Genomic DNA, 143,356 nt, shown 5'->3' with positions numbered 1-143,356 from the left:
CTTATTTGAAAATACTGAGGAAAGCACAAATCCATCATGATCGTACTTGAGAACATGTTATTAAGCAAACATTTCTAGTTATAACCCACCTCTGTCTATGGATTACAGGGACCACGTATGTGTGAGGGGGTACAGGGCTAATAGGAAAATACAGGCATGTAGGGATGCATGATGATATTAGAGTCATGTCGGTATTGACAGACAATTGTTTTTAAAAATTATTCACATTGGACAGATTTTTTTAGGTTTGACCCACTAAAATCCAGTGCTTATTGCATTCTAAGGCTTATTATTCAGCAACTTCATGGACGTTTAGGCCAACTGGCTGAGCTATTCTGTGTGTACTAAACTTTGGGCCCACCAGCGGCCATTTAAGGAGCTAACCAATATTTCAAAATGATATTTGAGAACATGTTTATTGTACACCACAAGAGAAGAATGCTAAGGTGATACTGGGCTGCCACGCTAAAATTACTGCATTTGATTAATTTCATTGCATTTGTAACCTTATACAAATACATATTGCTGTTGTCGGAAGAAAACCTTGTATCTCCAAAATAGTATCTTTACAGGAGAAGGAAAAAAAATACTTTACTTTTTATGCAAGTCAATGGAACCAGACTTTTTTTCCATGTAATTTTGGGTCATTTCTGTTGGTCTATTCTTCATGAAATTCACAGACAATGCAAAGGGCAACAGACATTTTCAAATTATGTCAAAAATCAAAAAACGACAAAAATGGAAATGGTTTTATTCCGACAGAAGCAATATAATATTACTCTTTAATGATGCTCCTGGTATATGTAGTCCCAATTCAATTTTTCAGTGCTGGCAGTACAAAAAAAGATGTACACAGTTCCCATAAGGGTACATTCCCATAGGCATATCCATGTAAGATTTATGAACTGTATGGTGTTTCCAAGCAATGGACTAGTTTGACCAGGCACACCAATTGTCCATGCATCGTAGCAACATATAAAATCATTCCAGCTTCATGTGTAGGCCTAGGCTACGTCAAATATGTCTGACCTACATAGAATGTTAGGAGCACCACGGCAGCCCTGAGAGTCTGACTGCCATCCCGTCCCAGTCGTGGTGCAAACGGATCAATGGCTGCTGATGTTGACATTTATTAGGCAGTGTCAAAGCCTCTGCATTGATATTGACACTCGGGCGCGTCAGCCAAGTAGCTCAAGAGGCGAAGCGTCGATAAATCTAGTGAAGAATGCAATCCCATTCAGAGGTTGTAGACAGAACATTAAGGAAAATGTGCCCAAGTCCACCCTTCTGTGTGTTTTACTGATGAGTGTGCTGACTCAATGCACGGTTTCGCAGTGTATTGCACACAATAGTACAGAGAGTTCAAAATGTCCAGCCTTCACTTCTGATTAGGTCCACAGTGCAGTGCCTGAAGTCTCCTCCCATTGGTCGATAAGGGAGAGGTGGCGATACTGTACTGAAGGCCTCTTTGTTACGCTGTATTCTTTGTCATGGTGTTTGCTGTGGGCCAGTTAAAAAGCATGTATGACAAAGGAGCTAAAGAGCATGGAGAGAGAAAGAGCACAGCTCATGCACTTGTATGGAGATGATGCCATAGTGATGTTGATGGAGCTCAGCGCAATCATTACACCCACTCACTGTGTTGTTAGGCTACAGTTTCTGTATGTTCCTTGGCATTGTTTGATTGCGTTACTACGATTTGAATATCATTGAAAGTGTACAAAATCATTAAAAGATGCTACTTCTTATAGTATTTGAATAATTACAATATAATAACGATATAATGTCCTGTATGATTTCAGTGCAAACCTGCATTCAAGAGACTATATACAGTACTGTGCAAAAGTCAGAGGCCACCATTAATTTATATGATTTCCAGTCAGAATGGCTATCGTTATTTTTTTTCCAGGGTCAGGAAAAAAGCAGTAAACATTTTGTCACTATCCAAAGAAAAACATGTATCTCCAAAATAGTAACTTTACAGGAGAGGGCAAAAATGATCTTTACTTTCAATGAAAGTTAATGGAAAGAGATTTTCTTCCAAGCAATTTTGGAGTATTTCTATTGGTCTGATCATTATGAAATTTTCATACAATGTAAAGGACATCGGTTGTGCTCAAATGATGCAGAAAAGTAAAAATGGCAAATATATATATATATATATATATATATATATATATATGGAGATATGTTTTTACTTGTTTTCAGTATTTAAATGTGTCCATAATCTACCTTACATTCTTTTCAAGAGACTTACTTTCGATTTTTTAAAGAAATCTACAGGGATATTTTTCCACACCTCCAAAGTTCAGTCTTAGAAGTTGGTTGTATTGTCTTCTTCTCACGATCCAAATGGTCCCAAACACATTCAGTGATACTGAGGTCTGGACTCTGGGGTGGTCGGTTTATTTTTTCTGAGAAACACCAGCAGCTTCTGTGTTTTTGACAGCAAACACATTCTTTCAGATCCACAACACTGAATCATCTTCTCACAGTGGAGGGATGGACAGCAACACTACTGGGTTTTTTTCAGATCTGAAGGAAGAGTGGAGCTTGACTTTCTCCTCTCTCTCAAAGATGGAAGCTTTAAGTCCTGTTTATCTGACGGTGACTGTTTTGGTGGTCTACCACATCTTGGTTTACATATTCCCCCCTTCCTTACACAGATAGGTTCCCTTATATTTAATCTTCAGAAATACTCCTAGAAAAAAATCAATAACTCACTTAATGGCTGTTTTGACTGGAAACATAACAAATGAAGGCTGGTCTTTGACTACTGCAGAGTACTGTACATGTATGCAGGTATGTGGGTTGTACATGTGTGTGTTTCCCTTCAGGTAGTTCCTCCTTCTCCCTTTAACAGTTGTCAGAGTTGCAGGCTGCCTCCCGCGTGCCTGAATGTTGAGGCACGCTAGCTGTGGGTGATAAACAGAAGGCTATAGGCTTTAAAGAGCAGCTTTGCTGCATGAAATAGACCGTGCACTAATGCTTATGGAGGTAAATGGCAACGAACAAAAATAACAACACCCCCTTCGGATCTACCTAGCAACTAAAGGCAAAGGGCCGCAGGAATTCAGCGCGCGCGCGCGTGCGCGTGCAGCCACCTCTGAAGAGGACTGAAGGATCAGCTGCTGGGTTTGGGTAACGGAAAGGTTCAGTACAAGTCACAGACACCTGAACATAATAATAATAATAATAATAATAATAATAATAATAATAATAAAGTATTATATAAATGTATTATCATTATTATTATTATTATTATTATTATTATTACTAATATTATTATTAGTAGTAGTATGTCAGAAATTGAAAAAATAAACACTACATAAAATAATACTAAATAATATTTTATAATGTTATTAAACACGTCAGGTTAATTTATTATTTTATTATTATTATTATTATTATTATTATTATTATTATTATTATTATTATTGTTGCGTTATTCTGTCTGACCTAATTATCATGCTTCGCGCATAGAAACAACAGATAAACACAGCTGGTTCGTCATCTGCACAATTTCTAAACGAATTTCGTTGCTCTGAACTCTTCAACGCGCATTTTTATTTATTTATTTTTTATTATCTGTTTGTTTATTTTTTTGCTGAGCTACATCTAAATGGTCAGTTTAGTCCTCGGCTCCTCCAGAGCGACACGTCATTGAAAACCGAGCGGTTCTTCACACCCACAGGGACTTTCAGCGTGGTGGGCAAATCAACCTTAATCTTTATATTTTTCTATTCTTTTTTTATATCAGTTCAAACGGCGCTCGAGAACACTTCCTTCCAGCTTCTCGTGCGCTTCGTTACTGTGACATCCTTCTCTGTCCAGGATGAAATCCTTACCGAATTGAAATGATCCCAATCTGAGAAGGAACTTTCCAGTGTGCGCGTGCATGAGTTTGTGTGTGTGTGCCCGCGTATTTCGCCCTTTGTTGGGACTAGAGGTCCCCAGAATGAGATAAATGTACTCTTCCTCAAAAAATCTAATTTTATTGAGAGTTGTAAAAGAGATTGGGTTCAGGCGAATGGATTACATAGCTTCAGTAGATGATATATAAGCCTATGAAAATGCTCAATTAAAACATAAATCCTGACTTATAGGAGGGGTCGGGTATGTGCAGCCAGTGTTCAGTATGTGCAGTTTTTGCTCAATATGTACAGTTAATGTTCAGTATGTGCAGTTAATGTTCAGTATGTGCAGTTAGCGTTCAGTATTTGCGTTTTTTGTTCAATCTGTACAGTTAGTGTTCAATGTGTGCGGTTAGTGTTCGGTGCAGTTAATGTTCAATATGTGCAATTAGTGTTTAGTGCAGTTAGTGTTCAATGTGTGCAGTTAGTGTTCAGTGCAGTTAGTGTTCAGTATATGCAATTAATGTTTAGTGCAGTTAGCATTCAGTATGTGCAGTTAGTGTTCGGTGTGTGCAGTTAGTGTCCAGTGCAGTTAGTGTTCAGTGTGTGCAGTAAGTGTTCAGTGTGTGCAGTAGGTGTTCAGTGTATACCATAGGTGTTTAGTGCAGTTAGCATTCAGTATGTGCAATTAGTGTTCAGTACGTGCAGTTAGTGTTCAGTGTGTGCAGTTAATGTTCAGTGTGTGCAGTTAGTGTTCAGTATGTACAGTTAGTTTTCAGTGCAGTTAGTGTTCAGTATGTGCAGTTAGTGCCCAGTATGTGTAGGTAGTGTTTATTATATGCAGTTAGTCATCAGTATGTGCAGTTAGTGTTCAGTATGTGCAGTAAGTGCCCAGTTTGTGCAGGTAGTGTTTATTATGTGCAGTTAGTCATCAGTATGTGCAGTTAGTCATCCGTATGTGCAGTTAGTGTTTATTATGTGCAGTTATTGTTTAGTATGTGCAGTTGGTGTTTATTATGTGCAGTTATTGTTCAGTGTGTGCAGTTAGTGTTCAGTATGTGCAGTTATTCTTTAATATGTGCAGATATTGTTCAGTATGTACATTTAGTGCTCAGTGCAGGTAGTGTTCAGTGTGTGCAGTTAGTCATCAGTATGTGCAGTTAGTGTTCAGTATGTGCAGTTAGTGCTCAGTGCAGGTAGTGTTCAGTATGTGCAGTTAGCGCTCAGTGCAGTTAGTGTTCAGTATGTGAAGTTAGTGCTCAGTATGTGCAGTTAGTGCCCAGTATGTGTAGGTAGAGTTTATTATGTGCAGTTAGTGATCAATATGTGCATTGCTCAGTATGTGCAGTTAGTGCTCATTATGTGCAGTTTTTGTTCAGTGTGTGCAGTTAATGTTCAGTATGTGCAGTTATTGATTAGTATGTGCAGTTATTGATTAGTATGTGCAGTTATTGTTTAGTATGTGCAGTCAGTGTTCAGTATGTGCAGTCAGTGTTCAGTATGTGCAGTAGGGCTCTATTGTGCAACAGTGCAGCTTTTATCTGAAACTGTGACGGAGGTTCAGGTTACACGGTGAGGTGTTTCATTATGTAGTTACAGTTTAGCTGCAGGCCTTATTTAACTACAGAAACACAGAGGTCAAGTCAGTAATACAGAATGGAAATGACCCTCTGAGATACAAACAAGGCCGTGTACCACTGCTGGTGTAAGAGTAGAGTACGTGCAGGCCGCTCGCTCTGCGCTGATTGTGGGGAAGGCGCAGTGTCCCAGGCCCCTCACACCGCTCCTTTAACAATGCGCTCTTTTGTGCGGGTGTCCCTCTTTATTTCCTCACACAATGCTGGAGGGCCCTTCTGCCTCAGCTCTCAGGAAATGTTTGCAAAGTTACACCTTTACATTCGGCTCTCCAAACGAGCAGCAAACACCTAAGCTCGTTTCTGGAAAAGGACAGCTTCACACCTCTGGTCATCAGTGTTGATCATATGGATTAGTGGACAGCACAGCCTCACATGAGCCTCAACAGCATGACTGAGTTACAGAGTTACATAAGGCGCTCTTCTTACGCGCGCGCGCGCATGCATTTATGCACTCCTATAACGTCTCCAGTCCAGTGCACCCTCTGCATGTGTGTGTGTGGCGCTCGTGCGCAGCGGCCCGTACACGTGACCTTCCCGTCCACCGCATCAGTAAAGTGCCCAGCTGTGCCTGTCTGAGCCTTCAACGTCACAGCGGAAATCGGTATGATTTCCCTGGGAAATTTTCCCTCTCTCTAGTTATAATGTCCATAATAATAATAATAATAATATTAATAATAATAATAATAATAATAATAATAATAATTCCTGCAAACGTGCGGGGTATTACTATTTGTTTCACTATTAGACCTTTAGACAAAAAATATTAAACAAATCTTTATTATAAGATGTAAGCAGTTGATGTCCAGCGAGAGCAGAACAAGCGCCAAAGAGTTCAGAGTTCACGCTTTGTCCCTGACTGGCTGACACAGCTGAAAAAGCGGAACGCTATGGGTACATGCTATATATATATATATATATATATATATATATATATATATATATATATATATATATATATATATATATACATATATATATATATACGCTATTTTGTGTATGGGGACTTCTAGTTTATTCCTTCTGTCCTTCTATAGCTTGTACTGCAGTAAAGTTGTAAAGATCAACCACACACACGTGTATATATATATATATATATATATATATATATATATATATATATATATATATATATATTTTATATATATATATAATATGTGTGTGTGTGTGTGTGTGTGTGTGTGTATAAAACACAGTTCTGTTTACTTTCTAAGTGAAAATAAGTTAACACACCCTTTGCAAGAAATCAATTATTTTTTGCAAATTTTAGATTTGATTATATTTTAGTAGTGTGTAATTTCGATTTATTTGCTGAGTTTAACATAATGGAAAAAATAAAACATGAAATATAAAATGTGCCATAACTTTTGCACAGGCCACATTTATGGGTTTTTTTTTTCGAATACGTCAGATTGAGCAAGTTAACAGTAGCCATGCATTCAAATACGTTTTCTGTAGATGTGTTAACTTGTTTTTCACCTTAGAAAATGGAATTTGATCAGGGGCGCCTTAACTTTTGCATATTATATATATATATATATATATATATATATATATGATAATATGTATATAATGTGCGCTACCGATACCTTTTTTGTCTATCACTATTTTGGTCGACCGGTACACAATGAGTGAAATAGAGAGAGAGAGACAGAGAGAGCGAGCAAGAGAGAGAGAGAGAGAAAGAGAGAGAGAGCGCAAACTTTCGAGGGTCCCCGGATGTCTTGCCCAAGGTTCTTGTGTGAAGGAGACACTTACAGATCTCAAACGGCTCCATTTCCAGTCATTTTCCTCCCCTTAAAGAGAAAAACCCGGACTGTCCTCCTTTAACTGGAAAACATCGCCCCTGTGTGCAAACACGCAGCTCGGAGGGAGAAAAGGGCCACCGGAGCCGCCGCTTCTAAAGCTGAGTGTGAAACGCGGCCACGTTAACATTTCTGCTTTCTCTCCTTAAACGGCTGAAAGCGCGAGGAGTCTGCAGTGAGCAGGGAGCTGGGCGCATGCTGCTGGTGAGGGGGTTTCTTTCCCAGCGCTCAGGGCCACGCCGGCCTGGGGCCCCTCTCTCCTCGCCTTTTGTTCGGCCCATTGTGGCGAGGGTGTGTTGGGATTGGGGGGCGTAATGAGAGGGCTGCGACCCCCCGATGGGGTGGATTTGCCATCCAAAGACCGTTAGGCAGCGCCTGAATGAATGGGGGGACTGAATGTCATTGTAATGCAACGGGACAGCTCCTCCTTCACGCCAGTTTAAGACGGAGAGGCCGCGGCGCGGAGAAAGCGAGCTGGGAGGAGGAGAAAAAAACACCTTCAGCAGAGCACGCTCTGTCCTCCGCTCCTCTCTCCACTGCCTCTGCCATGTTTGCCCGCCGTTTCTGGACAACTGACCGGCATTTCTTTCGGGGATAAAGGGAGATTTTCTTCACACAGACCACCTGGACAGGGCCTGAGAGCAGCGTCCCGCCTGAGAGGATGTTTGGGGCTCCCGCGTGAACGGAAAGCTCGGAGAAAACGTCGTGTATGAAAAACAGCGTTGCTGTGGGAAACTCTGGTCATCCGAACTGAACCGACTCTCTCTAAACCGACAACATCCGTCTCGCTTTGGGCTCGTTTGTTCTTCATCTGACTACAAGATGGCGCTCAGTGTGGGATGGAAATATTCGACTCGATCAGGCCTGAACAGTCGAATCAACGATTCGACAACAAACAGATGAGGATCAAAGGAAGGCTCCTAAAAAACAGACGCATAAACAAAAAAAATATTTCACAATAATTCGGGCGCGAGACAGTAGATGGGCTGATGCGGTGGCTTTAGTGACACGGATACATGTTTAATATTTCTGGGCTCTTCCCCTCTGTGTGCCTCCTGTTCTGGACCAGAGATGGACAACAAACCAGTTTTACTGTAAATTATTTTGCCATATCGACTGTACTTTCGCGCTAGAGTTGAAACGAGACGCCCTTTGAACTGAGCCATCATGCCCTAAATTAATATGGCATGAAAATTAATTACTCGTCATAGCAATATACGGAGATTGTAATGGGAAAAAAATAAACTGCACCTGTTCCAGACACACTCTAAATGATACAAAACATCAGAACAATGAGATCAGTCGTTTAAAATGTGGATTTATTCAAAACATCAGACGTATGGGGTTAAATAATACCTTTAAAAACGTTCAAAATAGGACCTTGAAAAACAAAACCTTGCTAAGAAAATAAATTTCGCTTATTAGGGAGGAAAACAATAAAAAGAATGATTGCTTTAGAAAAGTAAACACAAATTATTTAAAGAGAACGGTGCATATTACTAAATAGTTGCTAATATTTTCAGTTATACTGGCAAATAACGCCAACTGGTCCATTTAATAATAATAATAATAATAATAATAATAATAATAATAATAATAATATTCCCCACATGGTGATTACAGTTATAGATCAAACCACATAAACGCAACACAAATATAGAATTAAAAAAAAGATGTATAAAGGGTCAGAATAACAAATAGAATTTACAAACTATAAATTATCAAAAATTATATGTGACACCAAATTACATATATATATATATATATATATATATATATATATATATATATATATATAACAATAAACAGAGTAAAACCACTCAGCACCTGGAAGCCATGTTAGGATGAAGCCCCAGATGTGCGCTCATTCTCCCAATGAACACAACCACAGGAACACGCGCTGTTCCTTTGGCCAAAATACAGCATCTTTCGAAAGAAACGAGGAGGATTCAGCACATACTATCAATCATTATCCTGAACTAATACTTCAGTGTTTACTCCACTGTCTCAGCAGACAGCTGCAGGACTCATCAGAGGAAGACTGGGAGAGAATGCCTCTCCTAAAACAAACCGAGGGCAGTGCTGGTCCAGTGGCACGAGTTTCCTGAAGGACTCGAATCTGAACCTTCAGTGTAGGAGGCAAAGAGCCACAATCTCTAAGCTGTTTGGGTAAAATATAATATTTCCCCTCCCATCTATACAGCGCAAAGGAACTGACTCAAAACTAGCTCATATATACAAATAGATCACCAAATACTAAGAAAGGAATAATGCAAAAAAACTGTCTTTATTTTAGGTAACAGAACCAAACAAATGAATAAATAAACATATAAATAAATAAAAATAAATAAATAACGTTAGAAAAAAGTGAATTCAAAATAAAACAAGTGAACGTAGGTGAGTTTAAAACGCACACACACACACACACACACACACACACACACACCCCTATATGTATGTGTGTGTGCATATACATACGCACACATAAATGATTTTGCCATGTAGGCCATATTACGTGTTTATTTTAGATGTATATAAAAACAAACAAAACAAAACAAAACAAAACTGGAGGCCTCTGTAATTCTCCCTCTCCTCCCAGGAAATGTCGTTCCGTTTAAAAATGGACGCAGGAGCAATGGCCGCACTAATCATCCCTTTACGTGCTTATGTGCTTCACACAGGTCCGGTAGCGCGCGCGCGCGTGAGTGCGTGCGAGAGCGTGAGAGGGCGCGCGCCGTTTCAAGGGCACCTCGCTGATGAGGCTCTGGGCTAATGGGGGGGAGGAGAGAGGGGCGAGGGGAGAGGGGGGGCACTTGGGCCCGGGCCATGACGTCATTATGTCCCCATGTAATCCTCTTGCGTTGAGCCCAATCAGCAGAAGGGGCTGCGCGTGTCTGGGACGGGGAAGAGAGAGAAATCTCTAATCCGCGAGACTGGATCAGAGAGAGAGAGAGAGAGAGAGAGAGAGAGAGAGAGAGAGAGAGAGAGAGAGAGAGAGAGAGAAAGGAAGGGGAAAAAAAACACCCACCCAGGGCTGGACCAAACAAGCGCTTCTGCTGAGGACGAGGCGAGATTAAAAAGGGGATGCGCCGAAGAGGGACGTGCCCCAGTGCTGGTGGGGGCTTCGTGGAGCGCTAACGCACGGATGAGGTCCTAACCGAAGAGGTGGGGGATGCTGAGAAGGACGGTTTTTTGTACGAAAAAAAAGGGAGGAGAAAAGAAAGAAAAAGGCGCGTCATGCTGAAGAAGATCCTTCCAGCTCTACCGGACTGATTCTAGAGCTGCCCGAAGTAGGGATGCTGTATTAGCGGTGCTCTGTTTTGATGCGGTTTTTTTTCCCTCTGCATGAACATTCACGGTCCCTAAGCCCACGTAGGCAGCAGTGAAGTGGACGCTGGACTGCGTAAACCGAGATGGAGGGCGTTATTTGCATAGACGAGTGGAGACGCATGCAGCTAGACTTGGGGAAGCTTTGCTATACTGCTACCGAAGGATGGTGTGTTCCTGCTATCACAAGCCCTTTCTCCCTCTCTCTCTCTCTCTCTCCCTCTCTCTCTCTCTCTCTCTCTCTCTCTCTCTCTCTCCCTCTCATTCTTTCTCTTTCTGTTTCTGAAATCCTGCGCACCTCTTTTCTTTTCTTTTTTGTTGCGGACAAAGGAACGGTATTTGGGGACTGAAGCGAAGAAGAACATTCACGCTGGAGCATAAGCAGCAGGAGAAAAGCGCCCGTATCGACTGACTCTTTTTGTTTGTTGTTGTTGTTTATTGTTGTTGTTTATTGTTATGTGCTGTTGTGTGAGCCTGTACACTCGCCTGTTCTTTTAAAAGGTGCTGTAATGATGGTGGAGCGGCTATTTGTAGCAGCCCGTGGACTCCGCCGTAGCCCAAAAGTAGCACGCGCGTAGGCGGCAAATGTGTCATTTGACTGTATTTTTTGCACGTTTCGTTGGAGCTTTTGTTGTGCGTGCTGTAGGTTTCGCGCGCGCCGGAGTCTCTCCGTGTTTGCATCAAGACTGCCGATGCGTCACCGCAGCGCGTGCACTCGGACCCAAGCGGGGGGTTTGATTTTAACTGGGTGGTGGTGGTGTGGGGGGGCATTGCTGCCTCTCTCTCTCTCCCTCTCTCTCTCTGGTGCTCGAGCTGCCCGGTTCAACCGGCAGTAAAGGCGGCCGGGTTCCCGCTCTGCGTGTTCACAGCGGACCTTGATTTGATGTCCAAAACAATTAAGGCACGCGGTGAATGCCAAGAGAGGAATGTCCACGAGCGCCGCGCTTTCTGTCCGCCTTCGCCGCCGTGGTGCGCGAGATGACCATCAGTAATTTAAACAGGCGGGGTTCATATCTAATAACGCGGCTAGATGCGCTGCCATACATTCTCACACAAAAAAGCTCGAGCCTGTTTGCCTGTGTAGCGGAGAATCAGGCCTTACAGTGGGCTGATCTCGTTCCCAACGGTCTATAAAATGGATTGAGGTATTCTGGGCCATCAGGTAATGATGAACACTTTAAGAAGATACTTTATTGTAGTATCAGCTGACGAGTCCATTCTTTCCACACGAGCCATTAGAAATACTGTATCTACGCTTATTAGATCACAAAGGTCACTTCTAATGGAACACGCGTGCCCCTTATGACCCTATTAGCACACTGTAACACGTCACAGTATAACGCTATAGAGTATACTGTGCTATATAGAGTCCTATATTACCATATAACATACTGTCCTATATTACCATATAACACACTGTCCCATGTGACCCGATGGCCCATAATACCTGAATCCACCCCACTCTACAGCCCAGTGCAGGCCTCTATCCTCTCCCTTATCCAATTATCCTCAAGTAGGATAATTACTAGACGTCCACTTTGTTAATCTAGGCTATGAGAAGTAGGATAAGAAGCACAAAAAGCCCTACCGAGAGTTCCAATCTCTATGCTATTTTAAGTAACATCGAAGGAGGAGGGAGGTGTGTGTGTTTCGGGGGGGTCACAAAAAGATTCTGCCAAGAGAAATGCTTACATTTCAACATCTCACCCGTAAGCCTTATCTTCGTAATCTTTAAGCTAGTCTACAGCTGTTGCCCTATTTTTTTCCAGAGGGTGATGCTGGGAGGCCTAGCCGCAGCTAGCAAACGCAGACCCATTCATTTCAGTCTCGAGAAGGTACAGAGCTTCATGTGGGGACGATTTACGACTTGGTCTCACAGTCTGTCTCCGGAATAACCAAAAGGACATTAGTATACGTTGAAAATGTGACAAGGTCTCGAGCTTGTGCTGTGCGAGTGCGCCACCTATGGAGTCCGGCTGCAATAACTCTCATTAGAGAGACGCCATCAAGTAAACAGCAACTTGCACTAGACAGAGCAATCAGAGATAATGGCTTGAGCTTTGGCAATTATAATCAGCGTTTACTTACGTGCAAAACTGAAAGTGTAGCCCGTGGCTATGGGGGTGCTATTAGTTCTCAGCGTTATGATGGACATTGACTCTACAAAGCTGAGAACTGTTTTGCATTGACTTATGCCTTCCAGCACACAGCATGCAGCGTGTATAGTTTTATTTCGGTCCTATGCCTTTCTCTCTGTGTTATCAGGCTCCTCGTCCTACATGGAACAGTGTGTTCCTGCATCTCTTGTCAGGGACAAACTGTTCCAGCCAAATGCTGCTCCAGGTGGTGAAGTTGGGAGCCAGGAGATGTTAGACGCAGTGCAATAATTCTAGGGGAGAAAGTTCCTCGAAGGAAATCGTGCATAAAATAACTGTACAGGGTCACAATATGAGAACAAACATGTAGGCTGAATATTGTACGTGTGTGTTATTAAAGATAACGGCAAATCTGGCTCAGGTCAGTTAGGGAAACAGTTAAAAGGCCTATACGGGGTTGCTGTTTACGCGCAATGTGACATCTGTTACAGTTAATATGGGTCTGAAATATCAACGCACTGTCATCGTATTTGAACCGCTTATGGTGGGACGTTTCTGTTCACATAAATGTGTATTTATAACCATCAGCCCATTTAAATTAACATGGGGAAAGGTAAGTATTATCCATAAATGAGTCCATTTTTTTTTTGAAACGTGCTCCGTGTATGACTTTCTGTATTTCCATTTCCAGAATAAACGCATTGATCTCATTTTGTTGTTTTTCCTTCGTGCTTGTTTGGATTTCGAACTGTCTGCTTTGTACATTTTGAATTGTTTGCTTCCATAAATTCATTCAGCCGTTAAACTGGTTGAGAAACAATCATATTCTTTGCTATAGTGAAAGAGCTGCACTCTACGTGAACACTTTGCGATCGGAAGTAAAATTGGGTCGTTATTGTCCTCGTTTGATTATTCAGGCCTACGTATATTTTTAAACTGAACGAGTTCTGTCGTAAAATAAACAGGCTTCAGCGGAGAAGCCGTTAGTGACCATCATTAAATATGCCACATTAAGAGACGATCCACGTTCTTTGGTGTCCACCTCTCAGGGACAGATAAGAGGGACAGATCTGTTGGCCTACATGTCGGTAGGTTTAGGTTATCTGTCATTAACGCGTGGAACATGAAGTCTACACGAAGGGCCAGGCTGAGCTGAAAGAATGGTCAGTAAATGTTAGCATCAGTGAACGAGGAAAGAAGAAGGATGGACTGAAAGTAAAGATAAATGCAGGTTGGCCTACACCATCAAAGCGACGTCAGCACTGCGAATGCACAACAAAGCGTTTCCATCTTAGCAGGAATTTAAACTCTCTGAAGAGTGCTGAGCCAAAGAGTTGAGTTTCGGTAATAATTTACTAGCGCAGATTTTTTCTGAAGTGGTGTGAAATATTTCAGGGCTGCCATCGTGATTTTATTCTGCACTGCAGTCGCTCAACGCGCTTTTGTTAGTCCTTCAAAACCCAAGTGCGCTATTTGAGGGAAACTGGGAGATTTAGCCTCACATGAAAACGGCTTAAATAAAACAGCTAGTAGATGTTTATAGACATTTATCCTAAACGTATAGTCACGCTATGTGGGCTATTATCTAAGCTTAATGTTGCTCTGTTCTTAAATTCATTTTACAAAAATATATTGATTTAGAAAATATAACGCCTTTCTTTTATGACTTCAGGATAATCTGCATCCTCAGTTCAGTTTTGCTTCTCTGCTTTATCTCCACTACACCCTTAAAAAAAGATGGTTCTTTAAGGGTTCTTAGGTGAAAACAATGGTTCTATTTAGAGCCATGAGTTGCCATGCATAAATGGTCTCTGCATGATGAAATAGTTCTTCAGGTTGATGGGAAATGTGTTTGTGTTATATATACACTTCTATATAAAACCTTTTTGAAAATGGTTCTACGCAGCACCAAAAAGGGTTCCTCTATTGTTCCAAGCTTGACATCGTAACAATAGCACAACCATTTTTGGACCATATACATTACATTCTCCATTATTTGAAAGGAACCCTTTCATCACGCATATAATGGAGGCATGGTATGGTTCTATATAGAAGTCACGGTTGTGAACAGAACCTTTGAAGAACCATTTTTACGTGTGTGCTTCAGACATATCTTAATCTCCAGCAGGCCTGCAGCTCTACATCGAGCTAAAGCGCCAACAAAACGCTCAGCACCTCGGAGAGCTCCTCACCAGCTAAACCATCACAGCCTCCACACGAGAGACGCTGCAGTGGACAACCAAAGAAAATCTGCGTTATCTAAATGATCACCCCACAAATGACGGCTACTGTCACAAAAGTAATTATTCACCTGCTAGGAATTGATTAGACATCTTAGTCACATATCAGCCCCTCAGTCCATGAACAATAAAGCTCAGTTAATGAACGCGGGCAGCCTGTTCTCTGTGGCGGTGTGCAGCGCCCCCCTGTGGTGTAGAATAGAGGCGCTCTCTCTGATACAACTAGCCTGTATACACAAAACCACCGAGCGACAGTAACCGAGGCAAATGAAGAGCCAAACAAAAAACTACGCAGAGATGTTCCTGAGTCAGAGACCACCTTTCGTTAATTTAACTTCCAGTCAAAACAGTCATTTAGTACAAGCAATTTTGGCACCAGGAAAAAATATATTTAACAGAAAATTACTTAGAATCTTCACCAGATTTTTCATACTTTAGGAATCCATTTTTTAGTGTCAGACTTTAAAAGAAATCTGCAGGGATCTGCAGATCCCCACCTCCAAAGTTCAGTCTTAGAAGCTGGTTGCATTTTCTACTTCTCATGGTACCCCCAAACTTTCAGTGATGTTGAGGTCTGGAATATGGGGTGGTCAGTTCATTGTTTTTAGAACACCAGCAGCTTCTTTGTTTGATTTTATTTTTTTCTCAGTAAGTGCTTCTTGGCAGCTACACATCCTGTCAGACTCATAGTGTTCAGTTGTCTTCTCACAGTGGAAGGATGGACAGAAACACCCATGGATGTTTTCAGATCTGAAGCAGCTTCATTTTCTCCTTTCTCTCAAAGATGAACATTTTAAGTACTGTTTATCTGGTGGTAACGGTTTTGGTGGTCTACAACATCTTGCATGGTTGTTGGAAAAAGTGAATGATATTATACTGAATAAAGGATGCTCTTTGACTTCTGTACTGTACTACTACTGCCACTAGGTAGAAAATACAGGGGGTCATGGGGTACAACAAAAACAACAACAACAACAACAAGTATTACACTTGTTACTACAATTTATCTAAACTTTACTACTACTACTACTGCTTCTCTACTTTTACTACTACTAAAACTACTACTACTACCACTACTACTACTACTACTGCTTCTCTACTTTTACTACTACTAAAACTACTACTACTACCACTACTACTACTACTACTGCTTCTCTACTTTTACTACTACTAAAACTACTACTACTACTCTACTTTTACTACTACTCCTACTGCTGCTACTACTTTACATTTACTACTACTACTACTACTACTACTACAACTACTGCAGCTACTCTACTTTGAATGCTACTACTTCTACTACTTCTACTACTACTACTTCTACTACTACTACTACTACTACTACTACTACTACACCTTTAATACTACTACTGCTGCTTTTACAACAGCTACTACTACTGCTGCTATTTCTTTGACTACTATTACTACCACTAGTACTATTACTACTACTACTACCACTTTTTACTTCTACCAGTGGTATTACTAATATCACAACTGCTATTATTCATACTTTTACTACTTTTGTTACTACTACTACTACTACTATAACAGCAGCTGCTACTCTACTTTTACTACTACTACTACTGTGGCTGCTGCTGCAGCTACTCTACTTTTAATAATACTACTACTACTGTACCCTTAATACTACTCCTGTTACAACAACAACTACTACTACTACTACAACTACTACTACTACTACTACCACTACTTCTACTCTACTTTTACTACTACTACTATTACTGCTGCTACTGCAGCTACTCTACTTTTTCTACTACTACTACTACTACTACTACTACTAATAATAATAATAATAATAATAATGATATTATTATTATTATTATTATTAGTAGTAGTAGTAGTAGTAGTAGTAGTATTAATAATAATTATACTTTTAATACTTCTACCACTGCTATTGCTAATACTACTAGTACAACTACTACCACCTTTTCTGCTAATACAACCACTATTGATACTACTACTATTATAAAATAGTAGTAATAATACTAATATGTTACTACTTTCTCTACTGCTAATGGCATTACTACAACTACTATGATTTCTACTACTACCACCACCACCACTCCCGCCACTGGAAAAAAGCTTTCTTAATGTTGATGCAAGGTAATGAAGTGAGATTTTATTTATAATAATTTTGGACAATTTTTAATGATTAATGTTTATTATTATGTATAATGTATAATATATAATGTTAATTGATGTATAAAACATATTAAAGACATATGTATACTGTACATTCATTATACTACAGCTGTCTTTCTGCACTTGCATCAGTGAGGAGAACCAAGCCACATGTCTTATGCATGGTTTTCTTACCATTCTTACCAGCCATTGCAGGTTACAAACAGCAGGCAGCAGAGTCAGTGGTTCACTGGCTAAGAGCTTCTCTGTTTTCAGATGCACACAGCATTACACAATGCACACACTTCAAATAATAAGGGCTCCTACAGGTTCTTACAAGGCTACACTCTCAGAAATAAAGGTATGAAACTGTCACTTGGGTGGGGTGGGACCTTCAAGGGTACATCTCAGTACCTTTAGTCAGGGAACATAATTGTACCATAATCCATGAAAATTATATTAAAAGTTGTACTGACTCCACACACCCCGTCTCGTCTCCAGGCTTTTTATTTTAATGTTCTGTTTTAAATCATTAGGTTATGAAAAAGGTACAAATGCATACTTTTCACCTGGAAAACGTATTTAAGGTGCACAATTGGACCTTAAAACCCACTGTTGTACATTTGAGGGAACATTTACATTGTTTGTACCTAGATGAACGAAAAATGTACCTGCACAGCACCTTCATTTCTAACAGTGTAGAATATTTGGTTCTGGGTTAAATATCTAATACTCACTCATTTACAAAAATAGTTCTTTTAGGAAATCAGAAGTGTTTTTTTCTATTATACTTTTTGGCACCTTTGTTCTGGTAAGTGCATGGCCACAAGAGGGCAGTGTTAGAAAAAAGCAGGAAACATTTTATAGAAAATTACAATCTCCAACACTAAGTACATACAGTTTATCAGTATGTAATTTAGCAATTCGCTGTCACTTTGACTCTTCTAGCCTTGCAATCTTAAAAACAACGGGTTACAGCTGTATCTTCCCAACAAAAGGTTTTCAAAGCTGTCACTGACACTATATTTCCCTCTAAAGAGACATTAACATTCAATCAACTACCCAAACACACCTTAACTGCCCTGCAGATATCTGTCTCATCTAAAATGGCTAAAGGAGATATTTCTGAGGAGATTAGATGTAAGATGCATAAGGAAGGGGAAAGTCAAAGGAAAATAAGTGAAAAAACAAAAAATCTTTCAAGTTCAGAAAAGACAACTCAACACTACGGGCCTGTAAGTGTGTGTAGCTGTCAATAAGCTGTTACTGAGATAAGAAAACAGACAAAAAAGAGTAGAGTAAATGCAACTTCTAAGACTGAAATTTGGATGTGTGGAAAAATGTCTCCAAACTAAATAACAGTAAAAGAATGGAAGTTGCAATAAAAGCCAAATATGGACACAAAAAATAAAGAATTTCAGATTTGATTTTGTTGTAGAGTATTTTGTGCAATTGCCTTTTAGATATATATTTCCTGCTTTTTTCCTGATGCTGATGGTCTCTGACTTTTTTGCCTATTGCAACTATTACTTTTAAACAAAATGTGTTTAAACAGATAACAATATGACTCAAAATTTGCCAAAACAAATATCACATGTTGCTAATTAACACAATCTTTGAGAGAGTAAAGCATACTGCATTACTGTTACATTGCTGACATAAATATGGTGCTCTCTCTTTATATATAGTGGACTATACTTGTCTCTATTATTACATGAATGTTCTCATCTCTGTAATTTGCATAATACAGTCAATCATGGTTGATGGAGCCTCATTATGCTAATAAGTTGTTGATTGCACATGATTGCAGTGAATTATAAACCATTTGAAAGCAATAGAAAAAGATACAGACTGTACTAAAACCTTTCATTCTTCTAATAGTTTTTGTTGATTGCTGCAATAAATAAGTGCCTCTTAGGGATTTGCATTAGCTAATATAGACACTAAAACACCTCCAATGCTACTCTATGACCTGTTAGCTTCTCAGCATTTTTACTATTCCAAAATATGCCCATATAACCACAAAGTATGACCATTTATTCCATTAAATGCAAGCATTTTCAACTGTTTGGCTTTACCAGAAGGTGGAGAATGCAGTGCCTTGTGTGTATCAGCCTGGTGATATAATGATGCTACATAAGCAATGCAGTGGGTTAGTGAAGTAGGCTAGTGCTGTGTGTGTGGGTGAGGGGAGATGACATAATGTCAGTGGACGATGCTCTCTTTTTGGTTGTGTAACACTCCATCGAGGTCACAGAGCAGCAGGTTACTGTCGAAATTACATGGAAATGCATCCAAGCCAGCCAGAGCCAGAAAGAATATCCACAAGATCGGCATGGAGGGCATCGACACATGGCATCAAACCAGCTGATAGCTCCACCACTGCTTAGACTTCTAAAATAGTACTGAAAGGCAGCTTTCTAATATTAAAATTGTGCATTATCTCACTGTAAATCTCTCTTTTCCTCCTCTCTCTCTCCCCTTTGTAAGCATGTGCTGTCATTTCCAGGGAGAAATGATACGATTTCCACTTGATGACTCGAAATGATTAATAAAGAATTCCCAAGATAAGCAACTACAGTGATTTGCCTACAAGCTAGAAACACAGAGCATTACGCAACGCATTATTATACAGCTGATTACCATGAGTCACGCGGGGAGAGAGAGAGAGAGAGAGAGAGAGAGAGAGAGAGAGAGAGAGTGATAGAGTAAAGGGATGAATAGTTCTGTAAGCAGTATTTAGGATGTATTACACCTTTGTTTTTTCTGCATCATCATACAATGATCAATTCTCAGTCCACTCTATCCAGCAATGTATCCCCTGGAGGATTTTACTAGATAATGACAGCAGCTTTGATGAACAGCTCTCCAAAAGGTCCTGTTGGATTCAAGATTCGTTTTATTGCCACACAACAACGTTCAGTACAGCTCAGTACTCTCTACACAGAGAGTATAGATCCCCAACAGACAATACACAATAAACGGCAAAGTCCGAGGTCCAATAAACTGACACTGTCCGAGTTGTGCAAATATAGGAGAGAGATGTCTAGTAAGTGCAAACATTACATACAGCAAAAAAGAGCAAATTGTGCAAACATTACAAAATAGTTAAAAATATAAAAGGGCTGCACTGAAGTTTATGCATATATTAAATGTAGTGAAATACAGCAGTGATGCAGTGTTGTATTTTCTACATTAAAAAAGTGCAAATATAGTAGAGTGATGCAGTGTAGTATGTAAACATTAAAAGTAGCACAAATATAGCAGAATGATGCAGTTTAATACATGCAAATATGAAAACTAGTGCAAATATAGCAGAATGATGCAGTTTAATATGTATAAATATTAAAAAATAGTGCAAATATAGTAGAGTGATGCAGTTTAATATGTGCAAACATTAAAAATAGTGCAAATACAGCCAAATCATGTACTTTCATTTGTGCAAACATTAAAAATAATGCAAATGTAGCAGTGATGCAGCTTAATAAGAGCAAATATTAAAATTATAGTGCAACCATAGTATACTCTTAAAAAAGACCGTTCTTCAAGGTGATTAAAGGGTTCTTTGCACCAATCCGCAGAACCCTTTCATGATGGAGAATGTGTTGAATATGGTTCTATATAGAACCTTTTTGAAAAGGTTTCTATATAGCACCAAAAGGGGCTCTTTCATTGTTACAAGCTTGACATAACAACAATAGAAGAACTCTTTTTGGTGCCATATAGAACCTTTTTCAAAAAGATTCTATATAGAACCATATAAAACACATTCTCCATCAATCCAAATAACTTTTTCACAGTGCAAAGAACCTTTTAAGGGTTCTTTGAGTGTTCAAGGTTCTATATAGAACTATTCTCTTTACTAAAGGACCCCTGAAGAACCATCTTTTATAAGTGTGTAGTGTGATGCAGTGTAGTATGTAAACATTTAAAATAGAGTAAATGTAGCAGTGATGCAGTTTAATATGTGTGAAGATTAAAAACAGTGCAAATATAGTAGTGATGTAGTATGTAAACATTAAAAAATTGTACAAATATAGCCAAATGATGTTTAATATGTGCAAATATTAAAAAATAAAGTACAAATATAGTACACTCTTAAAAAAAGTTCTTTAGTAAAGAAAATGGTTTTATATAAAACCATGAACACTTAAAGAACCCTTAGCATGATTAAAGGGTTCTTTGCACCGTGAAAGGGTTCTTTGGATTGATGTGTTGTATATGGTTCTATATAGAATCTTTTTGAAAAGGGTTCTGTACAGCACTCTATATAAAACCATTTTCATTATTAAAAAAAACCTCTGAAGAACCATCTTTTATGACTGTGTAGATTGAAGCAGTGTAGTGTGTAAACATTAAAAACATTGCAAATATAGCTGAGTGATGCAGTACAGTATGTGCCAGCATTACAAAACAGTGAAATGCAAGACAGATACAATGTAGTCTGTGTGGACATAAAAAATTGTGTAAATATAGCACGAACTACTTGGACCGGTTGTAGACACTGGGGCCTCTACCCTGGGAACTTTTTGTTCAAACCAGCATTTCAGTTCTATTCCCAGTAGTTACACACTAAAAATAGGAATGAAACTCAAACTTGTAAATTTTTAACATCTGTTCATATTTTGAGGCTGAGCAGTGAATGTTTCAACATATGACAAAAAGAGCGGCCTCGAATAAACACACAAAAGACAAACTTGGGGTGACATTAGTGACTTGTCGCCTCCTAATGTGAACACTGGGTAGAAGTCCTTGGGCCATTCTCCTAAAGCTACATTAGCCAAGCTCTGTAACATAATTAATCTTGTAAGCTGCTGTGGATAAGAGCATTTGCCCAATGCAAAATGTAAATGTGGTGGGACATTAAGACATTAAAAATCATGTAAATATAGCAGAGTGATGCAGTATGTGCAATCTTTACAAGTGTACACAGAAATGCTAGTACACAACCGTCACTGGAGGTGAAAAGGTAAAGTAAACATACAATTATGTTTATAATTCTGCTTGGAGTGTGAGCTGTCAGTGTGTTACTGCACATGGCTCACTGTACGAAGCTCCCACTGAGAGGTGATTTTACTCTTTCCTGTTTGAGTTTAGGTTCAGGGAAGACCAGACCATCTGTCTCTGACTGAGTTTGGCCTCTACACAAGTTCTCTTACTCACACACTCTTAGATACAACACACACACACACACACACACACACACACACACACACACACACACAAATTTACATACATTTTCACTGTCAGTTTGCTGTCCTGATAACCTACTACTATTCTAAAGATGACTCATAAGGCAAAAGACAGTGGGGAGTGGGAGGAGAGAGAGAGAGAGAGAGAGAGAGAGAGAGAGAGAGAGAGAGAGAGAGAGAGGTGGGAGGAAAGAGCTGACAAAGGAAATAAATAAAGCTAGTTACATAATCAATTCCCTCCCCTCGGCTTCACACACATAAAAAATGGAACATATTGTGCAAAATCTAACAGTGAGCCGACGTTACATCCGATGGACTAAATATAACATCACTAACCTAGCTTGGTTCTAATCTCCAGTCACTGATGCAATTACACAGGAGAGGGGAAACACTGCAATCGGCTGCAGTGCGATATCCCCAATACTAGCTGAAGCAAAATTTACTGCCAAGATAACTTGATTTATTTGTTTATTTGTTTATTTGTTCTCATTTTTGTCCGGTGTTTACTCCATCCACACATGTATTTGCGCTCTACTGATCCGCATCACATCCGACTGAAGGAATCAAGCCAGTGTGATAGCAGGGAAAGGGAGGGGGAATACAAGTGTTACACAATGTGCTGTCAATAAAGGCATGGTAACACCTTTCCTGAAAAACAGTGAATACAGTGAACACAGGCTCGAACAGCTTTTCTCTAAAAGCTGTTCTCTAAAATATATATCTTAATTTTTTATATATTTATGTTATAAGTAAACCCAAACCTACAGGCTTCATATGGGCTGCATCCACATACTGTACAAGACCACATACTATACTATACTATGCTATACTGCACTAAACCCTTTAAAAAGATGATTCTTCAAATGTTCGTCAGTAGAGGGAACGGTTCTTGTTAGAACCATACATTCTATACAGAACCACTTCATGCCTAAATGGTTCTTTGCATGGTGAATTTGTTCTTCAGATTGATGGAGAATGTGTTGTATACATTTTACTTTCTGAAAATGGTTCTATATAGCACCAAAAAGGGTTCTGCTATTGTTACAAGCTTGATATTGTGTTTTATATGGTTCTATATAGAACCTTTTTGAAAATACTTCTATATAGCACCAAAAAGGGTTCTGCTATTGCTACACGCTTGGCATTGTAACAACAGAAGAACCATTTTTGGTGCTATAAAGAACCATTTTCAAAAAGGTTAGATATAGAACCATATAAAAAACATTCTCAATCAATCTGAAGAACCATTTCACCATAAAAAGGTATGAAATTGTTCTGCATAGAACCCTTAAGGAATGATCTTTAAGAGTGCACACTATACCACACAATATATACCATACGTGCTGTGCTAAGGAATGCACTACTAATAGTGGTGCACTATTCTGACCTTCTGTTTGGTATAATGATATGCAGTTCTACAGCCTCTGTCTTTAGAGAGCTCTTTATTAGCTTTATTGATGATGATGCAACAGTTTGTTCTGGCCTTTAAAAACGTTCACTTTTACTTGAAAAAGTTCTTAAAATGTAGCCTACTTTGCACCTGACACCAGGCTTGCAGAAATAAAAGATTTATTGAACGTATATACTCGAAATAATGCGTTACTTACTACCCAGTTTCTAGAACGCAGGATTCATTGCGCTTTTCCCACCTGTTTTCCGTCATGCCCCGCCCTCCTGCGTTATGACTGGTTCATATTTCATACTCATAGGTCCAAAACAGGAATGCTTTGTGTAACCTACTACCTGCAAATCTTACTCAGCCAATAATGCGGACTGCTAGCGGAACTACTAGTCAATCCTATTTCATGGGGGCGGCGCTGGTCGGAATACGGGTGGAGTAAAAAAAGCCACAACAACGCCTACGGGACGCGTCTCGTAATTGCCCGCTCTGATTGGACGCCTGGGCCGTATAAAGAGCCGCAGTCCCGAAACTCTTCCTAGACAGCTGGCGGCTGATCTCGTGCACACCGATGCTGACTTAACGCGCGCGCCGCGACGGGACTGCGCGAGCACGTGAACGCGATCCCCAGATCACCTTCAGTCTCTACTCGCAATCACCCGCCTCGGCCAACATGAAGGAGCGGAGGGTGAGCCAGCCTCTGGTGGTCCGCTGTAAACTTGTCCTGGTGGGGGATGTTCAGTGCGGGAAAACAGCGATGCTGCAGGTGCTGGCCAAGGACTGTTACCCAGAGGTAAACACACACACACACACACTCCTGTTCCGTGCACGGATGTCACCCGTTTACGTTATGCAAAGTGTATTTTTCCCTTTTGAAAATGGAGATCAAAGTGTCTGCACGTGTTGGCTGATCAGGTGATTGTTACATTGGCTGTGCGCGCATGCACGTGAACTGATGGTCTGTATGAACGTGTCAGTGTGTGGACTGAGTGTGCACGTGCTAATTGGAACGCAAAAGGTAAAGAGAATCCAAAACAAACAAACAAACAATGCGTAAAACATCAGCTTTAACGCAGCCCGACTGTCAGCTCGTGCTCACGCGCGCAGTGGACACTACGCTATTTGCTGTCTATGGTGTTTGCATTAGAGTCTTAATGTGCTGCTCTTGTCCGCAGACTTACGTCCCCACCGTGTTCGAGAACTACACAGCCGGCTTGGATCTGGAAGAGCAGCGCGTGGAGCTCAGTCTGTGGGACACGTCAGGTGAGAAAGCTGTCTGTTCTACTACTGTACTGCTATATTTAGCAACATTTGTAGCCGTCAGTGCAGGGCTGGGCAATATGGCGATATATATCGTTACACTGATAAATTATGGCACAATACAAAACAATATAATATCGTGGATATCAGTATTTGGATGTCAGTATTTGTAGAACACAGACCAACTGCATGTTTCATTTTAAAGTGAGCAAAATTAGTTCAGTTTAACTGGATTTGGTGCAACATAGTTTGCCAAATATTGAATGAAAATCATTGTTTTCACGGTTTCTGATAGTATTTTTAAAATGGAACAATGGTTCTTTTTCTCTGTTCCAAGTAATTGGATGTCTAAAAGATTAAAGTCGTCAAATCACACATTTTGAAAATTTCATATTGCGATATTATATTTTTGCCATATTGCCCACCTCTACTTTAGTGAGTGCTAAAGGAGCCATTTAGACAATAGGCCTATAGCCTATAGGGTTTCACAGCTGTGTTATATTACAATCTTTATTATTATTGTAATTATTATTATTATTATTATTATTATTAGTGATAGTGGTAGTAATAGTAGAAGTTTTGTGATCACATATATATATATATATATACACACACACATACATATGTATATATATATATATATATGTGTGTGTGTGTGTGTGTGTGTGTGTGTGTGTGTGTGTGTGTATATATATATATATGATCACAAAACTTCTACTATTACTACCACTATCACTAATAATAATATATATATATATATATATATATATATATATATATATATATATATATATATATATATATATATATAATATGTATATATGTATATATATGTATGTGTGTGTGTGTGTGTGTGTGTGTGTGTGTATATGTATATGTCTATATATATATATCCTGGTGGGGATATATATATATATATATGTATATATATGTATGTGTGTGTGTGTGTGTGTGTGTGTGTGTGTGTGTGTGTGTGTGTGTGTGTATGTATATGTCTATATATATATATCCTGGTGGGGATATATATATATATATATATATATATATATATATATATATATATATATATGCTCTCCATTTGAAAAAAGATGCAACAGGTGGTAATGTTTTATTTGGATAGATTTACTATATATGATCTCCATCCTTCTTTCAATATGTGATCTACCATAAAATGTAGTATTAATTGAAATGTGTTTCAAAATGTTTGCTTTTAAATAATTAATTAATTAATAATAATAATAATAATAATAATAATAATAATAATAATTATACAGTATAGTTGCTGTAAATGTATAATGGCAATTATTTGTCCATCATTTTACTGCTTAAGTATGTTTACTGTTAATTGATGGTGATTTTACAACATGGCTTTATTTGTACAAGAATTCGTCAATAAAACGCAAACAGTGCAAACAAAAATGGTTTACATTTGCATGTAAATGTACTGTAGAATTTTGTTCCACCCAACACCTACATCACATAAAAGTTTAAAGAGTGTAATTTTTTTTTCTATTGCTTTATAATCAAAACCTATGTAAGTATATGCGCAGAGGTAGCCTCAATGATGTGGCAAAAGTATGTAAGATTTAATTGCAGCTACAGGAGATTGCAAGATTGAATCTCAGCAATGCCAGTCTTGGCCAGTAGATGAACAGATCATGTGTTTGCACTGTTGTGAGCTCTAGGAAGTCCTAACTAGTAGCTGTGAGTTGACTAAAGTGGGTAAAGTGGGTTGACTAAACTAGGTAAAAAGTATTCTAAGTGGGAAAGTATTGAGTGTTGTGCTCTTTTATGTTCATTTAGCCTAGGACAATTCTAACATGCTGGTTTTATTAGGGATTATTTAAAATTATGTTAAAATGGGCCAAAGCAGACCTACATATACTTGTATTTCTTTTCCCACCTTTATCTGTGCACTCTTAACCCCTTGTGCTCTATAACTGTATTTGTTTATTAATCTTAAAACGTATCATCCACTAAGTACTATGGATCATTCAAGATCTACTGACAAGTTAGGTAGTTTGCTTTAAAATAATTACAGCATAGTTGTGTAATTGTTTAGTTAATGATGATAATTACTTGCCTATCATTTTATTGTTAAGTGCCTTATTGACAAAAAAAGTAAGCTTTTTTTGTACATTACTGTTAATTGATTGTGACTTGACAACATGGCTTTATTTGTAAGTGCTGTTTATCTGATGGTGACAGTTATTCAGTGTGAGTAACTGAAGTGTGGGCTCACATACAGGGCTTAAGGGGTTAACTGTATACATCTGTTTATGTGTATGTTTTCCTTGATGATTGATAGTAGGGCAGTAGGTCACTTGTGCTCTCTGAGGAATCAGCCTTTTCCCTCGCAGAGATTAGCGTACAGAGCACCTGAGGCATGGGTTTGAGCTCATGATTAGGCCTGTGAAGAGTAAAGAGTAGCCTACAGGGGAGAGTGCAAGTCCGGTATGGCAGGCTAGCAGAGACTAGCCCACAGCACCTGAGACCCATCTCTGAGTGCAAAACACTGAGGAAAAGGAACCGTGTCTATACTCTGTGCCTGTTCTTCATTTTTCAGCATCAAGAAAAACAAGCAGAAAACAGAAAATTACACAAAATAAACAACTAAATATAATATATATATTTTCCCAGTATTTAGTGTGTTCAACTGTTGCCTTTATTACAGCTTCTGTTCTTTTTTTGGGTAACTTGCTTTCTGTTTTTTCAAAAAAAAAAAGGAATATTTTTCCACACCTTCAAAGTTCAGTCTTAGGAGTTGGTTACATTTTCTGCTGCTCATTATCCGATTTACACTCATCATGCCGTAAAACTTTACTCAGTTTCAATATTTTAGTGCACATTTTTTGTCTACTTCTCAGTAACAACTTCTTGCAACCTACACATCCTTCCAGGCCCAAATCCACTGGTGTTTGATGGACAGAAACACCTGTAGATTTTTTCAGATCCGAAACAAGAGTGGAGCTTGATTTTTCTCTCTGTATCTCAAAGACAAAAGCTTTAAGTACTGTATCTGATGGAGACAGTTTTGGTGGTCTGCCAGGTCTTGCGTGGTTGTTAGGAGTCCCATTTTCTCTACATCTTTTGATTATTATATGATATCCGGTGTTTTTGCTTCATTTTCCTTTGACTTACTCCACTTGCATAAGGGAGATCTTATATCTTATATCCAACCTCCTCAGAAATATACTGAAAATTGAATAACTTGTAGTTAATGGCTATTTTGACTGGAAATTAAGTAAATGAAACGTGATCTTTTTTGCATGGTGTTGCAGATAGTAGGTAGGCAGTGTGTGTGTGTGCGTGTGTGTGTGTGTGTGTGTGTGTGTGTGTGTGTGTCAGATTTGGCAAGGAAAAATAGGCCGAAGAGTCTTGGGCGGAGGAGAGCTGTAACTCTATTGTGCATGCCAGTTGGCCTCTCAAACCAGCTATAGGTTTTTATTTAGATCTCTCTGCTCTCTCTCTCTCTCTCTCTCTCTCTCTCTCTCTCTCTCTCTCTCTCTCTCTCTCTCTCTCTCTCTCTCATATGGCTTATAGAAGAAATATGAGAATCTAACAGTAAAATAAACAAAAAGAAGAATTCGTTTGTGATTCATATTTATCCAAAATATGACTACATTTTCTCAGTTGTTGCTGCTGCTCTCTCCGCCCAGTCTATGTACAGGGGTTCTTTGGGGCCGACAGTGCTATGCATTGTGTAACGTCAGTGATTCTGATGAATCGGTGTTAATTATCATGCCTGATTGCTCAAGTGCACTCTTGCTTTCTAGCATGAATGAGTGGGTGTTTTTTTCACTGCTGCAGTCAATCAGTGATGGCTGTGATTGATCTGCCATGCGATTTCTTGTTATGCAAAACTTTCACCACTGTTGTTTTGACTGATATCACATGATTAAACTGGAATTATCACATGAAAGTTGGACACTTTGTAACAAAAGTTAATTATGGAGTTGGATTGCATGATGAATTGGTGAATGTGTGATGAATCTATGCTCCATCCAGAAATGTGTTCATGTATAACTGTTGTGAGATTAGACACATGATGCTGAGATTAAAGTCTAAAAAGCTGTGCTACTGAACTGGACTATGCAGCTAATTGAAACTAGACAGTAACAATAATGACATGGTACTGTTAGCTGGATTACAATACAAAAAAAAAAACCCTATAATTATTTAAGTTGTTTCTGTAAAGCAAGCCCAATATTGCAACAGTTATGAAAGAACAGAAGTATGAAAGACATACAGCCTAGATCAGTTCTAGACCTCTGTATAGCACATCCCAGAGCAAGTTAAAGGGGAACCTAGCCACTTACAATTTCTCCCATTATATGAAAAACTTGATGTAAAATGGATACATTCCATTAAAAAAAAAATAAATAAAAAATCAAAGAAAACTTAGCAGTATGTTTCCATTTTTCTACAGAAAATGGGTTTAGGGCAGTATGATAATAGCATTACTGCTACTGAGTGCTGATTGGCTGGTGAGCTGTGGTTCGCACTCATTATGCTTGGTTAAAAAGTCCTATAATGCTTCAAAAACATAACAGCAGTGTTGAAATATTTTACGCCATTCTGTGTTTAGAATAAAATAGTGCATTTTTGATTAAGCATTAACAAACCAGGATTTTGCACAAAAGCTCAAGAGGAGCCCATTTATTTTGGACTGGCTCGGGAGTGCCCTCCATCATCTGACAAACCCGGAAGATGTTACTGAGTGTCAGTTCTCCTCAATACACATTATCTAGACATGCTACCAAATCATGAAGTGTTTCCAGCCACTCACAGACATACTGGTCCTTATTCATCAAAGTTACATGGAATGCAGATTTGACCGTCCTAAATGACCCACAAACTACTCTGCATCTGATTCATTGTACAATGATGAAACAAGAGGTCATTTGAATCATGGTCACTGCATGGAAACAAGTGCCTGCACAGGAGTACTTTATTTACATGTCCAAATTAGCCCTCATATACATATCATTTACATGACCTCACAAGAATAAAAAAGAGCAAAGTGTGAAATAAACAAAATGTCATTGCCTTGTTTGTGAACATTTTAATAAATCACTCGCTGCTTCAGTTATATGATTGCAGTATATGAGGTAGCTTAGTAATAGTACTTGTATTTATTCTGTATTTTTCAGGAGGTAGTTATTTACTGTATCAGCAGTATGAGGCAAACGTCTTTAAGTGGCATATTATTTTAGTTTTTACTGTTACTGCTGATATTGATGATGTTGGTAATCATTTTGATTGTTTAACTGAGTCTGATCATACATGTATGCCAAAAAAATGCATGCACTCATTTTACAATCAGATTTGACGCAACACATCTATATGTCTGCCTCACTTGGATGCACTAAAAACAGAAGAAAGCCTTCATGAACGTTGCTGGATTCCTTCCAGCTTCAGTACTGAACTCTGAGCTGGCCACACACGCACACGCGCACACACACGCGCGCACACACACATACATACAAATTTCCAGATCAATATTTGTCCAGAACATATGAAAGCTGTATTCTGATGCCCTTCCAAGTCTTCAGTAAGGCAAAAGAGCGTCATTAATTGTGCATTGCTTCATTAAGAGATGATGAACTGGAGGATCTTTGCCAGACTGGCGATCATGTAAACACACACACATGCCGACACACACTCGCTCACTAATTCTAACTAATTACAAATTCTTAATTGAATTTGCTCTTCTGTCTCGCTCGGCCTTAAACATCTCTCCATACAATCTCCATATCAAAGTGCATGTAAGATGAGCAGCTGCAGCTTGGGAACACTTTCATCTGTGCTTAAATCTTGAGAGCAATACATAGTGTTTTAAATCTGTCTTCATGTACAATAATTGAAGTCTAATGTTGGGCCAGGCTAATAGCACTTCAGTGACAAATCTTTCCACAGATTTTCCCCACAGTGTAATCAGTTTGAACTTGCTTGGTGTCCATCTTTAGTTTTGCACTGAACAAAAAACATTTCAACCTAATTTCAATCTGCTGCATCTGTAGCATATGACTAATTAGCTTAAGATTGAGTAGATAGATAATAATTGTGATGTATTTCCCTGCACCTAGAGAAGAACAGAAACCCCATTGACTAATATGCTTATGATAGAAGCGAATGGGCAGATGCCTATATAAAGTCTGTTTCAAGTCAAAAGCATTTCCATTCTGTATGCAATCAATGTTCTACAGAGATTAGGTAGAAAAATGCTGGTGTACTCTTGGCCACATGTCAAGAGGTTAATTATCTTTAATGAGTTTTTATTTTTTAACTCATGTTAGTCCCATTTAAATATTTTTCTATTTTGGTAATGGCTCAGAACTCCTTATTGGCTTATTATTCATTTATTAATCTTAACTTATTATCCATAACTTCTATGCATCACACAGCAACTGCTATGAAGCACATATGTAAATTGTGTAGTTACAAGTGTGACAAACTGAAGGATGGACTCACATACAGAGGGTTATAATTTAAAAGATTCAAGTACATTTATAATTGAAAGGTGTTTCAGGACCACTTTCATGATTTTTCTTATTGTTTGTTCCCGATATAAGTTGTTGGGTGGGGACTTTACATACATGAGAAATATCAGTGCTATATTGTGATGGATAACACCTCTACTGGAGAAATACAAAAAGACTTTTATAGTTGTGTTTTTTTTTTTTGTTTTTGTTTTTTTTAAATACATCATAGATCAGCCATTATTCTTTTCAAACCTCCTTATATCCAAAATGTTTACAGTGTTTTACATTGTACATTGTTTTACAATGAGACTCAATTATAACCTCACTTTTACTGGTTGAACCATTTTGTTTACTGTGTTAGGGCTGAAAGATTAACAGTTTTTATATTGAAAGGCACAATTTAATAAAGTGCAATTTTCAATTCACAAGAGCTGCAATTTTTTTTATGAAATTATAGCCTACACTCTTAAATATACTTCATCAATGTTCTTAAAGTTCTCAATGCTCTCAGTATTCTGCTTCTTTAGTAAAGACAGTTATTAAATATTTGGATGTGTAAAAAGTTCTCTGCATGGTGAAATGGTTCTTCAGACTGATGGAGAATGTGTTGTATATGGTTCTGTATAGCACCAAAAAGGTTCTGCTATTGTTACAATGTGAAGCTTGCAGCACTCGAAGAACATTTTGGCGCTGTATAGAACTTTGTTCCAAAAAGGTGCTATATAGAACCATATACAACACATTCTCCATCAATCTGAAGAACCATTTCACCATGCAGAGAACTTTCTATGCATGCAAATGGGGAGTGTTCATGGTTCTACATAGAACCATAGTCTTTACTAAGGAACCCTTGAAGAACCATCTTCCTAAAGCGTTTACATTAGCAAATCATTGTTTTAAGTTTTAAGAGAGGAAATTGAACCTAATAAGGGCTTGAGAGCTGCCTGTAGATGAGTTAGACCAATCAGAGGCAACCAAACCTCCATGTGTTGTGACATCAAAACCACAACTCACTGGCAGTTTGGCTGTTCAGGGGTCGAGCCTCGAGCCTAAAAAAGTGGATATTCTGGTCTTCTTGGCTAAAAATAAATCAGGCCTAAATCTTAATTTATAAAAAAAAATGCAATCAGTTGCAATAATATTCAGAAAAATCACAATCAGATTTTTTCTCCGACACGTTCAGCCCTACTCTATATTTTACAGCATATTGGGATTGATGGTGCTATATGTTTACAAACAAGTGATAGGAAAATAAAGTGATGTTTCAAACAATGTTTCTTGCTAGGGCTATAATTACTATGGCTTCTTGTATCTATCATTCATGTTAATTTTATGGAGCCCTGCAATCTTTTTTATTGATTCAAACAAAGTAGCTGGATCTATTACACCCTTGTATTATTAAATTTCTATTAAATTCTAGAATAGAACACCTTTGTCACTGTACTGTGATATTCAGTCTGATTCTCCTGCTTATGCTGAGAAAGATAAGAAAGGTTAAAATAAAGAAAAAGCGTCATTTCAGCAATAGTATCAGATGAATTCGATTATTCAGAGTAGTTTGGTTATTAATGAGTATTGTGACGTTACTCTTACAGGTTCTCCGTATTATGATAACGTCAGGCCACTCTGCTATAGCGACTCAGATGCCGTACTGCTCTGCTTCGACATCAGCCGACCTGACACTGTTGACAGCTCACTGAAAAAGGTAAGAGTTCAAAGCAGCTGTAAGTGGAAATGCCACCTGTATGCTAACTGTAACAATGTTTAGTATAAAGGTGTTTCTATGACCCTGCCTCTCATTCTGCAGTGGAAGACCGAGATCATGGATTTCTGTCCCAGCACACGCATCCTTCTAGTTGGCTGCAAGACAGACCTGCGCACGGATGTGTGCACACTGATGGAGCTGTCCAATCAGAAAATGGTGCCCATTTCTCATGAGCAGGTCCGCCACTTGCATTCTCCTATTATAGCATAAAATCTGACCACTTGTCTCTTTCTGCCCAGAGTTCTTGTAGCTACTTTAACATACTTTATCTAGCAGTCTCATAAAAGTTGAAGAAATAGTTGTGAAAAATCCTTCAACAAATTTTCCCCTTTCCCAAACTGTAATTGATTTGGACTGGCTTGATGTCCAGAATTTGCATCTTTAGTTTTGCACGGAACAAAAAAGGAACACAAAAAAATCAAATTTTTGGCTCCAGGCTTCAAAATGGCTGTTGCTATTGTTTTTAAACAGCAAAATTTAACAACTTAAGTGGTTTAAGGCAATCGTATGGCGATTTAGGCATGCACTTACATGAGCTTCCATTAGGCCAACTGCTACATTAGTCATGCAGGTCCAGTTGAAAAATAAAACTTTGCAAAAATTAAAAAAAAAACAAAAAAACTTTGGACACCAAACATCTTACTCAATCAATTACATTAAATCCTGTAAATTAGATTTCTTCCTAAACTATGATTGTAACAGTGAATAACTTAACATAAACCTAAACCTGAAGTTTAAGGTATTAACTACTTTTGGATCTGCCCATTTCAGGGGTCTTCATTAGCGAAGCAGATCGGAGCAGAGGCGTATCTGGAATGCTCGGCGTTCACATCAGAGAAAAGCATCCACAGTGTTTTTCGCTCGGCTGCACTCGCTTGCCTCAACAAGCTGCAGCCGTCAGTCAAACCCAGCCCGGGCCGGCGACTGTCCAAACGCCTGCTGCACCTGCCTAGCAAGGCCGAGCTTCTGAGCTCCTCCCTCGGCAAGGAGAGGACCAAGAGCTGCTGCATCATGTGACTCTTCACATGTTGAAACAGATCAACAGAAGGGCAGTTTTGGGGCGAGAAGAGGTTGTGACCTTTGCTGGCTCCTCGTCTCCCCCCACCACCCTCACGTTTTGCCTTCTCCATTTGAGTTACTTTTAACGTCCTCCCTCTTCCACTTAACTTGGCAGGTTCTGCTGAACTTTCCTTGTGTGGAGGTTTTTTCTAGCACACTTCCTAAAGTTCAGGGTCATTTCTGCCTGCTGACAGAAGCTTCATATGAACTTCATTTTGTACTTAAGGAACCTGGTTTGTTCATTTATGACTTTAATTCATTGTTGCGTATATGTACAAGAATGAGATTTGAACTGTGAATGCATTTGAACTGTACAAAAAGGCTTCCTATACATGGTTTGCACTTTAGGGTGTTTACTGGACCTCTGAGGTACTGCATCATTTTGTACTTTGCAACATGCCCAAATAAGGACTTTGGACCTAAACTATTTTTGTCTATGGGGAAAAATGAATGGCGCTTTTGAAAATGATTCTCTTTATATCCAGTTGTAAACAAGCCGATGCATTTTGTCCTATGTAGTTTCCCCTAAACATTCCTAAGTCTCAGAATTAGACCTTTGAGTCAAAATATGAGTAATCAGAAAAGGAGTATTTCTATATACCAGTGGCGAACCATGATCATTAGAGCTAGGCCAAGATTATCAGAGTTTGTTAGCACTAATCTAACTGTGATCCTCATGAACATTTTTGTCAGTTCTGATTAAAAACAGACATTTGAAGCTTCTAAAAGACATTCTATGTTTTTTGAAGGTTGTGACAGACATAGTAGGATATATTTTACCTTTTAGAGGACTGGGATGGAGCTGCTGCTGCTGCTGCTGTTTTCCATTTCTAACAACCCGTTGATTAGACTGCTGCTGGTATTCACAGTCATTGACGTATCTGGGATTTCCAGCCTAGAGTCACATTTTTTTGTCACAAAATTGGATCCCGCTTACTGCAAATCAAAATATGATTGGTTAATTCCTCTGTCACTTCTTAAATTATGCAAATGATTCATCTAATGCCAGGATTTCCCTTCAGCTCTTGAAATCTTAACCAATAGGAGAGCTCGCTATATATGTATGTAGATACCACAGAGACAATCCTGAGTGGCCAATTTTTTTTTTTTTTGAAATGCTTTTGTTTCCATCCAATATTTAACAATGAAACAAAAGTAGTGCTCATGCATGATTTTAAAGATGTGCCCGCTCTTTGATCGGCCATCCCAAATGTCACCCCATAAATTTCTGCCACATCACTGGCTTCCAGCTCAATATGGGGCAGGTGTTTGTGACTTTAGAGGAGAGCTGGTTCATTATCGGCAACTGGCAAAACAACTCTCTCTCCAGTCCTGCACATTTAACTGAAGTCACTAAGTTACATCAACCTAAGGCTACTATTGTAACTGTACACTGCAATACTATTATACAACAACACTAGCTTCTCATATTTGTAGCCTAAAATTGCCAAAGCCACTTGACTACCGCAAAACTTGCTAGTTTGCGTGGGATATTCTGATGAGATTGCCCGTTTTATGATGCAACTTAAACGCACAAAAGTATTAGCCTGCTTGTAGCATACATGTAGCAAAATTCATAACCACTTAACGACTCCACAATTCAAAAAATATAGTTATATTTGGGGGAAACTTACCAAGGACATAATGTATTGTTGGTTAACCACAGCACTTTTTTTCAGTGAGAAAAGAGGCTTAGAGTCAGGACTTGTCTGGATGCTAAAAGTGAACTACAAAATGATGACAAATCCTCAGGAGTCTACAGGAAACCAGATTCAGTGATTGCTGTGTACTTAATACGTGAGACAGGCCAAAGTATGATTGCTGTTTGGTTAGAGGACGCAAAAGGGTAAGGGGAGGAACCGGAGGTTTATCTCCCCTCGAAAAAGGAAAGAGCCGTTATAAATCTGACACCGGATAGAGCATGCAATCACATTTAGGGAGTTAGAACGTGTTTAAAATGCTGACTCGTGTTCTATTTCTCTCGTACTCTCTCACAGATACATGCGTTTCCCTGCTTCATCTCATGTCTGTCCATAAATCTTAGCCAGTGAACCCTTCAGAGAGGGGGCAGCCCGGCCAGTTCCTGAAATAACATAAACGAGCTAACAGTTGTTGAATTTGAATGGTGCCTGACCCCACAGCTACTGCGGAGTGTAAAGCCTGTTCGAACAGGCTTGGGACCGAGGAGTCAGGGGGATTAGCTGAGGAGACAGGAGGCCATTTCAGTCCAGCCCAATCTGATGAGAGGTTAGATAAGAAAAAACACACTTTCCTCCCTTCTCCAAGACTGCCTTCTCTTTGATTTTCAATTATTGATTAACCCTCTAAATGGCCAGGGCCCACCAGCTGGCCAAAAGGTTTATTACACACTTCTATAACCTAAGAATACATACTAAAATGCTTAGTTCTTCAAGGGCTCTTTAGCAAAGAAAATGGTTCTATGTAGAACTATCAACACTCAAAGAACCATTTGCATGATTAAATGGGTCTCTGCATGGTGAAATGGCTCTTCAATAGCAGAACCCTTTGTGGTGCTATATAGAACCCTTTTCAAAAACCATCTACCATCATTTTTAAGAGTGCAGCTCAAGCAGTTTGCATTAATGTCCCTGTAGTTACTGAAAAATAAGTGTCAGTGTGTAATAAGCCTGTGATTTTAAGGGGTTAACTCCTGAGTTGCTGTCTTTACGTTATGCCTGTAATTGGTTGATTTGGACTGTTTTGTTAGAATATGATTACGTTCTTGTCTGGTTTGAACAGCATTACTCCTTATAATCGGCTCTGTTTGGAAGGCTCTTTTGAGGTCACTTTCAGGGAAAGAGTTATGATCCATCTTTGAACCTTATTTGGGTGATCTCTCTCGCTTTAATCCCGCCACGGGATTGCGTAACTCTGTGAATCTTTTGGTCATGTAGCAATCACTGGAAAGCTCAAAGCACCTCAGTTGACTCTTTGAGATATTGACCATTATTATTATTATTATTATTATTATTATTATTATTATTATACACCCCTAACTTATTAATTGATATTATTATACATTGTTAAATATAAATAATTGCATCTTTATTATATTTAGGATGATAGTTCCAATTCGTACCCTTGCCAGGAAGTTTTAGTTTATATTTACTTTGTGTAAAGATGCAATCAGTACATTTTTTGAGATTTTTTTTTTTTTTGTGGGCTGAGGATTCCATACATATGAACATCTTATGTCAGATTGTACCTTTAAATTTTTAAAACTTATGGACATACAAGAATTTTTTTCCTCCCCAAAGAAAACCTCATTAAACCATGCACAAAGATAAACGATAACTGACTGAAACCCATAAAAAAACACAACTGATTTGACAATTCCCTTTGAAACCTACTTGTAAACCATATATTGATTTTTCTATCAATTTAACGAGACAAATGGGCTCCTGACTCAGCTTCTGCCAACAGTATCAGATACTCTGAGAATAGCATGTTGCGGGGTAAGTGTAGGCCCTCCTACTGGATCACACAAGTGGGCTTCGGTGTATAAATCTAACAGGCTGGTCCTGTCACAGAGTTTTTTCCCCATCTTTGAACGTGCTGTAATTTTGTTCATCTCTTTACTTCGTCATTCTCTCATGTTGTGTTCCGACTCTGCCTGCCCGTGTTCCTGTCTTTTGTCTATCGGCGGGTGGGGAAAGGGAGCCTCTGAAGCTGTAGACTGAAGCCGTAGACTTTGTGAGTTTGATATGCACACAGCCTTGTGCATCACCCTACACGCACTGCGCTGGAATTCGACGGTGTTGCCTAGCAACAGCCGAGGGGGACGGCATGTCTCAAGGCTGCCAGATGAAGAACAAGAAGTGAGGACAGGTTCCCTCATTGTAGCATTATACATCGTCCTACTGCTGAGGCCTTGGCTATGAAGAGTACAGAGAAACTTATGAAATGAGTTTATAGGCTGCCTCACACATTCTCGCTAAGAACACTGTGTAGTGCCACACTGACGTTATTATGGCCCGACTGACAAAATGTTTATATCAGTCAGGCTTTAATTTTACACACACACACCTTCTATTTTCTTCTTTTTCCCTCCCCTTTGGATACTTGGTCTGGATGTACATATCTCAGTTTTGTATAATAATCTTTGTACAGCCCTCCACGAAATATCTGCAAAAGAATAAGTTAATACCTGCTGTACATTTATGTGTAACGTTGTGTGCTTTGTGATTCTAATTTATTGAACAAATTGATGTTGGGTTTACTTCTGTCCACGTATTCTCTCCTCTGATAAGCTGTGGTTCTTGACTTCATTAAAAACCAGCTTTATTCTGTAAACTCGTTTTTATTGGGTGTTTGTACAGACTTGCTGCGGTAGATGAACAGATTCCCCCCTCCTCCACCAGCGTGGTCTAAGAGAGTGCTGTGCACACCCTGGTTTTGCAGGCTGATACCTTTAGCGCGGTCTGCCTCTACGCCTTACTCCTTCGATATGACATTTCCACTCACCCCAATTGCTCCCCGGGGTGCTTTAAAATGGTCCCACTGTTCCCACAATATTACTGAGATTTACGGTGAAAGCCTGCACACACTGCGCACCTCACTTATTTGCACTATGAGGCTCATAGCAAGTGCAGTAGAATAACTAACAGTAACGTTAACCTTTATACTGTTTATTGTATAAGCAATAGTCACTTGCACAGTGTAGATTTAAATATTATAAACAAGATACTGGACATATTTATGTTTTTCAACATTTTAGGTATTTTGGGAACAGTAGGTTATTATATGATAAACAATACTGTAATTGTCTATTTACATGCATGTCAAAAGTTTTTCAACACTTAAAATACAAGACATTCTGGATATTAACTGCACTGTATTCATAAACTAATTTTCAAAATTATACAGGTTTGTCAGTCATTTCTGGGATAATCCTCAGTGCTGTTCAACATTACAGGCAAAGCTTGGGTCACATTTTGTTTTGATGGACCCGTATAGATGATCTACCTATACTAGAATGTTTGTTAATAATTTATTAACACCATTATGGTAAGAGTTATATTTAGGAGTAGGTGTAGGTTTTGTGTTGAAGTTATGGTTAGAGTCTGGCTTAGATTTAATAGAAACATTCAAACTCAACTTCAAGTTGAACTGCATTTAGTGGATATTTAGTTGAATGTTAGTTAAAGACAGGTAAAGCATCTACAGAAGACTAACAAAAAGTGTTACCAAAGCTTTTTATACAGAATTAGCATATTATTCTCTTCCTGCAGATCCCTTAGGGGCCATTCCACTGGTGGAAAAGAAACCAGACTCAGATATTTTTTTATCAGAAAATAAAATAATTTCCCAGATTAACTGTGTGAAATGTTGTTGAGCTGCTAGTGAGCAATGATGGGTTGTGAAAACAATATACAGCTCTCCACAAAGACGACTGCATCAAGATGAAATGGACAGAACACGTTTTTCTTCATATCAAACTATTGTGTACAACTGCCATATAAAAATAGTATTTATATTGAGTCTAAATGTTATTATAAATCTTGACTTGCTTGCTCACCTTTGAAAACAAAAATCAAATTCACCTCCGGTTTGGTAAACCTTACATATTTCCATCAAAATGTCCATCACTGTTATTGAAAAAAAGAAACGCATAAAAACAAAAACTGAAGAACCTCCAAAATAAGACGAAATTGCATTTTATGGCTGCTGTAATAAAGGATTAAAAATTGTATAATCATTTTAGACATTTATCTGCAATTACATCAGCTTTCCATTATTAAAAACATTGATTTCAGACTTCTGAATTGTAAAGTATGCACGGTGAGATGCCAGAAGGTCAGTACTATATATATGTGAACGTGTTCCTGCGTGACTGTACTGTCATAAATATACATTAAACTGCTGAGGTTTACGAATTTTACTGGGGCTAAATACAGTGATTCATAACATCAAATGCTAAATGCACAGATTCATTCGTTTTCACTATAATATTGACTTATCTTCACATAAATGTATGTCAGGCTGCTGCTCATGTTCTGATGTAAGCAGTTCCTGGTGTGAGTTTTTTACCGAAACGCCATTAAAACCCCTCTTTTTAATCTTCTTATTCCCTGGTAACACGTGCAAACCTCTCATAACTCACTGTACTCACTCTGATTACAGAGCTGATTTAGTGCCAACAGCAGGCCAGAAATAAAGGTAAAGGAGTCCCCAAGCATTTTATTTCGAGGCATGGCTGCGATATTCACACCCAGCATTCACTCAGAGGCTTTCAGTGGTTTAATACTATGTAAGTATAAATGGCAAAAAAAGAACACAAACTGCACAAAGCATCAGCAGGAGAGAACAGGATAATGTTTGAGAGAGTTGAGATCTTGGTGAGCATAAGTGGCAAATAAGAGAGAGGCTGAGAGACTGAGAGAGAGAGAGAGAGAGAGAGAGCGCAAGAGAGAGAGAGGGGGAATTTAAGGATTTTGCTAAGAGCTCTCTCTCTCTCTCTCTCTCTCTCTCTCTCTCTCTCTCTCTCTCTCTCTCACTCTTTCTCTCTCTCTCTCTCTCTCTCTCTCTCTCTCTCTCTCTCTCTCTCAGTCTCTCTTTCTCTCTCTCTCATGCATGTGCCTAGCTGGTAATGAGCTTGGACTCTGTGATGCCATTGCGACTCACCCTGCAGCTTAGAGCGAGAGTGAAAAAGGCGGATAAGGAATGACAGAGAAGACTCATGCTCTCTGCTCACTGATGAGCCATGTAGACTTGCCCTGTCACTTCACGTGTTTGTGTTCCTGTGTGTGTATGTGTGTTTGTTTTTCTGCAGTTTCAGGGCAAAGATATCCTGGCTTTGAAAGGACAAACAGAGAAAAGCAGGACTAACCTACAATATCAGAACCTGCAAAATGGCCCTGACTTTGTAAAGTGCTTTTATTTACAAAAACTACACTACTGTGCAGAAGTCAGAAAGTACCCTTTTCCCATTAAAACGTTCCCAAAGCTGTCACTGACATCATGTTCGCTACTAAAGGGACACTAACCTTCACACAAACAACTACCCAAACTCACCTTAGCTGCCTTACAAAAACAAAGTAATTGAAAAAACAGGAGTTTCCAAAACTGGAGTTAAAAAAAAAAAATAATGAAAATGATGACATTTAACCTCTTCAACTCCTTGAGACCACCTGTGGTTCCAAAACACACTTTTTGTCATATTCTTCATAACTTTCATATTTCATAAGCTACGTTCAAAAGGTGGGTGTCGTATGAGAGCTGTAACTGTCTTCTTTCCAGTCAAATAGATGGGTAATGTCATTTTAAACCCTTATAATAAAAGAAGCTGAACTCAGTTTTGTTGTCTACTAAAAGTCGACCCATTTTTCCACAAATCTGGGCTATAAACTATAAACAAAGCGTGTCAGATTTTTGGCTTTCAGCAGTAAATTGTAAGCATATAGCAATATGTGTATGATCATAAAACACATGCTCGGTTAATTTGAGAGGAGCTTTTACCAAAAAAATAAATAAATAAAATAAAAATGTACATTTACTTCATGCAGTTACTGAATAATTTGCTTTATGATTTGGTCATGTGAATTCAAATGGAAAAACCAAAATATACCTTGGAGAATAAGAGGTTGTATAGTTATTGAGAAAATGGGACTCCAAACAACCATGCAAGAGCTGGTAGACCAACAAAATGAGAAAATCAAGCTCCACTCTTGCTTCTGAAAAAATCCACAGGTGTTTCTGTCCATCCTTCCAGAAGACAACTCAGCGCTATGGGTCTGAAAGGATGTATAGCTGTCAAGAGACATTACTGAAAAATATAGACCAAAAGAAGAAGAAAATGTGCACTAAGATACTGAAACTGGACATTTACAACATGAAGTGAGGTTTTATGGCATGAGTCTAAATTGGATCATGAGCAGCAGAAAATGCAAACAACTGAACTTTGGAGGTGTGGAAAAACATCCCTGCAGGTTTCTTTGAAAAACTGAAAGAAAGTCTCCTGAAAATATTGGAAACTGTGATAAAGGCAAACGTGAAAAAACTGTATATTATATTTGGTTGTTTGTTGACCTCTGTGTAATTTTATATTAAATATGTTTTCTATTCCTAAATATGAAAATTGAATAACTTGTAGTTAATGTTCATTATGACTAGAAATGAAACAATGCGTGTGTGCGCACATGTGTGTGTGTGTGTGTGTGTGTGTGTGTGTGTGTGTGTGTATGTTTACTCTTTGCGATTTTTGCACACAGTAACAGCAGTGAGAAGCAGACACTCTGATATAGTATCAGAGGGACTCTTCTGTCCAGATCTGTTTTAATGAAATCAGCACGGCTGTCCCAACTGAATCAATCTGTTTACTGGCTGCTCAGCCATGCAGAAAGCTCTGCAGACAACACACACACACACACACACACACACACACACACACACGCACACACACACACACACACACACACACACACGTTATTACAGGGTGTTGCACTTCCAAGAAAGATTAATGTACATAATCATCATAAATAACACAAATTAGCATAGATGATTTGTAGCCAATCACTGTCTGCAAATTCTGCATAATATCTCTATTAACCTATTCGTGTTCAACCCAACATAAATTTAGTCTGATAAACTTCTGATTGATCTAAAGTGATGAAATTTGTGCAGTTATACACTGAATAAAACATCTAACAATATCCATTTATTATTATTATTTTTTTACATGTAATGTCTTAGTTTGTTTCTTTTATTTAGGTAAAAGACTAAATTTAATATGCCATAATAAGTGATAAAAACTAGTTTTTAACAATACATTTTGATTGATATGAAGATTTGCATGGAGTAAGCTTATGAACCTATGGACCAAATAAAAAATTTCAGATTCTGTTGAGTTTACCATCTAAAAATATATTGACACTTTTTTGTTGAGGCAATAAAGCTTGTATATTCTAACTCTACTCTGACGGAACGGAGACGTGAGATAATTAAAATTAAAAACTTCATGCAATGTTTTATTTTTATTTTTAGCGTAGGAATGTTTTCGAGGTGTTTTGTACAGTTATGCTGTAGAGAAATCTTTTCTGACAATGATTTCTATTTCCCTCATTTCTAGCTCTAGGCTCATGTTATGCGATGGGGACACCTCTGAGCTCCCCTACACTAAAGGCACACCCTTCCCCCAGTACGCACACACACACACAGTGCGGGGGCATGTTGATGAAGATGCCTCGGGGGTATGTTGATGATGGATGCTCATGTTTTGGCTGTTTAATTAGCTGTCTGTGGCTACATGGCATCATGGCCTCAGCTGGAGCAGCAGCAGTGGGGGGTGGATAGATTAGGAGGTTAGAGGTGTATGTCGTATTGGCGGAATCGTTCTGAGAACCTTTTCTTTGATTTTGTGGTTTGTTATTGAAGAAACTTGGACAGCTCTGTTTTGGTATCATGTACTTTAAGCATATTGACTAGGGTTATAACATAATTGAAACACTGAAAAAGTTACAATCCGATTTTGGTTTTCAATTTTAATGTCAAATTTCGGTTCAATTTTCAGTTTTCTAAACACAATCATATCCAACTCTCATTCATCATGCATGAAACCCATTATTTTGTTAGGTGAATGGGAAAAAAAGCATAAAGCCAGAATCATCATTTCGCCTCTTCGGTCAAAATCAAATGCCCATTTAGATCAATTTTTGCTTTTGATTCACTATTTTACAACCCGAACATTAATATAAAGCTCTAAACTGAGCTTCTCAATAAAAGGTCATGCATAGTATAACAACAATTGACCATTTCATATGCACTCAGCGCGTTTGTGCCCCCAAACTCACAAAGTCGCTTATGTTCTCCTAATGGGGCAAAGATGGTTAACACACATTGTAGCATATGGAAAGCAGCTGAGCCTGAAACACTCTTGATTTACACAGGATGGTAAATAACTAATTGGGTCACGGTGCACTGCCAAAGCCTCAGCGCCCTCAATCACAAATGGGCGTCGTTTTATTCTCTTTATTTCAATTAACATTTTAAACCCCAGATTTATTAATCAGTTGTTCAGCTTAAGGCTTTTTATACTATAAATGATTTAGTAACTTCTAAGAAATTAATAGGGAAGTTAGGCAGTAATGAGAGTGAGAAACTGTAATGTGGTTTAAGGGGTTTAAGAGCTGGATAAACAGACAGCTAACATTTGTGTATCTTGCAAATGACAGTTTTTTCAGTTGAAAGCCAACTGAAAACTACAATCTCAAAATCCACATTTTCAAAACCCCCTGCCAGCACGATCACTGTGCAAATCTCAATTACACCACTTTCAAAATCCCCAATCACTGTCCTTTCAATGTGGACTCACTTTCTTTGAAAAATATTGGATGACAACTAACAATTTGCGCTAACGCAGACACTAATTTTGGTTTGTGTTGAGAGCTGAGAAATGGTGTTTAGTAACAGAAACTGACTCAAAAAGCACAAGGATTTTCTCTTTTAAACTGTAAAGCTCAGCAGAAAGCTACTCCCAGTGCTATCAGGCATTTTTCATTATCCTGCTCCATGATCATGAGGTAGGGGGATGATCCAAGAGATCAATATTGGACATTATTATGTATTACTAATTCTCCTATTACCTCTCAGGAGATTTCGGCTGACTCATATACTGAGAATAGTGTAATCGTTCCTAAAACTGGAGAAACAGTGTGGCATCCTGTCTGCAGGGAAAAGGCAGGAAAAGAAAGGAAACATAATGAATGTCACTATTTGTACAAATTAGTTATCTATTCCCAAAGGGGGGAAAAAACAAAACAAAACAATGAAATGCATGCTATCTGGAAGGGGCACCATGAATAAATGACACTCATTTTTTTTTTCCTCACTGAAACAATATTATTAATATCATAAAGTAAATAAATACATTAGCATATAATGCTTTTATCTGCATTATACACTATATGATATAACAAAGGGTGCGCTCCATTGGCACAGCCGGTTGGCTTCTATTATAAGGGTGTTTTGAGACTATGGGCTTTCTGTTCTTTTCTAAGTACAGCGACACGCTTCAAAATGACTGTCTATTGCAATCAATTCAACATTACAGACGCGGCAGATCTTGTCGGGAGTATTCCACAGAAAACCATCCGTGGCGAGATTCAAACAAAAGCAGTTATACTACAGCATTGCTCCAAAGAACCCTTATAGTACCTTCGTTTTTAAAGAGCATAGTGTTGAGATTAACATTCCATACCATCTACCAGCATTTAAAATTTTAATAAGGCTGTGACTTTTGCAGAGGAACTTCTTTTCTATCTGGGGAAAAATGCATTTCGGTTGGAAGCATAATGGTCTCCGGATGCCATGGTAATAAAGGTAATATCTGGACTACTCAGACTATTGTGAAGCTGCCAGTGTTAACCAACAGGCCATTCAGAGTGTGGACTACTCTAACAAACCTGTCTCAAGGTCAGAGAGCCCTTACTGAGATCACAACTACCCTGCAGAGAGAGAGAGAGAGAGATAGAGAGAGAGAGAGAGAGAGATAGAGAGAGAGAGAGAGAGAGAGAGAGAGAGAGAGAGAGAGAAACATGAAAACATGAGTATTCTCTTTCTTCTTTCAGTGTCAGACAATGCCCTTATGGCAGGAGGAATGTAGTCATAGCAACAGTCTAAGTGTCTCTAAGTGTGTATGTGTGTGTGTGTATATGAAGTATGAATACAGATTTACTTTTGCGGATTCTAAAGAGAAGAGTGTGCCAAATTAAATATTTAATGGACACCTCTCTGGTTTGTACACAGTCTCTCTCTCTCTCTCTCTCTCTCTCTCTCTTTCTCTCTCTGTGAGGATTGGTCCACTCTCTATGTGGAGATGAAAGCATTTCAGAGCAAACACTTATCTATTGCTGCAGAATTACAAAAGCTCCATCTCTGACCCTCAACATAGAGGTTTTCAACAGCGCCTTCACTCCACCTTAACAGTCACGCTGCATCATAACTATGCAACTAAATTATCCAAGAATCTCTCTACCTTTGATGGTTGATTTCTTGGCTTGATTTAGTAATTCGGTTTTGCACTTATGTTAACCTTTTCAATTCCATGGACCTGTTGCCAGTCTGGCCTTCAATGTCTCACTCTCATAAGTGACTTACATACCAGTTACCAACTAATTCATACCTGCCTAGTTACTATACAATAAGCTTTTAAGACCTGCTGCACCAAAAATGTGCTTTTTAAATTGTTTCTAAACTTGGACGGCTCATTGCTCAGTATATCTGGATATTGTTGGCTTAGAATTATCAGGTTCTCTCTAAAATTATATACCCACAGTTAATAAGTTAGTGCTGTTTATTGCAAAAAACAAAGTGTTGTATAGTCTGTATTTTTAAAATATTCATATACATCTAGTGTACACAGTACAATACATTTTCCCAGAGTAAAGAATTCTCATACTGATGTAGGACAACAGATTAATACTATCAAATTAACCGGTTCTGATGCTTATTTCTTAATATTTCATCATAATTCAACTGAATATGATTTAGTCGACATGCTCATGAGATTGCTGTAGCTCATTAAACCTGCACCAAAGTCTAAAAATAAAATGAGTGTAAGGCTGATTAGCTACAACAACATAGTACAACACGGTATTGTAGCAAAAAAAAAAAAACTGTAGCGTAGTACTGTTTAGAGTCTGTGCATAACAAAGACTCCAGTACATTATAATCATGGAATACGATTTTTCCAATGTAATGGTAAAATCCAGCAGTTGCTTTTGGCAGACAATGGATAGGTCAAATGGACCGGACTGGAAATGGCAAACACAAAAGTATTAACTCCAAAATCTCATCATGTCAGTTTCTCATTTCCAAAAACCTGGACAGGAGTTTGCCTGGACAAGCTTTTCATTGCTTTTCAGAGTCAGTGCTTGCTGCTGCTGTAGGAAGTCAAGGGGGCAAGCTCCGGCAGCTTTTTTTCAAGGAAGCTTCGTTGCCTCATCCTACGGAAGGGCTCGTAAAGGAAAAGCCTTGCTCGGGGATTTTCCACTGAGGAAGAGACAGTTCCGCCCCCGCACCGAGGATGCCACTGCAGGAGCAGGAAGGCTGAACAATAGAGGCTTGCAGGCCAGGGGGCGGGGGGAGAGGGGGCTCCAGGGGTGATGCTCTGGCCTCTGCCAAACCAGCACTCGGATAACCTTCAGTCCCCTAACTGCGCCTCTGTCCTGTCCATTGTTAGAGACCCTGACATTATTGCACTATTTTCAGAATGGTCCATCAAGTAAACAAGCCAGTGCTAAACATGTTACCTTTAACACTGCCATCACATAAAGACCGGGGCTTTGATTATTTTCTCCTTCACAAACAAGGCGGGATAGAATTTTCCACTCACTGGCCATTGTGAGAGCAAAGAATGAATTGTCTTAGGCTATTTCAATATGTTATTACTGCTATTTCAATATGTTATTGCTGCTATTTCAATATGTTATTGCTGCTATTTCAATATGTTATTACTGCTAATAAGGTAGTCATATAAATAACACTTTCCATTGCTTTTATGATTTTTTTAGAAGAGCTATGTCCAGATTTGACGACCATGCTTTGCCAATTAAGTTTAGTTTGTATATTAAGCTATACTGAAAAAGGTAATGGGCTGAATTTACTTGATACAAACATGTACATCATTTTGACGTTAATTAAATATATTGCATCAACACAATTAAGTTGATTTTAATTATATGGCCAAAAGTATGTGGACACTATGTATGAACATCACACACAAAAAAAAAAAAACATCTCATTCTAAAACCATGGGCAATACGGACCAGGTCTACTCTTTGCCACAGTAACAGCCTCCATTCTTCTGGAAAGGCTTTCCACTAGATCTTGTAACATGGGTGCAGGGATTTGCTTCCATTTAGCCACAAGAGCATTAATGAGGTCATGCACTGATGTAGGGTGATGAGGCCTGGCTCACAGCTGGCATTCCAAGTCCTTCCAAAGGTGTTCAGTGGGGTTGAGATCAAGCCAGTCAAGCTCTTCCACACCAAAACTGGCAGATAATTTTGTAAGTTTTGTGTGCAGATGGATTACTTAGAAAAAGGCCTTCCCCCAAACTGTTGCCACAAATGAAGCACAGAACTCTCTAGAATGTCACTGAAGGCTGATTGTAATGACCTCCCTTCACTGGACTTGAAGGGCCCAGTCCAAACCATCGAAAACAGACCCAGACTCTAATTTTTCATCCACCAAACTTTAAGTTAGCATTATGCATTCAGGTAGACAGTGCTCTGCCGGCATCCACCAAATCCAGATGCGACCATCTCACTGCCAGATGGTGAAGTGTGCTTTACACCACTCCAGCCAATGTTCAGCAACGTGCATGACTGCACACGATCTTATGTGCAGCTGTTTAGTTATTTAACCTCTTAAAATCCCAGGCTTATTACACACTAAGGCTCATTATTCAGTAACTACAGGGAGTTCAATGCAAACTACTTGAGCTATTCTTAGGTTATAGAAGTGTGTAATAAAACTTTGGGCCTTTCACTGGGACCTGGCCAGGTAAAAGGTTAAGCCCAATCCAAAAAGCTTCCAATGAAGAGTTCTTGTACATTCTGGAATTTGGTAGTCAGCACCATATCCACAGACAGATGATTTTTACATGATATACACTGCAGCACTCTGCACTCCCCGTCTGTGAATTTGCATCCACTGCTTCTCAAATGAGTAGTCCTTGCTCCAAGACATTTCCACTTCATAACACCAGGGCTTACTGCTGACTAGGGCAGCTCTAGCAAAGTAGAAACTTGATGAACTGACCTGTTGGGAAAGTGGTCTCCTCTGATAGTGCCACAATTAAAGTCACAGACCTCAATACAGCCCATTCTACTGCCAGTTTTAGGCTATGAAGTTTGCATGGCTTAAGCACCTTATTGTAATGCATGTGGCTGAAATATCCAAACCTGGTAATTGGAATGTGTGTCCACATACTTTTGCCATTTAGTGTATTTTATTGTATGGAAATGTAAACTTGTATCTACTATAAAGCTGCATGGCTGACCAAACCAAACTAGTCAATTATCAAAGGCGTCTATTAGAGACAGATCTTCAGTGAGTGGTGAAAATGTGCTTGCAGTTCTCAGTCACAAGAGCTCTCACTGAGGTCCTCTTTGGGAGTGTGAGGGAGGACTCTTATTGGATGAGAGCCACTAGGAGCAGAGTGTTCAGGGAAATGGAACACCAAGCACCACTTTATAAAGGCTCATTCTCAGTCCCTCTCTTGAGACATGTGACCCTTTGACTCCTGTGTTACACCACTGCATAATCAGTGTGGGTTATATGCCCTAAAACTTGTTTTCCAATAGATTTTACAAAAGATACTGACATCAACCATACGGATCACAATATAGATGATCCTGTGACGACACTTTAAGAGCAATAAAACTACACAGAAAATTAATTCAAATGACTAATTTTCCCTTAATGCATATTGTATATTGTTTTAACATTTTGCATTGGGTATGTTATATAGTGCTTAACATGAACTCTGGAACATACCTGTTTACCACATTACAACACACTGCACTGTGAAACGATTAGAGCAATGATCAACACAGCACTGACTGCATTGATTTTATCACAATATAATGTTGGTTGAAAGTCTCAAATGTGACATTATACTGCAATACGTGTGCACTAAAATTATGCAGCTGTATTCTGTAACAACTGTATTCAATGCAATTCAATATAATGCAATGCATGCAGTGTAATACACTGTACATAATGCAATGCACGTACTGTAATGCAGTGTATATAATGCAATGCATGTACTGTAATGCACTGTACATAATGCAATGCATGTACTGTAATGCAGTGTACATAATGCAATGCATGCACTGTAATGCAGTGTACATAATGCAATGCATGCACTGTAATGCACTGCACAAAATGCAATGCATGCACTGTAATGCACCATACATAATGCAATGCATGTACTTTAATGCAATGCACATAATGCAATGTATGTACTGTAATGCATGTACTGTAATGCAATGCACATAATGCAATGCATGTACTGTAATGCAGTGTATATAATGCAATGCATGTACTGTAATGCAATGTACATAATGCAACACATGCACTGTACAACCAACAAGGATGAGTAATAACCTCAATCTTCAAACTCATCATTTATCGGGGATCATAAATACTATGGAATGAATTGCTGCAAAGGAAATAAACAATTAATATAGTAGCTTTATGGCCAGTGAAAACAGAGGAGTGAACTGAACAAACTAAAGGTCAAAATTGGGCAATGAAAATAGTCAGATGTTTCAGGACCACACTGAATTTCTGAAGAGGGAAAAACAGATGTGTTTGTTTCTTTAATTAGGTCTGCCTTGGCCCCCACAGGTACAGATCAGTAAGAGGGAGGCAGTGTTTACTGTGTGAGAGATGCAGGCGGTGTATGATCCCTATGGAAACGTATGACTCATCTCTCCACACACACACACACACACACACACACACACACACACACACACACTGAGAGTGAGACTCACTCACAGGGAGCCACAAACATTCAAACTGCTGAAGCTACTCTTACGATGCTCACAACCACTGCACTGCAGGTGGGCAAAAGCGAGAAGGCCGTGAAGTGGGGGCAGGAGGAGACTGTTATCTGGAGAAACTATGACCTCTAGTGGATAAAATGTAGAGTTGCACAGACGCAAATAGTAATATTAGTACTGGTCTAATAGCATGCTCTTTATGGATAGTGTAGGTAGTTCTATTTAGGCCTGAGAACAAAATCATTCCTGGTGGAGAAGTTGCAGGGTTTGCGTATTAAATACTACACTGGCCTTTTCTTATTTCTGGGAGTCTATTAGCTCAAAGATAGTTTGGGCCTATTTGTAGTAACAAGGACACATTCTCTGAGTGGACAAGAAAGCACTGTGCTAAGTCATTGTGGATAAGAGTGCCTGTTAAATGTTATTAATGTAAATGCATAAGAACAATTCTCATAATAAACAAAGAAAAAAAGAGTAATATCAAAAAATGTACATTAAAGTCAAAAAGTATCAGCACTCAGATGAAAAAGCATGAGCACAGGAGTGACGGAGGGATTCCAAAGGCCATGAAGATATTGTAAATTCTATGAAAAAAATCTATGAATATATGAATCAAAGCAAAGACAGCCAAAATTCAACCGACAATGAGTAGTTTAAGAGCTCATTTCCTACATTCTGGATGTTTTTCAAAGTCCACTCATGATGGTTGTGTGGATTTATGTACTAAAAACAGTTATAATTCATTTTAAACAACTATTTTTAAAACTCTCTTTATCCCTTAGAATTAAACAGGCTGTCTTGCTGAGATAAATAATCTGTCCTGTATTGAGCCTCATTCAAAAAGCAGCTGGGGCTGAAACACTCCTTATAACTTCAGTGTGAATGGGCGGAGCTGAACTGCTATAGGCTAAATGGGTGGAAGTTAGTTGTCTTCGGTGACATTACAAAAAGAATGAATTCAAACAGGCAGTTTTTGCAGCTTATTTTCCCTATATATACTGTATGGACTGGAGAGTGAGCATGTTTTAAAACATCAACCACGTTTATATATGGCATCAAAATTTGTTTTCCCATGATATGGGCCCTACAAGAGACTGAAAATCTTTTGAAAAATAAAGACTGACTTAATTTTTACTATTTTAAGTTACAACACATTTCACTTTATTTTGTTACCTAATATTTTGCTTAGTTTATTTAACCCTTGTGCGGTGTTGATGTTGTTGTTAGTCAGTGATCTGGTGGACCCACTGCATTATTTTATTTTTTTTAATTCATGCAGCCATAACAATTTATGTAAAAATGCCAGATGTTTAAAATATCACAAGTGGCCAGCGTAGGGGTCTCCTTTAGCAGCTGTAGCCAGTCAGCAGCCTGTCCATGTTGTCCACCCTCACACACACATACACACAGATACACACACACACACACACACACACACACACTAACAGCAGGCCATGTAGGAGGAGAACAGAGTGAAGGACACAGCACCTCCACTTTTACTCCCCGCGGGTTCACCCAACACCACATGTGTAATATAAATGTGTGGGGGGTGAACAGTGTGACGTCACTGAAAATGTGATATTTTATATGTTCTTCGCAGAAAATGAGCAAAGGACAAGGAATCTGAAATCATAATAAATCGCATCATTTTTTATTTTGGTAAACACTGAAAACACCACACACGGGTTAAAACGTGTGTGGCCCTCCACCCCAGACAGAGCCGCTGCTGTACTGTATATCCTATCGTATCACCCACGACTGTAGATGGCAGTAAAGCAGCAAAAAAGAAAAGAGCAGCGCGAAAAACCGACGAGCAGCGTCGCTCGTCACTTCCCCAGATTTCCCGCGCTGGGTTCGGACGCGGGTCTGCAGTATCAACAGGAGCCACAGTGTTTTCAGACGGTGAATAATGCCGACCTCCGACTACGATCCAGCCTGTTTACCAGACCTGCTGCCCCTCTATTACCGACGACTCTTCCCTTTCTCACAGTACTACCGGTGGCTGAGCTACGGCGGCGGTGAGTAGCTTCAGTTAAAGAAACACAGCGAGGAAACTGCTGGTTACTCAAGGAGGACTGTGGAGGAGCTGACTAGCTAACCTGACTGTTAATCCCTGGAAATAATACGTGACACCGAGTCAGGGGTGCTTTTATCCCATAAAGGGCTCTTATCCTTCCACTTCTTCTGTTTACTACTAACCGCCCCGCAACCCAGAAGGACAAACGGCTTAGAAAGTGCCTGTGTGTGTGTGTGTGTGTGTGTGTGTGTGTGTGTGTGTGTGTGTGTGTGTGTGTGTGTGTGTGTGTGTATACCCCTAAAGAAAACCGGAGATGTTGCTCCTCTGGTTTGCTAGTTAGCTAGGTTAGCTTCATTTATAGTCTGTCATCCACAAAACCACTTTTTATTTGTATATGGTATTAAGCTGGTAGGTTTGATCTCAAAGATCTCAAAGCTGTCCTGTCGCGGTGTAACACCAGCCTTTTGTGGGATTTTGGAAAGCTAAGCTAAGATACTTGTTTTCTCCTGCCTTTTCTCGTGTAGATTATAATATAAACAGTCAAAAACCGTCAAAATCCAGTTGCTAGGATACAGCACGGCGTTTACAACCAAGCTGCCAACATTAACCTGTTCTCATGTCCGCACCAGAAACCGGATTAAGCACAGAAATGAAAGAGTGATAAGATAAACGAGTCCAAAAACACAAAATAATAAGACCGCGACAGCACAAGCCTGTAAGCTAGCTTTAAGTTAGCCGATTAAAATGTCCCGTTTTGCCCTTCTGTTCACACACAGAGGGAACAGCAGACCTCCTCATATCAAAACCCCAAAGAAGTGACGGTTCTCTAAATAACACACACCTTTAAACGCCTCGTATAGATTGAAACGCTTCCTACCTTCACACTCAGATCCAGTCTCCGCCTCAACGCTGCTTTACATCATGAACTCCTAAAAACACTGCAGGTTGGTGGCCTCGTGAACCTCCTGTACTGAACTGTACATATACACACTAGTGAACACACACACTAGGGGGCAGTGAGCACACTTGCCCGGAGCGGTGGGCAGCCCTATCCACGGCGCCCGGGGAGCAGTTGGGGATTAGGTGCCTTGCTCAAGGGCACTTAAGTCACGTACTGTCAGCTGAGGGGATGAACCGGCGACCTTCCGGTCACAAGGCTGGTTCCCTAACCTCCAGCCCACGACTGCGGTGAGCCTCGTATCAGAACAGTTTCCCACTCTTATTTTTATCTAGAGTTTCTGTGAGATGGTTCATCCGTTTCAACAGTAAAACACTCATAACTTCAAAAAACAGCCATAAATAACCCGCCTGACCGAGACCAGGACACCTGTTCCTACATGAGCGCGCTCTCATGTTAATTTGCATAATTGGCTTCTCGACATTACCATATAAGGTAATGGGCGCCCCGCCCAACAGGTCCTGAAGTGAAAATGACATGCTATTGTAAAAGGACTAGAAAGAAAATTAGCTGCATCCGAAACCTCTAGTACTGTACTACTCATAGCTACTGCGCTGATGAATGGACTTCTGTTGATGGTGCACTAGTTTTGACATATTGTTTAGTGAGGTGGCGTTGTGGGTAGCGCTGTCGCCTCACAGCAAGGCCTGGGTTCGATTCCCGGCCGGGTGGCCAGGGTCCTTTCTGTGTAGAGTTTTGGGGGGTTCAAGGGGAAACCTGAAACAGGATGCTTATGCCCAAAAAATTGTTGGGTCATAGCCAGCAGACAGAAATATCCAAGATGCATAACCATCAGCACATTATTGCTGTCAAACAATGTTATTTAGAACAGTGCATGAATGTAAATGTATTGTTCTTTAAAAATATTGTAAACTGTTATAAAGGGTTATGTAGTAATCGTGATGTAATATTTTTATATCTGTTCAAGTCTATAAAACATGACACACCACCAGAAAAACAATCTGGCAGCACTGATGCCCGATTACTCACACATTTATGGGTCTGTCATCAAAGCCTCTTGAACCATTTTGATAGTTATACCAGAGAATGTGTAGTTCAGTTATATCTTCCTGCTTTTTTTTTTGTTTGTTTGTTTGTTTTTTGCAAACGCTAGAGGGCAACATGAATGGGTTTTGTGGAGTTTTTCTGGAAAATCATAGTAAATGCTTAATCATTTTATATAGAAAAGCACACTCATTTTCTGAACACAGAATAGCATAAAGTGTAAAGGCTGCTGTTTTTTTTTACCGCTTTCAAATTCAAATTATAGGGATTCGAAAATTATAGGACTTTCTGAACGTACGTTCATGATGTCAGTGAAAGAGATCTGATTCACTCAGCCAATGATTTCTGTTTTCTTTTTTTTTTTCTTTCTTTTTTTTCTTTTCTTTTCTTTACAAAATTAAAAAAGGGTGCTACAGAAATGGATAAAATAGAAACGTTAAATATTTGTTTTTTAGCCATTCAGCTTGATTTACTCCTATTCATGGAGGACTCGCTCATGGGTGCCATCTAGTGTTTTGCAGTCATGTTTCGGACATAATAGTAGAAATAGAAAGTGGCCAGGCTCCCCTTAAACTGGCTCTGCCTATTAGAGTTGCTGAGTCGCATGCTAGGCAGGCACTAAGTTTCATTACCTACAAGCGTTCACTGCTAACTAGCTCTTTCTACATGTTGTCCTCACCAGTGGCCAAGAACTACTTCCAGAACCGTGAGTTCTCTTTCACCCTCAAAGATGACATCTACGTTCGGTATCAGTCTTTCAGCACACAGAACGAACTGGAGAAGGAGATGCAAAAGATGAACCCATACAAGATCGACATTGGAGCAGTCTACAGCCACAGGGTGATGAGTCTTATAAAGTCATCCACTATTATCTTATGCATGTTATAGATCAACTTTATCTACAACTAAAATGTTATTTGCAACGTCAGCATAACAGTGATGTGAGAAATCTGTACTTTAAGTATCTGATTGTGTCTGTTTCTATACCTGACAGCCCAGTCAGCACAACACAGTGAAGTCCGGGACGTTCCAGGCCCTGGAGAAGGAACTGGTGTTTGATATTGATATGACTGACTATGATGATGTCAGAAGCTGCTGCAGGTACTTTATGACTTCATTTACAGTGTGTCTTGGTGTGTGTAAATCAATGACATAAGAAAATCTGTTTACAAGGACCAATAGAAACCTTTCAGCTTTTTTAAAGGTACAAATGTTAAGAACACTCTTTTCCTTTTATGGTTTTAGATATATGGGGTTTTCTTATGACGGCAGTGTTATTTACTCTTTTTATTTTCAGTGCTGCAGATATTTGCTCTAAATGTTGGACTCTGATGACCATTGCAATTCGAATTCTAGATCGGGCACTGAGAGGTAGGAATTAACAGCGTACACAAAATCTGCACACATATTGTTGTTACCCAATCAGCCCATTTCTGGGCAGCTTTTCAATAGTGACTCTACTGTGACTCTATTTCTACACTATATTATGTACAATCAGTAAAGTGGATCTGGACTAGTTTGACTGTGATGCCACACAATGTGTGGAAAAGTAACTCCTCGTGATACTTCTTCTTTGTTTTTGTGGACCAGAGGACTTTGGCTTCCAGCACCTTCTGTGGGTCTACTCAGGGAGGAGAGGCGTCCACTGCTGGGTGTGTGATGAAGCTGCCAGGAAACTCTCAGTGGCTGCTCGTTCAGCTGTGGCCGAGTACCTCAGTTTAGTCAAGGTGAATGTCACCTGTACACCTCAGAACCATATCAGCCATAACCATTATAATCATTACCATAAGATAGCAATAATAATAAATACCGAAATAAATAAAACAAATAAACAAGTATGTTACATGGATTTTACCACAGTTCTTAGACATGAAGCAGTTTTCAATGAATAATTGCAATAAACAGCTCTTTGTTATTGATAATTGCAGTAAACGGTTCTTGCTACAAGTAATGTAGTTTAACAGTTGGCTATGGTTGCCAAGCATAGTTATTCAACATTATTCCATATACAGCACATTTATGATTAACGACTTGGTTCATTAATACAGTATTGAACTGATGCATGATCAAATGCAAGATTTTACATTGACTTTGAATGTGGCTCAACCAATCATATTTAAGAACTGGAACTCTCCGTTGTAGGACTGAGATTTTATGACATGTTGTACGACATTTCACACAGTCACTTTGTCACTTTGTTAGTATTATTTATTATGTCATATCGCTGCTACGGACAATAACATGAAGTCACTTTAAAATGTACATATATTTTTCTCAGATTAATATATTTGCACATAGCAGAGAATTTTTCTTATATAGGTCCCTCCTGTTTCTGTATTTTGTGTATATTTTGTGTATATTTAATACATTTCAGTTTTAGTATTTTCCTTTGTATTTTTACTTCTATGTATATAATGCTGCCGTGCTGTAGAGTGATTATCTGTGCCTCACCACAAGCATTTCAATGCATGAAGCTCCTGACATGTTTTGCAAATGACAACTAAACTTGAAACTTGCTTTTAGTACAACATTTTACTTATGTGTTGCATTTGACTCATTTTTGATAAAAGCAAGATTGTGGGACAGAAAAGCAGGTAGATGTTTACTTGCTGATATTTCCTCTTGCTATTTTTTTTCTGCATTAAATCAAATGGGCTTTGTTTGGTATGTTTAGGGTGGTGAGGAGACTGTGAAGAAAGTTGTGCTGTCAGACCCAATTCATCCCTTTATCAGGTGAAGTACCACACAACCTTTTCAATAGAGTTGTTTCCTTACAGTTTTGTTGAAAAGAGGAATTCCAGACTTTTCCAAATCTCTGCATAATTCAATCAGTTTGGTTGTGATTTAAACAAAGTATTTCAGAGTGTTTTGATGTGAAATGTTTTTGTCAAGAAACTTGGATTCCTTTACAATGGTGACGATAGGAACCAGGGATTGCAATATTGATAACACTAATACAGCCAAGTGAAACGTTGGAAAGCGGTAAATTTTATAATTTTCATGTTCATATTGTGTCTATCAGAATAGTCATACTGTCTCTAAGGGCTGAATCCTCTTAGATCATCTTAGAATGTTCTGTACCTTTCCTATGCCTCTCTATCACGGGTACCTAACCTTTATACTTAGTGGGGTAAGGTTGTTCAGGCCAGTTGAAGGTAATAACACTCTCTATTATTGTTGTTTGCTCTCACTCTGTTGGGAGAACGAACAAAATGGTGACCTCTCTGCCTGAAGACGACTTGAAATAAACCAAACCTTCTCATAAGTGCACAACTCCGTCTAGTTTATTCTCAATAACCTCTACAACGACTCCAAAAGTCAACAGAACTTAATGGGTCTTCTGAGTTTTTATATGTAAAATGTACGTCTTAGGCCAAAACCTTCACAAACAATCGTAAAACACTGTATTGGAGATCAAGCAGTGTATTCATAACGATACTATGTAATTGCTTTCTGTGAGGCATTATACTTTAAACTATTATATAATTAAATAATTAATTCTACCATGTTAGGCATTAAACTCTTCAGACGTCTGGTTCCTATCATCACCACCGTGAACAATTTGAGTCTGTGAGTGTCTCTAGAATGGAGCATTTCACACCAAACCACTGTGAATGACTGTGCACATATATATATAATAGTATATCATATAATTATAAAGAAATTGAGCGATTCCTATTTAACAAATTGGCTTGAACTCAAGGCTTATTTACACCTTGCATCAGTGTTGTTTTGATGATCGGATCAAAACAATGTTTTGATCGGATTACATTCAGATTTCACTTGGCAGCATGAAAGGTGTGTTCTTAGACACAAAGCAAACGATTTTAAATAAATAATTCCAATAAACATTATTAATAATAATTGCATCAAACACTTCTTGCACCAAGCAATGTAGTTTAACTGTAGGCTATGGTTGCCAAGCAAAATAATGGTTCAGAATCATTCCACATATAACACAATTGTGATTAACGACTTAATTAATACAGTATTCAACAGACGTGTGATCAAATGCAAGATTTTACATTGGCTTTGAATGTGACTCAACCAATCAGATTGTAGAACTGGAACTGGTTTTATGACTTTTTTTTGCCCACTTATGTTTCGCGTTTTACTCATTTTCTGATAGAAACAAGTGCATGGAGCAGAAAAAAGTGTGTAGATGTTTGCGTACTGAAAAAAATAGCTTTTGGGTTCAGCACTAATTAGTGATCCTGGCTTTTAAATTGAAATGTTGCTCTCTGTTTCACAGCCAGTCTCTCTCTGTGGTGGAGCACTACTTCCCTCAGTATGCTATTGTGGGACAGGACCTGCTGAGCAGTAAGGAGAGTGTGGACAAGGTGCTCAGCCTGCTTCCAGAAGATATCCTTTGTCACAGTCTGCATGCTTTTTCAACTCTGTCTGAAGTATAACTCTACTAACATGCAGTATAGTATAAAACCACTCCATGTTGAAGTTGTTACATACACTGATTTTTCTAATTCTCTCAGAATAGTCGCATAAAGCGAGCAAATCTGTTTGTTGTGCTGTTCTTTAACTCTGGATGTACATATCAGGAAGGACCTGCTTAATCTTTATCAGACTGAGAAGAACCCATCAAAGCGCTGGGACAAACTGAAGGCTATGGTGCATCAGAAAAGGGTAAATTCAGGGGAAAACTTTCCTAAGTGCTCTTCTTTTACTTGATTAAATTGAGGAAAATCTCAAAATCTAATTTGATTGTTTGCAAAGAAGATTATATAGCCTTGTATGTCTGGTTCTTATGGTACAGGCCACCAGTAAGAAGGGCGGTCAGTACTTTGATAAGGAGATCATGCTGCAGTACTGTTACCCACGCTTGGATGTCAACGTCAGCAAAGGAGTCAACCATTTACTGAAGAGTCCGTTTAGTGTCCATCCTAAAACGGGTGAGGAAACGGTCTTGTTTGGAGAGGAACAGTAGAAAAAAAAAGCACATGAATTTCGATCTGAGCATTCACATCAAGGTTGCATGGCCACGAATTGGATACGTATCCGATCTAGGACCACATATGAAAGGCTACGTTCACATTACCAGGTTGAAGTGGCACAAATCAGATTTTTTGCCCTAATGTGACTCAGATGTTATGTTTTCAGAGCTGTGTGGACACACAAATCTGATCTTTTCCAACCTGATCCCCTTTCATATGTGGTCCTAGATCAGATACGGATCGGATATTTAGAACTTCAGCTGCACTTATGTTGTATTTATCTGTGTGAATCTGTCTCCAGGTCGAATTTCTGTACCAATTGACCTAAGAAATCTGGACAAATTTGACCCTTTCGAGGTGCCTACAATAAGGTAAGCATCATGTGTCTGTATCTGAAACAAAGTACTAATCTTCTGCTCATTTTCAAAATTTTGTTGACCGTGATGTATAAATAAAAACTTTAGAAATACTTATTACTTATTTTGGGATATTAAAATCTAAAGAAAATGAATTACATTATTATGCAAAATTATTTCATGAGTAAACAAAACATATTGATGTAAGCAGAAGTTTGCTTCTGTAGCTTTTCACTACTTTTAATGCTATGAGGATAATGTAGTAAAGAAAGATTATACCCAAACAAGTAGTTTTGTGCAAACTTCACACTTAATTCATCACACACTCGCTTTATACTTGTTAATCTTAAATGGACTTTCCGGTATTGTACGCCATACTGTTAGCTGTAACCGGACAAAAACTAGCTAAAACAATAGTATTTCCATAGAACAATTCAAATTTCTGTTTTCTATTAGTGTTCAAAGTTAGTAAAGCAGAAATAAGAATGGACATGTGAGCTTCAGTGAAAAGAAACCTCTGTCAGTCAGATTACCCTCTCTCAATGTCTACAGCCTTATATGTGAAGAGCTGGACAAGCCCAGAACTGGGGAGGAAGAGGAGGATGATACAAAGGATAAAGAGAACGAAACGGAAGCTAGCGAACGGCGTAAAATCCGAGGTGAGCACATTCGGTGACTTTGCATTTACACAAAGAATCGTTCAAACATTCAGGGCTTAAACATTCAGCCGTATTATCTGTAGTTTACATGGCAAGCTTTATATTCTGTTTTTGCAGTGGTCCATCTCTCTTTACTGTAGTCGTCTATATACCTACTCTTTTCTCCACAGACTACAAGCGTACTAGTCTTGCCAAGTACATAAAGCTGTTTGATCAGTTTCTGGATGCGATGGCTCGCTCTAGGAAAGGAGAGATGCTGAAAAAAAGTGGTATGTTCAGAATCAGTCTCTCAAATATACCTTTGACTCAAGTTTCATGGGTCATAGCATTCAGGAGCTTTATGACCTGACCAAGCCTTCTGTATTCTCTCTCTTTTTTGCAGATCTCCAGAAAGAGTTTTAACTCATCAGTGACGCCTCATGACCATCATAGCAATGTCAAATCAGCAGAAGAGGAATAAAGGAGGATTTTGGATTGTCGGCTCTAGATCACTCTCCTGTGTTCTGTTTGATCCTAACTGTTTTCCCCGCCTGTGCGATTTAGCAGTGACTGGATTTGTCAGACTTAAGTGATGTTTCCATTGCAGATGTTTTAAAGTTGAGAGGCAAGCTTTAGAAGGACCAGAGAAGGGTGGGCAAGTTTTTTCAAAGAGATACATTACTTAATTTCTTATATCTTAAAACTCTCATCAGATTTTGTACATTACATATTGTAATTCTTGAGGCCTGGAAGACTTACTTTTTGTACCAGTTGACAGAAGCACTGTATATTTACTTTGAACTTTCATGTTTAATATTGTTAATAAAAAAGGTTGTTCTGCAATTGGAATTGTATATTGTGGAATTCCAGTATACTCTGGGATACAGTTGCATGCATAGTCAATCCATGATTAATTTCCAAAAAAATATGTTTATTTCTCACTCAAGGACTGAAAGTTTTACAAATGTATAATACAACATACTATACAGTCACAGAATAACAAATCCACCAAACTGACAGACTCAACTGAGAACAGGTTGAGATCTTTCCCCCTTCTGTTAGTCTCTTACTTGGCCATATCAATGAGACTCTGTAGAGACGTAGGAACCCAGGTCTTTTTGCCCTGGACGAAAACAACTCCCCGCTCGATGTAGATCATAATCCTGCCGAATGTGTACAGCTGCTTGCCCATGTGCCGTTTGCCCACTAGAGGCATGAAGACGATGCCGTTCTCCTCCGCCTTGGCCTGGATCAAGTCTTTAAAGTTGGTAGGTATTGATGTGGGGACAGGGGCGGTGCCTGGAGGTCGTGGGACATTGCTCTCCACCTCACGCCGCTCTTGCTGCTGTGCTGGAACCTCGTACTGGAAGTCCTTCCTCCTCTCTGTCTGGGTCAAATACGCAATGTTCTCCCTCGCGCCAGGCTGCATGTAGCCTCCTGTGGGGCAGAGAGAAATCAGCGGTGGTAATTTGGTGACCAAAAAGTGCTGTTATCATAGAACAATGAACATATGACAAAAAGTTGAAAGAAAAAAAAATATGTATATATCATGGAATGACCGCAATATACAGCAACGGGCGACCAAATGTTCTTCTCCTCGTTTAGTGGTCTGTGGTTGCTAAGCAACGATACCATAGTCTAAAGGAACTACATTTCTTGGCGGAATACTTGTTCATGTTGATTATTATTATTATTATTAATAATAACTTAAGTTAATAATTAATCATTTATTATTTTCTGTAAAAGTGTGTATTTAATCCGCTTCGCATTGTTCTTTGTGTGTATTTTATACCTCGCTTTGCGTTGTGCCTTTCCGTGATAAAATCACAGCAAACCAATATATCATCAAAAACTGTTTGCCTCTGTATTTCTTTGCTTTGTAGGGTAGATAGTATTTATGTGATTAAGTGATTTTTGAACATTACATGGCATTTTATGTGTGTGTGTCTATTTGACTTACCAAGCCCAGAGGCCACAGCTCTGTTCATGATGTCGAGAGCCTCGTTGAGCTTCTCCTTAATGACTGGGTGACTGATCAGTGCCTCTGAAAGCATGCTCTTCCAGCCCAAATACCACTTAGTGATCTCCTCATAGTTAGGACTGTTACTCAGCCAGGAACACAACACCTGCAACATAATACACAATCAGAAAGGAGAATATAACAATAGCATGAAACAGTCTACTGTTGATAATGACGCCAATAGTTCAAGCTAAATAAAATGCGATTGTAGGCCTGTCACAATCATGACATTTTAGCTGACCGTGCCATATAAATAAATAAAACTTTTGTTGTTTTCAAAAGACCTGTTAAGTGTCTTAACAGATGTGTTTTCCTAGCCCAACTGATAAAAATGCACCCAATTCATATTCTGTTTGTAAACATAAAACATGATTCTGAAAGCTAACAACAGCTGAAGTCAACTCAAATAATTGTGGTCTTGATTATTTAATACCTGTGACAGGAATACGCCATTGCATTGTGTCAAAACATTTCCAGTTTCTTGTTACAGTAATTTAGGCATCTACAAATAATGTATTTGCAAAAGGAAACATGTCAATATTATGGATATTTCCCATTTACTGTCACCTACACTGTCAAAACATTTCAAACCTTTTGTGCACAAAATCGCTGTAACAGAAATGCGCCTAATACACCTTCACCTGCTGATAAAAACATACAAGCCTGTAGCCATACCCACCTGTAGCCATTTGTTGAAGAAGTGCTTGTCAAGTAATCCCACCATGGTTGAAAGAGACAGCATGCCCTCCCAGTCCATCACCCAAGTGAATGGTTCAACCAGCTGCTGATGTGGGTTCACCACCAGCTCCCCAAGACACAGAGCTAAAACATATACAGACATTAGAATCTAGCAGAAAAAAAAGCAACAGCAAAGGATCCAATTTAGTAGATACAATGCACTGAGCTTTATAGGTAGACACACACACACACACACACACACCTAGCTTAGGGACAATGTTTTTGACCATGAAAGCCTCCCAGGCTCCCGGAGTGAAGACATCTTTCCAGGGCTGCAAGATGAGCCTGGCAGAGGCATCACTGGGGTGCCAGCGCTGTAGTGCATGGGCCAGTTTACTGCGGATAGGCGGGTACAGTGGCTCCAGGCGCGCCTGCATAAGTGGCAGCCACGGGTGGATCCAGGAGTGGATGGGCACTGTGTCTGTCAGTGGGTTCCAATTATCCACCTGAGGAATGAGACGAAGGTAGGTTAAACACAGTGAGGGTGTTCAAACACAACAATTACACACAAAACAGCAAGAAATTAAGAGCACAGCAATCATCTTTACTCCTACACGCCGTGCTAAACTATTCTAGAACAAGGTACTCAGATGAATTCAGCTCGTCATCTTTGGAGACTGAAGGTTGCCCAGAGAATCTTAACAACATCATACCTACAAGTACCAAGGTGGGAGTATCGTGATGCAAGGCGGCTTCTCTGCAAACAGTACTGTGGCATTACACATCATCAAAGAAAACGTGAATGGAACGATTTACCGGTACATATTAGAGGAAAATTTAATCTCTATGGCCAAGAAAGAGGAGAAGATGTACTTTTAAACAAGACAGCTACACCAAACATACAGCCAAAATAGCACAAGACTGGTTTCTAAAAAAAACGTAGCAGCCAATCTTTTGGGTTGAATCACATTGAAAGTTTATGGAGATTTTGAAACTGCAAGTACAACAAAAGGGCCCTCATATGTTTGAAGAATTGAAGGCAGTTTTTCATGAGGAATAGGCCAAAACTGAACCACAATGCTGCAAAAAAGCTAATAACATATCACAGACTTCTCTAAGCTATAACTGCCAACAGGTTTACAACACAGTACTTCTGTATGTCTGAATCCTTTTTTCACGCTACCAATTTTATAATTTAACCTGAATTTGTTTATGCTTGTGAATGCACAAACGCAAATTTCACAGAAGTTTCTTATTCATCAATTTCATCTTTGGCATATCTGTATGAACTCACTTCTAGTAAAGGTGCTTGAATAAATATTTAACAGCTTGAAAAAAGTTTGAGCTGGGGATAACTAACCAAAACAATTATCAATATAATCTATAATATTGATGAGACAAATAAAAATAGAAAATAAAAGTAATACTAATAATTTGTGCACATTACACATTGCTGTAAACAAATGCTGCAACTATTCCATGTTCCGATTAAAGATCATTAATGTTAGTGTTAAAGTTAATGTTGTAGTGTGCCTTTGCTTAATATTAACACTGCCCAAAAAACATAAATACATCTAGTGCAGAAGCATCCCATACACAACATTTAATGTTATTTTAGGGAAATAATCACACTTCATAATAATTGTACTTAATTGTTGTAATAATCTAAAGCAAAGACATTTTGTTTATTTCACATTTTATTCTTTCCAGTGTTTGTGATGTTAACACTATAAAGTTAGGTCAGTAGGGGGAGCAACCTACGAGCCCTGCCTACGAGCCCTGCCATTGGCTCAAGGGCCAGTGAATGCTTTAATTTTATTGGCTTCCTACCTAACTATCTGCATGAATTACAGCATGCTTCATGTTAATCATCTGTAAATGAAGTTCTGGTTGGCCAGCACTTGATTTTAGGCAGTTAAGCTGATTCATCATTTGTGCTCAAATTTCCACTCCTTTCCACACCATACAAAAGTTTCAGAAAATAGACGCAGAGTAGTCCGTATGTCACTAAAGGCGGTCAAATCTGTGCTCTTTTTATGCAGCTTTGATGAAAAAGAGCCACTATGTGCGTAAATTTAAAGGGGATTTATGCAATGAAAGTGTATTAAATAACATGAACAAAAACGTCTGAATACTCTTTCCCCCTCACTGTGGATGTCTACAGTCTACTTTAAGGGAGAAAAGTGACAATGTATTATGGATTTGTGCATCTGTATGATTCTGTTTTTATAACACGAAAAGTGACCTCTTTCTGTAGCCGTGGGAAGATGAGCTGCTCCAGCACGTAGTCCAGGATCCAGAGAGGCAGCACAGGAGCCCAGCAGTCCACACAGTCCACCATCGGCCCCACGTTCCTGGGCTGCCATTGAGCCACGCAGCCCCTCAGCACTGGAACCCATACCTCCCATATCAATCTGCACACAATGAAATCTCTATTAAATCACATCCAAATTACCCCTGGCAAACATTCGAATACAACATTTAAAGCAGCCACAAAATGGGACACATGGAAAACCAAATACTTGAATTCGCCATGGTTGTGTTATCACAGCCATGAAAACATCTACACGACACCTATTCAGCTGATGAGTGTTTTAGGGGCAGACAGTCCCTGTAATACCTGTAATAACTGTAACCGTTATCTGAGCAAAGACAGTTTCAGCATTTACAGTGTGCTGTTCTTGTCTGACAGTAAGCAAACAGCAAATGTGTCACTGTAGCTTTTCAAAGGATCCAAACATCCAAAAACGTGTGAATTTTTACCCGATTTTCTCCCCAATTTAGTCGTCTTCAATTCCACCCGCTAGTTAGGACTCCCCTAATCACACACGATGCCATCAACGCTAGGAGGGCGAAGGCTAACACAGGCTTCCTCCGAGACCTGTGAAGCACCACCGCTTCTTTTCGAGCTGCCGCTCATGCAACGTCACTGGACAGCTGAAAGCGCTCAGAGGAAAGCGCCAACCGCCAGATCTGTTACGTCAGCTAACAGACGCCTGCGCTGACTAGCATCACGCTGAGTGATGGGGGGAGAAGGAGGGGCCATCCCACCCACCCAGAGAGAGCAAGGCCAATTGTGCTCTCTTGGACTCCCGGCTACGGATGGCTGTAGCATCACCAGGGATTGAACTCGCGATCTCCTGATGATAGGGCCAACGCTTGACGGTTGCGCCACTCGGGAGCTTGCCCTGAGGATTTTAAACATAACACTTTGCTCTGTACATTTCAAACTTGCAGCTCATTTGTGAAGGAGTCAGCAAATCTGAACAGGTCTTTAAAGGCACAGTAACTAAAATTTTAGTTTAGTTCTAAAAGTTTAGTTCTAAGGGATATAAAAATGTACAATACAGGACCTTTAATGTATCCTCAAAATGAAACAGAAAATAATTTAAATAAGGTTTACCTGTGGTAGGGATCCATACTGCTAGTGTCAAGAGCGGCATGTTGAAGTTGCGTGCCCTCTAGAATGGCCCTCCACTGACCCACTTCTTCTAAACCATATGAACAGTCCTACAGAGAAACATATTAAATAAGAATTACATATGAATGACATGTGGAAATGTTGTCTACAGTAACAAATGTTCTGCATGCATTTTTACCTTCAGAGGATCCCAGCTTTTGAGCTTTTCGGTCAGCAGTGGATGCACTACAGACACAGCGAGGTCGGCGAGCCCCATGCTCTTGTATTCCTGGTAGAAGCTTGTCTGCAGTTGCTGAAAGGCCTCCGCGCACTCCTGGAGGCTGAGCGGGGGTCCACCCCCCTCTCCAGCTGTCTCCAGCCGCTCCACCAGCTCCAGCACCCGCTCTAGCCTCTCCACAGCCTCCGCCTCCTCGCTCAGCCTCGTCTGCAGGGCGGAGCTCTCATGCGTCAGAGACACTACTGTGTCCCGCTCATGCTGCAGACGCCGAGCACTCTACAGACACATACACGGTAACACAGAGAGAGATGCCACTCAGGGTCAACGAGAGAATATTAGGTCAGCACATCTTAGGAATGCTCCATCACTAAGGGGGCTGTATTAAAAAAATCACAACAAATCTGTGGGCCACAGAATAAAAAATGTTATTTCATTTTTAATTAATGTTGTGCTATTACTAGAACTGGCCACTGTTTATTTAAAATATGGAAAAACTTCACCAGTAAAATATAGGCACTTATAGTAGACCTTGAAATATTATATGAATACTTGAAATATTAAAAAATGTAAATGTTCCTAGGAGCTCTGTCTTTTAAACCCACTTATTTGCCTGAACTAGACACCTGGCATCTTTTCTTTGCTGCAAGTTCATTTTTACTTGGACTCAGTTTCTGAGTTGCTGAGCTGACGTTAAGTGCTCATGTTGGTTGAACTGGAGCTGAAATGCAGCTAGTGCGTTTGGTGATATGACTGGTGTGGAACTGCATAGAATTGTGTAGAACTGAGGTATAACCACTGTCTTCAGACTCTGAAGATGAAACTACACTAAACTCCTAAACTGTCATCACCACTGAGCAGCTTTTCAGTCAGCAGCTGTGACAGAAGAACAGCTAAACAACCTGGAATCAGCCAGAAATGAACCGGATACCATTCGCCAAACAAAATGGGCTGTAAGATGCTTTACAGACTGGCTGGAACAAAACAACATTAATACTGGTTTAGCAAAAAAGACAACACTGAGCTAAACTTGATATAGTGGAAGTTTTATGGCTCAGTCCGTACTTCAAAAGGCGAGGATTACAGCAGAATGTGAGTTAGCGGAGTTCGTTATTCTGACGTAGCAACAAGCTGCTTGTTAAGGAACTATTATTTGGCAGAAGGAACTGCTAACATTAAAACATTAAACGCCGCGTTCACGACCCAGTTTATTTATTTTTTACTTTATTTAACTGTTGTAGCAATAGAACACTCGAGGTTGTGTGTTATTGCGAATAACATCATCGCCTTCAGCTCGTGCCTGCGACCAAATCACAGCCGTGATGTTATTTTGCGATAACACACTCCCTCTTGTGTCCTATTGCTTAATTACAAAGCAAATAATGTAGTTTGTAAGTTTGAAAAGTACTAGAAATGTGCTAGCGTGTTTTACATGTTGATTTACCCCCCACAGCACAAACTAAAAAGGCAAGTAAAAATCATCCAATTTGGCTGTAAAGAAATCACAACTGGCCATAAAAAAATTCATGATTGATGAATCCCTAACCCATATAAAATAAATATTTTAACTTCAACTGCATCGAAAGGCAACATTATATATAAAGGTAACACATCTTGAGGAATTTGTAAGAGGTTTCTGTGATTAGATCTTGAGTAGTGGAGGTGTAATAAAGCACTGATTGCATAGTTCTAAAGGTAATAATTCCACTTTATCGAAACTGGAATGCTCTAATCAATTATAGTTGATTATAATCATGTTAAATAATGTATGTAGTCATCGTTTGGCCAGCAAAAAATTCTCTTGCTATTTTCAAATGCATAAATCCACAAATGCTCAGTGTATTGCTTTTATTATCATATTATTATATATTTATATTATTCCAAAAAAAAAAAAATAAAAAATAAAAACACACAGAACACTGAAGTCTTCCAGTGAAAAGTATTGTGTTAGCAGCTTGATGCCAAGAGTTTGTAGCAGAAGCTGCACTCTGAGGTGTGAGACTGCAGTACAGGTTTAGTTGCACTTCAGTAAATCTCAGGCCTAGACACACTCAGCTCACAGGGTTATAGACACTGCACACCGAAACAAATCTGGACTGATGAAAATATGCAGTCTTTGGCTGAAACCACCACAGATCTCAGAATCTAATGTGACTATCTGTGCTTCACTAGGATAAAGACAATGGGAATCAGACTATTGTTTACCAGGGTAAAGTGCTTGTAATCACTACACAGCAATGAGCCTTTCAGCATGAGATATACAGTCAAATGCAAAGATTTGGGTGCCCTGGTCATGTTTTGTTTGATTTTCAAGTGAAAATTATATAGTATGGTTTATGTTTAGTAGAAAACTGTTTTTTGGATTCTCCACCAGGGTGATCACTACGCAACCCCACAGTATGAACAGTTCCTCCAGTCCAATTGTGCATGGAGTGTGTAATTAGAAATAATTCTGGATCATACCAAAATTTCAAATCAACCACTGAACCGAACTATGGAGATTCAAGATTTCATGATGCACTGAATTATTTCCAAAAGAATCAACATATAAGGATTTACACCTGTAATGATTATGGTAAGTTATGAGTTGTTTTCGAGTTCCAGCCTTAAGAAAATCTATTTACTTTGGGGGGAATATATGAGGCACGTACCTGCAAAATGTCCTGCTCTGTGAGCTCAATGAGCAGTTTGAGGTTGTGTTCGAGTTCAGGCAAAGCAAAAACTGTGCTCTTCTGCTCTCGTACACTCGCACTCAATGGAGCCTCCTCAGGAACGCTGTGCTTCTGACTCATCTGGCTGTAGCTGTAGTACACCTTCTGCTCCCTGCCTGTCATATCTATCACCTAGAGGAGAGAGAGAGAGAGAGAGAGAGAGAGAGAGAGAGAGAGAGAATATCAAATATTTAAGAGACTAATTCTTTCAAAGAAGACATTAATGATTTTTCTGAACTTGCTGACACAGAAATATTGGTATAAAATATTGATAGGAAAAAGCTTTAACACTCCTTAGAATAGTTAATACAGACAAGAACGGCAAAGCTTGAGGGAAAGTGAAAAGGCCAGTGGATAATTTGGTACCAGTATTAACATACAAAATAACGGTTTTGCGGGCAGAGCACTGATAGGTCAATTTTGCCAATTTTGTGCTGACTGTAAGTCTTCTGCTGTCTCACCTTGACCTGAGCAAGTTCTCCAGCTGGTTTACTCATGCCCTTGTTGGTAAGTTTCCCATGAGCCTTTAGCTCCTCCACAGTTTTGTAGGAATATTTTGGCTTTTTCTTTCCTGCTCCAGGCTCTCTACGCCATTGACCCAATTCCCGCTGAAACTCCTGTTGACAAAGATAGAGAAAGAATGCAAAAGTTCATCTCTGATCCTGAGCAAAATTTAAAGAGATGCATTTGACTTCAGTGTAGAGAGTGTCAGTGTGCTTTTACACTTGGCCTGAATACTTTAGTGCTCATTTGAGTGATGGGCTGATCACCCTTCAATTTTCACCTTTCCAAACTGTGGATAGACTGCGCAATATAATGTATCATATTTGTGTGCACAGATTTTGTGAATTCATAGATAATAAGTTAATTTGTTCATTGTTTTTTTAAATGTTCCTTTGTGTGCCAAAGTTCAAACTGCAATTTATCATCATGCAAGAGCATCTGCAAACCTTTATTGCTACAGAAGAGATGTGCTTTTTGTGCAATGCCCTCAGCACTCTACATGTAATAAAACAAAACTGAAATTAATTGGGATATTGTGCACATACTAAACAATTATTGGGATTACTTTATAAGAACAAAGCAGAAGAAAAACTTAAGAACAGCACTTGTGACATGATGAACCAGGCATGTTATTGGATGGTCAACACTGGGGGCAGATAGCTTTCACATATGATGTGAACTGCACCAGTGTTTATTGAAAGCGAACTCAAGACTACCATTTTCAAATGGACCAGAGATTGGTTCTCTTTACCGCACCCTGGCTCTTACCGAACTCTCTGTGCAAACAGCCACGGGTCCAGAAAAAAGCTTTAGCATGAAAACACCCTCAAGGATAGGAAGAGGGTTTCTACTCAAGAGAGCAAATAAGAGTCTCAGAACATCTCAGATCTCACCTGTTCCTCTTCCTCCTCTGAGTCTACAACAGGGAAGTCCTGCAGGGACTGCTGAGTCCTCTCATTGCCATACGCCCCCACAGCTCCTTTGCCCTTCCGCACTTTAGCCTCAATTGGGTTTACAATACCTGCAAAGACATCCACACATCAGGACACATTCAGTAAACCCTAGATTAACCTGTACTAAGACAGAGAGATACTCTACCCTGCGCGTTTTTGCCGAGGCCTTTGCCCGGAATGTAGCCCATCTTCTGCAGAAGCTTCTGACCAATCCCTCTTGTGTGTTTCTCCCAGGTACCGATGTCCTGGCCCGGCCGGATATTTCCCGCAAACGTCTTTTGAGAAGTCTTAAAGTTCCCACCCTGTAGAGTGTAAACCACATGCACAGTTACACAAAACACACTTAATAATCCATAATGTTTGACTATTTAAATCAGACATGCGGATTAAGCTGCAACCACAAGCCTTGAAAGGAGACAATGTGAGAATTTTACTCAAAACTGCTAGTTCGATTAGTAATGTAACAACACTGAGGCATCTAACAGCCATCTTTGCACGTCAATGAAAATCTTTTTTGTCAAGACAAATGGCTGAAGTCTAATTCAGCAATATTGTGTGCAACACTCAATTTAGTATTCACTCAACCAAACATATTCACTGAAATGACTGCTGGCACGTATGTAATAAGTACCTCCCAAAAAAAAGCATCAATGTTAGTTCTACACACTAGATACGAACATTACATAAAGCATACATAACAATGATAAACACATGGCTACACATTTCTAATTATGTTCAGTGAAATTGGTTGTGAAAGCTTAAACATCCACAACGAAAAGGCAAACAGCACAGAAGTGTGTCTTTGTATTGCTCAGTACCGTCTGAAGCTTTCTGGGTGCAGAAGCGCGGGGTGGCGGAGGCGCTTCTTCACCCTCTTCCGAGTCATCAGAGCCCCCCTGCTCTTTCTCCTTGGCTGCATTCTTCTGCAGGCCACCACTCACAAAGTTCACAGGCGCTGTGTAGTCTTTTGATCTGTAAAGTTTTTACACATACAACTTAGCATCCTCCCAGTAATAACACGTAAGTAGGGGCAGACTATGACAATGCTCACAATCTTAGCCTGTTAATCACTCCAATTATACCTACATAGAAATGTGAGAACTGGTGGTTTAATCTAATAGAAATGAATAAGATATCACTGTTGTCGGAAGAAAACCTCGTATCTCCAAAATGACAACTTTACAGGAGAAGGAAAAAACCTACTTTACTTTTGATGTAAGTAAATGCAACCAGACTTTTTTTTTCCACGTCATTTCGGGTCATTACTCTTAGTCCATTCATCATGAAATTTACATACAATGTAAGGGCAACAGGTTTTCTTCCGACAGCAAGGTTTTCTTCCAACAGCAGCGATACGTATTTATTATCTCTGATGTGTTGACTGTTCAGTTTGTAAGCGCATGTACTAGCTTCTCCTGACAGAGCAGACACTAACAAAGCCAATGCTGAGTTGCAGACCAGATTAGATACCTCTTGCCTCCAAAGCTGGGCCTCTCATCATCAGAGTCATGCTCGGCCCATATGCCGTAAGTAGCCTCCTCTTTGGTCTGTCTGTGACGTCGTCTCTCTGGGTTAAACTCATTGGCCAAATCCCATTCAGACACCTCGAACTTCTCGATCTCGACTCCATCTTCATCCTCCTCGTCTCCTCTACGCCCATACAAATGGGACATAGACATGATTCTGCGGGAACAAAAATAACATAGACAACGTCTCAATACAGCTGGTATAAGGTGCGAAACTGAAGTTGGCTTCTTCTTCGAAATATCTGTTCCATACGGAGCCCCGGAGGGGACGGAAGTAAAAAAAAAGAATTAATTCGAGTGAACTCTGCACGTTTTCTTTATTCGTGATCACTATTTTCTAATTCGTTCTGTCGTTTTCTTTTAATTGTTGTCATGTTTTATTTTTAACTGAACGCATGTTGTTTATATTTGATTTGTGCACGAAATCAATGTAGTAGATACAGGTTGTGTTATTTGTCCTGTGCAGGAGTAACTAACAGCTCCCTGAGACTTTCTGACAGGTTTTCATGTGTTAGATTGAAGAGATAATGGATAGAGATGTTCATCAGGTCTGATTTTGATTTGGGGTGTTATGAGGAAACTGCAGCTTCTCTTCACAGCGACTGGCCCACAGATTCATCAGTGCAGCTGCAGTTTGGTGGTGAAATGAAGGAAGACAACAAACTACAACCACAATCTTCACTAAACTGTACTTTCTAATGATCACATTTTACAGAGATATATACACTTAGCGCTGTTTCTGCTCCCGCGACAAGCTGCGGTGTTAGAGATCATCAAACAATTACAGGAAGAAAAGATCAGCGTCAACGTTTCAACAAACTCAAATTAAACACACACAGAAACATTAATGTGGGATGAGGTCGAATGGCGAGTTTAATAGATCTATGGATTAGATGTAGATATATTAATGTGAGGATGTTGAAACGCTGATCATTTCGTCCTGTAATTGTGTGATGGTCTCTAACACCGCAGCTTGACCGGGAGCAGAAACACCGTGGGCTGTTTGCTGTGAAGAGGAGCTGCAGTTTCCTCATAACCCCCCAAATCAAAATCAGACCTGATGAGCATCTCTGTTCATTATCTCATCAATCTAACACGTCAAAACCCGTCAGACAGTCTCAGGGAGCTGTTATCAAAACACAAACAACATGTGTTCAGTTAAAAACAAAACATGACCACGATTAAAAGAAAATGAGAGAACGATTTAAGAAATCGTGACCACGAATTACGTTCGCTCGAATTATATATATACATACATATATGTTATTTTACCTCCGTCCCCTCCGAGGCGCCGTAGTTCCACCTTAAAAACTTCAGCAGTTACATTCAAACTGCTGCACCATTTAAGGTGGAACGGACAGTTCAAATAAGCAGCTAGCTGGCTAATTTCGGCCTCATAAATTAGCCAACATATATTTGCACATTTTACCTCCTGAAAATGTGTTAACAACGTTTGTAATCTTTGTCAAAATAGATAAAATCCGAGCGAGACCGCCAGTCTAAACAATCAGCGCGGTGTGGTGATGTTTTCGTTAGCACTAGCTAGCTAATGTAGGTTAGCTAATGTAGCTAGCTGAGCTCTACTAATCGCAGACTGGCAGACAAGCTGTGTCGTGAAGTGGTTTTAGTGTGTAAACCTACGGCTATAAATGAAACGGCTAAACAAAATACAAAAACCCACCCGACTCGAGGAGCTAAACTACCTTCTTGCGCGTTTATCACAGACCTCCGCAAACCCAGCAGCTCCTTCCTGTCGGCGTAGCGGCGAACAGGAAGAGCGATGCTGATGTCGAAGTGACGCAAAGGTCAAAATCTCTCTCTCACAGCCATCTTGGACCCCGAGCCCAGACCTAGTAAGTGTTTCTGCGTTCAATCGTGTAACATCCAACGTTTCTAGATGTGTTTGCTTGGTCAAACTCAGCGGGCGTTGTTGCCTTAAAGGTCTTCTGTAATAAGTGGTAAATATTGGCAAGAATCGCCGTTCAGAATAGAAATTATTTCAGTTGAAATGTAGCCGGCAGGCGCTCCAAAATGGGGGAGCTGTGGCAGCGCCTCCTGCCTGGCTCGCTGTCGGTCGGCGATTTCTTATTTATTTCCCCCCGCAGCTTTTATAAAGCGTGACGGGGGGTTTTGTAAGCTGCATATCTGAGTGTCCGTTAACCTTATCAAGCCATGTTGGTGAACTAAGCTGTGGTAGCCAATGTGTAACGGCTCGGTTCTGCACAGGAACTCCGTAGCTGCGTTGGTTAAGCTGTAAACGTGAAAGTTAACCTAGCTGGGTTAGCTATGTGGCTACCTGCTCATGACCAACACGTTGAAGTTTTGATCTCTTAAAAGTCTTCTTCTTAATCCTCTAACGTTATCTAACTCTGCTGTCCACAGAAAACGCGTGTTTACCGTTTGTTAAATCCCTGAGTAGCATAAACTAACGGACTTAAAACGGCCTGAATAGCTAAACATGACTTGGCTGTTACGGCTAACGCCCATTATTAGTTAGCTTGTGAGCAGTTCAGGCATGTGTCTAGTAGCTAATGTTAGTGTTTTCATGCGATGTAATGACTTGAGCTGCCCTAGCTTTGAAAATGTATGTTTTCAGTCTTGTCTTTTCAAGCTGATCTTTATCTATGTTACAACATAATTAGTGATCAGATTGAAAATAACTGTTCCAGGAATGATTTGTCAAAAAATCAAGTTGACACAATTTGTCCTTTAACTCGAATTGGGTGTCCGAAGTTGGCTTCTTTAGTTTTACTCTGGAGCCAAGATGCTAATGTAGCTCAAACTGTGTCTGCCACCCATAAAGTAGTATCACAGTAACTGTCACATGGCCTTATGTTTCCACCCACAGCTTGATTAAGCTTGCTTTATAGCACCGTTGATGTAAGATAGCTAGGCAAACTTGTGAGCAGTGAAAAGTATAAAGTGCTTCAGAGTTACTGTACTCAAGTAAGTAGGTTACTGCAAGTCGTTTTGCTGTTGTGATGAAAGGCAAGTTTTGTAATATTTGATCTTTTTTTGTTGTAGCTAAGAATGCCAGGTGAAGCCACAGAAACTGTCCCAGTGACAGAACAGGAGATGCAGCAGCCCCAAGTGGAGACGGGTATGTAACGCTCTGTTGTACTTGTTTGAGACCAAACTCTGTGTAGAGGGGTCCTGGAGCTGTTTTATTCTTAAATATCTTGGATCACCTCCTAAAGATTAGGTAAAAAGCCTTGTGGAGAAGAAAAAGTAGTGATCAGCATAAAATTTACGCTTTGCTTTTGGTGCTGTTAACACCTGTGTCTGACACTCAGTCCTTTTTCACTCCCAGTCACCAGCTGTTGTGGACATTGTTCATGCAGCAGGTTTTGCTGGGTGGGGGAAAAATGGTGTCGGGTTTTGCCGGGTGAAAGTGCCAGGTTGGTAGGGTTAAAGTGGTGTTACAAACCTTGGCAGATTTAGACGGTGGGTTGTGTTAAAATAATAAAAAAAAGAGAATAAACCAATAGAAAGTAAAGGTGATCCAGGACCTCCTTTTCCAGAAACCAGCATAGTTGCCTGCAATGCCTGTGATTTTTGTGAGAATAAGGCTATTTGGTAGTGTGTAAAGCATGTATTCACTCTTGACCTTGTGCATGGGATATGGATAAACCAGCCATGCATGAATGTTTTCTCTGTAGTGTCTGTTTCTAACCCCTACACTTCAAAAGTATATTTTGTTTACTAGTCATGCAGAGGTTCTCAGTTTGCATTGCACAGACAACTGTTCTTAAGTTTTCTGTGCATATTACTAAGAAAGTAAAGGTGTTAAAAGGTAAATATTTCATTTTTTGTGGAAGTTACTGAAGGCCAATACTCGGTTTACGTGACTATTATAACCTGTAAATTCTGCTTTTCTTCTGATTGTGACTTTTGGTGGATAATCTGAATTCTATATATTCTTTGAGGTTTGGTTTCATTTTTAAGCTCATTATTATTTTCTTATTTTTTGTTATTTTATGGTAAATGTAATTACACAATCATCTTATGTTTTCAGTCTTGCCTTTCCAACCCAAAACATTTTAATGGTAGAGGAATAAAGTAATTAAAAAGAGAAGACAAAACTGCTATAATTAGCTAATTTCTCTAGCAGCCAGTTGTTGGCGGAGCCTTTGTCAGTAATTGTTAATGCTTTTGAATTCCAAGACTGTAACCTGCAGCTTTGAGTACCTAAGAAATCATTTGTCTTTGAAAGCAAATGGGTGATGTGAGCATACTGCAGAGAGGTCTGCTTGGAAAAAGACGGAAGTTATGAATGGGGAAACGCGTTCATCAATTAAGGTCTCATTTTAATTGTATGTGTCATGTGGCAAATGTTAAGCTACAGGTTTAGGGTAAAGTAGTACATATTTTTTTCAATGAAGGTTTTTTGGTTAATTTGCGAGCTGAATGTTGGAATACCTTCTTTCTCAGAGAACCTTTCTCATGGCATCTGATATGCTGCCAGCAGTTGTTAGACTTTCACCGTGTGTGACTGTGGGCACTGCATGGTAGACGTGAGAAGTAGGCACTGTTGACATTTTTTCGTACACTGGCACCGACTAACATTTCACTGACGCTAAACACATTTGGAAGGATGTTTTCTTTTAAACATGTTTTTCTTGGATAGGAAAAGTTCTCAATATTCTGTTGCATATAATAAATTGAGAACTCCTTTTTTGTGGCATTATACTTGACCATCCACTGGAGTTTTGTCGTGGTGGGGGTATGTTGTCACCGGTCAGTTCTTTTGGTTATATGCAACAGAAAATCTTGGTGAGATTTCTTAAGCTGCTGCTGATGCCTTCACTGTGACTGCCCTTCCTCCTGCTGTCCTTGCTCTTCTCCACCCTCTTAGCTCCAGGGGTAGTAAGCGCCCCTGCCAGTTCTGAGGCAGCTGCTCCTGAAATTACCAAACCCACTCCAGTGCAGAGTGCTGTTCCTGAGGCCTCTACTGTTACTCTGGAAACCCAGAATAATGCTGAGACTGTAGCGCACTCGGCAGAAGAAGCAATTCCAACTAAAGCAGAAATAGCACAGTCCAATGGTGAAGTGGTGAGACTTGTTACTGAGGAACAGGCTGTAGCCCAAGCAGCTACTGCCCTTGATAAATTTGCTTCTGCGAGTGAAGACTCCAAAGAACCAGCAGGACTTGTCCAAGAAGCTGTTGTCCAAGGACAAGCAGATATTGTTGAAGACCTGAAAGAAACTTTGGTGGGGCCTGCAGCCCAAGAGCCAGAAGAAGTTGCCACTGAAGAGCAGGCAGTAATTACCGAGACAGACCCAGTGCAGAGACCTGCAGCTGAGGAACCTGTTCTTGAAGGAGATGCAGTAGATGGTCTGCCAGTTTTTCAAGAAAATATTACTGAACCCCAGGGAGTGGGTGCATTACCTGATGACTTGAAGTCTATGAGTCTGGAGGCCACCATCGAACATGCAAAAGAGTCGTCTAGTGAAGCAGCCAACGCACTGGAAATAAAGCCTCTTGATCGTGCTGTAGATCCGGCTGTTCAGAATGAAGTAGTAGCCGAGAAAGAAGTCATAGCCCTTTCTGAGGCTGTCCAGGGGAAGGTGCAGGCTAATCGTGCTGGCCCTTCTCGCTCCTCTCAGCACCTGTCAGGTGGGTCAATTTGTGTGAAGTCTGACCCACTGCTTGTCCTGTCAGAGCAGAAATTCTTTATCCTCTGCACGTGTCGCTGCACACTTAACTACCATTTATCAGGTGTGGAGTCATCTTAATCTTCAGTGAATCACTAAACGTTCAAGTGATTAAGTGAATACTAGTTCATTTGTACACCAACTAAAAGATCTGCTGCTGACATCCTGTCAGAGTAACAGCTTTTTCTTAATTCCTTCTTAACTTTGACCTGTGTCGTGTGGTTTGTAGCTCATTATACTTCGATCTAGATCTTTCTTTGTGGAACTTTCTGTTGTTTTTTGAAACATGAAACAGGCCAGATGTGAAGGTTACCCAGATCCTGTATTTAATCTTTTAACATATTTCACTTGCGACTTTCCTGTCTTTCTTGGATTTAACTGAGTGCACATGTACGAGTTGTGCTTCTAACATTTGAAATATGTGGTTTAGCAATTAAGAAATCCCGGTTCTGGAGTACCAGCGCCCTACAGAGTTTAGCATAGACGCCTTTCCACTGCTCCACACATCCAGTTAAATCTAGGATAGTCGTTAATTAGTTGATTTGTTCGATCATACGTATCGGAACAGGGGAATACTGAAGTATACAGGTCAGAATACTCTAGTATCAAGATTGAAATGCACTTCTTTGGAAAGCTTCATGGCAAGGAGCAGGTTCTCAAACCAACCCTCAAACACGCCAGACAGTCTAGATTTTTTGCTCCATCTGGACCAATGTAGAATCCAGTGATCAGTGCCTTTTTTATTTACATCTACATATATTTATGTTAACATCTTCGTAGGGTTGGTCATAATCAAGTGCAAGCTTAGCTAGGCGTCTATGCATCGTTTTTTTATTAAAAGATCACACTAGCGATCCCATAACATCAGTTGTGAAGAGAATTCAAATTTCAGTACTTTAGACACCTGTAATTTTTGAGTAATGGCTTGCATACTTGTTTTTAAAAGCAATAATAATGCATGTGTGACATGATTAAACCTTTCAGCTCTTCTTAGTTTAGGAGTGGTTGTGAAGCAAAGTTAATCTTTGTGTGATGCCTTTTGTCAGCTGTTGTGGGTGTGCTGTGTTTACTAATACTGCGTTTAGTAAATGTTCAATTTGTTGCATATTGAACTAGTTCAACTTATTAGACATAGTTGTAAAGATGAGGCTATCATGGTTGAATTCAGTTATAACAAGGATCTTCTTGCTACCCAGGTAAGATGTACTTAAATTCTAGAAACAGAAATGCTTGGAAAATGATTTGTTCTTTTAATACCTAGCATAAAAGAGGAGGGATCTAAGATAGGAACGGTGGTTTTTATGTTATGGGTGGTTGCCCAAGCTGTGCGTGTGTTGCTCAAGACAATTTACAGTACTGCAAGTCCATGTGGGAAGATGCTGTGATGCCTGTCTAAATGCTAGTAGTGGCAAAATAGGTTGCTTGTTTTGACATTTTGAAAGCTTTGGTGTGACTTAACACCTTTTTGTGCTTGGAGTGAGAAGAGTTCTGCCCTTCGGAGTTCTGCCTAACCTGCATGGATATGGGTGCTGTCAACACAATTGTCAGAAAAAACTCAAGCGCTTTATCTTCCTCAGCCACACCAGCTGTCCCTGCTGCTGCAGCTCCTGCTGCCTCCCAGCCAAAGGCTAAAGGGTCTAAGGCTGACTCCTCTCCGCATGCTTCTGCCCCTAAACCTGTGCCTGTGGGCAGAAGGAAGCGCTCCTCCCTCTCAGCCTCTTCCTCTTCCCCCACATCCCCAAAATCAGCTTCTGGTCCTAGAGCCACCCCACCGTGTTCCCCACTCGCATCTCCTCCAGCTGACTCTGCTGGTGCAGGAAAAGCTGAGACAACTGCTCCTAAGGTTGTAAAGGCTGGTAAACAGGCAAAACCCAAGAAAGGAGATGCTTTCAAACTTGCTGAACCTCAGCAGGTAGCCCCAGCACCCCCTGCACCAGAGCCTAAACCAGAGGCAGCTAAACCTGCTGCTAGTCTAGGGGCCACTTCCTCAACTTCACTTTCTCCATCAGTGGAGAATGCACCCCCTGCCCCAGCTTCCCCTAAAGCTGCTGCTCCAACTCCAGCAAAGGCAAAGCCAGAAAAAGTTGCCACACCTGCCCCTGCCTCCCCTAAAGCTGCTGCTCCAACTCCAGTAGAGGCAAAGCCAGCAAAAGGAGCCTCACCTGCCCCTGCCTCCCCTAAAGCTGCTGCTCCAACTCCAGTAGAGGCAAAGCCAGCAAAAGGAGCCTCACCTGCCCCTGCCTCCCCTAAAGCTGCTGCTCCATCTCCAGTAGAGGCAAAGCCAGCAAAAGGTGCACCACCTGCACCTGCCCCTGCCTCCCCTAAAGCTGCTGCTCCAACTCCAGTAGAGGCAAAGCCAGCAAAAGGTGCCTCACCTGCACCTGCCTTCCCTAAAGCTGCTGCTCCAACTCCAGTAGAGGCAAAGCCAGCAAAAGGTGCACCCCCTGCCCCTGCCTCCCCTAAAGCTGCTGCTCCAACCCCAGTAGAGGCAAAGCCAGCAAAAGGTGCATCACCTGCCCCTGCCTCCCCTAAAGCTGCTGCTCCAACCCCAGTAGAGGCAAAGCCAGCAAAAGGTGCACCACCTGCCCCTGCCTCCCCTAAAGTTGATATCCCAGCCCCAATTGAGGCACAGCCAGTGAAAGGTACATTGGCCTCCCCTGCCTCCCCTAAAGCTGATGTCCCAGTGGAGGCAAATCAAGTGAAGGGTGCATCAGTTGCTCCAACCCCACCAAAGGTTGCTGTGACAGCTCCAGTGGAAGCAAAACCAGTGGAGGGTGCATCTCCTGCACCAAAATCTAATGCTGCTGTGCCCCCTGTAGCTTTTAAAGTAGCTTCCAAACCTAATGCCCCAGCACCAAAATCATATTCAGAAGTTGTGGCATGTGGTCCTCCAAAGGTACCAGAGGTACCAAAGGTAGTCTCTGAGGCTCATAAAGTGTCTGAAACCCCCAAAACAGTCCCAGCAACTGTTCCAGAAACCGTGAAGGTTGCTGAAGTGCCTGCAGCCCCTGCTGCTTCTTCTAAGGCTAAGGCAGAGGCTCCCAAAAAGAAGCCAGAGGTGACTCCTGCTGTTGTAGCAGCACCACCTCCTCAGGTCACTCCAGCTCAAGAGGAGGAGGATGATGACCTGCCCCCACTCATTCCGCCTGAGAAACCTTTAACAATGCCTGTTTTCCAACCACAACCTGTGGCTGTAGCTCCACCTAAAGTAGCCCCTGTAATTACCTCTGTTGCGCCCCCAGCTGCCCCAAAAGCCCCCACTACAGCCACTAAAGTTCAGCCTACCCCTGCCCCTACAGCAGTCAAAACCCCATCCAAACCGGAACCAGCAATCAAGAACGACAAGGGTATCTCTTTCTCTGTGTGTTTGTCTTCTGTTTGCTGATTTTTTTTAATGGTGTGTAGCTTTGAGTTTTTTGCTTTTTCTACATGCTTTAGGTTTTTAGTTAAGCCTTATTAACATTGGTATAGACTAGAGAATTGCCCTAGAAAAAGTCTCAGCTGGATGTCCTCCACCAGTTACTGGCCTGTTTCAGCAAGGAAATTGGACACCTATCGGGATATAAAACATGTAGGCGTTTAAGTGTGGGCAGCATTTTCCAAAAAAAATCAACACTAGTTTTTAAAACATCACTGAAGCCACTTAATTGGATTAATGAACGGAGAACAGGGGGAGCTTGTTTGTTTAAATATAATTCTATTTGTGCACTGTGCTTTTTCTAACATATACCTTATTCAATTGTTTTTAGTTGCTTGCTTAAGGTAAATTGCTTTTTTTATCACAACAATATATTGAATAGTTTTGATGTATTTATACTATTTCCTGTCTTGTATTTTGTAATTACTGGTAGTTAACTGAACTGTTGATGTAGCAGATTGCCTATTTGGTATCATGCCTACCTGTAATTACAAAATCCTGGATCAGAAACTGGATTCAAGGTCTGGATTTGAAGACCCTTGGTCTAAACCATGCATAGGTTTGCTGGGCCATGTGTACATAGCACAAATTGATTCTCATGATCAATATCTGTTCCTTGTAGTCTATGCTTTTTAATTCTCATTTGGAGCCACACATTTAAGTGTGTCCATAGATTTAAGCATGATGGCTTTGCTTCTCAGGAAAATGCTTTAATTTATGAAATCTCAAATTTATTGTTCTCAAAAAAATGTTTAGGACAAAATTGTTCCTGTATCTCAGGGAAACATGTATGTTGTGATCATGACAAATAACTATCATGAGAAAACAAATAAAATTATAATCGCTGGAAGTTGGAATACATGAAAAATAAATTGTGGCCTTTTAGGGCTTCTGTAGCTTTACATGGACTTCCAGTGCTGTACCTTAGTTTCTTGTTTTGTATTTTAAGGGTCCGGCACCGAATCCGACAGTGATGAGTCTGTTCCTGAACTGGAGGAGCAGGATTCTGCACAGACACAGACACAGCAGGCACAGGTAAGACTGACTGTCTCCTATGTAATGCAGCTTAATTAAACATTAAGCTTTCACTCCGTACGTATGTGATGTTTGACAGTTCTTCATAAATAGAGATGTGGAAGAAGGGTCATCAAATACAATTAGTATTATGATTTATTTGGTAGCGAGCTGTAGTATTTGTCAACCTGTACTAGTTCTGGCCCTGAAAACAGATTAGTAATTAGCCCAGTTCTCAGATCATGTATTTGGGTAAAAATCATTTGTGATCAGAGACGTTTTGGTGTAAACCTTCTCTACTCCACAGCTTGCAGCTGCTGCTGAAATCGACGAGGAGCCTGTTAGCAAAGCCAAACAAAGCAGAAGCGAAAAGAAAGCAAGAAAGGTGTGAACTTGTGAAGTTTTATAATAGTTGTGCATTGTTGTGGTATTGTTACCTGAATGTAAAATCTCTTTTGTGCTTTACCAGGCAATGTCCAAACTGGGTCTCAGACAAGTGACAGGAGTTACCAGGGTCACCATTCGCAAGTCTAAGAACATTCTGTTTGTCATCACCAAACCAGACGTATACAAAAGTCCCGCTTCAGACACTTACATTGTCTTTGGTGAGGCTAAGGTGAGAATCTCCAAATTTGATCGAAGTGAAAAGTAGCCAGGATTGTTTGGTGTTTGTGTTTTGTCGTATGATCACTACGAACAATACAATGCAGGGTATTGAAGTATCTGACTTGCACAGCTTCTGCTTTTTGACCAAGTTAGACCCCCTTCGTGGTGATTTAAACAGTATGACTTGGTTCTCCTGAGTCTGATGAAGCCAAACTTTCTGTTCTGAGAGGGGGGTTTTCACTCATGCTTTCATTTTTCTTTTCTCTGCCCAAATCAGGGCCTTTATAACAAATTTTCTGAGGACCATTATTAATGCTGTTTTTGCTTTTGCGCCTTAGATCGAGGACCTGTCCCAGCAAGCACAGTTGGCTGCTGCAGAGAAGTTCAAGGTCCAGGGAGAAGCAGCTTCAAACATCCAAGAAAACACACAGACGCCCACAGTACAGGAGGAGAGCGAAGAGGAAGAGGTAACCACACGTTTTCATACTATATATGTATATTGTAGGTTTTAGCAAAGCATGTGTTCATGTTCATACTAGGATTATTCCACTGGCTAATTTCTGAGTCCTGAATTTTCATTTTTACTTATTACTTAATTTCAAGGTTGATGAGACCGGAGTGGAGGTTAAGGACATTGAGCTTGTCATGTCACAAGCCAATGTGTCACGAGCAAAGGCTGTACGCGCACTGAAGAATAACAACAATGATATTGTCAATGCCATCATGGTGAGTGTACACAAAATCTTGATATACTCTGCAGTGCTTCTGTGCTGATTCAACAGTAAGACTTTCATTCTTCTGAGTCTACCGAAGCCAGTGTCTGTTCTGAGAAGAGCTTGGCATTAAAAAGAAATTTTGTTTGTATGGCTTTATTAACATCCTATTCTTTTTCTCTCTTCCTACAGGAATTAACGATGTAGGTGGAGATCAGAACGGGTCAAAATGGGATGTTGCTGAATTAATCTACACTATTTGTACAATTTATACCCGAGAAAAATAAAGTTGTGGCTTGAAGTTGTTGTCTGTGGTTTGTTTAGGATAGTAGAGCCTTAAACCTCCTAGCATGTATTAGTCTCCTAAGATTTTGCTTCTTTCTGTTTAGCATAAATGCATTTCCATTGAGAATTGACTTCATGCTGGAAATTTCAAATACACTTCTGTGAAAATCACTGGAAATGGTGGAACTAGTTGATTCACACAATTTTATTTGGCCCCAAAAAAATTAGCCTAACCCTATTCATTCACCCAGCAAGAGAGCAGAAATACAGAACTTACCTACTTCTCAATTTCCTTTTGAAATTGCATTTCTTTAAGTAATTTACTAGCAAAATATAGAATAATGTTATACAGTACATTGTTAAAAGCACAATAAAAAAAGTACAATGTTTTTGGCCTTTTCAGGCAAAAGTTTGGTCACCGCTTGGTTAGACGTCCAACTGCAAACTGCTGTTTCTTCCATTTTGAAGGAGTTTGAGCCAGTCATACACTAATGGTGAAATGTATATAGCACAGTGGGCATTCTTCCATAATCTGCTCATTTCATAGAAAGCTTTATGGAAGTTATATTCATGTTAAATGTCACTATTTTTGCACTGCAGAATACATATATAGTTCTATGTAGCACTAAAAACGTGCATGTATTGTTAGAAGCTTGACACCATAACAATAGAAGAACCCTTTTGGTGATGTATAGAACCATATTTAACCATGTAAGCATGAAATGGTTCTACATAGAACTCGTGGTTCTTGATAAAATAATTTCCTTTACAAAAAAATTGTGTAGTTTGGGAAATAGTAGCAGCCCAGGTCGCTAAAGACCTTTATTTTGAAAATGGCAGGTGCCGTCACAGGGAATGGATATCCTACTAATAAATGCTTTCTAAATAGACTGGGCGACCAATGTTAACCTGCCCCCAGTCGTCCGTTATGGACTGGGGGAGAGAGATGGTTGGACTGTCCTGTCTGTAATGCTGAAAATGTTATTTAAGATGTTGTGTAACTGCGGAAGCGTCGAGCACGTTGCGGGTGAAGTCAGGCGCTCTTCTCTGCAGCTGTACCGAGGTTTTCAAGGTCCTGGTCTGCTGTTTTGCTGTACGGTCGATAGATGTTAGCCGTGACTATTTAATCTCCCCTTTCTGGAGAGGACTGTGTTAAACTCGCGTAACATCGACATGGCTGCCACAGCGCTGTTTAAAGCCCTGCGCTGTGTTCGCTCCAGGGCAGCAGCTGCCGGCGCTCTGCGGCTCTTCTGCAGCGGATTTCCACAGACGGTCAGGGTGAGGATTTTTTAAGGAGACCCGCTTTTAAGGAGATTTTGAAGTCCGTTCAACTGAGAAGCGTCTGAGTGCAGATCCAGATTGGCTTATGGTTCAACACACGCACAGCAGGACAGCGCGATTGTGCCATGTAAACAAAGTCCTTACAGGAAAGTTCATTCATATTTAAACCAGTGGCCGGTCTCCTCATTTATAACGTCTCTGATGTAAACGGCGACTTTTTGTGCTGGTTGTATGTGTCTCCATGCATATTACCATTGAGGAACTGATATCTTGCCAGCCAAAACACATTACAAAATCACCAGAAACCAGAATATATAAAAATGGTTTCTATATATTTTTCCAGCAGGGATGCGCTCAAAAACTAAAGTTTGTTTTAGCTTAAAGCTTAATATTATGCTCTGTTTAAGCCTGCTTGAGGTTTTATTCCTGTACATGTAATGTAAGTACTCCGTATTAAGGGTAAATTAACTGAGCTAACCTATATGCATAACCCATTAGCTTTCCCAGGCCACATAAGCTGTAGTTTGTGTAATACTGACCCTGTGAATCTCTAAATCAAAGTTTGTTTTAGTCTAAAGCTTAAAATATAACGAATATATATAAAATGTAACGCACATAAAACGACTGAAATATCGATTAGCCTAAAACTCGATAAGACAAACAAAAGTTTAGGCGCATGCGCGAAATGCTATAGGCTTAACCCTGCTGGAGTGAAACCGCAGGCGTGAAACTGTGGCTCTGTGGTACGACGGCGTTTTAGGGCCACTGTTCATAAAAATAAAGATAGTAGACTTTGAGAAAAAAGTAATATTTCGAGAATAAAGTCGTAATATTTGGAGGATATAGTGGGCTAACTGTAGGGGGGCTAACTGTAGGGGGGCTGCCATAACGCGTTGGGGTCTCGGTTGCTGTACTGGCGCCGGAGCTCCACTCACTCCTGTCTCTCTGTGGATCATTTAGATCATCATTCTCATTGTCGGTGAAACTTCATGCTCTCTTTAAATGGTGCGGAGATGAAGCCCTGATAGCCGTGTAGACGACCCTGCCTGCGATTCTCCTTCAACAACACAGACAGACAGTTTCCTCCGAGTCCGTCTGGCTCTTTATTCTAGATAAACACAGTTTCCTGCTCAGCCGTTTCAGCCGGTTCTTATACTAATAACAGGCTGGTGCTGATGTGCAGGAGAGACAGGGAGACTGAGTGTTTCTTTATGGGTGAATCGATATGAAAGTATAACTCCACCAACTCCTCACCGCCCCTCATTTAACAGGAGGAGGTGCTGCCTTCACTTTGCAAAGCCTTAGGCCACAATATTGCGACCTTTCTTGGTATTAATGCCACTTTAATGTCATAATTCTATGACTCTTTTCTCGAAATATTACGACTTTATTCTTGAAGTCTACCATTTTTATTTTTATTAACAGTGGCATTAAAACGCCGTCGTGCTCTGCAGATATTATTTGGCTGAACTCCTCTAAATGAAAATCCCATGCACAGCGAGCAGTTCTGCTGTTGTCCACATGCTCAGGCAGACAGTCTCTTATGTCTCTGACAGGTGCTGTATGACGGAGAGTGTCCAATCTGCGTAAAGGAGATCAACTTTCTTCGGCTTGTGCAGAAGAAGGCTGGTAAAGTGGACTTTGTTGACATCTCTGCGGCAGAGTACGATGGGAGTAGACACGGAGGGGTCAGTTATGAGATGGCGATGGAGGAGATGACTGTGATCGACGAGAATAATAAGGTCGGTGTCCTGATCATCATATTCATTTTTTTTTATTTAAAGAATATACGAAATATACAACCAACGTCAGACCAATACATTATCAGACACCATATACGAATATGTGAACATTACTCTCCGCAATATCATCATACCACCCAAGCACATCATGACGTCAGAGAGTAAGGATGCAACCCAACAACCTGCGTATAAAAAACCTATATGTCTAAAGGAGGATGCATACATACACATATACATATACACTCACTCACTCTCTCTCTCTCTCTCTCTCACACACACACACACACACGAGGAAAGCCAGTTAATCAAGTGTCTCTTCATAAAGCTGGTCATAGAAATTCAAAAATCTATTACTTTTCTTAGTTTCTACAAGATGTAAGGACTGGAGCAGTAATTTAAATTCCGTTAAAAAGAGGGACGGGATTGGCTGAGAATTTGAAAACTTCTGTTTATGAATAAAGAATTTAGCATGTAGAATGAAAAAATTAACAACATACTCAAGAGGCTTGTTAGTAAAGTTATTGTAGTAACAAATAATATCTTAGAGATTAAAGGAAAGTCATTTTGACAGGGTTAAAAATGTGAGCACATAAGTTGGACCGAAAGTCGTTCGTGCTTCCACACTGAAAAAACAGGTGAGTCAAAGTTTCATCAGCAGACCCACAGAAGGAGCAAAAGCTGTTAATGTCAACAAATTTGGAAATAAAAGAGTTCACAGCACATATCAGATCATCATATTCTTTAAATTCACTCTTAAGATCCTGATGATGTATGCTGGACAGAGGCGGAGCTAAACGTTTAGCCCCAAAATAGTCCTCCATGCGTGCTGTATGGACCAGCAAAGCGGGGCGTGTCCTGAAGTTCTCTGTTATTTTATTTATTAGCTAGGAGTTCACACAAGGCATTGTATGCATTATGTATCAAATTAGCCATAATTCATTTTACATGGCAGTTTTACAGTCTCTAAGACAGAAAACGGGCTGTTTTTCTTGCTGTGCCTGTAAGACTGAGGCGTACAAATGATCTCTGTTCTGATTGGCTGCACTGTGTTGCTCCTCACTCAGCTTTCTGAAATGTGAGTGGGCGGGGCTATACTGCTGTAGGCTAAATGGGCGGATACAATGCTGATTTCAAGTGAAGCTCGTAACCCAAATGTAAGGACTAAAAGGCCTTACTGAATTTGCATTTGTGAATGTAGAATTTAGCAAGAAAAATCAATAAATGAATAAGATAGAACTGATTCTTGTTTTGATTGCAAATATCATAGAAAGGTTCAAATGATGTTCTCATCTCAGAGCTCAGTGTATAACATTAAACCAGCATGGCAGCTCAATCTGTCAACAGTAATAAAGAACCACTTCTCTACTTTTTAATGATGCTTTAGATTAGACAACATACAGGCACAGTAGTTAGTTGAACTATAACACTGACCACTTTTCCTTTTTTAAATGATGTTTAGATCCGTTTAAAACAGTTTTGATGTTCTTTTTAAACAGTTTTTATACAGTTCTAATCTAAAAGATTTCAGTGTTATGAGAAGGTAGGTATATAATGAACATTACTGACGTTAGCTGGCTGGCTTGCTGCTAACAATGCGTTAAGGAGGTGTCTGTTGTTTCCTATTTTGTAGCTCAAACGTGCAGACGCAGTAAAGCAATATTGAGCTGCGACCTCTCACCTCACTGCCAAGTCTTAGCACAAGTAAATGCACTGATTTTCATGACATCACAAAACAATGAATTCAAAATGGGCTTTTTTTTGCAGCCAAATTTCCATGTGTATATATATATATATATATATACATACATACATAGAAAAGTGAATAATGGATTTTAAAACTTTAACAATATTTCCACATCGTATCAAACTCTTACTTAAAAAAAGGTAGGACAATTTGTTTTTCCATTTCCATTTTTCATAGAAGACATGCTACATATTTTACGTGTTTAATGGCACTTCATTTACATAGTGGAGATGAAACGATATTAAAATTTCATATCATGATTATCGATATTATCGCAATAAAAGCGTTGAAAAGTTAAATAAATAAATAAATAAATAAATACTGATACACAAACCCCTGTGATGGACTGGCGACCTGTCCAGGGTGTATCCTGCCTTCCACCCAATGACAGCTGGGATAGGCTCCAGCACCCCACCGCGACCCAGAAGGATAAGCGGTTTAGATGATGGATGGATGGATGGATGATACACAAACTGAAATTCGTTTCACCAACTTTTATATTAACACAAATAGAATTGGCAGCAAATATAATACTGTCTCAGACAGTAAACACTGCAAGCGAGAAAGGGGAGCTGTGCAGATTGAACTTCTGCAGCTTCTCATTCCAGAGCTTGTGTGACTGTTAACTCAGAGCTCATTTTGGAGACTCTGCTCCACAGAAATGTGTGTTAAAAGGTTTAGTTTTGATTCACAGTTGATTCACCGATTGTTTTTTTTTTTCTAAAAGCTTCATTTAATATTATTAACGAACCATAAGCACAAGTTAAACCACACAGACCACAACATTTCCTCTATTTCGAAGTCCCCACAGACTTCTACGTTAAAGTTAACCTCGCATTCTCTAAAAAGTAGCGGGTGGTGGTCGCGAAGATGACTCGTAAGGTTTGATGTGTTGCCCCCTTTCGCCGCTATTTTCTTTCAGCCTGTTCTGCAGACAGTGTGGTCATCTTCAATTAACTTTCCTTCTGCATCCTTATAAGACCCAAAACATGACCAAACGTCAGACTTGGTCTTCTTAGAAGGCTGAAATATCTCCGAATCTCTGTCACTACATTCCGCCATGTTCTCCCTTCTCTCCCTCTCACTCTCCCCTTAGTGTTCGGTCAAAGTTCAGTGACAAATACCTGAAACAGAGAATTTACATGCAGTTATGAACAGAGTGGTAAACAAAAGGATTGTTTACTTTTGTTTATGTCTTTATGTCTGTTGGCAGGTTCACCGTGGGGTCTCTGCTTTTGCAGTTATGTACAAGGCAGTGGGTCTTGGCTGGTTGGCCAGGTTCATCACTCTCCCTCTCATCAGGCCTCTGATGGACCGTTCATACATTGTGTTTGCCAGAAACAGACTGAAGTGGACTGGCCGAGACAAGTGCACAACAGGACGCTGTGCTAAGTGAGACAAAAGAGCAAACGGGGAGATTTAAGCATCTTAAACAACTTGGATTTACCTCAATACCTTTTATAATCTATTGACTGCCATAAAACCCGTTTTTCCTCAGTATTACCATCTTGTGGGATTTACTAAAGTTGAAACAGAAAAAAGTAGGGCGGAAAGTAGGGCTGTGTTCATATAGTGATAAGACAGTATATTATGAATAAAGTAAATAATTTTGATATACACACTGATGCAGTCACACATTTATCGATATTCCTGTATCATGTAAAAAAAAAATTATGAATGCAATTTTCCCTACATCTTTACAAATTACGGTACCAAAAAGTGTTCTTTCCAAAATTAATTGAAAATCTAATAGTGGTTCTAAAAATGGTCCTCAGGGACACCCAGACAGTCGCTCTATCCATATGTGTTGCAAGTTAAGTTGGAGCAAAAATCTGGGCATAGAAGAACAACTTTTGGTTCTCTAAAAATCCTTTTAGTGGATAGAACTATTTTTGTGTGTGTATGAAGAACGTTTTTAAAATTTAAAGAAACTCCATGTAATGTAATGGTTCTAGGAAGAACCCTTAAGCAGGAACTGAACCTTTATGTTTGAATGTTTCTTAATGCTCACAAATCTCTTTCCGACATCGTTCTTTCATGGAAAGTATTTCTTCGGTGGCACTTGTCAAATAACCCTGTGTGGTGTTCTTTTATTTATTTTTTTTTTTTAAGTGTTTTATAAAGGGCTCATATAATTTGGTATCATTGAACAGATTCGCACTCTTAAAAATGAAGGTTCTTAAATGGTTCTTGGTGTGGATGTGCAGTTCCAGAAAGATCTTTTCATTTATATAGAACCTTTACATAATGTGTAAGGTTTGTTTTTTACTTTGAAAAAGTACTTCACACTCTTTAAATAACCATCAGTTGAAAGATTGTTTAGGGTAATGAAGGTCGCAGCCTTTATAATTAAGAGTACAAACCAACTAAGTGACCCTGTTGAACAATAAATAAGTAAATAAATAATATTGTGTGCTCTTCTCTGTTGAAATATCATATTGTGATGCTTGTATCATGGTACAAATCATATCGTGCAGTAGCTGCCCAGCCCAAGATAAGATTGATCTGTATTTGTATGTGAACCATACAATCTTACAGTGGAAGTGTCATAAGTAAAATGTGATGTTGAGGCATGTAATATTGCAAAGGTGATAAGCATGCCACTGTAGCAATTAGGGTGAGATTACACTTTTTCTTATATTTCGGCATAATTAAATGGTTAAGATTTAAACAAAGTCGGATGTATATGTCTGTCTTTCTGCTCTGCAATAGACTGGTGACCTGTCCAAGGTGTATCTTGCCTTCTGCCCAGTGGGATAGGCTCCAGCTTCCCCCACAACCTAGAAGGATAAGGGGTTTAGAAAGTGTGTGTGTGTGTGTGTGTGTGTGTGTGTGTGTGTGTGTGTGTGTGTGTGTGTGTGTGTGTGTGTGTGTGTAAACAAATTCATTCAGAATGGTGTGAATTGATGTGAAATGCACATTTCTGAAGAAATGTACCAATTCAGAATTGTTCACAGTGCTTGTGATAGGAACCAGATGTTCAAAGTGTTGAAGGCCTCTAAATCTGCAACACCTTATAACACGAAAAGGTTATGACTGCATTGCCTGATGTCCAAAATATGTTTTTATAATGCATTCATGGTGGAGAGGTACATGCAGAATGAATGCATGGCAAAATAGTTATTTAAGAAAAAGTAATTCAGATTTACCAGTAATTCACCATTGTCAACATTAGATATAAAATCTCAGAAGACGTGTAGGTTCACTGGTCATTTTGGATTGTAAATAAAATGGCTATATTTGTGTTCGGGACCTCTTGGTTTCTATCGCCGCCACTATAAATAAACCGGAGGTGGAAAGTTTCTCTTCAGTGCACCATTTCACATCAAACCAGTCTGAATAAGAGAATATATGTGTTCTGCTAACTTGAAATTCATTGTAGAGTTAAGATCAATCAGTAATACATAATATCTACATCATAGAACTACAGTTTAGAAACTCTATTATGCTCTACTTGATCTGAAACAAGTGCAGTACTTCGTGACTCCCACCTCATCCAGCGGTACTAAACGTGTCTGAATTTCCTGGACAGTACTGAATTGTGTGCGTCTGTCAGCCTACAGGCCGTGCTCTCAGAACATTGAAGGTACACTCACTAAATATAGAACTCCCATAGCCAAGCATGCCCAGAAGCAGATGTTTATTTTGCACAGGAGAAAAGGGATTGGTCCATCGGAGTGTCACTTGGTTCTGCCCTCAGTCAGAACAGCCAATAATATTGAACCCCTCAGTAAAGGTGGCAGTAGATTAACAGCGTTAGCCTTGTCACAACAGTAGCCGGTGTAAACACAACTTGAAGAAGCCTTGTAGTACACTAAACATAGGGAACTCCATACTGCAGTGTATATAATCTGTGAAGAGAAAGTGAGTAAGGGTTACATCAGCTTAAACTCCCATTCAGGAGGACAGTAAAGACACAGGTAAAATAAAGTTGCTCTGTGATTCTATGACCATGAGTCAAACTCAAGGTTAAAAATGAATGGCTGATCTATGCTTGTATAACCTCAAAAACATGGAGTACAACACTGTTGCTGTTTGTAAGGAAACCAAATCATTTAAAACTATTTCCATTGGTCCTTTCATTATCACTCAATGTAAACAGCAGCAGGCATTTACAAACAGCGTTAAAATGATGTGATGTGAGGTTTTGATATGACAGTAATGACATGCAATGATATATACTGGTCATTGAGTAGCCTGTTTTTCTTGCTGAAAATGTGCTATTTTTTCATTTTAACTTATTTGTTTCCTGCCTTAATGTTGCTTGTGCCTATGCAACTTGCATGCTGCACCTAACTTCACTGAATGTGACAGAAAATGCTATGAGGACGTTAATTACCTTCATATTGCAGATGTGTATTACACCCGGACAAAACCTGAACAAACTTTGAATTCTTAATCACTCTGAGGGGGTTAATGCAAAATGCACAGTTCTCTATTCTAGAGAAACTTACAGAGTAATTCCTCTTAAAGCTCCCTCACAGAAAGCTATTACATAAAACAGTTCTGAACACGCTGCCTGATGGCTGAGACATTGTTTACGACAGTTTTGAGATAAGCTTTTGGCTTGAAAAGTATTTTTTTCTTTCTTTCTAAAAGACATTCATGGTGGAGTGGTACATGCAGGGTGTTATAAGAAAAAATAGTCCCTAAAACAAGCTTATTTTTCAGATTTACCACTATTTTATAATCAACAGTACACAGAAAAACTTAAGAAGGCATTTGTAGTTTAACTGATCGTTTTGGACAGTAAGTAAAATGGATTTATGTGTGATCCTGGTTCCGTCACCACCACTGCGCAGAAATCAGTCAGTTAGCTTCTTCCCTATTACTGCTATTAAAACACTGTGTGAACCTCGACACTGTTTAATTTGAATTGTCATTAAACAGAACCTGTCCAGGGTATCATGCCTTCTACCGAGTGACTGCTGGGATGGGTTCCAGCTCCCCCCGCAACCCAGAAGGATAAGCAGCTTAGAAGATGTGTGTGTGTGTCATTAAACTGATCATAAATATCCTTCAAGACTAATAAAATTCTTCATGCTGTTTAAGAATATTAAAGGGGAAATCCCACTATTTTTCGAAATTTCTGTATAATTCAGTCATTAAGATGTAAACAAAGTCAATTTCACTTTGAACCCCTCTGCATGACTCCGTTTACATCTTTTAATGACTGACTTGTACAGAAATTTTGAAAAATAGTGGGATTTTCCTTTATTATTCTTAAGCAACATAAAGAATTTTATCAGTCTTGAAGGAGATATATGATATGATGTGTTTAATGACAGTTCAAGTTAAACAGTGTCATGGTTCACAGCGTTTTAACGACAGTAAATTGTTTACACTGTGACGTGTGTTGGCGCTGTAAGAGGAAAGAAGGTGCTTTTCTCCTTGTGATTCTCCTGACGTCAGCTTTCTGTTATGTAGAGAAGCATGCTTGCTTCCACGTGGGTCAAAATATGGCAACAAGGCGGTGATGGGACAGTTTGTACACACACCATCAGGGACAGTGACCTAACATTCCTAATAAACAACAAAGATGAGAGGAGGGATCACATGTCTGCTATGTGACCTGCTCTAGCAGAAATATAAAAGCTCTGAAAAGGCTACCTTGAACACCTTGTTGAACTCTGGTGTCCTGTTTCAGAGATGGGTTGACCACAGTTGCTGCTTCACCAGAAAAACTGGAAATAAGTTATAGACATTGCATTTTACAAAGTATGTGTAAATCAGTTTGATGTATTCATATATGCCAAGACATTCAGCTTACTTATTGGAAAGATTCAGATTCTGAAATAACTATTTATGTATGTATGTATGTATGTATGAACACATCTTAATTTCTTGAATTTCTGCAATTCTACTCTTGGCAAAAAAGATGTATTGAAATTGTGTTCAGGAAATTATTACTCAGGACGTTAATTTATCCAGGAGGGGGCAGCAAAATGCTAGCTAATTCCAAATAGGTCATGTGTTAACAAGTCACTTGACTCACCTATTTTCTGCATAAGCCTACTGAAGGCACTTTCATCCAGTAACATTAACTATGGGAAAAAGAATAACATTAAATGGAAAGAGATGCCATATATCAGGCTCTGATTATGTACAGTGATTTTGTGCATCTTGAACTGACTGCAGAAATGCAACTTTAAACATTCTCGCCTGTTTTGCTTTTTCAGGCATCCGGTGGTTCAAGTTATTTGGCCCGACTCCATCCAGGCCCCGTTTCAATCCAGTTTTGTGTGCATAACATCAGTGCAAACCAAGGTGTACCTCTGGGTGCACCTTTGGGGCCAAAGAGGTTTCAGATACTGTACAAGATAAGGAACCTGCTTACTAGCATCAGAACTTTGTCTCACTTTGTTAGGACTCTCTGCCATGAAGCCTTACTGGTCAAACATGAGCAGCTGTTTTTCACCCTGTAATTCTGCATGGACAATTTCTCTTAAAAGGTCAAAGCTGAGGCCTCTGAGCTGCACCAATATCAGTCTAAAACATGGTGCTAATCTATGCTGTGCCAAGGCCTCTCGGATTTATTCCACTTCCAGCAGGGAGACATTTAAGGCAGAAGCTCCTATTGGAGTTTACCAGAACAGCAAGGCTGCTTTTCAGATGCAGTTACTGCGGATGAGACTTGGGAACTCTTTCAAGCGCCTATCTAGGCACATCAATGTGTACTTTAAGCAGAAGGAGGTGGCTGCATCTGTTTTTTCTGGTCAGGCTAGCTTTGTGTCTGCAGTACAGGAGCCTATCACTAGAGTGCAGAGACGAGAACAATGTCAGAGAGCGCTAAGGGACAGGGCCTATATGGTGAGACAGCCTAGAGAGGAAACCCTCATGAACCAGTCCGAGGAACCACCATTGTTCTCTGCATATCCTAGCCTACAGCTGTTCCATATCAGCTCTTTAGCAACCAGGTTTGGGGAGTCCTATAGCTATGTAGCCAGTCACATAAACTCTGTGTTTTCTAAGAATCCAGTAAAGCAAGCCTGTGAGGTATTGCCAGCATCTGAACGTATGATGAGAACAAGAAAGAGAAAAGTTACCGAGCATCAGAGCACCATCAGCAAACAAAATACCGTTTTAGAAACTGGCTCAACTCTTTTTAATGCAGGCCAAGCAGCAGCTGAAGAAGTAAACAATCCAGATCTTTCATGTTCCTGGGAAGAAGGGTACCTTCACTTTGCTCGTCACATCAACCGATACTTTGGGGCAAAAATGGCAGATGCTGTTGAGGAATCGCAGCATAGTCAAAGCACATACTCTGCAAAACATGAGCAAAGTTGTGCAGCATCACAAGGCAGTTCTTCCTCAGAGAGCACACTGAACTCTTTACCCCTCAGACCTAAATCGCTCTTCCACATAAGCAGCCTCACCACACGCTTCGGGGAAAACTACGCCTATATGAGCACCCACATCAATCACTACTTCAAGGGCTCTGCAGCCACAGAAGAGGAAGTGGAGCGAGATCCGTACAGAGGACAGCCTGAATACAGCGTCACTCTGGAGAGAAAACCTCTGTCCTTTTTCCAGTGCCTTCTAAACCCCTCAGCCATCCCCAGCACTGTGGGCAGCTACCTGGGAATGGCTTCCAACAGTCCTACCAGTGCAAGCACTGCCCCAGAGTCCACAGTGGACAGAGTGGTGAGTCCTACTCCAGCTGTTTGCTCATCTGAGTCAAGGGTGAGGTTTCCCCTTACCCCTTTTGCACTGGAGCTATGAGACTAAAGTAGCTTTGCTGTTTCAACACTGTCCATCAGGGCTGCTTCCAGTGATAAATAGCAGTTCAGGGCCTAAAAATATGTATTTAAAAATGTATTTAATATTATTTGTCATAGATCTAGTGAGCCCAAAGAATTTCTTACATTGTTTCCTTATCCAACTCTTTCAACTCTTTATTTTGCATACAGAGAATATGATAGATAGCATAGGATGTCACCTAGGCCCCCCAAGAAAACGAAATGGACAAAAACTAAGCTTTAAAGTGGCTTCTTCTACTGTTTTTAACAATATGTCATGTTTTTGTCCATTTTGGAGCTGACATAGAAACCTAGTTACAGAACTAAGTGGCAGCACAGAGCAGAGTTACCTTCAGGCTCTGCTCGTTTCTGGCTGTTCTAGTAAGGAGCTCGTCCTCCATAATCTCCACGTGTGCTAGAATTGAGTAAAGATTTACAGCAGTGGTTCAGCCATTTTCCTCCTAATTTTTCTCCTCAATTTACCAAATGGAGTCAATCAGCCAAGACATGTTTGCTTCTTTAGTTTTCCTTTGGAGCTGTGAGGCAGGCTAACAAGGCAGATGCTTATAGATACCTATTTGTGCAAAGCCATTATACCTTTTTTCAAATTGCTTGTTAATCATAGAGACTTATTGCTGTGGTTTCTGACACTGTATGACACAGTTATCTAACAAAAAGTGAACAAAATCACAAAAGAAATTTAAACGTCAAAATGGGCTGCTATTAGCACATTAGCTATGTGATCTGCTTTTGTCCATTTTTAGATATTAGTAGGACAAAGAGTTCTAGAAACCACATAAGCAAGTGTATTTGAGGTGACTTACCATCTCAGTGTGTTCTAAAGCAAGTATGGGAAGATTTAGGCATGCGGTCGTGTGAAAGTGATGACTAGAAACTCCCAATACTTACAGCTACATCACAATTTTAGCTACATTAGCCCCAGTAGCGCCAGTGCAAAACTAAAGAAGCAAACATGTCTTGACTGATTGACTACATTTGGAGCAAGAGGAAAATGAAATTTGATGTAAATTAGATTTTTTTGCCCAAGCATGGCTTCAATGCATACAGTATGAGCAATCTGATTCTGACAGTGAAACTATTCTGTAGGCAGTGGGAAGGAGACTGGCAGAGGAGAAGACTCGAGATCTGCTGGGCAGGCTGAAGAAGGCCAAGCGCTCATCTATCAGTTCCTGTGTAGAGGAGCTGAACGCTCATCTCATTCTGCACCCAGCATGCAAGGCTGTTGTGTGGCAGGTATAAATCTCCTCTCACTTTCCTCAGAACTCTAGAACCCTCTGTATTTGACTCTTAATAGATTCAGCCTAATCGAATGTGACTGCCTCCAGGAAAAAGTATTGCTGCAAATGCTGAAGTATCGCCAGATTTTTTGGATGGATAAGAAACTCCAAGGAGCCATTAGAGAAACCCTGGCTCTGATTGGCTATGTGGATCCACTTAAAGGTCGCGGGATACGAGTGCTGTCCATCGATGGAGGCGGCACGAGGTACAGCAACTCTGAAAATCATATGATTAAACCTTTTTCTTGTGCTATTTTTTCTTGCGCTTGTGCTGTGTTATTTTATAGTGATTTTAAATTTGGACTGAAAGGTCCTTCTGGAGAAATCCATGCCAATACACTGTTGCTCAAAAGTCATTTCGACTATAAGAAAATATATAAGAAAATTCAATAATATAAAAAACTATTTTGTTACAGAAACATGTATGAAGTGATTCTAACATGATTTTAGTACTCTAGTAACGTAATAGGAGTTATATAATTTGCAGGCAGCTGTGAGAAACTTTTAAAGACGATTTTGCACAAAAGTTTGAACACCCTGGTCAACTTACATCTTTCAAAAATAAAAGTTAATACATCCTGTACAGGGAACAAACTTAAATATGGATTTCTGCCAATGTCAGTGCGCATTCTCTATGTATTTGTTAATGTTAACATGTTTGAAAAACACATAATATATAAAATGTTCTGTATACTTTTGCAAAAGGCCACATTTACGTTTTTTTGTTTTCTTTTTTATAAAATGTTAAATTCAGCAAGTAAACAGTAATCGTGCATTAAAATGTGCAGAAGTGTGTTCTCTGTAGAGGATGTGTTAACATTTTCATTTAGAACATCAACAAAGCATATAGTTTGACCAGGGGTGCCCAGCCATGTCCAGAATAATGAACAGAGTTATATATAATTCTGAAATAACTGAGAAATCTGTATAACATTGAGAATGAAGAACACAAATACAGAAGACAGTTAACACTTGGAATAATCACCCAGCTAGCTCAGTTAGTAGAGCATGAGACTCTTAATCTCAGGGTCATGGGATTGAGCCCCATGTTCAGTGTGACTTGTGATCATTGTATTGGGCAGTCGTGGGCTGGAGGTTTAGAAACAAGCCATGTGACCAGAAGGTCGCCGGCTTGATCCCCTGAGCCGACGGTACTGAAGTGCCCTTGAGCGAGGCACCTAACCCCTAACTGCTCCCTGGTGCTTACTGCCCCCTAGTGTGTGTGTATGTGAGTGCTTCACTGCATGGATGGGTTAAAATGTGAAGGCGAAAATGTCCCCGTTGTGGGACTAATAAGGGTAACTTAAGTTCCTCATATTTGAAAAGTGGTGATCAAATCTTGAGTCAAAAATGACTAAGAATAGATAATCACAGTACATTATTTATCATTTAGTAACATGCTTTTTTTTTAAAAAAAAAAAAAAAATTGAATGAGGAATCTAAAAATATCTTTTAGTGCCTAGTTTGCCATATTCCAATCTGCAGTGGCCCAAAAAAGTATTTGGACACTCTAACCATGTACCCATTAGCAAACTTTAATGCAGTTCATTAGGCAACTTTTGTTTGAGAGAAAAACACTTTTAGCACAATATCAAACTGATGATAGACTCTTTGTGTGGAGAAAGCCTGGAGAAGAGTTTCAACCGGACTGCACTGAGAGTGATGTAAAGCACAGAGGTGGAAACATCAAAGTCTGGGGCTGTTTTTTATGCAGTGGAGTCGGTGAGCTTGTGTTCATTGATGGAATCATTAAGTCAGAAGTATATGAAGGCATTATAGAACCTGCAGAACTCTGCAAAGAAACTGTGTGATGTGGTAAGGCGAGGCCTACCCCATCACCACTGAATACCATCCCTTGCACTATAAAATATGTGTGTGTATAGATGTACTTACCTGTGTCTGCCTGTGAAAGGAGAATTAGCAAAAGGGGGACAGCAGGGAGACCTACGTACCTTATCCTTATCGGGAGGATCCACCGATGGGGAGAAGAGGGGGGGGGGTATATTCCTCATCTAATATCCTGTGGGAGGAAAAAGAAAATAATTAAGTTGCTATAAGTTAATGGGCCCAGACAATGTATATACCGGTAATGAATTGTTTAACCTAGGTTGACTGTATATAGCGCTATTGTTTGTTTCATGTGTAAACCACACTGTTCTAACCTCATGGTGGGGAATGGGATCTCCGAGGGTGGGGCTTTAGACTTAAAACCCGAGGGTTTCTCTGAAAGGAGGCTACTTCTCCCCATGGCTCTGTTTGCCACAGTGGACGCTAGCTGCTCATAGTGACTAATGTAATGATGGTGTGGGGGAAGTTTTAAAAGTGAGTTGCCATGACTGCTTAAACAATAAAGAACATATAAAAGAATTAAGAATAGCCTTTTTAAAGAATACTTTTATGAACAAAACATGACTGTCTGAAAATGGTCTGGGCGGCATGGTGGCACAGTGGGTAGTGCCGTCGCCTCACAGCAAGAAGGGCCTGGGTTCGACCAGGGTCCTTTCTGTGTGGAGTTTGCATGTTCTCCCTGTGTCTGCGTGGGTCTCAGTCCAAAGACATGCAGTCAGGCCTGTTTGACACGCTGAATTGCCCCTAGGTATGAATGTGTGAGTGAATGTATATGTCTGTGTGTCTGCCCTGTGAAGGACTGGCGACCTGTCCAGGATGTTTCCTGCCTTCCGCCCAAAGACTGCTGGGATAGACTCCGGCACCCAACGTGACCCAAAAGGATAAGCAGCTTGAAAATGTGTGTGTGTGAAAATTGGTCTGTTGATTTGACATTTTGACATTCACTTGGTTTGACGTTTTGTTTCCAAACACAATGAACTTAATATATTTTTAAGAATGGTACAAATGTCCAATACACTGTACATTACATTTTGCCAGTTATTGAATCGCATAACAAAAATATAACAGGAAGCGAAACATTAGTGTACATCCTAGAGTGGAATGACTGTGTCCATGTGAATAACTCTTCTGTTACAGAGGGATAGTCCCACTGCAGGTGCTGAAACAGTTGGAGGCTGAGACGGGACAGCGGGTGCACCAGCTCTTCGATTACATTTGTGGAGTCAGCACAGGTGACCTACTGTATGGCTAGCTAAAGTTCACAATTTAACTGAGCCTTTCCGCAGTTGGGCTGAGCATGGTGGTCATCTATAAACACAGTATCACAAATTGTAATGAGAAATTGGAACAGTCATCAGAAATGGCCTTTAATTCTTCAATGCTTGTGCAATTAGAAGTCTCAGACTCTGGTCTCTCTACTTACTCCACCAGGAGCTGTTTTGGCCTTCACTCTGGCTTTGGCTCGCATCTCTCTAGAAGAATGTGAAGAGATGTACAGGCGTTTTGGGTCAGATGTTTTTAGACAGAACCCACTGGTTGGCACTGTGAAAATGGGCTGGACTCATTCATACTACAACACAGAGACCTGGGAGATGATTCTGAAGTAGGTTTTTAAGCACACAAACAGAACCAATACGCACTGTTTTGTAACACAAGCAGGAGCCAACATTTAAAGCGATTGTTTAGACACATTTCCCCCATTTCTCCCTGAAATCTTTGTGTCCAAAGTTTGCTTCTTTAGTTTTGCATTGGAGCTGCAAGGCCAGGGGCGTGGAAAGATTTTTGATGTTGGAGTTACTGAAATTTTAAGTGTATATGTGACGTGAATAGTGACACCAAGCAAAATTATTTACATTTTCATTTGATTTTTTTGCTAATTCACATTAGTATGTGTCATACAGTGCTATAATAAGACGGGAGATGGCAATATATACATAAAATTAATACATCAAACCTCTGATGCACACAATCACACTGCTCTTTTGTTCTGGATGAATTCTATGCAAATGAGCTGAATGGCGACCAATCAGATTGATGATATGTGGTGCAGTAACCAATTGTCTCATGTCCACAGTCACACAGTGAGATTTAACACTGGAACGCACACCGAGCAGGAGATATAAAAGTTGATAAAAACTTAATTATTACTGTATTTTTTTTCACTTAAAAATATTAGTCTGCTTTGGGGCTCACAACTAGCCAATTACTTTGTGTAGACTTTTTGCTCTTTGCACCTCAACCTGCATGTGTCTTAGTGACAAACCCCGAAAGCAGCCAAGAGCTGTCAACTCACTAGCATGAAAATACAGCATTCACTTATAAGAGTCAGGGCTACTGTAGATTTTGAAACTAGACAAATAAGATATAAAAACACAAATTCCACTCAAAAACAGGCACACATGGGTCTCTACTACACTCAAATTACTATAAAGTTCAGAACATATTATTATTATTATTATTATTATTATTATTTATTTTTTAGCAGCTGCAATCCTGAAATCTGTGTACTGGGACAGGGGAAGGCGGGTGCTGAGGGGGCTGCAGCACCCGCCTTCCCCTGTCCCAGTACAAGATTTAAATAGTTAACAAGTAATGGAAGCTTATATAGTTGCATGGTCACATTACATGTTTTGTTGATTTTTTAGGTAAAAACAAGGTAACACATCCTTTAAAGACAACAGTCTTAACTATGACATTTTTCTGCAAATTTTAGTGCACAACAGAGTTGAATATATTGAACAAATTAAATATAAAATGTAAAATGTGCTATAACTTTTGCACAGGCCACATTTCATGTTTTATTTTTTTATGTTACGTTTAGTGAATAAACAGTAATTGTATAATATCAAACTGTGCTGAAGTGTGTTTTCTCTGTAGATGTTAATTTATTTTTACTTAGAAAATCAACAAAACATGCCATTTGACCAGAGGTGCCCAAACCTTTGCATACAAATGTATGTACCAGTTAACATTGTACAAACTAGATACCTTTATCATCACATACTTGTCCTTAACTGTGTTGAGTTGTTAAGCAACCTCAAATAGATTTGTTTAAGTGGTTTCTGACACTGTATGACATCCTGTTATCTAGAAAATGGATACATAGCATAGCTAACAACACTAGTCGTAGCCAATGTGAAGTCCGAAATTAATCCGTACATTTGTCTATTTTTATAGATAATGGTATGTTATGAAGTATCAGAAACCATATAAGCAAGGCTTTTTTGAGATTTACAAATAATTTGAGGAAAATATTTAATGATTTGGCTGTACTGTTGGCACAATAGCTCCTTATTCACTATCAGGCCTCATGGTTCCAATAGAAACCTAAGGAAACAAACACGATTTTGCTGATTGACTTCATTTGGTGTAAGGGGTAAATTGTTTCAGTCTGATTTATGGCCAAACCTTCACTTTAATACTTTGCCCAATTCTTGACTGGCACACAGAGAGAAGATAGGGGACAGGCTCCTTATTAGAACAGCCAGAGATGAGCTGAGCCCTAAGGTAACTCTGCTCAGTACTGCTGCTTAGTTTTGCCACTAGGTTATGTCAGTGACCGATGCGCTTAACTCTCTCTTTATCCCTGCAGGTGTCTGCGGTCAGTGCGGTGGTGAACTGGGGGACCAGTCCCAAACCCTTCATCTTCAGAAACTACAATCACTCTCCAGGCCGCCTCAGTCGGTACGCAGGGGGGTCTGGATATCAGCTTTGGCAGGCAGTGCGGGCTTCTTCTGCCGCTCCAGGATACTTCCAAGAGTTCCCTCTACACAATGATATACATCAGGTCTGACTGCACTTTGATTGCATAGTGTGAACTCAACTCAAACAGGGGAAAATCTGCACAAATAGAAGCACAGTGTTCAGCCCTGGTTCAGGTAAATTCTCAGTAACCTCCACTGCTATTTTCCAGGATGGAGGCCTCATTCTGAATAATCCCTGTGCCCTCGCTGTTCATGAAAGCCGGCTGCTGTGGCCCAATCAGCCCTTCCAGTGTGTCCTGTCTCTAGGAACCGGTCGATATGACAATGCCAGAAGGGGGCCGGCCACCTCCACCAGCCTGAGAGCCAAAATCAGCCACCTGATCAGCAGTGCCACAGATACTGAGGGTCAGTCTGCAGAGCACTAATGTAACTGCCTGGATTTAATATGTACTATGTTATTATTACCTATATTTACACTTAAAGGTAATAAATGCAAAGGCATGACAGGTGTTGTCACTGGGCCATCATCTCTACTTCACATTGTCAGACACATGAAATCTGTATTTTTCTATTCAGATTCATTTTGAATGAGATTCAAATTGGATTTCTGTATATGTGACTCAGAGAGTCTGTTTACACCTTTCATTAACATGCCTTTTGTGTCAGATCATATCTGGATTAACTTTGGCCCAATTCCATTTCTACTTTTCACTAAAATGTGTCCCCAGTTTGGCCAGATATGATCTATCCATTTTATAATATTGTTTACAGGTTATGTGAACGCTGTAGCAGTTTGGTAGATAATGTGTTTGGGAGTGTCAGCTATCATCATCCAGGGTTGGGCCTTGATTCATAACCCCCTGCAGGATTCTGTAGTGGCCATGGCTCTGCTACAGGTTTAAATAACATATTTCTTCCCTCTAGAAATAAGAGAAATATTCCTCCCTTGTACTCTGACTGCCAAGTCAATTCTAAATATAACTGTGTTATGGGCACAAACTTGGGTCGTCTATGCTTCTTCTGTGCACTCCTCATGCTTCAATATTCTTTACTTTGTATGATATAATTTTCAAGGACAGCTTTATTAAAAGGTTTGAACCTAAAGCTGGTCTCCAAATATTACTGCTACAGCCTATAGCCTGAAGTACACTCAACATTACAAAATGTTCTTCCATACATTGTGTGCAGTAACACATTTCCACCAGAGAGGTCTCCAAATCCCCAAAATGTACATAGTGTAGCTTTATGATTTTTGGAAGAAGATGTTATTACATGTTCAATCTTGATGTCTTACAGTCATCTACAGCTCTGTTCATCATTCCTGACAGATCCAAAAATGTCTTAATTTGATGTTGAGTTGCTAATACAGGAACAGTCGTTACATTAGAGTCATTTTATACATGTATCTGCAACAAAATTGGTTTTATGTTATTGAAAACAGTGATTGTAAATTTTAGTGTACTTTATTTAATTTACCTCTGCCATGAAGGTGATTGTCTCAGTTGTTCCACTAACTAAAATCTCCTCCTGTTTCAGGTGTGCACACTCTCCTGGATGATCTTTTGGAGCCAAATGTGTATTTCCGCTTTAACCCAATGCTAAGTGCTGAGGTGTCGCTGGATGAGAGCAGGCCTGGTGCTCTACAGCAGCTTCAGGAGGACACCCAGCGCTACCTGGAGCGGAACCGACCTAAACTGGTCCAGTTGTGTAAGGTTCTGGGGGAAGAACGCACAGCACTGGGGAAAACCTGGAACTGGATCAGTGAGAAAGGCTGGGAGCTGCAGCAGCGCTGGGGCTGATTGAGCTTAAGACATAAACTGTAATCTTTCTTTTATCAGAAAATCATCTGCTTTGTTTACTGCGAGACCTGCGGGTTAGGAAAATACACACATTTTGCACTTTGGTAGGAGTATTTTGTAAAATACATTTTACAACAGTGTAATAAGTAATAGGGATGGGCAATATGGGGCAAAAATATCATATCACAATATTTAAAGATGTTTTCACAATACAGGATATGTATCCTAATTATTTAAAACTATTTAAAAACAGCAATCAAAAACAATTATTTTTATTCAGTGTTTCACATACTGTGCTGCACTATATCCACTCAAACAGGCTTAATTATGCCTGCTTTGTAATAAAACATGCAGCGGTTAGTGTTCTATGTATGGACGGTATCCACGATATGCCCAAAAAAGCATATTGTTTATCACAATAACAAAATGTATCACAATACCAATAACATAGAAAAACATTGCCCACCTCTAATGAGTAATATGAACAAACCTGTTATCTTGTGCAATGTGAAAATCTGTGTACTCATTGTACTCAATTTAATTATGCATGATTTCTGCACGTGACAGGTACATATCACTGTTATATATTGTATATATATTATGTTATAGATATCACAAACTAATGTCTATTTACTGTGTTAAAAAACTATTCTTCTGCAAACGTTAACGCACAATTACTATATTTAATTAACTGAAAAAATAGAAAGAACAAAGTAGTAAATGTTGCTTGTGCAAAAGTTTGGACACCCTATTAATTATTAGCAGCACCCCTTTTTCAGACAGCAAGGAGTCTTTCTACTCTCGTTTTTACAAATTTCCACCCACTCTTATGTGCAGAATACATGTAGTAGTAAATGACCATACAGTAATTCTGAATTCTGAAATTCCCCTTTAAAGTCACTCATTAGTTAGAAGTGTTATCTACACACTTTTGGACATACACAGTAGTTTTTCCAAATTCATACATACTATTTCTAATAATTGATGCTATTTGTGTATGTGTTGGGATTGTTGTCACAGTACGCTGAGATCTGTGTGTGTGTGTGTGTGTGTGTGTGTATGTGTGTATGTGAGGCAGTCACACTGCCTCTGAGTGTGTACGTTCTGCTCACACTCAACCTCTGACTACAATGTCTCTGAAGGAATAACTCAAGGACTTTTCTGCATCTTTGTGACTTTACAGTTTCTTAAACAATATCAAATCAGATGGATACGGAAGCATCAGCTCTGGTAAGAAAGGGGAATTCAGATCTGTTTGTTTGGTGTTACTGATGGATTCAAAGGTATGGAAATCAGAAGCAGAGAAGGTTTATTAAATGCACTGCACTGACGTTGATGAGCTCTGAAGTGTCACCTTGTGCAAGTGTAAACAAAGTGATGGCTGCCATTGTCATACATTGTGGTGAATGCTGATGTCATGGTCTTTTCTGACTTTGCGAGAGATGTTTTTGTGAGTCAGCTGCTTTGTGTGGCATGTAGGAGGAGGGCTGATCCTGTCTCCAGCAGTAGAATTGGTTCATTGAGTGACACAGTAGATACTGCGTACTGAAATCTTTGGTGCTACTTACAAAAATGTGAATGTTGCCATTTGTAAATGTTCATAGAGAAAAAAAGCCTAGTGGTATTGCTAATAGCAACCAAATCTTCAGTTTAATATTGAGTGAAGGTGTCAGTAGTGCACTTGTGCAGATGTTATGCTCACTGTTAGGGGTGGGTGATATGGAAAACACAAAATCAAAATACTTAAAAAAAAAAAATTGCTGTATGTACCACATTATTTATTTTTTTCTGGGGTTTGATAAGTTGGAACATACAGCATGCACCAGTAATGACTTTAAAAATGCTATTAAAACTATAAGTACAATGATTTTTATTCTCCATCACATACTGCACTGCATTAAATTCAATAAAATAGAGTTGAATATGGATGCTTTGTAATGAAACATGCAGTTGGTCAATGTTCTTTGTAAAAGGGATAGTTCCAGTCCTAAAATCTGATTGGCTGAGCCATGTTCAAAGCCACTGTAAAATCCACCATATAAGCACACCTATGACCATCTCACAGTGACTGAAGTATGTTACTACGGCACGGCCCAAAAAAACCCTTGTGCTGTTAATGGAATAATCTTTGACTCTCGTGCTGCTCGCATGGACCACCAAGTATATTGATGAAGTCAGAATCCGTTTTTTGTTTAAACTGAGGGACTTGTGACTTATGTTCTTATCTAGAACCAGGCTGGTCAGCTAGCTAACAGGCTAAAAAATAGCCAACAGCCTAAACAGCTCCATCATTAATATCACAGGCTTGAATTAAAGTACTTATGGTATGATTAACTGTAAAACTGCAGTATAAAAGTAAAAAAAGTCACTTGAATGAGTTACACACTTCAAATGTCCGTGTTTCAGTCAGAAGTCAATCAAACCCAGGCTGAATCTCAAACAGCTCCATATTCCATAAATAGTGTTCTAGCTATGAAAGTTTAGAAATTCTAGCCTCTACAGCCAAACAGAGCATCATTTATCGAGTATGGATGCAACTGAATCCCAAATTACTATTTCTTAGCTGTATTTTGCTCTGTTAGGCTGCAGGATCCAGTATTTAAATTCCTAGATAGTGCACAATGTAGGGAGCAGTGAGCCATTTGAGATTCAGCTCCAGCATGAGAGTTGATGGATTGATGCTAAACTAGGCTCGGTGGTAATGTGGTGACCAAAAAGTACTTATAAAGTGAAGATATTTGCGTTAAAGCGTGCTGTGTTACCATATGTTCATTGTTACATGACAAAAAGTAAATTATCACAAGGAAGGGAGTTTTAGGTGCTCTGCTTAGCCTCTTGTGCCTAATAACACCCTTCCCGTGGTAAAAGTGCAGTAACGTACAGCCTGTCATGGCTTATTGCTTTATTAAATACTGCTGACATCCGTGATCTACTCATAAAAGTATTATACGATGTAAATTATCATGAATTATCATGTAATCAAATATGGTCAACCCCCCCGACCCCCCTTACTCACTATACTCTTTTATTACATATATCTACAGGCACAAAAGGAGTACATTTGCCAAATCCCAAGTCCAAGCTAATGACTAGGGCTGGGTATCATTCAAATTTTTAAGATACTAATCCCTTGACTTCAGTACCAAGCCCTGAATTACACTTTTTCATAACTTCCTTTAAATTATAAACTGAAAGTGGGTGTGGCTTAAACCAGAAGTGAGTGTGAGTCACTAGAAGTGGGCATATACAGTGACTGCAGACTAATCAGGAAGTGCTGATGTTAGCTACAGTAATTTAGACAGCCAATCAGCAGTCTGGATTTTGAATCATTGATAAGTCTGACTGCTTAAGTATTGAAATTTTGTACTGAATTGTTTTTTAATGCTCTGTATTATTGTCAGTAAGTCATTTGGTCGCTACCATAAAAGTGTTGGATTTTGACACCCAGCCCTATTAATGACACAACCTAGAGATTCGAATTTCAGTCATTTTCAGTGGTACTTTCACAGTGGAATACAGCAGAATGAGTCTAATGGTTGGTGTACTAGACACTGGAAGAATGCTTTACTAAGAACACTACATCATTCCTTCTCTGTAGTGATTTGCAGTTAATGAGGCTGTTTAAAGACCAGACACACATACAACCCTGCAAAATCAGTGAGTAGTCGCTTCACCAACAATTAAACTGAGGAGTAGAAGCTTCAAAATCCTGTTGTGGTCCAAAGAAATGTGTTTCCATATACTGAATCGTAGTATAACCCAGAACTTTCTATCACAAGATAAAGCCACTCAAATTTGGCCATAAATCCTGACTTAATCTGCAGTTGCTATGCTTTGCCTTTGTACAGCAGTGTATGTCATGGCTATCAGTTGCGAACGATCATGTTTCCGAGTGTACACTAAGTGCTTCTTTGACCCCTCTGATTCCACACATGCTGACGCCGAGCTGAATGCCTGCAGAAGCTCTGCTGCAGGGGCTGAACTGGCTGGAGCCGAGAGGATAGAGGCCTTGTTGTCCTGCCCTCAGAGGAAATGGCTCATTGAGCGCTCGTGCTCGGTGCTCGGTGCTCGGTGCTGTGCAGTCTGGTGCATGGCACTGCCCCGCCGCTGATGTCATGCCTGCTGTCCAGGATACTGTAGGGCCAGGAACCATCAGCAGGGTTAGATCACTCCTCTGCTTCAGGTCCATAGCCAAGCATACCGAGGCGTTTTTGTGTTCTGTCATGACACTGATGTATTTTGTTGTCTTATTCATGAAGTATTGTATTAGTCTTAATGACATGAATATTTTAGAGGTTTATCTCTGAATATCTAAATGGGAATCGGGCTGGTTTTAGTGGTGCTTTTAATGATATACCTCAATATAAAACCCAGTCATATTCATACCTTTCCAGATTTTAATAATTTCAATAAATGTGAATGAGTAGCATCATGATGCAATTAAATGCTGCTGCTACAATCTCCCTGGAAACTATGTGTCAGGATGTACTGGATGTACTGATGGGTAGATGTCAGTATTATATATTTTTCATGAACATATCCACATATCTAACATAACCTACCCAGATTAGCATTATAGAGACCTAACAGTAGTTTCTGTAGTGTTACAAATGCACTAAAATGAATAAAATGCACATATTTTAGCACAGTAGCACAGCGTCATCTAAACATTCTGCTCTTCCTAAGTACAAAAATTATATAATCACATATTTAGTTTGAAAATATCGGTCAAATTTTAAACATTTGTCTGATGCATATCATTTTTATGAAATTATATGCTGTTAGTGATATGATTTTGATATTATTGTGCTTCCCTAGTTATGATCTGAACAGTAAACAGTAGTAGTGCTGGTAATAACTCAATATTTATTTCAGTTGTTTTTAAGCATATCGCTGCTTTGGAACTTTACAGGAGAAGCAAAAAACCTGCTTTACTTATAATGTAAGTCAATGGAACCAGATCTTTTTCCAAGTCATTTTGGGCCGTTTCTTTTGGTCCATTCATCATGAAATTCACACACAATGTAAAGAGCAACAGGCATTTTCAAATTATGTCAAAAACTGAAAAACGACAAAAATGGAGAGGTTTTTTTCCGACAGCAGCGATATACAGAGAACCATGATCGTTTTGGTCACTGATATCATGACAGGAAATTTTCATACTGCCCCATCCATCCCCAGCTCTGAACTGTATTATCATACAGGAGGGAAACAGGCAGCTTTTTCTGATTGCCCTCAGACAGTATTTACAGAAGGTTCGTGTACAGTAAGCCTTCATCTGACAGCACAGTGAATTGTTCTCTTTTTGTCCACGAATGAGCCAGTGTGGGTTAGGAATGTGTCTCTAGGGTTGAGAAACGTTTTTCTCCCACACTCCCTATCTCTCCTGAGTTTTCCTTCTGTGGTTGCACTGAAATGGACTATGTAAAGCCCTCAAATGTCCAATTTGGGTGCCTGTATGAGGTGCCTGCCTCAGTCTCATCAAACACATTATCTCGACCGAGTTTATACATGTTAGTAAATTATACATGTACAATTCTCTTTGAAAATCGCTTCATCTAAAGCTAAAAACTCTCCCTGTTTTAGAGGAGTCATGGGATTTTTGCTGCATTTTAATTTTTCCACAGAAACAAACATTTCATTCACTGAGCCAGCTCCATTTTTCAAAACCAAACAATGAGGCCCACACATTGATGTCATGATCAAAAGGAATGCTACATGTTTTTTTTTTCCCGCATGCTGTTTTTCTGTCAGGAGTGATCTACTATTTTGAAAATTAGGACAAATTAAAATGATTTATCATAGAATTGATAGAATCATGACAGTGTTTATTTTACCTCTTTGTTATTTTCTCCTGGGGATTCACTTACAGAAGTCTTTCATTTTTACACTTTTTCAAAACTTTCAAAAGTTAAGTCTTATCCATCAGGTAATACTGTGAGAGATGTTGGAAAATAGAACTATTTGCTTATTTTTCCCAGATTCTGTTATAAGCAAAAAAAAAAAAAGAGGATGCAAAGTACAAATGTAAATCAGCCTTCTCGTTTTCAGTCAGTCAAATGTTCACGTGAGAATGAGAGAGAGAGAGAGAGAGAGAGAGAGAGAGAGAGAGAGAAAGAGTGGGGGATGGCATGTCATTCATGGGGCATGAATAGGGTGGGTAAGAGTCAGGAGACAATTGCAAACAGAGAGCATTAGTTTGAGTGGCTTACAGTGAAGGAACCATTTGCTGAGACATTCATTGTTTTTGGACATGTTATTTTCATTGTAATGGTGGTCATGGTGGAGATGGATATCTATGACAGAACTACCATGAAATGAGGAAAATTGCATATTAATATAAACATTAATTACACCTGAGGACACTTGACATCTGAGGTAAAAATTTGAACCTGCACAACTATGACAACAGTTTTTTTTGTCATTTTTATAACAATTATTTTTCTTTTTCCTTCAGTTTTGTGATGGGCTGGAGGCGTAGATGGGTCACACGCTCTGAAATCTGAATGCTTCTGTCTAACCTGGTAGGCCTTTAACTTCCACACTTACTTAACTGCTGTTTGTACAATATTGATGAGTGAAACTGCTGAAACTGCGAAGTCAATAGCTTAATCAGGATTAGCAATGGGCTTTTATAGTAGAACATAAGTAATACATATATCCAAAAGGGGGTATTTGTCATGTAAGGTAGGAACATTTTCAAATTTTCTGTGTGGTTGAGTGTTGTGTGCTCTTGAATCAAGTGGTAATCACAATTGACCTCAGTTGTTCATAAACTAGAGTTACAGTTCTGAGCATGCGCTTATGTAGAGCCTGTTAAAGAAATGACAGTCAATAATTTTCATTTATATTCATTTATTCATCACACCTATCCACAGAGATTTAGTCACTGTGTTCTAAAGACAAGGGCTTTAACAAGCTACCTAGATAAAATGTGATATTTAATTAAGCAGTAACTCTATGTGTAACACTTTTTGGTCTCATTTTAAAGTCTTGAATTTTCCTTCTTAAGAAGTGCAAGTGTCTCAATACAAGTATTGTTCGGAGGGATTAGTTTTTAAGCTGTGCCAGAAGGAAGAAGGGAACAGAGCCATTCTAAATGATGTGGGAAGCTCATTCCTTGACTAAGGGTTGATCATGCCAAATAGTGGGAATCTCATCCTACGAGCATGATCTCAGCAGAGGAGTCACGCTGGAGCGTTTAGAGGGTTGTAGATCAGACAGACAGAAGCTTTTTGAATGCTTTGCAGGGTAGAAGTCACATGTGGAAGAATGCTTTGTTGGGTGGAAATCTAGTCTTGGAATGAACAATATTTGAAGGCCTTGGCTAATATTGGTGGTCGGGAATGATCATTTGCTTAGGAGTTGAAGACGAGGGACCTGCAGAATGTGGTAGTACATGTAATGTACTCAAAGACAGTCTTAGTAATTGGGAAAGGTCTATGCTGAGTGGATGGTAGAACTATGAGATGCTAGATGTTTGATCTGATTTCTTTCCAAAGATCAAGAGAAATAGAAATGCATGTCATTTGAGCAACAGTGGTCAAGCAGGCACATCAAAATACATTGACTTACTATCTATGGACATTAGCAGTGAACTGAGAATTCATTTCTGGTGGATTCTATTCTCCAGGGTGCACGGTTGAACAGACTATCCAAACATGATGCAAAGAATTAAAGGGCAAGCTCTCAAGAACCAGTTCAGACTGTATAGAAATTTTATATCTGTTAAATCTGAGTTGATCAGATCTGAAACGTTTCTCAGGCTGAATATTCACTGTTTCAGGAACTGACAAAGAAGCTAAATAAGGACAATTTTGCCTGTTTTTGGCCTTGGATTTTTTGGTGTGAGCTTAAGAATGTTTTGTTCCTTTCTGTCAGAGCTGCTAGGCAGTGAGTTGGTGGTGTCAGTGCTGGGGGTCCCAAATAGAAATGAGGACTAAAAGTTGGTGGGAATTTCTGGCCACATTAACACTCCTACTGCCTTTATGGAGAGATATATCTGCAGTGGAAATCCCTCCTGATGGTGAGCCACTAGACTCTGGAGATGCATCTCTGTCACATTCTTACATTATATTCTATGGCCCTTTTCGAGCTGGATTAGTTTTCCTTGGGGTGGTATTTGTAATTTCTGTGATTATTGACAAAATCTGTGAATTTAATTCAGTAAGAATCTGCACTTTCTGTATTTTTTTAAAGTCTGACAGTAATAATTAGGAACTTAATCACCTTCTGTGATTCGCTGATCCCAGAGCTTCCTCAGTAACAGTAGTCTTGTTTGGACTGGCAGCAGTTTGTAGTAACAAAAGTGGTTAGAAACATGGCTGTGTGCCATGCTGTTCTTATTATGGAGTGTTGCATTGTCACTTAATGCTGACATGTGCACCCATGACGTTTTAGTTTAGGCTGTTTGTGGTAGCTTGGGGAAATTACACAGAAACGTTATCCTGTCAAATCCCTAACAATAACCACATTATAGAACCTCCCCTTTTAAAAGTAATCCAGCTTGGCAATGTCCATGTCTAAGTTGGTGATATTTACATCATGATGTCCATGTTTTTAATGTTCTGTGTACGCATGTGTGCCTGCCTGTGTCCATGTGTGTATAAACCTCTGTCACAGTGAGGCAGCCTCCAATGATAACTAAGCAGAGTGTCCAAAATCACATTGTGGAGCCAACTGACCCCATCACAGTGGAGTGTGAGGCCACTGGAAACCCTCCTCCAATGTATGTGACACAATATGTTTACAGTAGTGTTTAACTCTTTTTATCCCGTCCTTCAAGTTAGTCATGTAATCTTACTGCTTTTTAAATCGCTATTATGATAAAAAGCCTTGTACCTTGCATTGAAATGTTTGCTTTTCAATAAAGCCTCATAATGACAGAAATAAATACTGAAATCTGGAGTTAATAAATAAATAAATAAATAAATAAATAAATAAATACTGAAATCTGGAGTTAATAAATAAATAAATAAATAAATACTGAAATCTGGAGTTAATAAATAAATAAATAAATAAATAAATAAATAAATAAATACTGAAATCTGGAGTTAATAAATAAATAAATAAATAAATAAATAAATACTGAAATCTGGAGTTAATAAATAAATAAATAAATACTGAAATCTGGAGTTACAAACATTTCTTATGACAGTGGCAATAAGCATATTCTAAACATCATAATCATTGAAGCTTCATAAATTAGATTCATGAACATGCAGTAGAGCCTGGTGTACTGAGATGTAGCACAGCACAAACTGAACTCTTCTGCACTACCTGCTGCTGTAGATTCACATGGACTCGTGATGGAGTTTATCTAAATGTGGCGCGCGACCCTCAGGTCTCCATGAAGAGACGTTCTGGCACACTGGAGATTTTTTTCTGGGGACGGCCAGAAGATTATGAGGGCGTGTACCAGTGCACTGCTACTAATGAGTTTGGCTCAGCTGTGTCCAGTCACATTCATTTGCGCGTCTCCAGTAAGTCTGAACAATACAAATTTATGTTGCTTCTGTCAGAACAAAACCTCGTATCTCCAGACAGGGAACTTTACAGGAGAAGGAAAAATGTTCTTAACTTTTAATGGAAGTAAATGGATAAATCATTTTTTCCAAGTAATCTTGGACAATTTCTGTCTGTCTGTTCATCATGAAATTTTGACACATCATAAAAGGCAAATGCTTTTTCAAATTACGTCAAAAAATGAAAAACGACAAAAATGGAGATACAAGGTTTTGTCCCTGACAAACGATTTTAAAATAAAAGTTCCTAATAGTTCTTGGCTTGTACATAAGGTTGTAAAAAAATGTAAATCAAGGTTACATTACAAGATTTTTATTCTCACACATCTCATTTACAAAATTCTATCGGAATTCTTCTTTCAATTCTATTCTATTGCTCTAAAGAGCCCTTTTGACTCCTTTATTTTTAAGAGTTAGAGTCAGAAAAAGAATCGAACATTTTAGTACATTTCATTGTCTTCTTTCCCTCTCTCCTGTGCTGTGAACAGAGGCTCGTACGTGGCTGAAGGAGTATTTGGAACCGGTGTCCGTGTTTATTGGACTTCCTCTTATTCTGCCCTGTAATCCTCCAGTTGGCCCACCAAAGCCCCAGACCTACTGGATGAACAGCTGTGAGCACCGACTGCCTCCACTGTGAAAGAACAATGGTCACAGTCATGTTTAGAATAGTGCCAAGTCATTTCAGATAGGCCCAGTAAACTCTACAAAGGTTAAATAAAGTGCACTAAACTCCTTTTCGTTTCTTTTTTTTCTGCCACACTAGCAATGGTACCAATCCGGCAGGACCGTAGAGTTTCAATGGCAGAGAATGGAGATCTGTACTTCTCCAGTATTGTAGCTGAAGATTCTCTCACAAACTACGTCTGCACGGCCCGCTTCCCCAACTCCAATACCATCCAGCAGAAGCCTCCTCTCATCCTTCAGGTGCTCACAGGTGAGAGGAGCTCAATAGCACTTATTCCCTGGCAGGCCTTTGTGTGCCTTCTTGTCATCAGTGACTTAAAGTTTGATTAGTGGTCTGAGGAAAACTGAGCTAACAGAATGGCTTTTTGGTGGAGTGAATTGTGATATGCAGTAGTCAAGTTTCTGTTGATATATAATCACTGAGGATAAAAAATCGTCACTTTACTTGTGAGAACACTTCATGACAATTAGATCAAAATGGTCATAGGGCTCCAAACCATCCCTGGGCATATTCTTTCAACATTAAAGCTCACTGTGCACCCATTTCCATTTCTGATGGCACGTCTAAGGCATTTTGCAGAATCTTAACTAGATATAAAGAACATTTAAACATCTCTGTGATGCAGTATAACAGCTTTCAATCATAGAAACAAAAAAAAAACAGGGTAACACTTCATTTGAAGGCTACCTACTTAAGGACTTACACATGAATAAGCATTGAATAACATATTTATAAAGCTATACTTGGGTATTTATGAACAGCTTATGTCATTAATCACAAGATGATATAAGTTTTTTATGAAGTAAATAACATTGTGCAGACATAAGGGACCTTAAACTGAAATGATGCACAGTTAGTTTCATTTATAACATTATCATAATTATGACAGAGCTTATACAAGGCTATGCTGAGGCCTAAATAAAAATACTATATCAGTTGTACATATTTATAAGTGTAACGGTTCAGTTTTTAATGCGTTACAAAAGGAATAAATGTCTATCAGCCTTATGTCAACACCTTAAAATGCCAGGCTTACTACATTTACTTCATAAAACATCATTTGTCATCTTGCAAGTAGTGGCATAAGCTGTTCAATAACATGCAACTATTGCTTAATAAGTATATCATTCAATACTTATTCATGTGTTATAAAGTCCATATGCAGGTAGCACTCAAATAAGGTGTTAGCCAAAACAGTATACTAAGTCTTCTTTGATTTATGGTCTTTATCTTTTGTCTCTATGTAAATTTGTGTTGACATACCAACTGAGGGTGGATGGGTGGAAGGAAGGGAGACTGGTGGGAGAGCATTTATTCATATCCATGTAATCATTATGCATCTGGTTTTCACAAAAAAATAAATATGATCAGTGTATCAGTGTAGATGTAGTAGCACAGTCCTCATAGGCTTTTTATAGGGGCCATTAGGGGGTGATAGAAACTGCGTATGTTTCTCTGCTGCAGGATATCCTGCAGGATTAGGTTTGAAATGATTAAATACTGGAATTCCCATTGACCATTGGATCCAAAGCGATGAGCCTCTCAGGGGTGTAAGGGTTCATATACATTAAACTTCAGATTGTTTTCTCTTCTTTTATTTTGGTGTTATGAGATTTTGTTCTGACAGAGACTATATTCTTCAGAACTGTGTTACTTTTTATTTGCAGAAGACACATGATTTTCTATGTCTAACCCTCTAACACAATACAGGTACAGCTTCCGGCCTCAGCTGTCAGAAACTGTCCAGCTCTTATGGTTCCTCCTCCATGCTGGTACTGATCCACTAACTTTCCTAACTTTTGGTTGACTTGCTCTCTGATTGAAAGTTTCATTTGGGTGTTAATGAGTGTTTTGTTCACTGTTCAGCGCGTATGGCGGCTCAGATTGCTCCTAAATTTATGAAGCCCAAAGGGACAGCCAGCACTCAGATCGCCATGCTGGGGGAGGAGCTTGTCTTGGAATGTTTCGCCTCTGGAGTGTGAGTCTTGTACTGTAGAACTGTTCCTGAAAACTTCACTGTTGTTGAGCTCCTCAGCTGATGGTGTGACAAATGAAATGTGTATATTTTTTAGGTTACTGTAAGTGAATTAGTAAATCATACTATTTATCCTGTCTAGCACAGAAGCAACAGTAATACTGCAGTGATCCTCAGCTGGTCTCTCTCTTTGCTGTCTCAGTCCAGCTCCCTCCATCAAATGGACTAAAGACTGGGAAGCATTGTCCATGCAGGGCATGAAGCTGGAGAACTTCAATAAGACTCTCCGCATTAAGAAAGTCTCCATGGAGGATGGAGGCGAATATATCTGCACTGCCACCAACAGGATGGGGAGCCTCGACCACATCATCACTGTCAGAGTTAAATGTAAATTCATATAATTGTCTCATTCAGTACCACTGATTATCAAACACTGCTCACAACCACATTATAGAGAGACTGCTTAGAGAGTTTTCTGTCTCTCACTATCTGTCTCTGTCTTTCTGTCTCACTGTCTCTCTCCCTCTCCATTTTGCAGCGGCTCCATTCTGGGTGGAGAAGCCAGAGAGTCTGGTTCTGTCTCGAGACGACAGTGGGCAGATAGTGTGTCAAGCTGATGGAATCCCCAGACCTCAGATACGGTGGCTAGTTAATGGAGAACCTATAGAGGGTGTGAGACAAAGTCTATCTATCTATCTATCTATCTATCTATCTATCTATCTATCTATCTATCTATCTATCTGTCTGTCTGTCTGTCTTTCTGTCTATCTATCTGTCTATCTATCTATCTATTTGTCATTTGTCTATCTATCTATCTATCTATCTATCTATCTATCTATCTATCTGTCTATCTATCTATCTGTCATTTGTCTATCTATCTATCTATCTATCTATCTATCTATCTATCTATCTATCTGTTCATCCGTCTGTGCATCCATCTATCTCTTTGTCCATCCATCAATCCATCCCTCTGATTGTCTATTCATGCATCTATGTATCATCTGTCTGTCTGTCTTTTAAAGGTCTTTTTTCCATTTCTCTGTTATTTTTTTCAGATGCTCCTAAGAGTCCAGGCAGACAGGTATCAGGAGACACTCTGATATTTCGCTCTGTGGTACCAGACAGCACAGCTGTGTTCCAGTGTAACGCATCCAACCAGTATGGCTACATATTGGCCAATGCCTTCCTCGCAGTCATGGGTAAGAGTTTTAGAATCCCGATTCATATCCAGAACCTATGATCTAGCTCATTGTTCTAATATATAATGTCCATATCTCCTCTATAGATATGAGGCCTCGATTGCTTGGCTTCAGAGACCAGCTGGTTAAAGTGACAGAGGGGTCACAAACTCATCTGCACTGTCCATATTTTGGATCCCCAAAACCAGATTTGCGATGGTAATAACCTGTTATGGACTAGTCCAATTTATTTTGGAAAAGAGAGATGTTTGTGTACCAATAATGTGTTTATGTGTTTTGTGTGTAGGTCTAAAGGTGGGCTGGGTTCATTAGAAGGTGGTCGTTATAGAATTCTTGCTAATGGAACACTGGAGATCAGACGCACCAAACTCCAGGACCAGGGGGCGTATCTCTGTGTTGCCAGTAACGTCATTGGACGAGATGAGATGGAGGTACAGCTGGAGGTCAAAGGTGAGCCTCTGTAACATCTTGAAGTTGTTAACAGTCACAAGAGAATGTAAATTTAACACTGTGAATGCACTTGAAAACTCTTTGCTGCATAGATTTTATTACTGTTATGTAACATGAGTTGTTATATTCTATGGTAATTCTCACTTTCTTGCTCTTTAATTCATGTTCTGATTGTTTTAGTGGACGTGGAATTGTTTAATTTAGTCATAACTTTTTTGATGACTCGACTTTTATTATCTGCAGCTATTTCTGAATGTGTTGATATTCATAAATATGTTTCTTCCAGAGCCAACTAAAATCCTGCGTGCCCCACACAATGTGATTGTGATAAAGGGGAGCTTGGCACGCTTTGATTGTAAGATCCAAACCGATCCAACCCTGGAGGTGACTGTCACTTGGCTCAAGGACAAAAAATTCCTGATCTTAGGTAGAAGGTACATGCGGCCACTTGCAATCACTGAGATATAAATAGATCAGGTCTTCAATATATTGTCACTGTTACTTTTTAGCACATGTCAAAATATATGTGACTAAAATGGCTGTGTGTATGTGCAGGATGACGAAGGATGGGGACTCTCTGAGCATCGCTGATGTGTATAGAAGGGATGAGGGCATTTATACATGCAGGATTAAGACAGAAGTGGAGGAGATCAGTGTATCAGCCAAACTCACTGTGATGGGTATGCATACACAAAGGAAATACAGTTGTAAAGAGGGAATGTGAACACTGACCTTCTCTTTCCTCTGCTTCTCTCAGACCGTCCTGACCCCCCTACTGACCTAGAGGTGTCAGATCCATCAGAGAGAAGCGTCAGACTCACTTGGATACCAGGACTGAGCAACCATAGCCCTGTTAAAGGTAAACACACATATTGTGTATTGTGTAAGTCACTTTTATAGAGTTTTTTATTACTTAAAGGGCTAGTTCAGCCAAACAAAGTCCTATTTGAGCTGGATTAGTTTTACATGGGGAGGTGCTGTAATTTAAGTAAGTACTGATTAATTCTGCGATTTTAATCAAGTATGAATCTGCAATGTCCTTAGGTTTTACAAGTATGCTTAATAGTAATATCAGACCTAATTACCCTCTATAATTTGCCAAACTCTGAGCTCCCTCAGTAATAGTTATCCTGTTCAAATTGACATCACTGAATAGGCTAAAGCTTAAATAGAGCTTGATTTAACTGAATTTCTTGATCTTCAAGTTCAGGACTACTGAAATCTGCAACAATTCAGTGTAAATTCCCTCCCATCCACTATGATTATGCACGATAATTTCGAAATGCCATTGATAACCCCACATGACCCCATGAATGGGATGCAAAGTCTTTCCCTCATCCAATTTATTTATTTTTTGCCGCCATATTTGCCATTTATCTGCACAATGGTTTGTAATTGATCAGAAGTGTGGCGCGTGACTCATAATGCTGAAGTAAATGTCCGTGCAATGATGTTTTGATCCGGGCTATGTGGATTAATTTGGGAAAATTAAACAGATCCTTTATCCCATACAAATCGGCCAGTCAAATCACGCACAAACTGCAGTACCAGACCTCATTTGGTAAAACTAATCCAGCTCAAATAGGGCTATATACACAAAGCTCCCCTTACCCCAAATTAATCCATCAACCAAAACACATTTGGTGTCTGAAGTTTCATAGTTTTACACAAGTGCATTTTTACATTAGTGCATTTTGACCCAAAAATTTAAGACTGGACCTGATTAGTGACAAAAAAGTGAAACTATTTGCTGTAAAAGAGAGTGATTCCAGCTTCAAGATGGATGCTCACCTGGTGAAGTATAAGCTTCCATTACTTGTTGCTGCTTTAGCCTTATAGCAACCTGAACCAAACATAGTGACACAAATCAAATCACAAATTGATCGAACATATGAATCTAAATAGATGCTACAGATTTAGTTGATGTGCAGTAATATTCATATATATGTGTGTGTACAACGGGCTACATGCAGTGAAATCTCTCTTTCAGAGTATCTGGTGCAGTATACTGAAGATCTCCTTGCTGACTATTGGCTAGTACCAAGTGGCTGGAAGAACATGACCAGTTACCCTGGCAACCTGAATTCTGTTGTGCTAAAACTCACACCGTTTGTTGGGTACCAGTTCCGAATTATCGCTATCAATGCCATTGGCCCCAGCAGACCCAGCAAGCCATCCACCTATTATGAGACTGGAGGAGCTGGTAAGAAAAACTACTAGTGTGGACAGACTTAATCTATAGGAGAGCATTAATTGTACACTAGATTTTTACTGTCATTTGCACTGGACTGACGATTGAAACAGTAGCTGTCAGTGGTGCTGGAGCAGTAGTTGAGGTAGTAACTGTCTCGGTGTTTCTTCAGTGCCGGATGCCATTCCAAGAAACATCAAAGGAATGGGAACTGGACTGTTCAGAAATAACATGGAGATCAGCTGGGAGGTGATGAATAGATGGATGGATGGATGGATGGATGGATGGATGGATCGAGGGAGGGAGAGAAGAAGGGAGGGAAGAATGAATGGATGGACCAGATCATTTTTATTTTTCATTTTGTAATATTGCCAACCCAGTCATAAACTGCTAAAGCCACTAAAGGTCCCAGTAACTTACATTTCATTGCTGTTTAGTGGAGAAAAGGCTTACTGTGGAAAACAGCAGTATCAGGTTGCACATATATTATTTGTACTAAATGATCCCAGAGTGGTGGACTAAACAGGAGAGCAGACACATTATGCTGAGAATGATACACACACAAACGATATCTGATCAACAGCAGCAGTCAGTGTCAGAAACTGACCACTGATGAATGGGGTAGAGGGTGGCTATCAAACTGTGCATGACAAAAGATGAGCTACAATCTGTAATTGTACACTTATAACATGAACAGATATAGGGGTTGGCGATATGGCAAAAATATAACATTAAGATACACATTTATGTATACACCGATCAGGCATAACATTATGACATCCTTGTTTCTATGCTCATTGTCCATTTTATCAGCTCCACTTACTATATAGGAGCACTTTGTAGTTCTACAGTTACAGACTGTAGTCCATCTGTTTCTCTGCATACTTTGTTAGCCCCCTTTTACCCTGTTCTTCAGTGGTCAGGACCCCCATGGCCCCTCACAGAGCAGGTACTATTTGGTTGGTGTATCATTCTCAGCACTACAGTAACGTACAGTACACTGATGTGGTGGTGGTGTGTTAGTGTGTGTTGCGCTGGTACGAGTGGATCAGAAACAGAAGTGCTGCTGGAGTTATTAAACACTGTGTCCACTCACTGTCCACTGTATTAGACACTCCTACCTTGTCAGTCCACCTTGTACATGTAAAGTCAGAGACGATAGCTCATCTGCTGCTGCACCGTTTGTGTTGGTCATCCTCTAGTCCTTCATCAATGGTCACAGGGCGCTGCCCACAGGATGGCTGGATATTTTTGGTTGGTGGATTATTCTCAGTCCAACAGTGACACTGAGGTGTTTAAAAACTCCAGTAGCACTGCTGTGTCTGATCCACTCGTACCAGCACAACACACACTAACACACCACCACCACATCAGTGTTAATGCAGTGCTGAGAATGATCCACCACCCAAATAGTACCTGCTCTGTGAGGGTCCATGGGGGTCCTGACCACTGAAGAACAGGTAAAAGGGGGTTAACAAAGTATGCAGAGAAACAGATGGACTACAGTCTGTAATTGTAGAACTACAAAGTGCACCTATATAGTAAGTGGAGCTGATAAAATGGACACTGAGCGTAGAAACAAGGAGGTGCTCATAATGTTATGCCTGATCGGTGTATATGTGTATATATGTATATTATGTAATACATATGTATTATGACATATCAAAAATTATGAATACAATTGAATACAGTGTTTTTATTTATCGTTTCGCATACTGCACTGCACTAATCAGGACTAATTGTGCTCTCTTTGTAATGAAACTGTGTTGTGTTGTGTGTAAAGCCATTGGAGTATAGAGAGTGGAACGGGCCAAAGCTCCGCTACATGGTGTGGTGGAGGCGGCAACACTCCAGAGAGGAGTGGAAGAACTACACCACCTACTGGTGGTGCAGTCACATCATCTACGAGACGGACACCTTCACTCCCTACGAGATAAAAGTGCAGGCTGTCAATGACTTTGGCCTTGGGCCAGAATCCCCTGTTGTCATTGGCTACTCTGGGGAGGATCGTGAGTGAAATATTTGATACTTACTTACTTTGAAACATACGAACACAGTAAGACACTCATGTTGCGTTGCTGATGTTCATTTAAATCAGTGTAATACTCAAAACATATGGAATCATTATGCAAAAGCAGTTAGCAAGAGACTCACTGATACTCACTGACAGAAGCTGTGTATACACATCCCAAACACAACATTTCACAGTGTATGAAATGACTAACCTCAGGCATGACATGGTTTCACAGGTCCCACTGTTGCCCCGACTGACCTGCGAGTCTCTGATGTTGAGAGCACAAAACTGACAGTGCACTGGCAGCCTGTGCCCCGAGCCAGCATCATGGGAGAGATTAAGGAGTACACGGTGAGACCCGGGCAACAGTCAGTCATAGACAGCCACATGCAAAGAAACCCAAAGCCTGGTTTTGAGCAAAACTTACTATAGGTTGCCTTAAAAGGCCTATAGTCTACATTTTTCATGTATTTTACTATGTTCACTTACAAGTCCACTTTTATTTATTAAGTCCACTTAAAATATTTGTATACTGAGAACATAATCGTTTTCCAATCTTTCTTTACGTCCTACAATTAAACAGGCTGTTTTGTGGCTATACCTTTACAATTGATATACACTGTAAAAAAATCTTAAAAAATATGTAACTGGCTTAATTTGAAATTGTGAGTTCATTGAACTTGTAATATTAAGTTAAAAGACGAATAGTTTGTAGAACAGCCCAGGTTAAAATACTGTTGCTGTCAAGTATCTCCAAAATAGTAACTTTGCAGGAGAAGGCAAAAACACTCTTACCTTCCAATGTAAGTTAATGTAAAGAGATTTTATTCCAAGTGATTTTAGAGCATTTTTATTGGTCCATTCATCATAAACTTTTCACACAATGTAAAGGACAGTTGGTGTGTTGAAATGATGCAGCAAAATAATCAACAAAACTAAGATGATTTATAAATATTTGCCTCCTGACAGCCATGAACAGCACAGCACTGAATCATGTTTTTTTTTTCAGCTTAGTTTCCATGCATGAACTGTGTGAGAGTGGGAAGTGAGAGTTTAACGTTAATATTTACATAGTACACTTTTATTTTAAGATCTGAGCACTCTGGTGTTGCTTTCATACATATCCACTTGTGTGTTCAAGTTCGATTACTGTACTGTTGTATGTCGTTGTCTGATTAATGCACTGTAAATAGTAAAGCTGTGACCCGTAGTTGTAGAGACGTGCTTCCACAGTCTGAAACAAACAGTACAGCTCAAACAATGTTAACCTTTTGTATAAGACTGATACTTCTCCTGTTGACATGCTCTTTATGGTGTTATTCAGGTGTATTACTGGCGAGAGAGCAGCCGTCTGCCTCATCACAGTGTTAGCCGGAGGATCAAGTCTAAGAGTTTCAAAGCAAATGGGCCACGGCTCTCCGGTACCCTCACAGGTCTGATCCCCTACAGCAACTACATGATGTACATTGTGGTGGCCAACAACCGTTACGAGGGTCCACCCAGCAACAGGATTGAGTTCCAGACACTCGAGGGAGGTACTGTCTGGTGTTGTCATTTCACCACTGGAGTCAGTAATGATAGATATTCACATACACACAATCATACTTATATACTCTTTGTCTTTCACCAGTCCCCTCCGCCCCCAGGTCTTTCAGGATCACGCACAGGCATTATGACACAATCTACCTGGACTGGGAAGAGCCTACGGAACCCAATGGCCTGTTAACTGGATACATCCTCAAATACCAGACACGTGAGGACACATATACTCTTAAGAATGAAGGCTCCAAATGATTCTTGGCTTGGATGTATGGCTGTTGTAAAAAAAAATAAAATAAGTGGTATTACATCTTTACACTACTGTGGAAAATAATTGCTTTAATTAACTTTGATCAGCGATTTATGTAACAGGTTTGACAGGCTGAAAAAGTTCAAAAGTATATATTTTTTAGAAATTTTACAAAAAAAAAAATTGGAACTTGTTTAGAATTATGAGGGAGTGGGAGTTTAACACAGCTTTCTTTTGGGCCAAATCAAATGGCAAAATAAAACGAGTTTAATTTTCTGTATTCGGTGCACTTGGTCAACAATGGCGTCTCTGCCACTGAAAGCCTGGTGGGGCACAATAAACTGTAGGGGCAGCAGCGACTCGTCAATGAAACTGCACACAAGCTTGATTCAAACACAGACGGACTCCATCAATGAAATCACAAATTCACAAAGCAACATAACGTAGTGCAGGAGTGAGTGGAAGTGGAGAGAGGAATATGAGTGATATGATAACAACATTAGATCTCACACAACCTTGTTATACAGCATCACCAAATCCAAAGTTATCTATCAGTAACGATCATTGTGGTCTGCAACTACATATACATATAGCAACATATCAGAGCAGGGAATAACATGCCTTATAATAATGCAGAATAAACTCACCAGTAACATTCACTGCTCAAAAAGAAAGGATGGACGATGGTCTTTCATCTGGACAAACTTGTCAAAAACTTTTCTCTCAAGGTTCACTAATCCATGAATGAATTCAAGTGATACCATAGCAAGGAAAGCAGAAGAGTGTTTCTAGCTACACTCACAGTTAGCCATGTCTTTCTCTTGAACTTCTCTGGACTGAAGGAGCAGTTTTTGTCCTTTCTAGACTGAATGATGTTGAAATCCTCTGGCTGGTGTGTCCCAAACGTTTAATCTCTAATTTCTGCTCTAATGGCTGGAACCAAATTTAACTTTTATTACATTTTCAACTTGTCTTATTATATTGCCTTGCTATTATGTGTGGCTATTACAACTGATGAGGAACAATGGCTAGCTGCGTAGCAACGCTCATACTGTAAATGACGTTACTAAACGCCTGGACGTATGTAAATTTATTATGTTTTATTGGCTGCTCTCAGTATGGGGCCAATGTGATCGGGCCCCACAGCTAGTTCTTGAAAGCACGTTGAACATGAGTGTTTTTAACTGCTCATTTGGTTAGACGAGCGCTGACGTCGCCCCCACACTCACCAAACGAAGACTGCTGAGAGAAATAGGTAGCCTTACCATTGTTATATGAAATAAACCCACAACAATGTTAGTTACCAAGAAAATATGTATACATTAGTTGTCATACTGAATTATTGGTCATGTCATGCACTGCTCCACAGCGACATCTGGTGGGACCCCACCGGCCCCAAATGTAGAGACGCCACTGTTGGTCAATATGATGTAGATACAGTCTAATTTATTCTGCAGATTTTTTGGTAAATTGGATACAACTCTCATACATAGCTTATATCCCCCCTCTGGGATGTCCTGCTTTTTGAGGCATGATGTCCCTTTTGAGGTTATAAAGTGGCCACCCTAGTTTTACTGGTAATGTTTCTTTATGTGTAGTGAACGTGTCTGCGGGAGAGAGGATGCAGGTGGAGCACATTCCCCCCAACACGACCTACTTCTCACTGCGTCGCTTCGACCGCTACACTCGTTACAAGTTCACTCTGGCAGCCCAGACGCAGATCGGAGTGGGGGAAGCGGTCACAGAGGAGTCACCCCATTTCACCACTGAAGGTAAGAACATATACCTGCATACTCTAACACAGAAAGTCTGAGTTCTACAAAAACTCATTTGTGTTCGTTGTTCTGTGTCTGTGTGTGTGTTTGTGTGTGTGCCTGTGTGTGTGTGTGTGCGTTTGAGTGCATGCTTGAGCAGAATATACCCGGGAGCAAGTGGATATAGCCACTCAGGGATGGTTCATTGGCTTGATGTGTGCCATTGCCCTCCTGGTTCTCATTATGCTCACGGTCTTCTTCATCAAAAGGAGTCGTGGAGGAAAGTACCCAGGTACAATAAATGCACCATAATACAGGCTCTTTAAAGTAAATCTCTTAGGTGCGATAAATGCACCATTAAATCAGATCTTTAAAGGAAATCTCTCACATTCAACCAATATACCATTTTACAGGATGTTTAAAGTAAATGCTTTAGGTACAATCAGCGCACCACATTACACAGGATATTTAAAGTAAATAGCTTAGGCACAACAAATGCACCATTATACAAGATCTTTAAAGTGAACTGCTTAGGTGCAATAAATGAACCATTACAGAGAATCTTTAAAGTACGCATCTTATGTACAACAAACACACCATTAGACAGGATCTTTAGAGTACAGCTATGGTAACAGGATATCTAAGGTACATTAACTTCATTGCTTTTCTTTTTAAAGTACGGGATAAACGAGATTTTGCACTTGAGCCAATGGATGAGAAGGATGAGGGGACTTTTGACTACAGGTAAAGCAGTGTGGTAATGTAGCATAATGTAATCATTATTAAGGTCCAGTTAAGTGTTTATATCATCTTTGTAAAAGAACATTGGACTATATGTAAATAATGCAATCTTGTCTTGTACCATGTCACGAGTTAACCCTATTTTACCACATTATGTTGAGAATATACACCACACTAACTTTCATCATTCAACTCACGTCTCTGTTCATTCTTGCTTATTTTTCATCCCACATCGTTTCCAACTGCGCTCCTGAAGGTCTCTTGAAAGGTATGATGTATGTCATACATAACAAGAGCTAACCACTTTTTCAAGTCAGTTTCTTTGTGTAATATTGTCTTATACTGCATAATAACCGACAGCAGTATGTAGTCTAATAATGTCATTTAAAATTGCTTCACTAGAACAACAAACTGACCAGGTCTCTCCATTTCATCAGTCTGCTATCTGGTTGTATGTTGTACACGTGCTGTGCTTGATCTCAATGTTACTGCAATTGAATTCTGCACACATATGATATTGTTTCATATTTATTGTTGTTTGCTGTAGGATAACACGAGTGACCAGCCTACCTTACTCCAGACGGTAGGTATTTGCTCCAGGCTTTCAAGAGAACATTATAGAGACATACATTAGCATTAAGCTATCCCACTATGTATTTTAATTCATCTGATCATCAGTAGTTTATGAATTCTACATTGAGTACATTTACATGTACAAAAATGATACATGATGAAACCAAAAAAAAAACAAAATAATAATAATAATAACAATTAATCCAGCACATGTATATGCACTCAAGTAATATAACCATGGGAAAACTCTGGGTCTACAGTAATTGTATTTATTTAGAAATTCATGACATGTACACATCTAGGTTGCTGTACAATCCACCAATAAATCCACCAAAGAAGAAGTATGTGACATGAAATCTGAAATATTTACTGGCAAATATTTATTTGGGACATAAAGCTGTCCTTCATCAAGCTTTCACTGCTTCCACAGGAGCTATTCTCCATATGGTTATGTTTACGCATATGCACAATGGCATTGGTAATTATTTGGTAATTAGTGCAGTAACACACTGAAAGTACGAGAGAAATCTAACTTAACTGAAGTAAATTTAGTCTAAGTAAACAATTCAAAAATATTTTTTAACAAAACCATGTGTCACCTTCTGTAAGAGGTGATCCTTGGAGATGTTTTTGCTTTTCTAACCATCCTCCTCACTGTGCATGAGGGTACAATAAACAGGTGTTCTTTTCAGGGCAGGTTCACTACAGCTCCTGTTGTTCTAAACTTTTTAATCATTGCCCTAACAGTGGATTTGGGTGTATAGCTATTTTTATAACCATTGATTGATTTATGAAGATCAAAGCACTTTAGTCTCACCTAATTTATGTATTCTCTAGTCTTCATTTCAAGACTAGAGTTTATTATAGATTGTTTCATATAGTATAGTTTTATTATACACTTCTATAACAGGAATAGCTCAACTAGTTTACACTGAAGTCCCTGTAGTTACTGAATAATAAGCCTTAATATGTTATAACCCTGGAATTTAAGGGGTTAAATGACCACTTAAATAACCCAGAATCCGATAATGATCATATTATTTGTGTGCACAGAGCATTCGTTTACATATGTATGTCAATGTGTAGCATTTGATCCAGTGTGTATACGTGTGTGTGCTTCTCCAGTGAGGAGGAAAGCCGTCAGGGCCGTAGTCAAGGCGCTATTGAACACATGCAGAAGATGACAAACAGTGATGACAGCCTGATGGAATACGTAGAGGAGGATGAGATCGAATTCAACGAAGACGGCTCTTTCATTGGAGAGTACACTGGAACCAAGAGAGACAAAGACAGCAGCCAATACCACGAGAGCTCTGAGGCCACTTCACCTGTTGCCATCTACTCTTTTGCATAAAGCGACTCTCATACACAGTGAAGGAGAGTAATGTGTGATGCCCGAAACTGGAAAAAACACAATTATACCTTCAATACAACTAAGCATGGACACGTGCTGGCCATTTTCGGTCATCTGAGAAGGCAAGACAGGACTGTTGGGACTTGGACTGAGACCAGGTGTGTTTAGCCATTGGCTGCATCATGCAGTGATTCAGCATTTGGCATGGCAAAGGCCTGTAGGTGGAAAGAATTATGTTACTGTGGCATTTAACAGTTGGTGCTGATTGACAGAGTGTCCTTTAAATACCAATCAGAATTGATTTTCATGTTTGTGAATGAAAAGAGTAGAAGCCAGTGACGGTATGGAGGACGAGTCTGTTTATCATGTTGATAAGAGAAAAGAAGTGAACATGATTTTGATTGCGGATGTTAACGAGCTGACTGGCAACTTTCATTCTCCAGGAATTTCGAATGACAATGTTTTTATTTCCGCAATCTTCACTATCTGCTTATAGAAGGTCCTCCATTTAGATGTTAACACACTGAGAGAAACAGTGGACGTATACAGTGTAGGCAAGTCAGTTGAACCACTATGACATCACTAACACTACTTTTGACATCATTGCTACTAAAGGCTCCCCACTGTGAGTCTGCTGGTACATTATTTACACCTGCATAGATGTGAAGCTCAGTACAACGTAGCTACCAATATTTGTACTTTGTATATTGGATCTCTACTGATATGACCGTGTATTACAGTACTTCATATCAGTGCTTGAAGTATGTGCGTTCTCCTTTGTTTGAACCGAATGCAAACTGAATCCTTTGTCTGTATGTCTTATGTCTCTAATACTGTAAATAATGTAGTTTTGTCTGTGCAGTAATATCTTAAGCAAACTTATTACATCATCTTAAATAAATTCCAACTCTCCAAATACTCTGATGTGTCTTGTTAATGTGCGGCAATAAAAGATATGAAGAAGTAATCAAGCAGTATGAATTCCACTTAGCCACTGCACTTTTATTATTAGGCAATTATAGGGCTGCAAATGAGTGCACACCACGCAGTGGAAGGTTTTTAACAGTGTAATGAACCTGATTCCACTCATAATGGCTTTGATGATTGCCTGATGACTTGAGTCAGTTGTGTGTGTGGGGAAAACACTGCACTACAGATGACTCAGAAACGCTGTCATTTGAACATGGCAAGACAAGGATTTTATGTATTGCTTTGAATGATGCATGATATTGCAATGCTTAGTTTATGAAGCTACAGTTGAGTTGAGCTCTTTCGAGAATTTTAGACAAGAGTGCAGCTCTATTGTTGGTTCCTAAATGTTTTTGATATGGCAGTCTTAACTGTAAAGGTTTCAGTTAAATAATAGCACAAAAATTTAAGAACGGAGGGAAGGTGTTCTGGGTTAGTGCAATGTCAAATATACAAAGTTGCTGTCACATTCTGCTAACTTGTATTATATTCAAAGAACAAGGACATAAAGTGCCGCTGATGCAAAGTACCACTTTTATTGAGTACCAAAAGCTACTTTAGCGCGGGGTTGCCAGGCCCGGGAAAAATTTCCAGCCCAAAATGTGCTTAAAACCCACCAGGCTCCCAAAATCTGAAGTGCCCAATTGCAAAATATTTCAGTGGTTTGGGAATGGTATGAATTTTATTCCTTTAAATGCAATTTTTTATTTGAAATATATATTGTAGCCTGGGTAAACTGTGGCCCTGACAACTCTGCTTGTGTACTTATAGTAGCCCCTTGTAAATCATCTTCAGCCTGCTGAATGTGAGTGAGTGAGTGAGTGAGTGAGTGAGTGAATGACTGAGTGAGTCCATGAGGTACTTTGCATCTTATGAATCTTATTAAAAGGCTTCTGAAAATTGGAAATGATAGACAGGTGAATGGGTAGGGTTGGGATGTGATGGAACACAAATATTGGGAATACATATTTAGAATACAGAAATGAAGTATCTGTGATCAGTCCAAGTTAAATTTTGTATTCAGAATATAGTTATTTCTTATATTTTTAGGGGAATACTTTTAGAATACTAAATTAAAAAAATACTATCTTTAAAAGAAACACCATCAATGCTTGTTTATTATCCATGCCTGTTAGACAAACTCTAAAGAGGACCATAATTAATGGCTTTTGAATACTAAAATGCCTGCTAAAACCTGAGTAGACTAATAAATCAATATGATGAGCCAGTTATTATTCTCAGAATTACTGAGCTCATTTGAGAGATGGTCAAACTAAAAATCTCGTTGCGGCAGTGGACAGAAGCAGTGGAATGAAATCATTAAAATTCTGTGCAAATGTTTCATTAAACATATCAACAGAAGAAAAACATGAAGAAAACTGCCACCCAGTAACAGTGAGGAACAGTGTGCATTAAATATAAATGACAACAGCAGCGTTCTCCCTATGTGCTCCCTATGTATTATCAATATGCGAAGTAATCTGAATAGGTTACTTTTAGTGTATTGTAATGTAATACATTACTGAATACATTAAAGACATTGTATTCAGTACTCAGCCATGTGTCCAGACTTATCCAGTACCTGCATTTACATTTACACAAAGCTGAAATGGACAGTATTTGCGTGACAGGGAAGCTGAAATCCAACAGCGGTTGAATTACATTGCAAAACCTCCACATGGTCAGCTGCACACCCTTAGCTTCCCCTTTGTGTTGTGTGCTTACGTTTGTTTGTTGCTATATTAGAACTAATTTCATCACTTGGTCTGGACTATTATGAATTTGAGGAAGTGTCATACTGTGATGTGAATGAGTCACAACACTATGTGACTACGTTTATACTTGTTTTTCATAGGCCTTTCATAAGACTGTATTCGAGGGCAACAAGAAATTCTTAATAGCCAAAGTAGATACATACTGTACATATGAATAGTTCTGATTGTAGGTCTTAGTTGAAGCCTATTTGTATACACTACATTGTACCTACACTCACTGGCCATTTTATCAGACACACCTTTACCATCACTGACGGAAAAATGTCTTGCCTAAGATTGTCTCAGGAGAAATTTTTCCATACTGTAATCATAAAGGGTCACTGGTTTCTGAATTCTTTCTTCTATATGGCCCTTACCAAAAAAAGGAGATTAAAAATGAACAGGAGACTAAGCATTTAAATGTGAGACATTCTGGAGAAATTAGAAAAGTATTCACTTCTTATACTCTACTAAGATTTCTACTAAGATTTCCAAGATGAGAGCTAAATAAGAAATGATGAGCTCTTACAACTGTCTCACACTCACATGCACATTATCTAAGCTGCTTATCCTTCTGGATCACAGGGGGTGCTGGAGCCTAGCCCAGAGGTCATCAGGTAGAAGACAGGAAACACCCTGGACAGGTTGACAGTCCATCACAGGGCAGACATACAGTCATATACATTTACATACACATTCACACCTAGGGGCAATTTAGCATGTCCGATTGGCCTGACTGCATGTCTTTGGACTGTGGGCGGAAACTGGGGCACCCGGAGGAAACCCACGCAGACACGGGGAGAACATGCAAACTCCACACAGAAATGACTCTCTTATACTTTTGTTATGGAAATGTTATTCAATTTAGATAAGAATAAGATGAATCAGACATGAAAGCCATCTGTGAGATAATATTTAGATGAAAGTGAGAAAATCTTAGGTCATTTCTAAAGAGCTGAATGTCAGATATAGGAGAAAATTGCGTAAGTTTCACATTGACTTCAAACAGGACCGTAACTGTGTCTAGCCGTCTTATTATTTTTGTGGTCAGTTTGACCCCATTTAATGTTTAACATCTCTAAAGAAATGATTGACATCTTTGCTTCATATTTAATGACTTTTCCTATTTTAATGGGGACAGCTGGGTTGACATGGTGATATGGTTTCAATGTCCTGTACACATTTTGCATGGGTATTATCTGCGGTCAGTCTGACTCTGGGCCGTTTTAGCTGTTTATAACATAAGAAATGTTTTACACACATTTGTTTTATTTGTTTTGGTTATATGGAGGTCACTATAACATGCAAATGTGTGTAAAATTTGTTTACGATGTCAATTCTAGAATAAAAGAAGAACCCTGCTATAAAGAACCCTTTTCATAAAGGGACACAATGCAAAGACCTCTTTAATTATGCAAAGAGATCTTTGAGTGTTCATGGTTCTTCTTTGCTAAAGAACCCTTAAAGAACCATCATTTTTATTTATGTAAGTATTTTATATGCACTGATGTGTACAGGAATGTTAGACATTTACACGGTAAAAAGGAAAATTACACGGTAAATAAAAGGAAGTTACACTCTAAATCACTGTATTATAAAGTGTTACCATCAATTTCTCACTTTTTATGCCAGTTGGATAAAGTAGTGAACAATCCAGCTGCCTTTAAAGTGGGAGACGGTCGGTCTGATGCCCTTCTCTGACAAAAACACTGTCATATCACCATGTAACTGTATTATTCAGGGCTAAGTCTTTGTGTGAGACTTTAAAACACTACATTGCCTTTCTTTGAAAATATGATTAGACCATAAGCGCCTGCAATAAGCAGTGTATTAAATTAAATTTTACTCACATTTAGGTTGCTGCTTCTCTCCTTTGAACCTATGCCTCTTAAAAAATGTCTGCGCACGGGCTTGATGTCAGTGCCACTGCTGTGCCGAGAATGGTCCACCACCTAAATAATATCTGGTCAGCAATCCAGTGGTGGTCTCTTTCCTGGAGTGTAACAAATGGGCATCAGTCAGTAATTGTAAACCTACCAAGTGCACCTGTATGACAGGTGTTTCTGATAAAATGACCAATGAGTGTAGGTACAAGTTCTAATAAACTAAAAACGTGGTATATAGTTTCATACTAGGGGTGAACTAATGCACCTCTGGCCTAAACCAGACACGCTGTAAGATCAGCAGTAAATTTTATTTATCTCTTTGGCTATACAAGACACTGACCCTTATTGCACAAGTTTCTCAAGGCCGGCGTTTTACTACTTTATAACCGAAGATGTGCCATTACTTGTTTAATGTGGCTTTTAAAGGACAGAGACATAGCAACGCTAATAATAACACAACGGTCTGTTACTGTGTTAGACCATAAAGATAAACATGCTCATACATTACAGCAGGATTGTTCATGTTATCGGTTCAAGCAGTGCATGATGAACTGACCATCACGTATCTGTAATAAATAAATACAGATGCATCACATCTTAATAGGCCTGTTGCATTCATCTTATCAGACTTGTATAAACTATCAGGTGTGAAGGCGCCATTTAATAGAGCACTAGATAGATGAGGAGGTATCATTTTTTATTGCAGCAGATAAAGTACTGTACATGTTTTATCTGGTTGTGCTTATTACATTTTGGCACTGGCTCATTTATTACTATATAAAGACCTTTGATAAATGCTTATGGACCAGAGCAGTGTGCCACTATGGTGACGTGTACTATCACTGACACAGACGAACAGATTAATAAAGTCGGCTTGCTTATCTTTCTTTAGAGAAATCAAACATCTAAACAGACAGCAATTAGTGTAATCCTTGTTTTAGGACATCTGTAGCCTATTTTAATGGAAATGCCATGATACTGTGAACAACCGGTATAAAAGTATAAAACATCTGATCCAGATAAAAATTGTAAGAGTCATTCGCAGCATCATAACTGAGGAGGCTGTACATCTTGGATGAGTAACTGTTGAGCTACTATTGAGACTCTTTTATTTGGGTCAATTGCAGATAAACATGAATGTTATTATCTTGGCAAATCTGAGCATAATTTGTGACTTTATTGAGATCTCTACAAAGACTCAAAAGGTAATTTCTCTTCGCTATGTGTTTGCACAAATTTTCTTTACGAAAAAACAATTAACAGAATCATCTGTGTTCAAAAAAGTTCACAAGAACATACAGATGTCAGAAAATAAATATAAAATAAAAACAATTGGACCTAAAATACACCCCTGAGGTACCCCACAACTAACAAACTGAGACAAATACAGAGTTTCACCAACATCCACCTGTTGTTTACTGTCTTCCAAACGAAAACATACAGTTACAGTACTGTTAAGCATCATGTGTTTTAATCTAATGGACAGTATGGAACTGAATCACAGAAATACCCACAAAATGACTGAATTTCTCAAAGTTCTGTACATTTTAATGATATATCTTTGTTGTTGTGTTTCAAAGTTGGTGAAATTAAACCAACGTCTGTGCTAAATACACATAGCTTTATAGTATATAAAACCTATTTTTTCCAGTTTTCAGCTTTGGACAAAAATTACATTTAGCAATATGGCAATATGATTCCCCAAAACTGTACGCACAGCAATTGTCCCAAACATCTGCACCCATCTGATATATGCTACTTTTGTCATCAACCACTAAAAATTTGCACTGAAGTAATATTGTACAGGAAAGTTGCCTACATGCTTATTATATATTATGCTTTGAACAATATTCAGGTTACATTTTTGTAAATCAATTGAAATAAACCCTGGAGATAATTGTGTGGATGACTATGCACTGATGATGATTAATCTTTAGCAATAAGCCCTCACTTAAGGCACTGTTAGCTGCCTGGAGTTTAATGATGTGTGGCCAAAAGGGAAGAAGAATGATTCAAATATCACGCACATTCTTTCATAGGTGTGATGTCCTAGTCATCATGAAATGTTCCATTGTTTCTTGACAGTCACCACTCCAGCTCACTTCTCTGCATTAGCTGAAAAGGACACCATGGAAGTGACCTTCAATAGACAAAGGAACATTTCATAATGACTAGGACAACACAGTCCTCCATCAGTTCCCTGTGGGTTGAAGATGTAGACAGGCTGGAGCTTGACTGAGCACATCGTGGACCTCATAAAGGCCTTCAAGTGAGGACAATCACAGGTTCATTGCACTGAGTGCAATTTGTACAAACATATCTGTGTACATAGTAACACATAGTAATTCAAATACACACCACTCTCTACCAGAGTTACTGCTTGAGGAATGTTATGTAGAAGAAGGATTCAAGTAGCACAACAATGACTTGTGTTGTGTTGAAGTCATAGGCCCAGTCCCATTTCACCCCCTGCCCCTAGCACTTAGCCCTACTCTTCTGTTTTGTGCATTCATGCCTAAGGGTAGGGTGTCCTGATTCTTGTTGAGATAGAGGGGTAGGGTAAAGTGTTAGGGCTACATGGCCCTCCAAATAAAGGTTTTTCAGAGATTCACTCCAAACAGAGTGTTATGAGAAAAAAAAGAAAAACCACCAAGATGGCAGCGCAAGCAACCAAATAAACCCACAAATGTGAGAATTTTCTCAGTTAAAATTTACGATCATCATTGTATTCTCTTAGTTTAATGTTTCAGTGTATTATGGTTCTTTTCTTCATAGCAAGCATTAAAAATCCCTAGTAGCACTGATGTCTCAGTAGCTAGCTAGCTGATTTTCACCTGAAACAGTGCAGCTTCTGATGCCATTTAAGGTGGAACGGGAAACTTCGAACAAGAAGCTGGCGAATAGCTGACTTTAGCTTCATATCACTGAAGAATCAGGGGTTAATAAATAATTGTTATACCCCCCCCCCATTTAAAGGCATATGATGGCCTAAATATATCTAAAGCCCAGCAGTGAGGAGCTGAACTTTACCCTCCTCTGCTATCGCTGCAGACTGGCAGGGGCACCTACAGAGCAGCGCTAGTAGCTGTTAATGAAGTAATGTTCTTTTTTATTAGAGGGTTGTTTCATTTCATAGGGGAAGATTTCAATCACTACCCCTTGTAACTTGTTCCAAGGGGCAAGGTGACACTTGAAGACAAGCGGTAGGGGCAAAAGTAGAAAACAGGATTGCGCCATAGTGTGCTTGCCTGTTCATTTCACTCACACTGCAGTTTGAAAATGTCAGTTTTATTCACTAAAATTGGCCTCTCATATTTCAGAAAGCTGCTTGAGCTCAATGAGAAGGAAGATACTGATACTAAAACCCAGCTCCACATGGTGTCCTTAGCTGAAACATTTGAGGCAGACTCATGAGACGTGCAGGCTCTGCTTGTGCCATCTCCAGCATATCGGTCCTGCTCATTTTTTTAACTAAGCTAATTTTTAGTCTACAGTGGTAAACCTCAGATTAAAAGCATAATGCAGCTCAATCTCTTTCTGCAGGCCCCTGAGTGACCATTCCACTGGCAGAATGAAACCTGACTTATATTTTTGTTTAAATAGAATTACCTACAAAAAATGTATCCTTGTAACTTTTTTAAGTTAACTAGGACATTGTTGGGTGTCTCTTTGTGTGAAATGTTGCGACTTTATGTTGAGCTGCTAGTGAGCAATGCGAGGTGAAAGGGGAGGAGGGAGAACCCCCTGCTGTGAAAACAATTTAGACCTCTCTACAAGGACAGCGCAGTTGCAGTTTCTATTGGTTTGGGGGGAAAACAAGCACCACATGAATGTCCTTTGTAGCTGGATGGTGAGATTAGTTGAGTGTGACGCATGCGCTGTTTTTGACATGCTGGAGGATAGATGCAATCAAACAACACAAAGCAATCATATATATTGTAGAATAATTTTAAAAAATAAAGTGAAATTTAAACATCTACAGTTAATTCTCAATTTATTTCTGCTTTGCGTAAGTTCAAAACACAGGTAAACAAGGCCAAAAGCTGATTGAGGTCAGCTAGCTAATAAACTACAACAGCCATTTTACAACCTCAGTTTTCTGTTTATCTCTCATATTAACAGCACTGGGTGAATGAGGTCCTCCTCGGAAAAAAAACTATGACCCCACTTGCATTTAAAAGCATGGAGAGACCACTACTGAGTCTGTATCAATGCAGTTCTCACTGAAGGCTGCAGTAAGACTGCATAGAAGGTGCAGGTGAGCTCCCTTTTGAACACCGGAATAAGAAACGGGACACCCTGCAGCCTCATGACCTTGTGTGCATGTACAGTTGTGGACTGTAGGACAGTGAGTGTCCTATTTGGGACTGGGCTTAAGAAACCAAAACTACTGCTAAAGTCAGTGAAAGGAGTGAAAAGTTAATATGCTCTAATTGTGTCCAAGTTCAGGCAATCACAGATACCGGGACACGAACCATGTGATGTCCTTTGACCTCCACGGTGTCTAGAAATAATCGGTTTCTACAACAGGGAGGCTGGATTTTAAGATCTATCACCAATTTACTTACATGATTTTATCACAGGCAAATCAGTTGCACACAATATGGAAAACTTAAGTGACGTATACACAAATGACGCACACCTGTATCGCTCCACACTGCAGCAAATGTCTTATCACTGTGCGAATACAATGATCAGAAGATTATACAACCTTTATTCCACTAAGGCTGCTCATCAAAGGGACTTCAGTCTAGTGGTCTGAGGATCATAAATTCCCCTCTGGCATTAAAGCCAATGTGGGTTTGGTTTGATAACAAAGGGAGGACAAAGATGAGTTGCTAGCAGCATAGTGTCTCCTTTAAAATTATATTCAAAATGGTAACTTCACAGAAGAGGCCAAAAACAGTATTTACTTTTAATGCAAATTAATATGAAGACATTTTATTCCAGTCATTTCTATTGCTCCATTAACCATGAACTTTTAATCAGTGTTTAGGGTAAATACTCTGCTCAAATGATGTAGAAACATAAGAATAAAAAATGGAGAAACTTCATTTTAGACAGTGACAATTCATTATTTGCTAATGCACTTGCAATGCAATAGGTTGTGTCATAAAGTGACACCAATCACCCACACCAGACTATTTGTTAAACAAATTACATAATCTAGAAGTCTTACATATCACTTACGTCTAACAAGTATTCTTCCTCAAGTTTTCAAACAAGACTTCAGATGCTGGATTCAGTTGGAGAAAAAATGCTTTATGTTTTTATCACAAGCAAAGTGCATTCAGCCTAGGCATTAGGCTCTGGACCCAAATGTGAATACGATGTACCATGTTTTTATACACTTTTCAGAGATGAGGTAATCCCCTCTTTCTCTTGATGTGTCATAACCTGTTTTGCCCATCATTAAACCAAAGATTTATCACTTGGTTGGACCTAAATCATTATCTAAATCATTAAAAAAGAGCAAGCTGAATCTTTGGTACCCAGCACCTTCCTTGGGTTTATCAAGCACCTGTTTATACACTGGCCTCCTTGTGGCTTAAGGTTCAAAGGGTTCACTTTAAGGCCTCTGCTGCTTAGAAAAGTTCTGGTATTTTCCAACACACAGACAAAGTTTCACGGGTTTTGTTGCCTTATGTATACTTTCCAGTGTCCTATGTACATACCTTTTATTAATGATGTCCTCTTTATTCATCATCTTTTATAATTATGTTAGAATTTTTAATTTTATTAAATCATTTACTCCCATTTTTTCCGATGTTCTAACCAAATGACAATAATGTTGTGTGGGCTGAATGACTTTGGAGGGCATTCAATTTAAGCTTATTTGCATAGCGTTTTTTACAACTGGTGTCATCACAAAGCCGCTCTACAGAAATCTGGCTCAAGGCCCCAAGTGAGCAATCAAAGTGACAGTGGCAAGGAAAACATTCTAAAAGCAAGCGGAAGAAACCTTGAGAAGAACCAGGGCTCAAAAGGGGAACCCATCTTCTTCTAGTCGACACCGGATTGTAGAACAACAGCACAACAAGAGCGCTAAGAGGTGGGAAGTGAATAAGGAAATGCCTAATGAATGTACAATAATGAATACAACAAAAAAGGTCTAACCAAAGCCTATCAGACGTAGTCTAAATAGAATGAGTATGAGAATTTAACCCATGACTGCAGTGAGGACCTTTTAGTGTGAACAGGTAAGTGATGAGTACTGTTAGATGTCTTTAAGAAAGTAGGTTTAGTTTAACTCTTTCCAGGGCTCAGCTGACACCGGCCCAAACTGTCCATCTCCTCAGCCACTGTTCTCTCTGTTTCTCTCTGTTAAATCCAGCCATGCTTTTTAAAATCAGCATGAATCAGAAGTCGTATCACATTTTTCTTCTGTATAGTGACAGATTCCTGTGTGAAATCCACATTAGGGAGAGTCTCTAATGTTAGGGTGTTAGTCTCTAATGTTACTCAGTGTTAGGGTGGAGTGGGAGATGAAACATGACATATCGGTTAACCATATTAGTTAATATTTTTTCCCGGTGATGTAATCAAATCGAAAGATGTTTTAGAGGTGGGTAAACGTTACTACAATTCCATCAAAGATCATGTTGAACTGCAAATTTTGTCAAGGTCATGAATTAACAAAATAAAAATAAAAAAAATAAAAAATAAAAAAAAACAATTTCTGGCTAATTTTAACGAACACATACAAAAACAAACCAGTGCTAGTTTAAATTAAGCAAGTTGCACACTCAGATATTAAGGTGCAGCACAGGCTTCATTTTTCAGCACTAAACCAGGAAACTACAGCAGCTCCTTCATGAGTGACAGCTCAGCGCAAATCAATGAACTCCTGACACGAAAAGCAAAAATCACGACTCTGCCAGCTGTCTAATGAGTGTCTCGCTGCTGTCGACTCGCTACAATTATTAACTACTCTTAAGCACAAGCCACTTTAATAGAGAGCCGTCAAATCACCAACAATTTTTTTTTCTTTCATTGTGTTTCCTTATATAGTGTTTATTCAAGCTGCAGCTGGTTATGTCAGCAGGTAACCAAAGGAATATGTTCAATATATTGACACATGCATCACAGACGGCCTTCAGTTCCATTCAGCTCTCTCATGACACATTCGTTTACTCTTCTTCTGAGTAAATGTTAGTTCCCTAAATGCGGAAATCAACTGATTTTTTCTGATTTTCTGTCCCTGCAGGTCTTGGTCTGCCAGCAGGTCATGAATAAATGTATGTGGATCAACTGAATTGGTTTAAATCATAGTTGAAAACACATTTTGGACTTTTAACTGACTTAAGACTAAAATCCTTTTGCTTTGAGTGACCCCATCCCTTAATTATGTTTATTTTATTAAAATAAATGATTGAACAGTCCACTTTTTCACTACCAGTACAATAATAGCACTGAATGATGCGTTACCACTTTGAACTTTATGTTTCAGTAGTGACTGTTTCAGTGGTGATTTTAGCTAATTTGTATAATCCTTAGTTAGTTAGTTAAATCTAGTAAAGATCAGTCAATGTGGATAGGTTCCACAGACTGAAGAGTCTGACCAAGAAACTTCCCAGCGGTTTTGTTGGTTTCCGTTAATTAACTCTTAGTTTTCTAATTTATAGATGTAATTCTCTTTGCAAAATTATACGTCACAGCATACTCTTATGTTAAATGTGAAGTATGGACTGGTGACCTGTCCAGGGTGTTTCCTGCCTTCAGCCCAATGAATGCTGGGATAGGTGCCAGCACCTTCCGCGACCCAGGAGGATAAGCGGCTTAGAATATTGGTTGGATGGTTCAGCTTTACCAGTTCAGCCTGTAGCTATGAACGCAAACAAAATAGCAAATATGCAATGAGCCATTAGAGCTCTAAGAAAAGAGTGATTTTAGTCTTATTGAAGCTATTTATTTGTTACAGTAAAAAACAGTCAGTTTAATATAACACACCTGTTTTAATTGATGCCTATACGTTGTGCCATGATGAATATTTGGTTCAAGTTAACCCTTGTGTGGTGTTTTCAATGTTTACCAAAAGAAAAAATGATGTGATTTATTATTATTTTAACCTCATATTCCTTGTTCTTTGCTCATTTTCTGTGAAGAACATATAAAATAACCCATTTTCAGTGTCTTCACTCTGTTCACTGCCCACACATTTATATTACACATATATAGTAGTGTTGGGTGAACCCGTAGGAATAAAAGTGTGGAGGTGCTGTGTCCTTCACTCTGTTCTCCTCCTACATGGCCTGCTGTTTGTGTGTGTGTGTGTATGTGTTTGTATGTGTGTGTGTGTGTGAGGGTGGACAACATGGACAGGCTGCTGACTGGCTACAGCTGCTAAAGGAGAACCCTACGCTGGCCACTTGTGATATTTTAAACATCCGGTATTTCTAGGTAACTGTAACTCAGATATAAAGTTAATTAGGCTTGAATCTGTTAAGTAACTTTTCAAGGCAATATGTTTTTTTTTTTTTTTCAATAACATCAACTAATTTAAGCTTATAGTGTAGGACACCAGTATGTCTGGTAGGTAGATTGGAAAGGGGCATAAGCAAGTCCTTGTCACAGCATCCTTATCAAGGAACATATTACAGGCCTAACAGAGGCACAAAAGCCAAAGAACTATTATTTCTAGGTGTAACAAATATATTCTTAAACAAAGTATTCTATAGTAAAAAGACTCAGATTTGATAAAGGGAGATAAAATACATCACTTCATTGTTTATTAGAGGAACTGTAGCAGGAGGAACTGTAACTCCAAGGCCACAATAGCAGGATTGATCTGAGATTCGACTGAGACACGTATTATTGTTATTTTTTTTTAATTAATTATTATTTTTTTAAATACAGTCATGGTAGAGAGGTGCATGCAGGGTATCAGAAGACGTGTAGATGTAGGTGGTTTTGGA

General features: G+C 39.4%; 7 protein-coding genes, 1 long non-coding RNA gene and 2 other non-coding genes across 19 annotated transcripts; 8 read left to right on the top strand and 2 right to left on the bottom strand.

Moving 5' to 3' along the window:
• Nucleotides 1-24,240: 24,240 nt before the first annotated feature.
• On the top strand, nt 24,241-38,569 carry rnd1a (Rho family GTPase 1a). The gene is made up of 5 exons (XM_036591408.1): nt 24,241-24,479; nt 24,862-24,949; nt 33,027-33,136; nt 33,239-33,373; nt 33,968-38,569. Exons 1-5 carry the CDS (start codon nt 24,360-24,362, stop codon nt 34,211-34,213), a joined length of 699 nt encoding a protein of 232 aa, XP_036447301.1. The 5' UTR covers nt 24,241-24,359; the 3' UTR covers nt 34,214-38,569.
• A 14,052-nt stretch (nt 38,570-52,621) lies between these two features.
• Nucleotides 52,622-61,553, top strand: prim1 (DNA primase subunit 1). The gene is made up of 13 exons (XM_036592283.1): nt 52,622-52,805; nt 55,450-55,607; nt 55,762-55,868; nt 56,065-56,138; nt 56,358-56,494; nt 57,442-57,500; nt 59,020-59,129; nt 59,317-59,408; nt 59,539-59,674; nt 60,018-60,087; nt 60,625-60,731; nt 60,902-61,000; nt 61,114-61,553. Exons 1-13 carry the CDS (start codon nt 52,697-52,699, stop codon nt 61,131-61,133), a joined length of 1,278 nt encoding a protein of 425 aa, XP_036448176.1. The 5' UTR covers nt 52,622-52,696; the 3' UTR covers nt 61,134-61,553.
• Nucleotides 61,554-61,620: 67 nt separating this feature from the next.
• tfip11 (tuftelin interacting protein 11) lies at nt 61,621-74,550 on the bottom strand. Of its 3 annotated transcripts, none has more exons than XM_036592276.1 (14): nt 74,419-74,503; nt 72,682-72,894; nt 72,030-72,183; nt 71,357-71,513; nt 71,152-71,279; nt 70,216-70,371; nt 69,695-69,886; nt 67,008-67,322; nt 66,812-66,918; nt 65,654-65,822; nt 63,671-63,914; nt 63,410-63,552; nt 62,671-62,836; nt 61,621-62,147 (listed from the first exon to the last, which is right to left on the bottom strand). In XM_036592276.1, the coding sequence occupies exons 2-14, from the start codon at nt 72,888-72,890 to the stop codon at nt 61,777-61,779; spliced, it is 2,511 nt and encodes an 836-aa protein (XP_036448169.1). In that variant the 5' UTR covers nt 72,891-72,894; nt 74,419-74,503; the 3' UTR covers nt 61,621-61,776. The 3 variants fall into 3 exon arrangements, with proteins under 3 accessions (XP_036448169.1, XP_036448171.1, XP_036448170.1); XM_036592278.1 differs by having other exon boundaries at nt 61,777-62,147; nt 74,464-74,550; XM_036592277.1 differs by having other exon boundaries at nt 61,777-62,147; nt 74,441-74,495.
• naca (nascent polypeptide associated complex subunit alpha) lies at nt 74,468-84,444 on the top strand. Of its 3 annotated transcripts, XM_036592279.1 has the most exons (9): nt 74,475-74,590; nt 75,762-75,837; nt 79,970-81,739; nt 82,760-82,845; nt 83,132-83,209; nt 83,294-83,440; nt 83,769-83,897; nt 84,034-84,156; nt 84,336-84,444. In XM_036592279.1, exons 2-9 carry the CDS (start codon nt 75,768-75,770, stop codon nt 84,348-84,350), a joined length of 2,418 nt encoding a protein of 805 aa, XP_036448172.1. In that variant the 5' UTR covers nt 74,475-74,590; nt 75,762-75,767; the 3' UTR covers nt 84,351-84,444. The 3 variants fall into 3 exon arrangements, with proteins under 3 accessions (XP_036448173.1, XP_036448172.1, XP_036448175.1); XM_036592282.1 differs by lacking the exon at nt 79,970-81,739 and having other exon boundaries at nt 74,501-74,590; XM_036592280.1 differs by lacking the exons at nt 79,970-81,739; nt 82,760-82,845; nt 83,132-83,209; ... (2 more) ...; nt 84,034-84,156; nt 84,336-84,444 and adding an exon at nt 77,593-79,954 and having other exon boundaries at nt 74,468-74,590.
• LOC118823128 lies at nt 83,587-83,661 on the top strand. The gene has a single exon (XR_005008506.1). It is a non-coding gene; the product is annotated as a small nucleolar RNA SNORD59 (small nucleolar RNA).
• Nucleotides 84,192-84,264, top strand: LOC118823127. Its single transcript, XR_005008505.1, has one exon. It is a non-coding gene; the product is annotated as a small nucleolar RNA SNORD59 (small nucleolar RNA).
• Nucleotides 84,445-85,274: 830 nt separating the features above from the next.
• LOC118822838 (uncharacterized protein At5g50100, chloroplastic-like) lies at nt 85,275-91,852 on the top strand. Its single transcript, XM_036592147.1, has 4 exons — nt 85,275-85,521; nt 85,591-85,706; nt 87,266-87,451; nt 90,409-91,852. The coding sequence occupies exons 1-4, from the start codon at nt 85,398-85,400 to the stop codon at nt 90,589-90,591; spliced, it is 609 nt and encodes a 202-aa protein (XP_036448040.1). The 5' UTR covers nt 85,275-85,397; the 3' UTR covers nt 90,592-91,852.
• A 1,091-nt stretch (nt 91,853-92,943) lies between these two features.
• LOC118821960 (calcium-independent phospholipase A2-gamma-like) lies at nt 92,944-106,976 on the top strand. The gene is made up of 10 exons (XM_036590670.1): nt 92,944-93,115; nt 95,375-96,839; nt 98,042-98,188; nt 98,281-98,438; nt 101,218-101,312; nt 101,512-101,683; nt 103,530-103,587; nt 103,673-103,867; nt 103,994-104,189; nt 105,321-106,976. The coding sequence occupies exons 2-10, from the start codon at nt 95,574-95,576 to the stop codon at nt 105,581-105,583; spliced, it is 2,550 nt and encodes an 849-aa protein (XP_036446563.1). The 5' UTR covers nt 92,944-93,115; nt 95,375-95,573; the 3' UTR covers nt 105,584-106,976.
• On the top strand, nt 106,718-130,750 carry nfascb (neurofascin homolog (chicken) b). Of its 3 annotated transcripts, none has more exons than XM_036590667.1 (28): nt 106,718-106,813; nt 112,041-112,107; nt 113,465-113,609; nt 114,206-114,311; nt 114,875-115,065; nt 115,596-115,718; nt 115,871-116,041; nt 117,659-117,770; nt 117,970-118,154; nt 118,306-118,437; nt 118,823-118,966; nt 119,053-119,164; nt 119,253-119,416; nt 119,703-119,850; nt 119,972-120,096; nt 120,174-120,275; nt 121,407-121,619; nt 121,780-121,856; nt 123,391-123,616; nt 123,857-123,972; nt 124,946-125,156; nt 125,252-125,374; nt 127,009-127,182; nt 127,325-127,456; nt 127,842-127,908; nt 128,162-128,173; nt 128,453-128,488; nt 129,604-130,750. In XM_036590667.1, exons 3-28 carry the CDS (start codon nt 113,516-113,518, stop codon nt 129,830-129,832), a joined length of 3,525 nt encoding a protein of 1,174 aa, XP_036446560.1. In that variant the 5' UTR covers nt 106,718-106,813; nt 112,041-112,107; nt 113,465-113,515; the 3' UTR covers nt 129,833-130,750. The 3 variants fall into 3 exon arrangements, with proteins under 3 accessions (XP_036446560.1, XP_036446559.1, XP_036446561.1); XM_036590666.1 differs by lacking the exon at nt 106,718-106,813 and adding an exon at nt 111,685-111,961; XM_036590668.1 differs by lacking the exons at nt 106,718-106,813; nt 128,162-128,173 and adding an exon at nt 111,685-111,961.
• On the bottom strand, nt 115,628-134,848 carry LOC118821961. Of its 4 annotated transcripts, XR_005008390.1 has the most exons (7): nt 134,782-134,848; nt 134,406-134,548; nt 123,833-123,928; nt 121,710-121,849; nt 121,208-121,259; nt 120,149-120,266; nt 115,628-115,738 (listed from the first exon to the last, which is right to left on the bottom strand). It is a non-coding gene; the product is annotated as an uncharacterized LOC118821961 (long non-coding RNA). The 4 variants fall into 4 exon arrangements; XR_005008388.1 differs by lacking the exon at nt 134,782-134,848 and having other exon boundaries at nt 121,689-121,849; nt 134,406-134,734; XR_005008387.1 differs by lacking the exon at nt 134,782-134,848 and having other exon boundaries at nt 134,406-134,734.
• Between the last annotated feature and the right edge of the window lie 8,508 nt (nt 134,849-143,356).

Source organism: Colossoma macropomum, unplaced genomic scaffold (genome assembly GCF_904425465.1).
Source record: "Colossoma macropomum unplaced genomic scaffold, Colossoma_macropomum, whole genome shotgun sequence".
In the NCBI taxonomy this organism is placed as follows: Eukaryota; Metazoa; Chordata; class Actinopteri; order Characiformes; family Serrasalmidae; genus Colossoma; species Colossoma macropomum.
The sequence above is the reverse complement of the archived record's forward strand: the minus strand, read 5'-3'. Positions and strand labels throughout refer to the sequence as shown.

Bases quoted from the DNA above. Each gene is read 5' to 3' on its own strand.
- tfip11 (XM_036592278.1), bottom strand. From the start codon at position 72,890: ATGTCTATGTCCCATTTGTATGGGCGTAGAGGAGACGAGGAGGATGAA. The intron at 66,919-67,007 runs GTAAAAATGCAT...GTTTCTCTGTAG, and splicing joins AAAGCTGGGATCCTCTGAAG to GACTGTTCATATGGTTTAGA. The intron at 63,915-65,653 runs GTCACTTTTCGT...CTCATTCCTCAG, and splicing joins TCCCACGGCTACAGAAAGAG to GTGGATAATTGGAACCCACT.
- LOC118821960 (XM_036590670.1), top strand. From the start codon at position 95,574: ATGAAGCCTTACTGGTCAAACATGAGCAGCTGTTTTTCACCCTGTAAT. The intron at 98,439-101,217 runs GTACAGCAACTC...CTTCTGTTACAG, and splicing joins ATCGATGGAGGCGGCACGAG to AGGGATAGTCCCACTGCAGG. The intron at 101,313-101,511 runs GTGACCTACTGT...TTACTCCACCAG, and splicing joins CATTTGTGGAGTCAGCACAG to GAGCTGTTTTGGCCTTCACT.
- prim1 (XM_036592283.1), top strand. From the start codon at position 52,697: ATGCCGACCTCCGACTACGATCCAGCCTGTTTACCAGACCTGCTGCCC. The intron at 55,608-55,761 runs GTGATGAGTCTT...TATACCTGACAG, and splicing joins GAGCAGTCTACAGCCACAGG to CCCAGTCAGCACAACACAGT. The intron at 59,409-59,538 runs GTAAATTCAGGG...CTTATGGTACAG, and splicing joins CTATGGTGCATCAGAAAAGG to GCCACCAGTAAGAAGGGCGG.
- rnd1a (XM_036591408.1), top strand. From the start codon at position 24,360: ATGAAGGAGCGGAGGGTGAGCCAGCCTCTGGTGGTCCGCTGTAAACTT. The intron at 24,950-33,026 runs GTGAGAAAGCTG...TTACTCTTACAG, and splicing joins CAGTCTGTGGGACACGTCAG to GTTCTCCGTATTATGATAAC. The intron at 33,137-33,238 runs GTAAGAGTTCAA...CTCATTCTGCAG, and splicing joins TTGACAGCTCACTGAAAAAG to TGGAAGACCGAGATCATGGA.
- LOC118822838 (XM_036592147.1), top strand. From the start codon at position 85,398: ATGCTGAAAATGTTATTTAAGATGTTGTGTAACTGCGGAAGCGTCGAG. The intron at 85,707-87,265 runs GTGAGGATTTTT...TGTCTCTGACAG, and splicing joins GATTTCCACAGACGGTCAGG to GTGCTGTATGACGGAGAGTG. The intron at 87,452-90,408 runs GTCGGTGTCCTG...GTCTGTTGGCAG, and splicing joins TGATCGACGAGAATAATAAG to GTTCACCGTGGGGTCTCTGC.
- nfascb (XM_036590667.1), top strand. From the start codon at position 113,516: ATGAGGACTAAAAGTTGGTGGGAATTTCTGGCCACATTAACACTCCTA. The intron at 119,165-119,252 runs GTAATAACCTGT...TTTTGTGTGTAG, and splicing joins CCAAAACCAGATTTGCGATG to GTCTAAAGGTGGGCTGGGTT. The intron at 120,276-121,406 runs GTAAACACACAT...TCTCTCTTTCAG, and splicing joins CAACCATAGCCCTGTTAAAG to AGTATCTGGTGCAGTATACT.
- naca (XM_036592279.1), top strand. From the start codon at position 75,768: ATGCCAGGTGAAGCCACAGAAACTGTCCCAGTGACAGAACAGGAGATG. The intron at 75,838-79,969 runs GTATGTAACGCT...TATCTTCCTCAG, and splicing joins GCAGCCCCAAGTGGAGACGG to CCACACCAGCTGTCCCTGCT. The intron at 83,441-83,768 runs GTGAGAATCTCC...TTTGCGCCTTAG, and splicing joins TTGTCTTTGGTGAGGCTAAG to ATCGAGGACCTGTCCCAGCA.